General features: G+C 35.1%; 1 protein-coding gene across 1 annotated transcript; it reads right to left on the bottom strand.

The window, feature by feature from the left end:
• Positions 1-57,199: 57,199 nt before the first annotated feature.
• Positions 57,200-142,212, bottom strand: LOC131033157 (lipid phosphate phosphatase epsilon 1, chloroplastic). Its single transcript, XM_057964292.2, has 4 exons — positions 141,882-142,212; positions 136,196-136,427; positions 97,808-97,881; positions 57,200-57,554 (listed from the first exon to the last, which is right to left on the bottom strand). Exons 1-4 carry the CDS (start codon positions 142,173-142,175, stop codon positions 57,339-57,341), a joined length of 816 nt encoding a protein of 271 aa, XP_057820275.2. The 5' UTR covers positions 142,176-142,212; the 3' UTR covers positions 57,200-57,338.
• Positions 142,213-144,179: the final 1,967 nt, after the last annotated feature.

The following is a 144,179-nucleotide window of genomic DNA, read 5'->3' as shown; positions in this document are numbered from 1 at the left end:
CCACATGTAGATGACATAAATGAATACTACTATTTGTGCATTTAAGGATATATAATAAAGAATTATCTTTGTAAGAAGTAAGGTTCAATTGTCTAACTTTACTTGAATAAATGTAATTTTCTTCCACAAATATAGAATTATGATAATGTATTTTATAAAAATGTATTTTTTTTGGAGGTCCCCTAAGAGATGAACTCAAAGATTTTAGATAGGCTTGATACACTTTATGTAATATGTAATTGATAGACTTTTGGCAAATTTTATGTACAAGTTGATAGAGTTCAGTCATGAGGACCACTATATCTATAATTTTTTGTTCATTATGTTCTAGAATAAGTTCAATTAAGTTAACTATGTTCATTATGATTCAATTAAGTTCAATCAAGTTCAATTCAGTATATTGTTTTTGAATTAAGTTTAATTAAGTTCAATTATTTTGGTTTTTTTTAATCAAGTTCAATTCACTATATTTTTTGTACATTATCTTCTAGAAAAAGTTCAGTTTAGTATATTACATGGTTTATAAAATGTAATTGATAGACTTTTGGTCATTTTTATGTATGAGTTGATAGACTTTTGGTCACGAGGACCACTATATCTCTCATTTTTTGTTCATTATGTTATAGAATAAGTTCAGTTAAGTTAATTACGTCCATTATGATTCAATTAAGTTCAATCAAGTTCAATTCAATATATTATGTTTGAGTTAAGCTCAATTAAGTTAAACTAGTTCAATTCAGTATATTATGTTTTATAAAATGGATCAATCAACTTCTTAGATCAAAAGTTATGACATCCTATATGAGAAAAGTAAGAACATCTATGACATAAGAGAGATATAAGAGAGAATAGTAAGAACATCTCAAGACAAAATCAAACTTTGGTAAAATACATAAGTATGACATAAGGACATTAGTTCTTAAAACATGCTACAATTGACATGCCAAAGTTTTGCAACAAAATTTGTAATCAAGAATAAAAACAAATATATTATCATCCCAAACAAGGGAACAATAATATATTAATAAACATGAATGTCATTAATTTTAAATTACAAGTAGCCCAATTCAAATAGCATAGTTTCAATGTTAAAAGTTTAAAGTCGTTACACTTCATACATGGTAGATAGTTAGATTTATTTAAGGTAAATTAGATGGTAATTACATGATTAAATCAACATAATATATATATATATATATATATATATATATATATATATATATATATATATATATAATCCAAAAAAACAAATGATCTACTCCACATAATGAAACTGTCCATATATATAATGTATGAGTCCAAGAAAGTATATATAATGTACGTGTCCATATATATAATGTTCTAACACATATCTATAGTCCATAAATAAGTACAAAGAAAGTTCAGTAAATGTAAAATGAGAGCTAGATCACCAGTCTAATCTAAGTCCTATCATCAATAAGATCCCGTGTTCTCTTCACTCCACGTGGACTAGATTGACTTGTCTCATGCTGTACAAGATTTTTTTTAATATTCAAATAAGATTAACTATTAAAAGATAATTATTTGTCAAATAAAGTTGGAATGCATAAATTAAGTAAACTTATCATATGCAAGTGCTCATCACCTCCAACAACTTGTTGTCCATGTACTATCTGCTCAGGAGTTGTGTCATCCTGTACAAGATAAGAAACATGAGAACACACACACACACACACACACACACACACACACATGTTTATTTTTTTATTAAATTAAAATTCATTTCTAATTTGATTAAATAATCAACATTTAAAATATTGTACATGAGGCTGCTCATCTCCTCTACTAATATCTTTTGCACCTTGAGGTCTAGGCACATCAAAATCAATGTAAAAAGTCATAGTAGCTAAGTCCTGTACAAGGTCAAATTAAGTGTTTTATGAAAAAATTAGGTTAGAAGATTGCATTGAAGTATGAACGTTGTTAATCCCTATATATATTGTATTTAGACCACAAAGGATGTCGATGACCCTTCATTTTGGCTCTAATAAATGTGATGAGGATAGCCTATCGTAATAGTAGTTGTTTCCATGCCTGGAAATCATAAATGTTGAAATAGGAAATAAGGACAATCACAAAATCCTTAACTATTAAAGAAAATTCAAACATAAATCAATAAAATAAAATGCATGAATGAAAGAATGAAACAATTAGCATAATTGAAAACCCCCTCAATTGCATTGTAGCTTCCATTGCTCTTCTCCTTAGTTGTTCTTGAATGGCTCTCAGGTATTGCATTGGGATTTCCTGTATAGATTAACAACTATTTTGAAGACTATGATCTAGCTTGAAAATGAGAAATGAGGTTGAATTTATAGATTTTCAACACATAAGGGGTGAGGATTTGAACTCAAGTGTTGATTGATAGATAACCGATTTTGATTGATCAATGAACTCAATAGATTGGTTTGTTAACTCATTTGATTAGGGAGTTAACTACATTGATTGGATAGTGAATTGAATAGATTAGTCAGTTAACTAAATTGATTGAGACATGATTGATTAGATGGATTAGAAGACTGCATTGATTTATTAGTCAAAAAAAGCTGATTGAGAGTTAAAAAGGGAGATTGATTAGTTAACTAAGTTAACTGATTTGATCAATCAATTTGATTTTCAACATGTGTTGTAGGATATTAAGTTGAAATTTAATTTCATTTTGATTTCATTTGAATTTGGGTTTTCGACTACTAAAATGCACATGAAATTGACTAAAATTCAGATTTGGAGAAATGTGAATTTGATGATTTGGAATTAATTGGAATTGGGTGAAATTCAAATTTAGGAAAAGATGAAATGAAATTAGATGAAATTAATTGGAATCAGAATTTGGGAAATTGGAGGAATAATTAATAATTTAAATGAAATTATTTAAACATTAGAAATGAGCTTAATTAAATAATAAAGATTATTTAACTAAGGAATAAATTGCAATTAATTAAATAATTAATATTTAATTAATATTTGAGATAGGTTTGAATGACAAAATGATTAAAGAATGGAAATTGGATAATTCATAATGTAGAATGTGGTGATTTGAATTAGTAAATTAGCTTAATTAAATAATTAAATAATTAGTTAATTAAATAGATGAATAATTAGTATGCGATCAATGAGACATTTTAAAGTGTCTACAATAGTGTCCACCTGCAAACATGCATATAATAAAATCATATTTATTGAACAAATGTGTATTGAATTGAGCTAACTTACAAAGTTGTAAGTACATCTTTAATCTTTATTTTCTAGGATACATATAGTAGATGGATAATGCTCAATTCTCGATGATGTGGGTGTCACACTTGTGACAACCTTTGCTCTATATGACATAGAGGCCTCATGACCTGCACCCTAGAGAAACAAACATTCAATGTATCAACATGAAAACTTAAATAGTATAGGACGATAACATGATAACTTAAATAGTACAATGTTTAGATAAAGATTGTTATTATACCCCAAAAGTTGTGCCAGGTTGTGTAGGTGTAGATGAAATATTGACTCGCACATTAGGTGTACTCCTCATCTACATACACCAAACAATTTTAATTAAGCATTAGATTTTATAAAAAAAGTGTGCACTTAATTTATATCACACACACACACATATATGTATACCTGATCGATATGATCATCCGAGCAAAGAAAATCCGTATATGATGTGACATGATCATCTGATGTAGCGACAGGTACATCTGAAGTGGATCCAAGATCCAGAGTAGGACGTACATGTTGGAATCCAAGAATACTGAGAGGGGGGGTGAATAAGTGTTCTACCGGTAAAAGAATTTATGAACTTATTACTGATCAACAAGATGACATAATATAAAATTAAAGTGCATAAACAAATCAACACACAAAGCAATACCATAACACCAGTATTTTATGTGGAAAACCTTGTAAAGGAAAAAACCACGATGGGGCTGATACCCACAATATCTATATACTTGATCAAGGTATACAAATATTACATAGAGGGGTATGCACATGCATACAGGCTCACCACCTAGAGCTCAATGCTCAAACAAAAGTCTCACTGACTTACACAATATTACACAATTATTTCAAATAAAAATGAACTTAAGTAGTGCATCTGACCATGTTGGATAAGTTTGGGTTTAAGCTTTGACAACCTTCACTAAACCGGTATTCTGATACTCCGTTCTGCTAACGGTTAGGATTGCGCACATGTAACTATGCACAAATGATAACACTCGCACACCAGTTCACACACTATCAATCTCTGACCTTTTCACATCTCAAATCGCATCACCATTCTAATGAAATCCATTGCTAAGTGATCTCCCTTAAATACCCTTGTAGCTTGTTCATCATGTTGGCCTCAAGATGAAAATAAACCTGTCGGCTTCCTCTCGGATCATGAAGTATTTAATGCATTATTCCGATGATTATAATTGATGTCGGCCCACACGCTACCTCCAATTCGACAAATGATTTTATTAGGTCCCATAATATCTTAACCAGGTCCCAAATATAAGTTATCGGTACCACAGACTAATTGGTTAACAAGAATAAATAATAAGGTGTGTACCAGTTGGCCCAATCAAGAGAAAATGATAAAGCAATGATTCCAGATGAGAAATACCAACACCTGAAGATGAGTTGCCATCAATGACAACCCAAAATGCATTATACCTCAGAAGGTGACTACTGGATGAGTGTCAATTGCTAACAATATCCCCCTTTGGCATTGATGGAAACACTCATGTGAAAAATGATATAACCTCTGAGTGCTAAATACCCTTACCTAGTACATCCATGTAGCTATATACATCTGGTACTCTCCCCCTTTGATATACATTCATTTTTCATTGTACTCCTTCCCCTTTGACATCAACAAAAAAGAGGGGTGCCCACCAAAATTGTTGTATAGATATATACATACCAGTTCCTATACATGTTTCAAAATATCTGCATACAAAGTCCTCAAAAATGAAAAATAAGTATCCCATCCCTGCTTAAGAGAATCTAGAATGGAGTTGAATCCATTCAAGAGACTAGCATACTACTCAATTGCCTAGGATTCAGTCAGATCCTCCTGCTGCATATTATCTATACACTCTATTTTATGACATAGTATGTTATCTAACCGAGGACCAATAAAGTTCTGGAGCTTTGTTGCTTGCCTTATTGTATTGTTCGTTTCCTTCTCTAACCTCAAAATTTGATCCATAACTACCCAAAATGAACCTTCTAAAGAACTTGTTAAATTTGTTGTCAGATTATAAGAATTAGAAATCTGGAGCAAATGGTCTTTACAATCCAAAATCTGCTTGTCTATGGGTGTAGTAAGCTTGAAGAAATCTAGACAAGTCTTATACACTTTACCTCCTTCCACTAATGCATCATCAATAGATTGTAAACAAATTTTAAGTTTATCCTTTTCTAATGCTATCATCTAAAAAAATGTCTACTTCCTATCCTCAATTAATTTATCTTTTGCCTCAAGTATTGAAAGTTTACCCAAAGAATCATATTGTTTAGGAATATACTCAATTATTTCATGCCGTTTACCGAAATAGCTTGAGCTCTCCTTTGCCTGAAATTACGAAACAAGCCGGTTCAAAAAATCAAAAGTATTATGTATCAACTCTCTATCTTTAGATTCTTCCTATGCCAATTCCTGAGTTGTCTATGCCTAAAGTGCTGTGGTAGCCAAAAATTTCTCTGTCGGTGACATTAAATGATAGGGCTTGTCAAAAATGATTGAAAATTGCAGAAATTTCCCTTTAGATTTTGATAATGAAGTATTTACCTCATTATCACCGGTGGCTTCAACACTTGCCAAAATAGAAGGGAAATCTTTCTCTGTCTTCTTGTCTTTGTTTGTCGGTTCCCTATCCTCTAAAGTATTTACCTCATGTGCACCAGTGGCTTCACCACTTGGTGCTTCACTCTATTTTGGTGCCTCTTTAGAAACCTTATCCTCTATACCTTTATCTTTCTCAACCTTTGCCTCAACATTATGTACATTATATTCTAGAGGATTTTGTGTATCCTCAGCTTCAAAATTGGACTCATTAGCTAATGGACTAACCGGTGGATTAGTATCCACATTCTGCTCATCTTTCTTTACCAGTTCCTTATTCTATGGTATCTGAATGTTCAGAGATTGTACAAAACTCGGACTTAACTCATAACCATGATCAAAAGAATTCTTACCCATATATCAATAGTTTCCTTCCAAATCTCTTCATATTTTCTAACATTAAGTTATTATTTCAGTGTTTTGGTTTGAATTCAGTTAAGCATGTCTTATTTATCAGATCAACAACCTCTATTAGAGTTATTGATGGACAAATATTAACTAATTATGCTTCTTTCATCTGTCGGTCTAAATTTCATGCATATAATTTTCTTACTTCTAATCTATCATACAACTCCTTAGTCAAAATCTTCTCCAATTCAATCAATGTCCTACTAAAAGAATCAAGATATAAAACAATTGCTTCTTCTAATTGCTTCTTATACTTATCATCAAAATCTTCATAAAATGTAGAAATGTTATCCACATTTCCATCATTAATAATTTGATAAATGATTTCCTGAGCATCTAACTTTCTCTACTTACCGGTTCTCCTTTTGGCTTTCGGTTTAGACTGCTCATTTGCCTTAGGCTTTCTCTTATGTACAATTGTGATTTTAGGAGTCTTCTTAGGGGGCTCCTTCATAGGTTGATTCTTATGATATTCCTTCTTTTCTCTAACAACCCTTGCAAAAACACCTTTCTTCTTTGGAGCTTGTCGGATTTCCTCTTCTGATTTTGTCTCCTTTGAAGAAACAATCATATACTGCCTTGCCAGATTCTATTTTCTCTTCACTATTTCCTTTGGCTTAGGGCTAGTAGGCTTGCTGGATGGTCCTTCCTATTGTTTCTATGGCTCCATAGTAACTAGGAGCACATTAGGTGTGGCCTGAGTTGCCTTCTTAGCCTCTCTCTCCTCCTTCCTCTTTTTCTTATGTTCTTCCTTCCTCCGAGCTTCAAGGATTTTGACCTTCTATTATACTTCAGCCCTGTCATGGGCTTCACTGATTAACTATTCTTCTTCAACCCTTGTCATTTTCCTTTTGATGGCGGGTTCAACTTGTTCCTGATGAACTTTCAGACCCTTTTCCTAAGATGTGCCAAATTTCTCTTCCTTTTCATCAACTAGAGCTTTCAGTAAAATGTTGTGCATATGCATCCAGTGTGGCCTCATCTACTTCATATCCCATTGACATCTTCCAGACAGTTCTAGGCTAGATTGCCTCCATCATGCATTCATATTTATTGACCATAAAACAAATTGTATCCTTGTATTTTTCAACAATTTCTTCTGGAATTCTTACTCTATTTTTCATTTATTCTTGAAAGGTTTTGAAAAAGGCCCACAGATTAGCCTTCTACTGCTTATCACCTTGCCAGTCTAATATTTGAGCAATTTGTGTTGCAACCAGTCTATCAAAAGCCCATTGAATCTTCCCATAACCCAGTACCAAACTCAGAAAGTAAAATATCAAGTATATAATGAAAGAGCCATACCGGAAATTATTCTTCTTGCCTTGCTTAATCTTTCGGAGATTGGTCTCCAACTCCTTCAACATAATACTGCATAAATCATAATGCGCATCTTATTTCACCATCTGATATACAATGTGAATGACAGTTCTAGAAACTGAGTTCCACCAGTTTGACTGATAAACCTTATATCAAATCACCATTGCTGCAAATTTCACATCAATATCCCCAATATCATCAACTCTCATAGATCTATCATCATATGTGGCACTGGTGAGTTTGTCGAGATATGTGTTTGATATTGACTGAAGCCCTAACAAACCTCCGACCTTGTGTAGCCATGTAATATTCTTGATCACTTCCTCTATAATTTTGTACTGTTGGTCCAACCACAAGAATTCCCCATGAATATGGCTAAGAATGTACTGTACCCATTCATCTTCATCAAAAGTTGGAAAATCCATGAACTGGGTAAAACCCGTCCTCCTTAGATGTTCATATTCCGGTTTCAGTTGATTATTGGTGATTAGATGATCAGTGAACACGTAGGACATCTCATAATTCCCGATCTCCTTGATATCATAATGAATGTATGCCCTAATGTCTTCAGTATAAAGAACATCATGACAAAACACTCGAAAATGCTCCCAAAGGATCATCCAAAAGTGATTTGAAAGGATGTTTCTTAAATTCCGGACATGGGCGGTTCTTGATTTCCACTACCAGAGGAGTATCAAATGATGCCATGATAAATTTATAGGGTTTCAGCAAATGGTAAATACCTTGATAACTTGTCAGATGATGAAATGCTCTCCAGATGATCGCACAAATCACCTTTGGACTTTTGAATGCCTTTAGAACCGCTCTTCAGAATAATCGATTGCTGTGTGAAGAAATGATTTAACTTTTTCCTTTTTTATCATCATTAACCCTAATTATCCACTGTCATAAATGCTACTGGAGAATCTGACCGGATCACATAATTTACATATAGGTTCTAGTAAACACTTGAATTCTCTAGAGTATCCATCCGCAATCATAATTCCCTAACTACAGACCTAATTCATGGAATTTGCATGATCTTCAATGATTTGCCTACCCATAAGGCAAAGTGCCTTAGTTACCAGTTGAAGTTCTTGCTTCCAGTGCAGGACCTGTTGATTCTACCGGTTGATCTGTTGGTTGTGTATCTGATTTCTAGACCCATCTTCTTTCATGTTGTTTTCTGATATCTTCAACCTTTACCTTTCCTTTCTCATCTGAATTTCCATCAGCTACCGATGGATTCTTACTCCTGCAATACTTAGCAATATGTCCAATCTTGTTGCATGCATAACAGACAACATTGTTCTTTTGAATTGCTTTGTTGTACCCTTGGTTTCCTTGATTTCCTTTTGATCTGTGTTGGTTAGCCATATGTCCAAATCTACTACAGGCATGACATATGACATTTCCAAGAATGGTGAATGATGCATTGTTTTGATTATTCCTATTTCCGCACTGACTTGCTATATGACCATATTTATTACAAACAAAGCATGCACCATTAAGTTTGTGAGCATTAGGTTGTCTTACCAGTGATTTCTTGTTTTGGTTGTTATGATTCTGCTTCTGACCGGATGATTGATCTTGTTGGGCAATATTGGAGCTTTCTCCTACTTCATATCGAAGACCTTTCTTGTCATTAAAATCTCTTTGGCTTTTCTCTAATTCATCGAGTCTTGCAGAGATGGATTTGAACTTGTCTTTGTACTCATTTGCAATGGTCAAATCATCTCTCATGATTATGATCTGTCTTTCAAGTTCTCGTTCATTATTCTGGAACTGAATCAATTCAAGTCTCAGCATATTATTCTCATTTGTCAGTCTGTTACATTCATCTGATTTGTCCTTTAATGCTTGGGCTAGGTTTTCTTCAGTCTTCTTCCTCTCTTCAATCTCCTCGCACATTCTCATAGTTAGGGCTTGCATTTTAGTCTTCAAGGTAGTACTCTCCAGAGTTAGTTTCTGACATTGATCTTTCAAAGCATCTTCTTCATCACTACTCTAGTTTTGCAGTTGAACACAATGTTCTTTCCTCTTAGCTTGGGAAGCTGATAACTTGTAATGAAATGATGTATTCTCTGGCTTGCCTCAGTTCATTCTTTAGTTTGTTTCTTTTATCCTTCTCATCATCAAGATCCTCAAGAGCAAGTTGAAGTTATTTCTGCAAACTGGTTTCCATTGATTCCAAGTTCCAGATCTTCCTCAAGTTGTTAAAATTCTTCTGAGGAACTAGGCTCTGATAACAATTGTTGGAATCCAAGAATACTGAGGGGGGGGGGGGGTGGGAATCAGTGTTCTACTGGTAAAATAATTTTTGAACTTATTACTGATCAATCAGATGACATAATATTAAATTAAAGTGCATAAACAAATCAACAGACAAAGCAATACCATAACACCAACATTTTTACATGGAAAACCTTGTAAAGGGATAAACCGTGGTGGGGTTGTTACCCACAATATCTATATAGTTGATCAAGGTATACAAATATTACATAGAGGGGTATTCACATGCATATAGGCTCACCACCTAGAGCTCATTGCTCAAACATAAGTCTCACTGACTTACACAACATTACACAATGATTTCAAACAGTAAGGAACTTAAGAAGTGCATTTGACCATGCTGGATAAGTTCTGATTTAAGCTCTAACAACCTTCACTGAATCGGTGTTCTGATACTATGTTCTGCTATGTTCTACTACTGGTTAGGATTGCACACATGTAACTATGCACAAATGCTAACACTTGCACACCAATTCACACACTATCAATATATGAACTTTTCACATCTCAAATCACATCACCATTCTAATGAAATCCATCGCTAAGTGATCTCCCTTAAATACCCTTGTAGCTTGTTTATCATGTCATCCTCAAGATAAAAATAAACCTATCGGCTTCCTCCCGAATCATGAAGTATGTTATGTTGGAATCCAATAAAACTGAGAGGGGGGGGGGGGGGGGGGGGTGAATAAGTGTTATACTGGAACTATGAATTTTAGCCTTATTAAAACATGCATACACCAACCGGTATACAAGTACATATATAATTGAAAGAAGTAAAGCAACCAATAAGCCAATCATATAAATGAGAACCATAACACACAAAATTATACATGGAAAACCTCAAAGAGGAAAAACCACGGTGGGATTTGTGACCCACAATATCAATCCACTAGCCATATGAAGAGATATTACAAAATATAAGGGGTCTGCACTTGCAGGAAGGCTTACAGCCTAGAGCACACTGCTCAATCACAAAAGGAACCTCACTGACTACATATTGTTGGCAAATGCACACTCCAATGAGAAATTGTAGGTGATTGACAGTATTGTCATTGATGGAAACCTTACAATCCTATGGCACCGACAGACACCGATACAGGCACAGGCATAGACACCGATAGTGGCAGCAGCGAAGATGTTTACTGGCACCCTGGCTGACATGATTTTGTTTATTGTATTTTGTATTTAATTGTAAAATCTTTTGTAAGATGACAAGGAGAATTGTATTAGGACTCATATAAATATGATATTTTATAAATCATTTGTAAGAAGTGAAAAATGCATGGAAGGAATGTAATAGGCAGATGCGAATATTAAGGCAGATTTTGGAATAAGGTTTATGGAAGTTGTATGAACTTAAACCGGTACTGAACCTGGCATAGCAGATGTTGAACCGAAGAAGTACATAACATTGGATTTACATAATCCACTTTTGTAAGTCAGCGAGACTTCCCTTTTTGTATTTAAGCAGTGAGTTTTAGGCAGTTAGCCTTCCTACATGTGCAAGCCCCTATTGTATCAGTAATATTCACTTATTGGCCAGTAAGCAAATATTGTGGGTCACAAATCCCACTGAGGTTTTTCCCACACCAGGTTTCCTCGTTAAAATATTATGTTATGGTGTGCTTTCTATGTTGTGTTTACTGATTTCATTTACGACATTATTTCTGGTTTACCGGTACACTATTTTGGAATGCAATTCATTTAATAAGTTTAGAAAATCCATAAACTGGTTAGATACTGATTGACCCCCCCTCTCAGTATTTTTGGGAATCCTAATACATATAAATCCAGACTACAATCTAGAGAAGTGGTGAACTGCAAAAGATGGCATCTTCTATGCCAGAATATAATTCCGGTTAAGCTCTGTTTGTTCCAGTCTGAAACCCTAAACCCTTTACCGAAATAACCCTTACATAAATATCCTCACATACATGATCTCTCTGATATATTTCGCATCATATCACATCCACATATCCATAATCTCCTATCATTCATTCATCTTTATTTTCTATATCAAAATGATCTAATCCAACTGACCTATATACCCTATACAATTTATCATGCCTTATGTCGGCTTACAAAGATAATTACAAATACAATATACATATCCGCTAGATAACATAAATACATGAGTATAAAAAACAATTGCCGATGTTGGATCCAAGAGATGTCGTCCTCCAATACCGATAACCTTATTCTTAACCATGTCAGCCTGTATTGTCAGTTACCAAAGAAATCCTTCTATCCTGCCAATGTCGGTGCCGGTGTAGTGTCTGTGAAGTGCCTGTTAGTACACAACTAAACCAAAACATGAAGTCAGAACAAGATACCATGTTTCCATTGATGACAACATAGTGAAACCAACAAATTGAGTGTCAATTGTGAATAATATCCCCCTTTGGCATTGATGGCAACACTCATGTAAAAAATTGTCAAGGTTTCATCTGTCGGTTTCATCCTGCATGCTCTCCCTGAGTTGAATATTCATCAATGCAAAATAATCCATAATCCTCCTAATATATACAACTCCTTTTCCTTTTTCACATCTATATCATCCCCCTTTTGACGTCAATGCCATCAAAAATTTAAAAAAATGTCAAAGATCCAAAACTGTACAATGAGTATCCCAAAAATATCTTACTGGAGCTTAATAAATTTTAAAATTTCTGGATAATCCTTCTCCAATAGCTTAAGATAAGTATCCCAACCAGTTTTGAAAGTGTCATAAATAGATACAAGTCCATTTAATATATGTGCAAATGACTCTTTCTCACTTATCTTTGCCGGTGTGGGCTTCCCAACCATATCCATACATTCCTTCTTATGTGCACTAAGTGAATCCAATCGGGGACTCACCAAGCCTCTCAGACTTCTGGCTCTTCTTATGATTTTTTCTTTAACCTTCTCAAGAGAAGAAATTTGGGCTTCCAAAATCAAGATTTGACCATCAATGGATGTAGTCAATGAAGTCAATCCATCAAAAGAATTAGCTATATTTGCAATTTTCTCCTGAAATTCCTTTATCTTCTTATCCACATTAACTGTAAGTACATCTATGTTACAACATACCCTATAAATATTTGTACACTATTTCAAATATTTGTCTATCAATTTCAACTTTTCATCAATCTTCTTCTTCTTAGATTCAATCACCTGATCAAATGTAGCTCTTTTAGCTTGTGTGAACCTCTCCAATGCTTGTCAGTTTGAAATCTGCTGCAAGGATTGAAAATCCTTTGAAATGTGCTCAGTAATTGTCTTAAGCTTTCCGGATGGGATCGCTTCATTGTCAACCTTGCAATCCAAGACTAGTCTGTGTAAAACAGTGTTTGACTGATCAATATGTGTGTGTGAAAAGTGGACCTGTATCTGTATCTGGAATACACAACACTTCAATTAAGTCATTAGATGCATGGTTAGTAAATCAATAATCAATGAATAATAAACCATTACAAAGTGACCCATTGCCTTCCAGTAGATGCGAGTTTAGATTGCTCTCAGATTTCTAAGATATCTAGTGACTAGACAACACCTAAACAGAGGATTTGTAAATCTATATGAGCATGAATTCAAGCTAGATGGATGCAAGATTTAAGCTAGATGAATAAAAGTTATGCAAGATTAATCTATCATGATTTAAGCAATATTAAGCTAAATGATTTAAGCAATATGAAATAATTAATATGCAATATCTCAATGCAAATTCTCAATGAACCTAGAGCAAAAACAACATACTAACAATACATTCTCCAGGATTTTTTGAATGAGAGATGAGAGCCTGAATTTATAGAAAATTCAGAAAGAAACCAACGGCTGAGATCAAATGATGATGAGCGGTCAAGATTTTCCAAGAGGAAGCACAATCCAGGTGAATTGATGTGATTGGATGTTTTTCTCAGTTTTAAAGGAAATTGAACTAAAATCAGGAAAAAACTGATTTATTCTCTATTTCATTCAATTTTGAGATTTAGTTGTTTTAATTGCTTTTCTTTGAGATTATTTATCAATTTTTTAATTTGTTTTTTTCAAGATTATCTCCAATTGATTTCTTTTCTCAATTTTTAATTCTTATTTGGTCAATTAATTCCTTTTTTATTTGTTTCCTTTTTTGAAGATTTGTGCTCATAATTTCCAATTCCTCTTTCTTGATTTGTTTCCTTTTTTGAAGATTTATGGCAATTTTTATTTATTTTTCAAATTAATTCCTCTTTTTGATGATTTAATGGCAAATTGATTTATTTAATTAAATATTCAAAAGATATTTAATTAAAATAAACAAGATAATTGTTTAAAATGATTTACTTGGAATGATCAATTAATTAAATAAATATTTAATTAATATTGAGTGATTGATTTTGCCATGTGACTTTGATGATTTTAGAAATTAATTGTGTGCTCAAGATTGATTTAATTGCCTTTGGTTAGGACCTTGGCGATGTTGTCGAGATTAGGGGCTCATGGTTTAGATGACTATTTTTAGGGTATTACATTTGCCCCTCTTTGAATTAATGTGCGAGCAGTATGTTGGTTCAAAGAAAATTTGATGTCTAGGAGATACTAGTTCTGAACTTGATTGATCATGAACTAGATTAAAAGCAAGGTGTTTAGCTTGATTCGAAGCGACGAAGCTGAATAAAGTCTGATTAAAGTGATACCGATCTCAAACTTGATTGAACTTAGGAACGATAGAAAACAAAAGATACCGAACTTGAACTTGATTGATCAAGAAGCGGATCTTACTGATCTAGAACTTGATTGATCTAGACACAGTGAGTGATGATAAAAAAATCGATCTTGAACTTGATTGATCAAGACACGATGAGTGAAGATAAACTATCCAGCTTGATCCAAAGCAACAAATATTGAACACCTTCTTAGATTGAATGTGATCGAAGATACTCTTTAAACCCTTGATTGAGTTTGAACGAATAATCAGCTTGATGAAAAGCGATGAAACTGATTACCGTTAAGAGATTGATTCAGACGAAGACAAATATCAGCTTGATATGAAGCGATGAAATTGATATGCCCCTAGAGATTGATTTGATTTAGATGGTCGAGAAATCTCAACTTGATATAAAGCGATGAAATTGAGATGCCCCTAGCGATGAGGTCTTATTTGATTTTCTTTAGTTGAAAAGATTTTTGGCTTGACTTTTGATGAAGATTTTTGAAAGAAATTCTCGACTTTGAGGTCATGAGTATGCCCCCTCGAGAGAGAAATCGAAAGATAGAGAGGGTACATGATTATAGGCAATTGCTTTAGCGATGATGATGATTTGAGCACAAATTGAATCAAAGGAATTTTTGAAATTTTTGCGTTGATTGATAAGAAATTGATCGCAAAGTTGATCGTAAAGTTTATGTGTAGAATGAAATTGAATTAAGATTCAACGTTGAAATTGAGCGCAATTTGAAGAAAGAATAAGCTTTTGATGAAAAGAGTGTTAAGTGGTCCAAATTCTGAAATTGATGAGCAAAATGATCTTGAATTTCGATCTCGATCCCAAAAATGGATTTAGGGCAGCCGATTTATGAGCTCTTGATTTGATTTCATCGTACTTGTGTTGATTGATTATGAGATGATATTCTATATGTATGCATATCTTTTCAATATAGATGTATGTAATACAAATGATCATGGATGTCTATTTTTCTTCCTTTTTATATGCAAATAAATGAGTGAGTATGAGTAATATGAATAATGTAATGTTTTCATTTTTCTATGCAATAAGATGAATGTAGATGAGTAATAATGAATTATGAATCTATATAATATGTTTATGTATGCAGCTAAAACACAAGTACTCGATCAAAGAAATGATGAAAAGAGACCACTTAGCTTAGAAATGATGATGCTCCAACTCTCATTCAGAAAATAAAGAAAGCATTGTTACCATATCAAAATCACTCTAAATGTATGAGATGTAGAATGAAATACAAAATAAGATGCAAAATGAGATGCAACCTAAACCTAGTCACTAGATTTTGAAAAGCTTAATTTTCATCATTGAGCGCTTTACAACCACAACAGGTAGATTAGAGTTCCTTCATTTTCATGTGCAATATTAATTATCTTGTTCGCAATGACCCTTTTTTCTCATTCATATCATTGGATAGATTACACATGGACATGGATTGCACAATGAAGAAATTCCCTCAAAATAGACAAAGAAATGATATGGAATCTCCCTGTAGCATTCAAATAAGCGGAGTCGAGGTATGTGAGGCGATTTCACCTTGATGTGAAGGCTCTTATCACAGACACCCAGCTAATTTAGATGTTTCCAGATCATTGGAATCATTCCTACAAGCAGATAACAAAGAAAATATTATGCCCCCAATCCTTTCTCCTCTTAGTCAAGATAGACTTCCTCGAGTTACTCAGAGGGATAATAATCGAAAACCAATATAAAAGACAACACACAAAGAAAATTTTTATGCATAGCTCACACTGTTTAGTGATTGTTTTCTGCTTTGTTGTTTTGCTTGTTTACTCAGTGATAAAACTCTTTAGTAGTCAGGAGATAGGTGACTGACTCAGAGTGGACAACCAGGTTTCATTGACGTAAAGATGACTTGTTTGACACTACTTAGGATATGTAATGTGCTCTTGTCAATTACCTAAGACTAGGACATTGATCAGTTTCAAGCCATGAGGGTTCCAATGAACCAGGATGTCACAAAAGTGACTGAAATATGTACAAGTGAAAGCAAATATGCAGGAAAGCGGGAATGCCAATGGTGTGTTGATACATGGAGCGCTTGAGTACAAGAGGTGCCTATTTACCTAGTTTTCACCTGCTTGACAGAGATTCATTTTTATTTTTTTACCGAGGTGCCTGTTTACCAGGTTTTCACCAAGGCATTTTCTCTCTTTTTCCCTTTTTTTTTTTAAAAAAATTTCTTCAGGACATTTTATGATTTTTTATGGATTTCGATGTTTGCTCCTAGTGTCTAGCAAGGCAAAATAGATTTTGAGTACATGAATGGATAAGCGAATGATGGTGGACGCTTTCAAGGACTATCTCACAACATTAATCCAAGCATAGGGTCTAGATATAGCAATGTAAAGCAAGGATTTTAGCGATGTAAAGCAAGGATTTTAATGTAACGAAGCCATATGGTCCAAAGAAGTGGCCATGTCAAGAGGTTTGTGGAAAGCATGTTTTTGCATTTTGTCCATAGTGTTGATCAAGATTAAGGGATAGATTTGGATAGGAGGCAAATATGATAAGCAAGATCAAAAGGGAGTAATGAAGGATGTAAGTGAGCAATGGAGAGGAGCTAAAGGGTCTAGATCAAGTGTAATAGATAGGACACATGAAGCCCGCAAAGATCCTTAACCTTGTCAAGATCAAAGGTGAAAAAGGGATATGAATGTAGATAGAGAAAATGAGGGATAATGGGGGATGAAGGATAATAGATGGATGTACATGGATTAAACTTGCCCCCAGTGTAAAGTGCAGAAGGATAATGGATTATGCATGACGCCTGTTTACTAGGTTTTCATCATGGTACTTGCCCAAGGCACCACAAGAAGTGGTTTTCACTCGTGGATGAAATTATTTCTCTTTACTTTTTTTTCTGATTTTTTTTTTTACTTTTTCATCATTTTTTTTTCTTTTTTGGAGGATAATGGAGGCATTCTAGGGGATGGAAGAAGGACCCCAATGTATTGCTTCTTTGGATGGTACCCTTGGAATATGAGTTGCAATAGACCATGGCTATGAAGGTATGCTCAAAGATGTTGGCAGGATAATGAAATGAAACTAGGGAAAGGATTTATGCAAAGGATTGGATAAGAGGGATAGAAGGGTGAAAAAGAGGTGTTGGATAATGGATGGGATGTTGGAAGAATTGTGTATGGATATATGGAAATGCTGGAAAGATCGACATTGGCACATGCCTTGAGGAATGGTGGACATATGGAGGAGAAGTGAATCTTAGATTTTGAGATTTGGATGGAGGAAAGGTTACATATTTTGGGGCATAATAACCCAAAATGGATGAAGGAGGTAATGGAGGAATAGAATCAAAAGGTTTGGATGGAGGAACAACAATTTTGGATGCCAATTTTTATTTTTCTTGAGACTTTTGTGCTTCAAGTAGCCACTTAGGGATCCACATGGTTTTTGATTTTTCATGTTTTTGTAGTTCCTTAGAGCGCATTTCTTGTACAAGTGCCTTAGGAACCCATATAACTTTTGACTTTTCTTCTTTCTTTGTGGGCCTTTGTGGCGTTTTATATTTTTCTTTTTCTTTTTGGATCATATTTTTCTTTGTTTTGACATGTCGATTAGATGGGACATGTTGATCCTTGAATACATGTGGATTGCTTGACTTATGACTTTTATGCTTGGCATCCAAATTGCTTGGAGGGAGATGCATGGATAGATAGGAATGATATGAAGGTATTTTAGATGGATGGAAGGTACTCGAAGACATGTGCCTTTGTTGATCCCACATAAGGGATGGAGGGATATAGGGACCTAGAATGGATGGAAGCGATGATGGAGAAAACATATATTTGGATTTAACTGGAGAAATGTAGGATTTATGAGAGATACCAACATCTTGAGAAATGTCCCCAAGGTCATGACCTTTAACATTTTCTTTAATATGGAGGGGTTCTTGCTTGTGGAGTTCTACCCATTTGTCTTTATAAATATTTTGACTTGTAGGATACACTTTGCTTTGGAAAGAAGGTGCGAGTCCATTATGAGATGAAGGTGGAATGTAAGGAATGATAGGATCATGAGAGGGATTTGTAGGCATGATGGATCCTTGAGCTGAACATGGAGGATTATGACAAGGAGATGAAGGGATACTTTGATCTTGACATGGAAGAGGACCATTGGATAGAGTAGGAAGGGTATTTGACTCTTCATTTTGAATAGGATCGTTTGAAAAGGAGGAAGAGGTATCATGATCTTGCTTAGGAAGGATACTTTGCTCTTGAGATGGAAGGGGACCATATTGGAATAAATGGAAAGGTATAAGGGGGTCATAATGGGATTCTAGTGAAATAAGATCTTTTTCAATCATTCGATGGGATCGAGGAGTTTTGGTGTCTTGATCTTGATTTATGATAGGACTTGTTTCTTCATTCTTCAAATTATCCTCCTGGCATGGAACCACTTCTAAGGAAGGGATAGGATTTTGCATAGGCATAGGGGATTCTTGGAAGGTCTCCATATTTTGGCATGATGGGGAATCATTTTGAGTGGGAATCTCTAGAGTGGGTACATTTGGAATTAAAGTGTATGATGGCATAGGATCTAGGGTTTTTAAATCTTTAGAGGAACTTGTATTAGTATTGGGATTAACTTGGATTTCCATAGGAGATAGCACTTGAAGGTAAACATGAAAAGTTTCATCATTAGGATCATTATTTGAGGAATATTGTATGGATTGTTGCTGAGAAGTTTTAGGAGATGAAGGCATCATGGAAGGGATGGAGGCTACATATGGAGACTTGCTAGACATAGGTTCATGATTTTGATCATGCTTAGAAGTAATTCCTTCTTTTTCTTAAGGCGAGTCATTAGGATCTTCAATTTCAATGACACCATCATCAAGGAGATCTTGAATCTTATGTTTTAATTCCATACACATTTAAGTCTTATGTTTGTTATGCCTATGATATGCACAATAACTACTCAAAACTGCACATCCCCATGTGGTCTTTTTAGGCAATATGATAAGATTGTTCTTAAGAAGCTCTTCCAAAGCTGACTCAATAGATTGCCCCAAAGGTGTAAACTGTCTATCTAGGGAATAGATGTCTTTTTGTCTTGGTGAAGGTGTTTTGTGATCTTATTTGAGATTTGGCTTTTGATCGTCAATTATTTGTTGGTATCTAATTGTCAAATCATATAATTGTTTTAGCATTCCTTGAAGTTTCTCACTCTTGATATCATGCATTTGTTTTTCAAATGGAGTGATTGATTTATTTTGTTGGATTTCCATGTCATATATTTCTTTCTTGATATCTTGAAGTATTTGAGCAAAGGTAGCCATGGGAATTGGAGCTAAGGTATCCATGAGATTCTTACTTTTGTCAAAAATAAATAAATTTAGAAGAGCTTCTGGTTTGAACAGGCATTTACAACCGATGGGACCGAGAGCTAGATGTGTTGCAGAAGTCAAGATCAAATTGTAGCTAGTTGTTTGTTTAACATAGTGATTGAGTGAAGTAACTAAGATCTGGTCTGGTTTCAGGAATGATCTATCCTATGTAATACATCATCTAAGTTAACTTAGGTATGATAAGATGTTGTTTGAACTAGCTAAGAGATGATCGACAAAATCATGCAACGCAATGACAAGGGTACACTATCAAGGTTTTTTATGCTCAAGAGGATGATGACCAGTTTTATGCTCGTTGTAGATTGATCTCGAAAACTTTGACTATTTTGATTGACAAGATCAGGAATTCATATGACAGGGGATTGGATAGAGACGAGATTCTGGCAGATAGAGTTTCAATGACTAATGTTTCAATGACTGACGAGACCAGTTTGGACACGGATAGAGTTTATCACTGAATTGTTTGATATTGTTTCATTTGTTTTCTCCAGTTTTAGTATTTCATTTTCAGTTTCAGGGATGAAAACACATAAAACATGCAAGATATATAATAATTCAATCACAACACGCTAACCCTATGAAGTTGGCTTAGAGAAGAAAACCTTTGCTTGCTGACTTAGGTACACACCCAATAGCTAATCAGAATAGGACTGTTGAGTCTCATGCAATGGATTCTCAACACCGTATCAGCCGACTCCAAATGCTAATGGGGGTATGATATGGCAAGTGTCTTGGGAGAGTTACTATCTCTCTTGCACAAAGATTATCAACCTTTTGGAGGTGAATCGGGTAGCCTCTATCTTATAGTTCTTAGTCAGGAATTCTGTTTGAAATTACCCCTTGAAGTCACGCAAGCATGAATATAACATTTTCTTCCAAATAATTTGAAATATTTAAGAGTAGGAATATGACCGAATCATAGTTCATAAGGGGTCTTACTAGTTTCACCTTTGATGTGAACTTTGTTGAAAGAGTAAACTGTTGTATTTACTGCTTCTCTCCAGTACATATAAGGTAGATTTGCTTCCATCATCATGGTTCTTGTTGCATCCAATATAGTTCTATTCTTCCTTTCCACAACTCCATTCTGTTGGGGTGTCGGGGGCATTGATAGTTGTCTTTTGATTCTATTCTCTTCACAGTATGCATTGAATTCTCTAGATGTGAATTATCCTCCTTGATCAGATCTCAAACATTTGATTTTCTTGTCGGTTTCATTCTCTACCATTGCCTTGTATATCTTGAATCTCGCAAAAGCTTCTAATTTCTCCCTGAGAAAAGTAACCCAACACTTTCTAGAATAATCATCAATTATTAGCATAAAGTATCTATCACCCTGAGGACTTCTTGTTCTTGCTGGACCACATAAATCAATATGAATTAAATCAAGAATATTATTGGATTTCTCATAAATGGTCTTAAATGTTTTTCTAACTTGCTTTTCCATTTGACATTCCTTACATACCGGATTATGAGGTTTCACAATCTTAGGTAAATCCCTTACTGCCTTGGTTGAACTGATCTTTACAATGCAACCAAAATTCACATGACAGAGTCTTTTATGCCATAACCAACTTTCATCAATCTGAGCAATCAAACATGTCTTATCACTAGTATTCAAATGAAAGATATTACCTTTAGTCTGATTACCGGTTGCAATCTCCAATCCAGTTCGGTTTATGATTTTTCATTTTCCATTCTTGAATTGTAATTGAAATCCTTTTCCCACTAAATGACCAACACTCAAAATATTATGCTTTAAACCTTCAACATAATAAACATTGTCAGTATTGTTCTTATCATCCAAAGATATAGTGCCTCTTCCTTTGATTAAACAAGCTTTGTCATCTCCAAATCTTACTTGACCTCCATGATATTCCTATAATGATAAGAATTTGTTTTTATCACTAGTCATATGATGCGAGCATCCACTATCAATGATCCATTCATCCTTTTCTTCAATTTTTGTTGCTAATGCCCGCTCTACTGGTTTGACAATAGGTATCGGTTGATCTTCTTTTATTGCAACAAATTCCCATCCATTGTCTACTAGATCTTCATCAGAATCATTTGTAACACCTTCATCTGCATAGTAACATGACTTATCTCTGTTTTTATTAAATTTGTATCTTTAATATTCAGGGTTAGATTTATATGTTCTCTTTGCCTCATCTCTTAATTGTGAATGCCTATCAAGACACCTAGACGTCATATGACCAACTTTATTGCAATCAAAACATTTGAAAGGTGCTTTACCTTCATACTTACTTCATGCTGGACCTTTAGGAATCTTCCTTGCAAATAGTGCTTCAAGTTCTTCAAGTTGTTTTGCATAAAGTGCTTTCCAATCAAATTTGTCTGATGATGATGATGTTGATGCTAATGATGATGATGCTTTGAAGGCTACATCAGTCTTGACTGTAGCAACAAGACCAAATTCTTCAAGTGCAAAATACTAAAATTTTTCCAACCAAAGTATCTCTAGATAGCGATGTATTAGGTATTGTTCTCAACTCATTAATAGCTGTCACTTTAATTTTGTAAGCTAGTGGCAAAGCTCTTAAAACTTTAGAAACAATTTCATATTCACGTAAAGATCCTCCACAATATTGTATTCCAAAAACAATTTCATTAACTCTTTCCATAAATGCAGAAATTCTTTCATCCTCTTCCATTTTTAAATTTTCATACCTGACTCGGTAACATTCCAGTTTTGCAATTTTGACAGTGGAATCTCCTTCATTCAATGTTTCCAGTTTATCCTGGATATATTTTTCTATAGATCTGTCTGATAATCCCATGATTTGTTGATCTGATAATGCACTTAAAAGTGCTTCTCTTGCTTTGCAATCATTCTCCAAGTCTTTAGCCAAGGTCAGTGGATTAGGGTTATTCTGATTAGGAGCAACATAGCCATTCTTTGTAACATCCCATATATCTCTTCCAATGCAATTTAGATGTGTCTCCATTCTGATCTTCCATATACCATAGTTAGTTCCATCAAGTTTGGGACTGTACTTCCTAAAGATATTTGCTGCCATAGGATCTCCTCAAGTTGTTAGGCTTCCACAAAAAGAGGACTAGGCTCTGATACCAATTGTTAGGAACTAGGAAGGACAATAGAGAGGGGGGCGGTGAATCAGTTGTCAATAAATTATAACCCAAAACAATTATTCCAACTTAAAACTCAGTGCTGGTAAAACAGATTAACAATTATAGAAATACCGGTACAACTTAATGCATGAAATCAAAAGTAAAACAACATCCACAACACATGACACAAATATTTTGATGTGGAAACCCTATAAGGGGAAAAACCACGGTTGGAAACCTTACCCACAATCAAATGATACTACTGCAGATAGTAAGTGAATACAATAATGGGGTTTGCACATGCAGAAAGGCCAACCTCCTAGAGCTTACTGCCAAATCAAAAAATTAGGAGTCACACTGACTACACAATTGGATGGTTAAATCCAATAATCAATGTACTTCTTCAGTTTAGCATCTACAATGCCGGATCCAGTACCGGTTTAAGCTCTTTGCATGAGGACCAAACACCTTCATAACCTTTCCTTCAACCTCTAGATAATATCTAGGTGATTTGCACAAGGATTTTCTTATTTTCGCTCTTCACAATAATCTTCAATATATGCACACTTATTCCAAATAAGATCTTACAATTATGTATACGAAACCTAAGACCTAATCATTAGGTCAGCTCCTAAAAGATATTACATTTAAATCAATTACAAAATAAGTCCTGGTGCAATATAATATGTCGGCCTCAATACATTTACACATTATCCAATCAATAAACCATTTCCAAAACGTGTCATGCTGATATAGAACATGATTTCTTATGCCGGTTCATAACCTAGACCTATCTGTCAGTTAAGGAAAATATGTGAACCTGATTAGTCCAATATGCAAAATGCCAAATGCAAACATCCAATCCATGTCTTTGACATAACCAAATGATCACCAAATGATAACAAGTCATCATCAAATTCCTGAGCTGTCAGCGTAACATATACCAGTAACTCTACATAAGCCAATATCCATACCAGGACCACAATGTGTCGATGCATCAACAAACCAATATAACCAGAGTGCCAAATCAATAATGTAGACCTCCAAAAAGATAAGTGTTGACATTAATGACAAAACCAATGCAACACATGACAAAGTCATCCATAATACCAACACGAATTTGGAACAAAGATAGGAATAGATGATGATCCTGCTTCCATGTTTAAAGATAAATACTTGTTGATCGCTTCTGGTAAAAACCTTAATAAATTCTTCCTGTCGCTGGTGAAATCACTCAAGAAGATATTTGATCACACTGAATAGCCTTTAATCACTCTGAATTTCTCTTAATCACACTGAAATCTCTTTGAGTGCAAGGTGATAAAAAATAAAGTGAATTCGACCTTTTATCCTCCAAGAAAAACCCTAACCTTCCATTGACATCAAGAACTTTCAGTGAAAGATACCGGATTTTGAACATAACATCTCAATGCCGGATAAGAATTCCCAATGTCTAGAACATCTTCCAGAACCTCTTCCCGGGGCATATGCATCATCTTCATGAATTTTGCCTACCCCTAAGGCATTTTCCTTAGTTACCGGATGAGATACCTGTCAGTGCAGGAGCAACCTCCTCTATCGGATAAGTAATTGGTGAAACCCCATCTGCTGATTGTTCTTCAGTCATCTTGACCCATCTCTGAGTATGATCTTTTCAGATTTCACTAACCTTCTCTTTCCCTTTCTCATTTGATCCTCTAATATCAACCGGTGGATTTTTGTTTCTACATAATTTAGCAACATGTCCAACCTCATTACATGCATAACATGTAACATTATTCATTTGAATTGATCTACTAAAATCGGTATGATTGACCTGCACTGATTAGCCATATGTCCAAATTTTCCACATGCATAACATTTAACATTAATTCCACAATCTTCTGTATTATGACCATACTTATTACATTTAGAAAATTTACCGAGAGTAGAATCAGAGTTCTGATTTGCTCTGTTTCTACATTGCCTAGCCATGTGACCAAATTTATTGCAAACAAAACATCTACCATTAAATTTATAAGCATTAAATTGCCTTACCGGTGCCTTATGGTTTTGATCTTCATTAACAGTATTAGAACTCTATCCTTTCTCAAATCCAAGTCCACTAGAATCTCTAATCTTCCTTTGTCTCTTCAATAACTCATCTAGCTACGCTGAACTAATCTTGAATTTCTCCTTATACTTGTACTATTTATATCTTCTCTCAAAATTATCATTTGTCTCTCAAGCTCTTGTTCATTACTCTAGGATTGTACTAAATCAGTTCTCAACATATCATTCTCATGAACCAACCTACCACATTCTTCAAATTTGTTCTTCAAAGATACAACAAGATTTTCTTCCTTTTTCTTCCAGTCCTCAATCTCTTTAGACATTCTCATAGTTATAGCTTGCATTTCATTTCTCATAACCGTGTTCTCCTCACTCAATTTTTGACATTGTTCCTTGAGTGCATTTTTCTATTCATCATCTTGATTTTGCAAAAGTTCTTTCCACCTATCCTGAGCAGATGATAGCCTCTCTTGTAGGACAAGAATGAATTCCTTAGCAAAATTCAATTCATCTTGTAGCTTTAAGCTCTTCAACCTTTCAACATCATAATCTTCAAGTGCCATCTCAAGTTGCTTCTCCAAACCCATGTCCATGGATTCTGGATTCAAGATCTTCCTCAAGTTGTTAAACTTCCTTTGAGGCAAAAAAATCTGATACCAGTTGTTGGAATCCAATAACACTGAGAGGGGGGGTGAATCAGTGTTATACTGGAACTATGAATTTTAGCCTTATTAAAACATGCATACACCAACCAGTATACTGGTACATACAAAATTGAAAGAAGTAAAGCAACCAATAAGACAATCACATAAATGAGAACCATAACACACAAAATTATACGTGGAAAACCTCAAAGAGGAAAAACCATGGTGGGATTTGTGACCCACAATATCAATCCACTGGTCATATAAATAAATATTAAAAAATATAAGGGGCCTGCACATGTAGGAAGGCTTACAGCCTAGAGCACACTGCTCAATCACAAAACGAGCCTCACTGACTACATATAAATCTGGAGAAGTAGTGAACTGCAAAAGATAGCATCTTCTATGCCAGAATACAATTCCGGTTAACCTCTGTCTATTCCGATCTGAAACCCTAAACCCTTACATAAATATCCTCATATACATGATCTCTTTGATATATTTCGCATCATATCACATCCACATATCCATAATCTCCTATCATTCATTCATCATTATTTTTTATATCAAAATTATTTAATCCAACTGACCTATATACCCTATACAATTTATCATGCCTTATGTCGACTTATAAAGATAACTACAAATACAATATACATGTCGACTAGATAACATAAATACATGAATATCAAAAATAATTGCCGATGCCGGGTCCAAGAGATGTCGGCCTGGATTGCTAGTTACCAAAGAAATCCTTCTATCCTATCGGTGTCGGTTCCGGTGTAGTGTCTATGAAGTGCCTGCCGGTACACAACTGAACCAAAACATGATGTCGGAACAAGATACCATGTTGCCATCAATGACAACATAGTGAAACCAACCAATTGAGTGTCAATTGCCAACATGTTATGCATTATCCCAATGATCATAATTGATGTCAGTCCACACCCTACCTCCAATTCCACAAATTATTTTACTGGGTCCCATAATATCTTAAGTGGGTCCCAGATATGTTATTGATACCAAGACTAACCGGTTAACAAGAATAAATAATAGGGTGTATATTGGTTGGCCGAATCAAGAGAAAATGATAAAGCAATGATTCCGGATGAGAAATACTAACACCTAAGGATGAGTTGCCATCAATGACAACCCAAAATGCAATATACCTTAGAAGGTGACTATTAGATGAGTGTCAATTGCCAAAACTACACACATCTGATGACAACTCGTACACAAATGTGGCATCAGTCGTAGAGCATATGCCATTTGGGAGGATTTCTCACTAAGGTTAACTAAGAGGGCACTCAAAGCACCTAATATGAAAATCAATGATGTATGTTGCACATCTGTAGGAATAGATGGAGCAACAAGAGGAACCATGGGTGGATCTGGTAAGGGTGTAACAGTACTTTCCCCTAATCTATGGTGGCATGCCACCACCAACACCCTAGAATGACCTAATGTCAAAATAATGGGTTTTATACCCAATATAAACTCACAATATAATTTCTTCAAAAAATAGAAAGGGACCTCATAACCACAATGTGGTGGATGATCAAAAACCATCCACCACCTATCCTAGAATTGTGTACTCATCCGTGGATGTGCACACCACCTAATTGAAATTATTTTTTGGGTAGGAGGCATTTGTTCTCATGTTCTAAGGTTAATAAAATATGGGCATAAATGTACTTTGGTGATTTTGAGATCATTTATTTTCTTATAAGTGTGTCCATCAGCATAAAACTGGCACAACTTGTCTATTCATCTATGGAATTGATCTAACTATTTATCAAGAGATCAAACAGAGTCTACAATAGCTTGCATTGAAGTTGCAAACTGTAGAAGATGAGGGGGAGGGGGGTGACAGGATCATTTTAGATTGCATTAATATTTTGTTATATCATCTCAAGGTTTTCATTTATTCTTTCTCTAAATCGAGCCTCATCTGATCTAGGGGGTGGAGGTGGACGTGGACGTGGGGGAGATTTTCACCTAACAAATCATCTATGTCAAAGACATCCATGACAAAGATAGCACCTGCATATACATGAATTATATACAACTCTATGAACAAGAATCTATTTACATTAAAAAATATGCATTTATAAGTAAAAACATACATATACTTATTGAACTCAACATGAAATATAATATACTTATTCAGTTAAAACATACATGTACTTATTGAATCTTTAAATCTAAAATTTGAGCATGAAACTTAATCAAAAAATCAAAAAAATTCATTGAATCTTCATTTCTATTTTAAATTCAATAATAGATTCATTTCTTGTAAAATGCATCAACTAATTTTATCATTTATTTTGGTTTTTTATTTTTGTAAAAGTTTATAAATATCTTGTAGGAATTTATGAGAATGAGTCATCATCACCTTACATGAGATTCAAGCAAGAGTTTTATGTTGTTTTCTTCTTCAACTCTTGAAGGAGTGTGCAATTCTTATCACTCATAATTGATTTTGTATATGGTGAAAATGGATAGCAAAAATATTGAAAGAGTAAATGAATTCAACCACAAAACCCTAGCCTAACAATCAACAAAGATCCACCATAACATATGAAGATTACCTAAGACAATGCAAATCAAATGAAATCACAAAGATTATACCATCACATGTCCAATAGGGTTTGAATCTCCATTCTTCCTATCTCCATTGTTTTTGCTTGATATATTTGCTCTTAGATTTTATGTGTGCACAAGAGCTCAACAAAGAATGGAAATGTGGTTGCAAGTAGGCTTGATTGCATATGAATGTTCGAAAGCGTAGTTGGGGAGTCAACTGATTAGGGTTGATAATGAAAGAAGCATCTCCTTATATAGAAGACACTATAAGAAATGGAGGGATAAGATTAAGAGGTGTAAAAGATAAATGGTCGGCTATGATTAGAGGGTAGGTAGAAGAAATAATAAAATAATGATAGGGTAGGTAGTGTAGGAATTAAGAGATGAATGACATGTGTCATAGGTAGAAAAAGCTAATGAATTAATTAAATAAATAAAGATTTATTTAATTAATAGAGGAAGTGGGATCAATTAAATAAATAAGATATTTATTTAATTTAGGAAAGGATAATTTTAATAAATAAATGTATTTATTTAAATAAGAAATAAGGCTAGAAGAGGATAAATGAATTAATTAAATAAATAAAGATTTATTTAATTAATAGAAGAATTAGGCTAAATAATTAAATAAATAAAAATATTTATTTAATTAGACAGGACAATTTTAGGTGTCTACATTTTGCCCCTCTTTGAGACAATGCAACTTGTTGCGTTGTTTCAAAGAAGATAAGATGAACTGATACAAAGTTGCCCCAAGATGGGAATGATATGCCCCCTCGAGAGATTGGATGAAAATGTCTGAAAAGATTGCATACAATCTCTCCATAAGAAAGAAAGGCGAGAAAGGACTGACTGGATAGGATAGAGTGACAGAGTCACGGGATAAAGAAGACTGGCTCGGGAAATGAGGGCTAGGTTAGGGCTAGGCTAGTCTATAAGATAGACTACGAGGGAAAACATCCTCATTGTCATCCACACCTGCAAGAGATCAGAGTACAAAGAGAGAATAGAGTAGCAACAGTCAACAGCGATGGCAATGGTGCATAGATTCGATCGCGTTCGCCAATTTCAGAGGCCAGTAGATGCAGGAGAGCCGGTAAGTACCACAAAACCTCCTTGTACTTTGTCATAATAAATGTTGTCATTAATGCATGCTAGGTAGTGCAATAAATGCACATTTAGGAATGTCAAAATAGGTCAAAAAAATGTCGAGGCGTGTCTGTGCTATTGCCAGGCACATCTATGTTGGCCAAGTGCATCTGTGTTTGTGCCAGGCGCATTTGTGTAGGAAAAGGCGTCTATGTCAAGTGCGAGCGCGTTTGTGTTGTGCAGGCACGTTTGTGCTATGTGGACACGTCTGTGCGGTACAGAGGCACGTCTATGTATTTCAGGCGCGTCTGTGTAGAGTAGGCACATTTATGCAGTATGTAAGTGCGTTTATGTCATGAAAGTGCGTTATATGTCTTCTAGGCCAAATCAGCAGTTCTGTGATGAACATACGCTGTCGATTGGATAAGCTGCTGAGAGGATTCACTCAAGCAGGTCCTCTAGGGAAGACTAGAATAGATCAAGGCACTGTGTGATGAATAGGGAGTACCAAGACATAGTACTTTGTGATGAATAGGGAGTACTAAATATGAGCAACACTTTGTGATGAACAAGGAGTGAAAAATATGAGCAGCACTTTGTGATGAACAGGGAGTGCAAAAACATAGTACTTTGTGATGAACAATGAGTAACACTAGAATAGAAAGCAACACTTTGTGATGAACAGTGAGTGTCACTAGGATAGAAAGCAACACTTTGTGATGGACAGTGAGTGTCACTAAGAACACCATATGATAAATGTAAGCACTAGGATAAAAAGCAACATTTTGTGATGAACAGTGAATACCACTTTAACTGACACAGTTGATTTGTTTGACTACAAGAGTATCTACCTATGCTGGAGTCACGGGAGAGATTCCCATCGACTCAGAGTTTGCAAGCAGAGCTGACAGTTGATGAGAGAGCTTCTATTGATGTTATGGGCTTACGCCACATTTTGTATGTGCCTGAGTTTCGGGCGAACATGGGTTTGTTGACTGCACTTGTTGAGAGATGGCACTCGAAGACTTGCACATTTCATTTGCCGATGGGTGAGATGATAGTCACCTTGGAGGATGTGTATAGGATACTACAGATACCGATCGATGGGGAGTTAGTCCCTTGCGATTGAGACGGAGACAAGGATGCATTGAGACAAGTGTTTCAGGATCCAGGACTGGAGATGAGGGTTGGACACATGGCATGGGACATGATGACATGGACTAGATTAGAATTACCAGTAGTACTGGTAGGAGTGATCAGTGGGTTCCTCTGTCCGGATAGGGCGACACGAGGATTGGTAGTGGGATAGGGGAGGACTTTGGAGAGGGATACAGTTGAGGGATACTGAGCGCGACATGGATCGGGCTATTGAGTGCTATATAGAGGTTGAGACAACACTGAGGGCAGGGCGACAGGCAACAAAGGACACAGGGGTTGGATACACCTATGTTCTACGGGCAGGGGAGGAGATAGCCTACTGGAGAGACCTATACTTTGGAGTGGTGCCACAAGATCAGTGGGCGAGGAGCTTTCGGAAACCATCGCAGATTGCGATGACCACTGGAGGGAGAGACAGGAGACATGAATCTAGCAGTGGGGTCATGGGTCCTCCACCACCACCAGATAGAGGGGGCAAGAGAGATGATCCTACGGTGAGTCCTTCGACGGCTCAGACTCTGTTGAGGCTAGCCGACTTTGAGGGAGGGAGTTCATCATAGCCGTTGAGGGATCCCTATGTAGCAGTTTTTGTACCATTTTGTATGATGACACCTTCGAGTGATTGTAGCCATATGATTTTGACATCATTGTATCATGACACTTATGATTATATATATGAGATTTTCATCCTTGCGGTAGCTATGTACATGTGTACCTATGTGATGCTTCTATATGTTTTATGATGTATGTTTCCATGTAATGCTTATTATATGGATGCAAATATGTACATGATGAAATGCAATATTTTTGTTCTTTTATGTTTTAAATGTTATGCAAATGCAAATGTGAATTTATGAAATGCATATGAATATGATAATGCAAATAACTATTTACATGATGAAAATGTAAAATGTGCTAACAAGTGTTGTGTGTAGGATGTGATGTAAATGATACCTATATGTATGTATGAAATTATTATATGTGGTAATGCAGGTGCAAACTACATGAAATACAAATATTTTTGGCATGTCATTATACTCAGTCGTGTGATAGCAAGCTACATGGACTCGGGAAGGATGATGGAGGTTAGTCAAGAAAGGGGGATGACAGACAGAAGATATTAAAGTGAAAGAGCTTCTTGTGCGTTATCATCATTGAGCTTTATTATGGAAAAATAGGTTATGACAATCTAGGTATATGTTCGACCCAGAAAGTCATTGTACCTATTTGCATGGAGATAAGATAGTCACAAACAAGGAATGCCCCAGTTCACACTAGACTCACAGTGTCCTCATATCCTTGGACAAGTCATAGCATTACTAAGAGACAATCCACAGACAACAAAGAAAAATAGGTGACGATACCCCATCCTCACCTTTCTAGTCAAAGACATCCTGGAAATAAAATCTCTAGTTAGAGACATCCCGAAAAAGCTAAAAGACATGTCACCAAAAAGATAAAATCAAAAGAAAACCAAGACTCGACACCAACATTCACTATAGTCCTCAAGTTTAGTGTCTCTTGTCACTTGTATAAGTCTTATTTGATTGTGGTCACAATGTTTACTTTCACAAAAGGATAGATAGCAATGAACCATAATGTTGTATGTTTGTTGAAAGATTTGATTTGTTGAAGCCCATTGTTGTTGTTGTGTCTCATCTAAAATTGATTGAATCCATGAAACCGATACTTTATTGTGGAGAAGATGGAACTTTATTGCGGATTGGCGATGCAAATGTTGCTTTATTGCGGATTGTGCGCGGATAGACTGAAGAAAGCTGGAAGGAACTGTACTCCTCGAAACATGCGATGCTCTTAGTTCCACACCCATCACTAGACGTAGGATTTGCCTTAGCCAAAGATAGGAGCTGATTTATTATGGATGGAAAGAGGTGATTATAATGAATGGCTAACCAACCTTCAGTAGATCAATAACAAGCCATGATGGGAATAGGTAAGTTTATTATGAACAAACAGGTTGTGAGTGTGAGCAAAATTATGGATGAAGGTGAATCCTGAAGGAGGGAGGAGCAATGTCTCTACGCATGGCGCTGGTGACCCAGTTTTCACCATGGTACTTGCCCAGGGCGCCACCGAAGTGGTTCTCACCGTTGGATGAAATGTTTTTCTTTACTTTTTTTTTATTTTTCATTTTTTTTGTGTCACAAGGCACCTGTGTGCCAGGTTTTCAGCAAGTAACGATTTTTTATGTTTTATGATTTTTTTGTATTTTTGAATTGGGATACTCTAAAGAGCTATGTGTAAAACCTGCGAAGGTGCATACTGTTGATAGGATCCTCTAAAGGGTCACCCTTTGTGGTTGAGAGTTGATATGCACCAAATCCATATGTTGCTGTGATGATGTAAGGACCAAGCCAATTTGGTTCAAACTTGCCCTTCTTCTCTCTATCTTGCTAATTCTTAGGGTTTTCTTTGAGAACTAAGTCACCCATCTCAAATGTACAAGGCTTCACTTTATGATTGTAGTTGTGTTGTTCCTTGACTGAATGATGTGTAGCTTGAGTGACTCTCTTCCTTGATAAAGGAACTGCGATATAATTACTAATGTGTAGACTACACAGGCCCATATGTGTGTCACCTAAAGAAGTTTGGGCATCCCTGACAACAAAGTCCCTCAAGGAAGTTACATTAAAGGTCCATGATGTATCGCCAAAAGGGGATGGATGTGTAGAGCAAGTGGATGAGTGATAAAGGCTTATGATTGCGAAAATAAGTGAAAGTAGGATGGCATGATGGAGACTTAGGATCAACAAGTATTCTTTTTCACTTGAAATTTTAGAACTTTTGCCCCTAGTTATTTTGGTATTAGGGGAGATCATCTCTTGTTATTTTTCTTTCATAGGATTTTTATCCTTGACCTTGAATCTTTCAGAGTCCAATAGCTTTTGATTTTGATTTGGACTAAAGGACTTTTCTTTATTTTTTACTTTTAGATTTTTCTTTTCAAAGCTTGATTTTTTATCCCTAATGAGTAAGGGCTTTTGTAATTCTTGTTGATCCAAGTCTAGGAGCGGAGTGGAAATGGAATGAATGGATGAAATAGTAAGGCTATGTGAGTTCTCAAGAGGGCTAACGATACGCTCAATAGATTCTTCGCTGGAACCACTCTTAGGATTATTGATATCAAGAGATGCTTGCACCACTAGAGGAGATTTGCATTCAGACTTCATAGCCACAACACTAGGTAGTACACACCCAATTCCTTGGCATTGCAAATTGTTTGTAGATTGTTCCTGTCGACTGAATACCTTAGGAGATAGCGGGAGTTGATCAACATGAAAGATATACTCACCACTTCCCATGTCTTTAATCTTGAACTTTTCTTTTAGCTCTTCTTGTTTTGATGTAGAAGGCTTTAATGATTCAGGATTGACATATGCTGATGAAGGAACAGCTTCACAATTGGTTGGAATTGTTATTTCTGATCTAGATCGCAGATTGTTGCAATATATGAATGGATTTGGGTCAGCTTTGACAGTCACTTCAACTCCATTGTGTGGAAACTTGATACATCGATGATATGTAGAAGGGACTGCGCTCATCTCATGAATCCATGGACGTCCTAGCAATATGTTGTATGTGATGTCAAGGTCTAGGACTTGACAAATCACATCCTTTGTAACCAGTCCAACTCTGAGAGGCAAGGTGACTGTGCCTTTGGATGAACGTTCTTCATCATTATATGCCTTGATGGTAATTTTGTTTGTAGAATTCACAGCTTTATCAGAATATCCCAATTATTTAATAGTGTTCAATGTACAAATGTTTAGACCTGCTCCTCCATCTATCAGGACTCGTTTTATTCAATGTTTGTGTAGGAAGGCTTCAATGTGTAAAGGTGCATTATGTGGCTGGCTCACAGAAGCATCGTGAGCTTCTGTAAATGTAAGGGAGTGTGGAATGGAAAGGTATCCTACCATGGCTTGAAATTGGTCCACGTTCAGATCACTGGGGATGGAAGTGTCTCTCAAAGTTTTGTCAAGAATAGCTTTATGTGTAGGGGATATGCGTAAGAGCTCGAGGATGGAGATAAGCACGGGTGTCTTCCCCAACTGTTCTAAAAGGTTATATTCAGGCTTAGTTGATGAGGAAGTGGTGTTTTTAGCTGGAGTACCTTGCAAAGTGAATTTACCTCGACGATTTGTAACATTATATTCAGAGGTAGGTTCGGAAGATGATCCAATGCCTTTTAAGACAACCTTGGGTCTTTGGGTAGAATTATCAGGCGTTTTGTCCTTGATGATAATGGTAGAGACATAATTGTCCATTGAAAAGTGATTAACAGTTGAATAATAGTTATAGGATGCTCTGGTATAGTTGGTTTGCTCATTTGTGGCTTTAGCTTTTCCCTTGTCATGTTTTGGCAATGGTTCTTTAAATATTTCATGTTCTTGATTGGATGAGTGTCCTTCGATGTCAATGTCACCTCTATCAATAAGATCTTGTATGATGTTCTTCAGCAGATGACAATTTCTATTTTATGACCTTTGCTCTTATGAAATTCACAATACTCATCATCATTCCACCAATTTGGTTTAACATTTGGCTCATATGGAGGCAGATCTGGAATTGTTATTATTTTGTTTGCCACTAGCTTTTTGAAAACTGACTCTAGTGGTTCTCCCAATGGGGTGTACTTCCTTTGTGACTTTGAAGTTGTTTGAGTATTCACTTGATTGTTTGTAGAGCTTGATCCAGAAAAAATGATTTTGGGTCGTACTGTATTGGCATCCACAACACCATCATTGACTGTGTTCTTGTTTTTATTCCAAAATCTTGGCTTGTCTTTTCCTTTAAAGTCATCTTTGTTTTCCTTGAATATCTTAATGACTCCTTGTTCAATTAGGACCCTCTCTGTCGCTAAGCCTTTTTCAATGAAATCTTTGAAGGTGGACAAATAAGCTTTTCTTAGGTCATAACCAATGTCTTTGTTAACATTTTGGGTGAACATTTATACCATTTGTTTTTGTGGAATTTCACAAGAGCATCTGCTGGCTAAATTCCTCCATTTATGTAAAAATGATGAAAAAGACTCTCCATCCTTTTGCTTGGTGTTGCACAAAGTAGTGACTGATATGTCTATCTCTATGTTGTATGAGAAATGTTGGATAAATGCCTCTGCTAAATCACCCCATGACTTGATTCCAGGTGGGAGTTGGGAGAACCATTCCATAGCTTGATCACCTAAGCTTTGTGGGAATAATCTTATCAAATATGTCTCTTCTGCTGCTACCTCAATGCAAGCTGTGAAAAATTGTCTTATATGTGCCTTAGGATCTCCTTTGCCTTTGTACTTATCAAACTTAGGTGTCACAAAGTATGTAGGAAAGGGAGCCATTGGAATGCTTTTGTCAAATGGATAGGGACATATGTCTCTCATTGTGTAAGTTGGCTTCGATGTATTTATGTCCTCCATTTTCTTTTGTAAGTCCTTTATTTGTTGTTCCAAATTGTTCTTAGGTGGAGATCGACTTCTTCGACCATACCCCATGCCTGAACCACCAGGTGGAGGAGGAACATGTTGCATATATGGATGGTATTGATCATACACATGTTCATATGGAGGAGGTCTATAATGATGCTGCGTATAAGGACCACTTGGTATAGAGTCATGATGAGGAATGGAATATTTGTTTTGTCCATGTATACCATATTCTACAGGCATGTCATGAGTTTGTTCTAGTGTGTTGCCCCCAAATTTGACGCGGGATTTCCTTGTGTCCAAATTTTGATCATGCCTTTGGATATCCAATTGCTTTGGAGGTTGGTCCTTAGCATTGGTATGTGATTGAGTATATTTTTCTGCATAAGACTTCCATAATGGTCTGCGAAGGTGAGTATAATATGCTTGACCATGTGTATGTGGGACCTCAGGTTTTTGAAACAAAGATGATGGTGATTCAGGCACCATATGTGGTCCTCTATTGCCTCCACTATTAGGCCTCCTTTGATCCATGTTGAGGTGAGGTTGTTGCAAAGGTCGATTTTCCATTATTTGAGACATGTCAAAATCATGAGGAATCTTGGCTCCACTTTGTGCCATCACTTGTAAGAAGTATTGTCTATCTCTCCTCATTATTTCCTCAACCAATCGATTGAAACGGGGATCCATAATGGAGTCTTCCACTTCTGCTGAATGTACTGAAATGTTGTCCATATTGTCATTGTGTGTATCATTGTTGTTTGTAGTGTCCGTGTTCTCAACATTCAGAATGTTTCTATAGGCATCCATGTCAGGTAATGTTGTATGATCAGAATTGAAGAAGATATCATTGTCATACTCATAGGAACTCATGTTTACGGACTCTTGAGCCTCTTTAGCTTCTCTCCTAGATTTTTGGGAATGAGTTTCAACCATGAACTAGGTATTGATCAAGATTTGTGAAACTAGATGAAAATGGAAAGAGTATGGAAGACCAAGAGTTGGATGGAATGTAAATGAATTTGAAGTTTACTTGCAATGTCCAAAGTGTAAGACCAAGTATGTATGTAGTAGAGTAGGTGTGGCTTCCAAACAGATGATAGTTTCTCTTGATGAGGTAAGTTGACCTTGACTCTAAGTAAGACCAAATGAGACCCAAAGGTGATAGACCTTGATGAGGGACCACTTAGCAAAATGTTGTTGTATGTAGTGTGTTGACAAAGTAAGATGAGGACAAGCAAGTGACCTTTTGACTCAAGTTTAGACAAATGTGAATGTAATGCAAGGTGTAAAGAAATGATGAACTTTGTGAGACCCAAAGGTAGGTTGAATGCTAGATGAAAATCTGGAGAAATAACTTAGGAAGCTCAAGAATTCTAAAACTGATTGCTTTTGTTTGTTGGATTGTGTGTTTTTCCCAATACTGAACACATACATGTTTGTATACTTCACAGACACGATTCTAAAATCTGAGTGCAATTTTTCTAATTTGTGAAGTTTGTTGTGACCAAATTTGAATTTTTGACTATCTTTTGTGACAAGAGGACACAATGTTGATGAGGACTCAATGTTTGCAAGTGTTTAGACTCAAAATGACTCAAAGAAAAGTGTGTTGTTTGATGTAAAATTTGTTTTGCATACACTTGAAGACACAAAAGACACAATGTTTTGATGTTTGGTCTTGATTGTTTGATTGTTCAAAATAAGACAAGCACAATTCTTATGGTTGGCCAGGACAATAGTTGTTGATTCCGACATGAGGCTACGCTATTTAGAGCGGATACTTAGATGCTTGACCCCACTAGCTCCACCCTCAACACTCACTTCTCAGGGCAGCCAAGCATCAGTCCCCACGAAAACTCCCCGTGGCGAACTTTGTATCTCTACTAAGAACTGTATGTGTGTGGGCCGCTCCAGAGGTCCGACCTCCTGCCCCAACAACTAGAAGGATTTTGGCTTCTAAAACAAAAAGGTGCTAGTAAGGGCATCCGCTCATGTGGCCATACATGCAACACTTTCAGCTCTGTAAATACAGAAGGCTCCCAACCGGTAAGGGTTACACCCTACAAATGATCAAATAAATTTGATCAAACGGGTTTATGGGGAGACATAGTGTCGGTATGAACTAATCAGCACACGTTACCCATGGATTTCACCATGGATACAGTTGTTTATAGTGGTTCAAAAGAGCTGGGTTTTCCTCGCTACCACTTGGGTCGTTCTCTCCTCACTAGTAGTCCTAATGACCACACGAGGAGACAGGCCCTCTAGAGATTGAACAAAAAGAGCCTATTGCTCGAGACACAAAAGACACTGGCTCAATTTTAGTGCACCGATTGAAGTGTTTGATAATCTATGAAAACAAGGCACACAATAAAGATCAAAAACCCTTGCCAAAATTCTGCAACAAAGATTTGTTAGTAGTTTTTCAATAATACCCATCCTGCAAGCACACAAGTTAGGTAAATTTTAGATCCAAAAGACTTTGTGAAATAGGGGCCTTCAACAATGTGTTTTTTTGACCAATTCAAAGATCCGATTCATCATAAAAAAAGACCACCTGTAAAATTTCAAGAAATTTCCAAAAATGTAATAAAATCCAAAAATTATGCTAATTTGCTCTAGAAATTATTTTTTTATGAAAAATCATTAAAAATTCATATAAAATGCAAAACTGATCCAACAAATCAGAAATTTTTACTGGATAGTGCTGATGGTCTTCCAAATCTGCATAAAACAATTCTTGCAAAATTTCCAAGCAGTTTGTGAGATATGAGCAAAATAATGCAAAACCCTAATTTTAAAAGATCTAATTTTTTAGGAATGATTTTGCATAAAATGTAAAATCACAAATAACAGATCCTGTGTATAATTCTGAGAGATTTCCAAAAATGTAAGAAAATCCAAAAACTTCACTAATTTTCGCTCAAAATTAATTTTTTATGAAATACATAAAAAATTCATAGAAACTTCAAATATGCTCAAAAAACTCTGAAATTTTTACTAAGCACCTCTGATGATTTTCTCGACCTGCAAAAAAAAAATTTATGACACAATTCAAAGCCATTTGTGAGATCTGATCAAAATAATGAAAAACCCTAATTTTTAAAGATCTGATATTTTAGGAAATATTTTGCATCAAAATTAAAATCACAAAGAACAGATCCTGTGTATAATTATGAGAGATTTCCAAAAATGTAAGAAAATCTGAAAAATTCGCTCATTTAATCTCAAAATTAATTTTTTATGAAAAATCATAAAAAATTCATAGAAAATGAAAATATGCTCCAAAAAATCTGAATTTTGGATTGAGAGCTCCTGATACTGTCTTCAACCTACGAACAAAATTTTGTATATAAATTCCAAGCCGGATAATTTTGTGAGATCGGATAAAATCTCTCCAAGATCTTGATTTTGTGTCCAAAACCGTGGCTGCACAAGGTTATTCTCCAAATTGTTTTACAAAACAACAATATAGGGTTAGAAAAACCTGCAAAAAACACAGATCTAACAAAAATCCATGTCCCGCCAAGCGTGCCAAAATGTATATGGTAAAAATGGATAGCAACAATATTGAAAGACTAAATGAATTCAACCACAAAACGCTAGCCTAACAATCAACAAAGATCCACCATAACATATGAAGATTACCTAAGACAATAGAAATCAAATGAAATCACAAAGATTATACCATCACATGTCCAATAGGGTTTGAATCTCCATTCTTCCTATCTCCATTGATCTTGCTTGATATATTTGCTCTCAGATTTTATGTGTGCACAAGAGCTCAACAAAGAACGGAAATGTGGTTGCAAGTAGGCTTGATCACATATGAATGTTCGAAAGTGTAGTCGGGGAGTCAACTGATTAGGCTTGATAATGAAAGAAGCATCTCCTTATATAGAAGACACTATAAGAAATGGAGGGATAAGATTAAGAGGTGTAAAAGATAAATGGTCGGCTATGATTAGAGGGTAGGAAGAAGAAAATAATAAAATAATGATAGGGTAGGTAGTGTAGGAATTAAGAGATGAATGACATGTGTCATAGGTAGAAAAAGATAATGAATTAATTAAATAAATAAAGATTTGTTTAATTAATAGAGGAAGTGGGATCAATTAAATAAATAATATATTTATTTAATTTAGAAAAGGATAATTTAAATAAATAAATGTATTTATTTAAATGAGAAATAAGGCTAGAAGAGGATAAATGAATTAATTAAATAAATAAAGATTTATTTAATTAATAGAAGAATTAGGCTAAAATAATTAAATAAATAAAAATATTTATTTAATTAGATAGGACAATTTTAGGTGTCTACAGATTTTGTGGAGGAGGTAACACTAACAAGGGTATTGAGAAAGACAATGATAGTTTTGATACTTAATATAAGTACAGATCCAATACCCAACAAGATGAGAGGGGGGGGGGGGCGGGTGAATCATACAAACTTAATCATCCATAAAAGCATCAGATTCAACCTCGATAACATATATATCAGTAATATAACCAAAACTGTCAAACATGCAAACTTAAAAGCATAGAATCACCATAAACCTCATAACACCAGATTTAACGTGGAAACCCAAATAGGGGAAAACCACTGTGGGATTTCAGACCCACTAAGAAATATATTCTTCTAGAGTATGCTCGGTTAAAAGCAAATCCTGTTTAAAGATTACAAACACATTGCTAGATGTGACCTGGTTAAGGGATTTCCCTCATATCTGTTAGGATCTTCACTTTGTTAGAAGTGACCTTGTTAAAGGATTTCAAACACTCAATTTGAATGTCACCTTGCTAGAGCGTTTTACAAATAAGACTGTTAAGTCCACTCGGTTAAGAGATTTTCTGTCACTTTCACAAAATAACATTAATAAAAATCTATCTGCAACTTCACATCTAAAAATGTTAAAGCAGATTCCTATTTGTTCAATACAATCTAGACATAGAACTAATCTTGTCTATCTGCTAGGCTCTATACTCTGTTATTCAAAATAGGTCTTCAAGCTTCTATGCTCGGTAATCACTATGTAGCATCCCTGTGCATACACTTGCCCGCATACATTGTTTATCAATAGTTTCCTATTTATAAACAATCAGGTAACCGCTTAATCTCCTTGATCACATTTCCCATTATCAATCATAGCCATCAGATCTTCAATCTTGACTAGGTTCAATGTATCCTTCGATCTGAAAACATTTTACCCCGCCTTGGAACTTGTGCTAGGGTATTACGGTTCAATCTGAGCTGTAGACCTTCCTACCGATCTTTCTTTACCATAGATTCTGTAACAAACTTCATACACGGCTTACCAATCATTTAATCAACTCCAGCTCATCAGCTTCCTTCATTAAATAATGCTTTTATTCATTCAATGCATTCTGTTATTACTCGGTTGCAACTCGGTAGACATTCTGCCTTCATTAACCGATAGCGATAACCTTAGGGTTAACCGACTAGGTTCCTTAGGGTTTACCGACTAGGTTCTTTGCTCGATAACATAGTATAGTATTAACCTTGCAAATAATAGCATATGTAGGATATCAAAACAATCTAAACATCATGATCTCATTATTGTCTAACTCGGTAATAGTTGCCCATTGAATAACTGTATTTCTCCCCTTTTTCATCATATTCTTTCTATGTCTTTTACCGACATCTTTATACTCATCAAATCATACTGCTTAAGATATGGCAACATCATACTAAGTCAGAAAATCAATTTCTTGACATCAATGACAAAATAATAATATTAAGACAGTAAACATCCTTAATCAGTTATATCCATAGACATCAACAACCTTCTCAATATCCTTATTGAAATACCAACAATCTCTCACTGTAATTGGAATGCCAATGATCTCATTTGTCTGTTATAATGCCAATAGACAAATCCCTATTAAGCCCAATATTTCCACTCTTTGGTGTGTTCAAGTGCAAATCATAGGGTTTTAGAGTGTAGTAGTGGTGCAAATAGATAGAGGAGATAGTGAAAAGAGTTACAGTATTTCAAGAGCCTAAAACCATAGGCCTATATCACCCAGCACTAGTATTCCACTTAATTAGCCCTAGTGATTTTAGGATATATCCAAAATCACCTCTTTCTCTAGCCCATAATACTAGAATCTACAAAAAAATTCTTTTAGACTCTACACAATTCCCAACACCTCCATCTTGTGCATTTAGCTCCACATTTATGTCACAAAGTTTTTCTATACATTCTATTTGTGTATCTTCTACTCTTTTTTTGTACTTCTATTGCATGTTTTTTGCATTCAATTAAACTTGTTTAATTTAGTTTATTTCATTCCATGTATTCAATCAATCCCCAATCACACCTAACACAACACAAAATAGAAAAAAGATGTGGATCTAGGACAACATGTCTCTCTCTCTCTCTCTCTCTCTCTCTCTCTCTCTCTCTCTCTCTCTCTCTCTCTCTCTTGTGTACTAAATTCAAGCCCATTCACACCTTCTTGTAAATGATGTGTATGTGAAAAGGAGATTGATTTTAGGTTAATGTACATATTAGTTAGGATCACTTTTGTTGGACACCATTTTGGTGAACCGAACTAATTTTGCAATTGAAATCATTTTAATTTTTTCTTATAGGACAACATCTCTCTCTCTCTCTCTCTCTCTCTCTCTCTCTCTCTCTCTCTCTCTCTCTCTCTCTCTCTCTCTCTCTCTGTCTCTCTCTCTCTCTCTCTCTCTCTCTCTCTCTCTCTCTCTCTCTCTCTCGTGTACTAAATTCAAGCCCATTCACACCTTCTTGTAAATGATGTGTATGTGAAAAGGAGATTGATTTTAGGTTAATGTACATATTAGTTAGGATCACTTTTGTTGGACACCATTTTGGTGAACCGAACTAATTTTGCAATTGAATTCATTTTAATTTTTTCTTATATATATATATATATATAGTGGTGTTTTGTTAGATAGTTAAAAAAATGTGTGCTTTGGTTAAGTATCTTAATTTGTATTTGTAAAAGAATATGTTTAATTTAGATTAAAAAAAATTAAACTTAGTTGAAATTTCATTTGCATATTTGTCTTGTCATCACTTTCTTCCACTTGATTTCTTTTTAGGAGAACATGTGCATTCTAAAACTATCACTTTCTTATAAGTATCATGACCTAATTCTCATAATATAAAATTATTGCTAGAACAAGTTATCAACTAATGGCCTCCCATGCTCTAAGTAGCTCCAGTGTTTAGCCTAAATTTATTAATACCGAAATGGTTTAGGAATTTCAAGAATTCAAGCTTCCTTTTAAATTAATCCCACCTTTCTAACTTCATTGTTCCCTAGACATGGACCACTCTGTGCTAAATGATCTTGAAGCTTGAATTCAAAAGCTAGATAAGTACTTCACAAGATTCTATTTTTATTTTATTTTATCTTAGAACAATAGATTGAGGGCTCCTCTTATACAAAATCTAATGATATTTTTATCCAATGACTCACACAATGTAGAAACTACACCTAGCCTAGTTCATATAGTGGATACAATTGTTATGTCATCAACTAGTTCCACAACACTTGTCAACAATGTGTCTCTTCAAAACCAAACAAGGACATACATGTATTCTTCTACTAAAAATCACAGTAATAATTAAGCTTCATTCTACAATTACAATCTAATCTTTACATGTCTATGTTTTTCCTTTCTATCAAGAATATGTATAGAGACAATAAGGAACCATTATGATTATCCTCATAACTTTGTACTTCTTTAGGTTGTTGAGAAACAATGTTAGTAGGAGAAATGGCCAAGGTAATCCATGTGAATTTGTCACTATGTATCCAGCTTAGAACTATTTTAGAGTGATGTTGAGAAGAATGTGAATATTGGTAAGAGGACTGGGACCCACCATGAGCACTATGACCATTACCTTTTCCCTAACAATTGTGGGAATCATCACAATTATGGGTAATCTAACATCTATCATGTCAATTCCTTGAATTAGGTGATTAGACCTTATTTGAAGGAGAAGGGGAAGTCAAATGAATTTTAAGTATCATATAAGGGCTATTGATTCAATGGTCAATAAGAACTTGCAAGAGGGTCACCTTAAATGCAATTTTATTAGCTTTCAATTGTATCCACATCAACACATTAGAACATATCATATAACTAGCGCTTGCACCAAATGAAGGTGAAATGGTTTAGTCGATAGTAATATATATTGAATTTTTAAAATAATATAAGTATATTTGTAAAAGTTTAATAATATTTTTTTTTATCAAATCTATTTTTATTAAATAGTATATTTATATATGCATTATATTAAATTGATATAAATTATAATTTAATAAACAGATTTAATTTTTAATACATTATGAGTAAATCAGGTATAAATTATAATTTAGTAAACAGATTTATTTTTTAATACATCATGAATAAACCAGGTAGATGTTAAAATAAAATAAAAAATGATTTAAATTATAACAACAAAAGAATGACAACAATATCACAATTACCTTCACTATTAAAATCTTCCGAGTTTAAACTAAAATACCCTAGGTTCTATGAAAAAACACCCCATTTAAAAAAAATCAAAAAAATCTACACCTTTTATTGGAAAGCAACACAACTTATAGAGGTAAGGAGCTTAATGGCTAACTATTTTGTCGAAGGTGCATATGTATTTATTAGAGGAACAAATAGGTTTTTCCATGTGACATAGTAATAATGATAAATGATTTCGGTGCAAGGGGCAAAAATGTATTTAGCATTTTCTCCAAGAAAACAATCTTGGAGAACAATAGTACACAAAATACTATGTACATCCTTCTAAAAAACCAGTAAAACATTTTAGACTTTCGGTCAAATTATAAGTATAATGTAAATGTGCAATACCTTTTTCAAAAAGAGGCGGTTATTAGCTGCAAGTAGCTGGGAACATATCATCTTGAGGCGCCCAGATTGGCTTCATAGAGACACACAAGTAAGCAACATACGATAATAAATATTGCACATTAAAATAATATCATTTCAAAAATATCATAGATTAGAACAATATCATTTCATGGTATATCACTGGTTAAAAACATTAGAAAAGAGGGCACAAATGCTTTAAAATTCACACAAAGAAATAGTAGTTGAATTTAATCAAATAGTTAAATAAATTAATAGCAAAAGAATAATGAATGAACTCACAACAAAATTTGGGATGAAAGGAAATTTGTAGTATGAATTTAGATAAATCTGCCTCCTTTCCCTCCCTATACCTGTTAAATAGGCCTCGGGATTGGAAAGAAAGAATTTCTCCCAAAAGATCCACCCTCCAGGTGCACTTTCTCTCCTTTGTTTTATATCCCCAATTCTGTTCTCATGTCTGGTTTTGTATATTCTGTCACTGCTTCAATGGTGCTGATGAGATCAAAATAGGGGGGTTCCCATTCTTTTCTTCATATATCCCTTTGCCTATCACTTGGCTCTCTTCATTGTCATTTTTCATTCATGCTCCCACTGTTTTTAGTTCCCCAAAGCTAATGGCTACAGTGAGAAGTGGCGGTGAAGCAATGGGAGGTATGACAGTAGAGATCCTAGCAAAGACACATAAAATTCAAATCTGATATTCTTAACAATAATATATCATGAATCTAATATATCAGGTTGTTGAGTCATAGGGAAAGGCCTAAAAGGTTTCTTATGAGTTTCTGCATGCACTAGCTAATTAATTTTAACTTTTTTCACTATTTCCATCCTCTTATGTTATCATACAAGTTAAAAACTCCTAGGGTTACTCATACTGAACTCAAGGGTTTGTATCCCTCTTTTTCCCATGTCTTTTGGTATCAATAAAGTGAAGATGACTCCAATGGTGAGTGAAGAGTTTTAAGTAACACAAGGTTATTATCTAACATCAACATGAAGATCATTCGTGATGAGATAGTGTAGTTTAGAACAACAAAATTTGAATATATATTTTTCATAAGTTTTGTTATCTAAAAAGTTTTTATCATATTTTCACTTATACTATTATGACAATCGTTTCATAGTATAGTAATATTTCTCACACTGGTTTTATGGTTAAATGTGTGAATCCTATAAATCATTATAACAACTTTATCCCACCCTTGTCTAACCTTTTATATAGTTTTCAAAGTATCCATCCAAATTGAACCTATGATGAGTAAATACAAGAATGCATTCATTCTTTCTATGGTCAAATGGTGTTTAGTGCAAAAAAATTAGAGGTTATTTCAGAGGAACCTGGCATTTATTTGTAGGTTTACATGGGATATTTCTAGGCTTCACATTTCTAGGTTATTTCAGAGGTTATTTGTATGTTTACATGGATTGTGTTTGAGATATATGTTTATGAATCCCATTTTATTGTTTATTCAAATCCTTGAATGATCAAGTATCCTAGAATATGTAGCAGTCACAAATATTTATACAAAGTAAATTTTTAAAATGAAAGGATATCATGAAGGTTTATATGAATGTAAAATTATTATGTTATACATATGTGAATGTAAAATCTAATTTATAAACCCTAATTCATGTAAACCCTAATTGATAAAAAAATTAAATACAAAAACAAAATACAAAATACAAGAAAATGAAAAAAATGTCAAGCAAGTGATTAATTGCATACTTGGGATAGCGGTGGGAGGTCGAAAATCAGTGCAAAAAATGGGGCCCCATTCTGGTTCTTCCTTCTTCACTACAACTATGAAGGAGGAAAAAGAAAATGGGGAGAAATAAAATGGGGAAAATGCTTTTAAGAATCAGGCCCTCATTTTTAGAAACGGGGACCCATTAGTTTACATATCGAGGCCCCATTATGGAATGGGTCATGGTAATAACAGGGCCTCATTTTGTTTCACCTCAAGGACCTGTTTCTTTTTGCCTCTGGGCCCCGAAGTAAAATGGGAACCCGTTTTGAAAAAATGGGGTCCCGTTCCTGCCAGCACATTTCCCAATGCATGCACTTCCCCCTAAGTGGGACTCATCTTCTTGCACTTACCCACCCATTCCTCATAAACTTCCTATGTTTATTTCTTTCTACACTTAGACTCATTGGGGGAGTCACCATCCTCTTTGTCGGGTGTGTTCCTTATGCCTTGAACCTGATTGGATTATTTTTATCTCTACATTCCATTAGCTCACTTGCACTCTTAGCCATGTATGAGTTATCTACTTGTCCTTCTTCAATGTTCCTTTCACTTTGTCTATCTTTAAGATAATTTTCGTACTCCCTTCATTCAAGGGGTCTTTGACTCAATTCCTCCAATTCCTGGTTCTTCTAAAATGAATAGCTCTTTCATATGGCATATGTTATTTTCAAATTTTTCAAATAAATTTGTTTCTAAGATCTCCTTCTTCCTCCTATTTGTCTAAAATTGACTATACATATGCATTTCTTGGTTGGTTGATGAGTGGTAGGTGCTATCTCCTCATACTATCTCTTCATATGTTCTTTGGTCATGAATTTTTTACTCTTGTCTCAACTACAACTTTGATTGACGCTTCAACTTCTACTTCTTGGTGAGCTTGGATTTTATGTTAGAAATCCTCTAGTTTCTCAAGCAATTCTCTTCATTCTTCTTCATTGTTTTCCCTACTCTCTTATCCCTAGGGATCTTATAACCCTATCCTTTGTCAATTTGTGACTTCTTGAAATATGTTTCTTATCTTTATTAGGTTGTATGAGCATTACTTCTCGAGGGTAGATCTTTTTCTAGTGTCATGATCCTCTTCCTCCCTTCAATTTGTCTCTTCAAACTGCACTAGTATTTGTTTCCTATATTATTCATGGTCCCTCTCTACCCGAAGGTCTTACAAAATGATAAAATGTCATGCAATGAGCCTTGGAAATCTATGTATAAGATGATCAAAGTCCTTATTACTAGTTATGTTTTCCCAGATAGCTTCCAAAGGGACCTCTCTCCAAAGAGTTTCCCTTTGAATGTGCAAATATCCCACAACTACACTAGGTGTTGTGTAATCTAGTCATCACCATGATTCATGTTTGTACATTATATTTTTCTAGGATTTGGAGAAGCAACGATGCCAAATGTTTACTTCCTAACCCTCCTAGAATGAGTATCCGGAAATTAAATAGAACAATAGATACAAATGTTACTAATAATTCATAACAATGATTGCATAAGGATTATCATTTCACTCATTCATTCATTTATAATATTTGCAATAGATATAGGAATTCACACGTGTGGTCTTGACTATGTGTACAATGATAAATATATATAATAGATGATGGTTGTTGAGAACTCCAACTATCGGCAACTACCAACTATCAACAGTTGTCGGTAATTGACTTTCCAACTATAGTGCAACTAATATTATTCTATGTATTATAGTGACTTCATCATGCCTTATGCAAAATATCTTCTCTAGCTTGGCAAGTTACATAATCTAGACCTATCTATAATAAACTACCAAGTTTTCTCAAATTCTAGCAAATTCACTTGCTTCCTTTATAATGGGTTTGCATGTGTGGTAGATAATATTATAGACACATTTATATTTTCTTATCTCCAATGAAAGCTCAAGATGTTGGCATGAAATACAACACAATAATCCGGATTGTTGTCTGGATTTATATGTAGTCATTGAGGCTCCTTTTGTGATGAGCAGTGCACTCTAGGTTGTTGGCCATCCTGCAAGTGCAGGCCCCTTCATTGTAATTCACATAATTACTGCATAAGTATTATTTGACTGTGGGTAGGCTTCCCACCATGGTTTTTCCCTTTACCGGGTTTTCCACGTACAAATCTTGGTGTTATGTGGATGACTTTTTTTCTGTGATTATTAATTATGCCTGATTGGTTTAACTTATATTTTGGTATTATTGTTTTGGGTTTCAGTATTAAAGTTTAAATTGCTAATGTTCCTGTAATCTGTGACAACTAATTCACCCCCTCCCTCTTAGTTGTCTTCCGATTATCTGAATTGTCTAACACTATCTATAATAGACTACCAAGTTCTCAAATTCTAGAAAATTCACTTGCTTCCTTTATAGTGGGTTTGCATGTGTGGTAGATAATATTATAGACACATTTATATTTTCTTATCTCCAATGAAATCTAAAGATGTTGGCATGAAATACAACACAATAACCTAGCAAGGATGTCAATGTGTTAAAATAAGTGTGCAATAGAATACAATGTGTAAACCATGACATATTTATGAGGACAATGATATAGTAGAAAAATGCTTTCTAATTCAATATGTATAGGGATAATTCATATAGGTGCACCTGTGATTTAGAAGAGTAGAAATGGTAATTCATGTGAACATAAAGTTATGACAAAACACATCCTAGTTGAATGGTCTAACTAAAATGATGTGTGTGCAATGGTGCTAGTCTATGAGGCCAGTTACGTTGTGTGAGTATAGTCACATGAAAGGGCTCAATTTTTTATAGTTGTAGGGATTGTGATTTAAAGCATTTAGAGCAAGTCTAGAAATGATCCTATTATTAGGGCTTTGTTTAGGAGATATGAAGTTGATTGATGGAAAAACTAATTACATACAAAGATTATTGGTTGAAGGCTAAGCTTGTGAGGAAAATTCTAATTTATCAATTTGGGTATGGGTGGTATCATGATTTGGTTTCTTGAGTTTGATACCATTGGTCTATGCAATACAATATATATTAAATATTAAAAAATATAAAGATATCATGTTTTTGATTAAAGAAGTAGGAAAACAAGAGTGTTGACCATATACAAAGAAATACCAAAAGGCCACAAACAATTGGTCAAGAACATGTCATTGACAACAAAGGACCAAACAAACCACTTAGAACACACTAGCAAAGTAGCTAGTACCCACATCAAGAGTTGGGAGAAACATCCACAACTTAATGAAGAGTTGGGGAGGAGGTAGGATGATCTCTTCTTCGTCAACAAACCACCATCCAAGTATACTATCATTTGGAACTCCATCACAAGGGATATTAGGATGGGGAATGCCCATAGTGAGACTATCATCACAAGGAGCATAATTTTGACAAGGCAAAATGTTAGTCATCAAAGGCTATAGTAGAATAGGAGCAACAAGTAGAGAAGGGTCCATGAGGTTAGAGGGGGTTCACACTAGTGGCAAGAGGTAGAGATCGATCCACGAGGTCTGAGAAGGTCAAATTAGTAGGAGGCAAAACAATCTCCTAAGAGGAATCACCAATAGTTTGTGAAGAGTTGTCAAAGGAAGAATCGGAAGCCAAGACAACCAGGAGATCATCATGAGCATCCTTCCACAAAGTAGAAATTCCCTTATGACATGAGAGAGAACAATATGTGGCCAAGTGACCAGTAGAGAAGAAGTGATGACATCGAAAGGAGAGGTCCTCATAATCCAATGATTGATTCCATAACCTATCCCCAACCATGAGAACCAAATCTCCAAGAAGGGGTATATCAATATTGATTAGGATGCATGCAAAAGTAGATAGACCCATGGAGGAGGTCGTCCCTTCAAGAAGCAACCAATAGAGCTACCAATGGCCTCAAAACTAAAGCTCTCCTAAAAATGAAGGGGAATATTGGGGAGACAAACCCACATCAAATGCACATTGAGTGGTTCAGTAAGAGGGTTAAAGGAGGTTGTCTAAGTTTTAACTAAGAGGTAGTGAACACCCCAAACCTAGAGCTTTCTCAACACCAAATCCTGGTCATCAAAAGAAACAAAAGTAGCAACAACAAAAAAAACCATGACATAAGGAAACAACTCAATGTTACCTGCAACCAAGGGCTTCCAAGAATCCACCACCATTGATGAAGATTTGAGAGAGAAGGCCAAAGACCAGCAAATCTACACACCAATGCATAATGTTATCAAGACTACAAACAACATCTCTCTAATTTGACAGGAATTCAGAAAGAGAACATGTACGTTCAATAAATGACAGGATCTAAACAGAGCAACTAACTACCCACACATCATAATTTTCGAGACCAACAATGAAACAGGGAAACAAACAATAGAACAATCAATATATTATTGCAACATTTAAAAGAGTAATTACAATAGTCTTGATTCAAACAAGACAATCAAAACAAAACTAGTTCTCCTACATCAATGATTGTGTTATCAAGTATTGTTTTTGCCTGCATTGTATCTGAAGCTTTAGGTTCTAATGATATTGCCTTCTTCTAGGAATGAATATTGAAAAGGTTGTGCAACTAAATAAGGAGACTTATAATCATTTGGGGAGAAAGTTAATAGAATTGACACTTAAAGAACTCTTTGTTTTTTATTTCATGTAGGTTATCTCAGCCCCTTCTTTGTTCATGCAACTTACAAAGTACAATAATGTGACCATTGATTCTTGTAAAAAGAGGTTGTATTAGCATTTCACGCATTTTACCAATGACTACTTATTTTGAAAATGCAAGTTTTAGTATTTGATCACATACACTTTGTTGAAGGATTCTTAACAAGCCAGTCTTGGTTTACATATGTATGTGCTGAGATAGAATATGATATTGGAATACTTTGTCTAGAATTCATTTAGTTATCATTGTTTTCTTTATCATAGTTGCATCATCAATCAACAACATTGTCATAGTGGGGCGAGTAATGGCTAGCTGTTATCCGGAGTCGGTGATACGACAGAACGACCCGATCTTTCTTCTGCAGTCTTGGAAAGCCTTCAAACCTTGGAATAAACCGAAATGGCCTCAAAATGGAAACTAAGCACCGACTGTCTCTACCATTTCAATTCCTTTCTCTTCATCTTCCCTTTCCCGTGCCTCGTATATTCGGGACAGATCATCTTGCTCTTCCTAACAAGCCGCTTTCCCCAGTCGAACATTTCGGATCTTCCTATTCCCGATCAGTAATTGCTCCGATCGCAGCGCCACTGGTTCACAATTCAGACCTCGGCCTCAATAATATGAAAGAAGGGGCGCGTGACCCAAGGAGTAACAAGCTCCTTTTTAGAATTAGCTCAAGTTTTTCCGTAAATTGATTTAGGTGTAGTTCCCTAATTATAGCATATATCGGGGCGTAGCCAACTCTGAAATCCCTTTTTAGGAAATATCATAGTGTCATAGTGCCTTTGGAGAATGAATGCTTCGTCTCGTTATCCGCAACTCCTTCTTTATCAATCAAGTGGATTGGACTAGGGCTCTATTGTCTCGTTGTTGCGTCGTACTTATATCATCAATCAACAACATTTCATTCTTTTATATTATCTTGTGCTAGTTCTTATTGTTGAGAGCAAATACTATCATGCATAAGGTCTTAAAGGATTGGAGAACAATAAAGTCAAGCTTATCATATGTGTGAGGGTATATTTTGTTTGTTTTATTTGCATACATTTGATTTAGAGCTTTATTGGTGTTAATGATTTTCTTGTAGATTCTAGGTTTGTGGTTCAGTTGTTTATAGATTTACAATAGGGTTACATTTCAATATACACAAGAACAATTCAAACCAACACACACTGATAATATTAAGAGAGCTATTCAATATAGCTTGTCCATCTAGAACTGAAATGTTCGGATATGTCATTTTAGAAGCAATTACATTTAATTCTCACTAATTTTATTGATACATTTGACACATCTTTGAAATCAATGACAACCAAATGTTCAAAATGGTGTCCCATATAACTTCACTTTTTAGCATTTTATCAACAATTAAATTATGTGATCAATTCTATAAAAAAACGATATAAATTTTTTATTTTTTTAATAAATACAAAAATAAAATACACTGAAAAAATACTTATTTTATTTGTGTACATCATTTGTTCATTTCCTTTATAAAAGTGTGACAAAACTTTGTACTTTTACCCTACTGTTCATTGTTCATGTTGATTTCTATGAGATGAATCATTCATATCTCAATTGGGATTTTAGCTTGGAAGTGTTTAGGTGAATTTCTTAGTAGTTCATGATGGATTTGTAGCAGTTTTTTTAGATTTATAATTTTCTATTGATGTTGATGTTTTGATTGTTATAACAATCAATTTTTATTTTAAAATTATACTCATGTCAAATATTTACGGTGCAAGAGCTTCTTATTCTTTTGATGTATTTTTAGTGGTGATAGGCTTGACGATTTGTGTTGATTTTGTGTAGAATTTGTAGTTCAAGTTCCAAATATTATTTGGTTGTTGTTGGGGTTGGGGTTGGGTTTGAGTAGTTATATTAGACCCTTTTTGATACATAAATCTAATAATTACCAAAAAAAAAAATCAAATTTTGAAGGTTTATGGTGTACTTTGTTGTCACATTGAAGATTAGCTATCAATGTGTGTAGATTTGTTGAAAATTATGAAAAAGTTTCTTTCATTTTCATATATATTTTTAATACATGAATACTTTTTTATGAATTATATAGCATGAATACAATGAAGGTTGTGTGTGTATGAGACAACACCTAATATATTACACTTTGTAATAGCCATTCCTTTTTCCATATGAGTCATATTTCTGGTCACTGATTAATAAGTATGTTGCATAAAATAGTAAATTTGTGATTATGTTTGAATGTAATTTTGTTTCATTGATACTTTGTAGATTTTATTACCTTTATCTTTGTTTTTATGACTCTATTTCCTAATGAACCAAGAATTGATATTTGTTGGTTCAAAATCATTTTAATTGCAGTTCTATTCTAGTTAGTTCTAAGATTAGATTAGATTTAATTTAGGTTTATTGCATGTTGTTTATGATTTTAGAATACAAAATAGATAACTATATCAAGTAAGCATAATAATCATAAAATTAGAGAATTTGAGCATGCATGCATGAACCTTGTCACTATGTATGCAACATCAAAAAAATCATTGTAAGTGATATAAAATTATTGTTATGTATAGGTGTATGTGCAAGGTCTACTATCATCTATGTAGAGATTTTTTTCAAATATTTGATCTTGACCTAGTGATAGTTATATGAGGCTTACTTGTGTACATTTGGGTGTACATGTAGATTTATTACAATCATGTTACATTTTATTCAATGAATAAATAAAACTATTTAGGTTGCTTCAGGGAACACCTATTAGGTTTAACCCAAGTCCAAAGAGTAGGAGAGACTCTCCACTCTCGTTCAAGGTATTTAATCATCTACAATCTGTTGATAAACCACCTTCTTTGTCTTTTTGACATGTCTTTGACCTTGAAGACAAGAATAATTTCTCAAAATATGGACCTACTATTTTGGAACGTCAAATCACTATACCACAACAAGGGATGTTTGGGAGGATGAATTGCCAAAGGTGATTGAAGGTTGATCTAATTTTTTTGGGAAACTTGTACTAGGTGGTAAGAAAGAAAATATTTCTCTACATTGTGTTGTTTCACAAATATTAAATGATCCTAGCATATTTTCACAAGTCAAAGGGAAGTCTAAATGGGAAGGTGTCACAAATTTGGAATATAATGCCTTGATAAAGAAAATAAGACTTAGATGTCGTTAATATTGACCCTGGTAAATGCTACAGATTCTGTATTTATTGGCTCCTCCCATGAGAATGATGTCGTGCCCCCCACGACTCCTGTTTCCCCTACTGATGTTTTTGTGGCCTCGTCTTTGGAGGCCCCCACTTCTGCTTCTCCTGTCCTATAGACCTAATGCTGCTGGATCTACTTCTGCTACTGATGTTTTGTCACAACCTATTGATGTTGTTTTTCTGCACCCCCTTACGGCCCTCTTCCAGCGTTTTGTTGTCACAAGTGTTGTTGACCCTACGAGGGCCCTTTCGACGGATCTTAGCATTGTCTGGTCTGTGGTTGTTCGTAGGCGTAAGGGGAAATCTTCTCCCCTGCCCCATACCCCCCCTTGTGGGGGTTTGGATTGTCCGTCACCCCGTTGAGTGGGTTTTGTTCCTGGGTTGGTTAGGTTCCCATGTTTGTTCCTTCCCACCTTTGGGTTGTGGTTCTCTTCCAACATCATCTCTCTTGATGTTTCTTTTTGTTAAGATTCAATGCCCTAGTTAACGTTGCTTTTTAAATAAAAACATTGCCCCTAGAAAAGAATATTTTGGTTACAAATAGATTTATAAAGAAAAGTGCAAATCATATGGTTCTTTAGGCAAGCGCAATGTCCATCTTCTTACTAAAGGATATGCACAAGAAGGGGTGGACCATGAAGATCTATATTTTTTCCTACAATAAAAATGGTAACCTTGTGCTTGGTTATCTTTAGGGCTACTCAATTTGGATGGTAGGTATATTATATGGATGTCAAAAGTGCCTTTTAAATGGAGAATTGGTGAAAGCGTTCCACATGACTCAACCACAAGGGTTCTAGGTTCTGAGCAAATGAAACTTGGTTTGTAGGTTCATTACACCCTTGTAGGGCCTTAAGTAGGCTCCTTGAGATTGATATTTTAAAATTGATCAATATCTTAGATATTTTGGTTTCAAAAAATATATATTCTAAACCCATTCTTTATCTCAAAATAAATTGTGGTGACATGGTAATCTTAATTGTCTATGTTGATGATATTTCCAATCATTTGAAGCAATTCTATTTTAATTAAGTAAAAAGTGACACATGATTTATTTTTTGAATGACAAATTTAGGCACGTGTCAATATTATTAAGTTGTAGAATTTTGGTAAATTGGTCATAATTTTTTTGTATCACAAACTAAGTATGTCAAATGTCTTTTAGAAAAAACTTGAATGAGTGACTATAATTCTATGTCAACACATATGGGAGTTAGGATAAATCTCTCAATCAACATTTTCATCATTTATCTATGAAACAATGTATCAACAATTGATCAATAGTTTGATTTATCTTACTACTACTAAACTAGATCAATGTTATTGTACTAGTCTTTCTTGTTTAATGTCTAAACCTCAAGAGGAACACAAGAAAGCTATAAAATGAGTATTTTCATATGTCAAAGGGTCCATTCAATTTGGTATTCCATACATGCAACATGTTGACTTCATGCTAACCAATTGTATTGATTATGATAAGGCTAGATCGATTGAGACAATAATATCTACAACATGTCATATTTTCACTCTTGGGTCATGAGTTATTTATTGGTAAAGAAAGCCCCAAAACATTATCACCTTATTTTCCATTGAAGTAGAATAGAAGACAACAATCAATATATTTTTTGAGACAATGCGATTAAGGAGGATATTCATTGATATTCAATTAGATCAAACTACATTAACATCAATTTTTGTGACAACCAAAGTGTTCTCAAGATGGTGAAGAACACAATCTATCATGCTATAATTGAACATATTGAAGTTCATCATCGTTATATTTATCAATTGGTTGATAATGAAGACATTTATCTTTATTATTGTCCTCTAGAAGACTAGATTTTAGGCATAATGACTAAAACAACTAGTAAAGATAACTTTTTTAAGCTCATAGATAAATTTATAATTGTATCTAGTTTAGTCATTAAGGGAGGTATTAGAATAATTATAGGTTGTTGGGAGTTTATTCCTAAAATATAGGATTGGTCACATCATTCCTTGGATTACATAATAAGTCATTCTACAATGTAATATATCCATTGGCACAAGAAGATAATGATGCTAGTGTGGAAGCCCCTAGCCATAATCCACCTCCTAATAATATAGCTTTGACAACTCTCTTGATTTTCTTTTTGGCTCAAGCTTAGACTTTTTGAGTTGTGATTCCATTCTACCTACTTTTTATGTGAATTTATGTAGTATTTTATGATATATTAATATTGAAAACTACCATTATTCATCATAAAATTTTAATATTTAATACATTTTAATATAATAGAATTAAATATGATAATTTACCAAATTAATATTTTTATACATATGCATTTAAACATATAATAGATTTCTTACTAAATTTAACATATATTTATGATAAAAAAATAAAAAGATAGATCTTTTATTTTTAGATAATTATGATTGAAATAATATTGAAGCTAATTATAAATTATATAATATATTATAAGATTAAATTTTAATTTAGTGAATACAATATATATATTTTTAAATTAACAATAAGACATATAAACATGTCATTTTTATAATCTATGAAAATAAAACACATGACATGTTTATTATTTATATAAAATAAAATAAAATATTCCTAGTTAAATATTTTTATGATAGATCATTGATTGTGATCTAAAACATTAATACAAAAGCTCACAAATCAACATATGTTTTCAAGAAATATTGAATTAAACTAGCCACTATTTCATAAAAATAGTAATCCATCTTAAATTGTCAAAATTATTGCCATGTTACAATGACCATATGTGTAAAGATAACAATTTCAATAAACATAAATGATGCATAACTTACATTGATACAAAAATTATTATGAAATCATTCTCATATTTTAGTTTCTTTATTGTCTATTGATATTTTTAAAAGGATAATAAGCACACCCACATGGAGGAGTATGCGAACTCTAATAAAAGCAGGTAGATACTTCAACTCGACAATTTTCCACAAATAATGCCAACTAATTGCAAAGAGAGAACCTAAAATTCCACCCACCATAGCTTGAGCATATGTATGTACTCCTTCTAGTATTCGTGTCCATGCCTAAATTCACACCCACAAAATATATTAGTAAATCTTTTACGTTTAAAAATGATATAATATTTTAAAATCTATTTTATAGATATATTATGTAGTCTATTTGTAAATATTTTATAATATTTAAAATTATTTTATAAGATTAAATTAATTTTTTCAAATAATTAGGTCTACAATTTAGCTTGTATCAACAAGATATTTTTATAATTTGATTAATTAAAGTATTATCATTTGTTTTATTATAATATTATATCTAAATTTTATTTAGCTATTAGACTATTTTACAATTTATACTTATTAAATAATTTTAATACAATTTAAACATTAATAAATTTTTTTTGAATAAATATGTAGTATGATAATTAACTTGATGACCAATTTACATAAACAACACAATTATAAATTAAAAAAAGCTACTGAAAATTCCATGTAAAATATAATGCTAAAGACACAGTAAAAGCCAATAAATTATATTATCATTTTAAGGGAGATTCCTTAAAGACATGTTTTTTAAGTAGTTGGAGAGGAATGATTATTAGAAATTCCACATAGTTGTTAATAGATGCATATTATTTAGTGTCTAGTATGTAAAAAATTGTTCTCTATCAATGAGAACTATGTTTGACTATATCTATATCAATGTTCATGAGAAGAGTAACTTTTATGAGAGGGTGAAGTCATTAGAATATTAATAATCATGGATGGTGCATTATCTCAATGATCTAAAAGAATTAAAAAATGGGCAATTTTAAGTATAATTTTATTTGTTTACACTTAAATTTGCAAGAGAACATTTGAAGAAATCATAGCTAGAATAGAAAAAAATGTATATCATCAAAACAACTACAAAATAAAGTAAGCTTTTTTCTTTTCAAATACTAAAACAATTTTCCACCCTAAAGGTATGTCAAATCTAGGTGAACATAGTAGAAATTTCACTTCAATCTCCCAAAGGAATCATATGGCATGAAAAAGGTTCAACTTGAAAGTCCTAAAGAAGTCACGAGCCCATTTCCAGGCAGTCTAAGTTGTGGATAAAAAACTAGAAAAGGTACATGAGGTTCTCATGTTTTCCAATGAAATGAACAAAGAGGATTGAGAACACCCAACTAAATTAATCTAAGTATGAATAAGGATACCTTCAGTAAAAAAACACCAAATGAAGTGGGAAAGTTTTGACTCAAGGATAGCCAAACCAAAAAGTCTAAAATTTGTGTTGTTGAGTGCCTAAAGAAGACTAACAATATCATATGTGATTAAGCTTTAAAAACATGTATAGATATGGAGAAAGCATAACATACCACTTCATGGTTTGTAATTATGAAATGATGTGTCTAAATATGATTTCCAAATTTTCCACCAAGGCTTGAGTCATTCCACCACAATTTTATGAATCTTATTAGAAGTAATATTAATTTTATTTCAAAATCCATATTAGAAAGGTTGCACTTCAATTTGGCCTCTGAGTGTAAAATAAAACGCTTAGTAGTCCTAAAAAGAGTTTGGAAGATCTTGATACTTCTATTGTACAGTTTCAAGTCATGAACCCAAAGAGTATTAGCAAGGGTTCAATCTTAGCAAGGGTTCAATCTTGGTAAGAAATAATAGGATATGATCAAATAGAGTGTTGATTAATAGATGCACCTTCACAAAAATCATTGACATCCCACAAAAGCCTTGGCTTGGTCTCTTCTCAAATATATGCTTTGATAATAAAATTGTTCTATATCTAAATAGGTTCTTTCATAATAATAAGATTATAAAAAGAAGGCCATTTCAAAAATCAATCTACTCAATGTTGGTCAACCTTCTCAATTGTCTTTATCCTCTTCTAAGCCTCATGATCAAATTGCCTTTGAATAGTCAATTAGTGAAAAAATTCTTGCCCTTTTTTAACCATTTCTCATGCTCATGACACTCAATGTCATACTAAAGAAAATAATGAAGGGGGTGTGATTATTGGGCATCCTTTTCGAAAATATGGCCATTGCTAGGTCAACCAAACACATTATCCTTTTTCCATATTAAAGAAAATCAACCGATCAAGGATCGGGAGTTGCAGACACTTCATGCCAAAAAGCAAGACAAACCTTCAATCATTGATTGTTGAACATGAGAATCTTTAAACACTTAGACAAATTTTCATGTGGGCCCATCGGGGGTTGGAGTTCGACCTTACCACCTTTCAAATGATGATGAAAAATGCAAGATATAAGATTGATTACTAATAACTAATAGCCTTAGCAAAAAAATAGAGGGAATAAACTGCATCTAGGGTTAAGAGTCGGCAATTCATCATATCAATTACCAAAAAAAGAATACTTCACAAACATTAACCTCAAATTTTGATTAGCGATGATGACCATTTCGAGTTGAGGATCAAATCTTCACCCTACCATATTTCAATAATGAAATTTGCAAGTGTTAAACAAGTAGTCTAAATGCCTAATAGGAGTAGATACATTTCAAAGGTCAAAGGTTGGCCCTACCTTATACCTTCTACCAACAAAACACTAAATACTAAACTCTTGAGCATCAAATCCCGATTCATTTTTTCAATGTGACATTATTACTATAATTTCAACAATCTCATTCTTTCTTAATCAAGAAAACCTTTGACATCAACTTATCAATACATCAACGAAATGGGTTCAAAATGTGAATGCAGAAGATTTCGAAATGGGTTCTCCGACTCCCTCTCACAAAATGACCGTTACTCCTGCCTATAATTTGTCTGCTGCCACTGCTCACACCTGCAATTCTACGAGTTGTGGGGTTGTTTCTGGGGTGGTCGTGAAGGCTTTTGGCGCTGGTGGTGAGTCCTTTCCATTTGGCGCGTCTTTCGCTGACTTCCCCCATTCCTCCTCCTGTGGGGCCCACGTTCGCTACTACCTTCTTTGGGTGTGGCACCTCTGCTTCTCGTGCCTAACCTTGTGTGCCCATCGGCGATACCATCTCTTGCAATGGTGTTCGCCCGCTCCCTGCTACTATTGGCGTTGGGGTTTTTGCTCTGTCTAGGGCCGTTCTGGTTGGGGCTTCTGTCATGCCCTCTTCTCCTGCTGTCGTGAATGTTGATTTGGGGGGTCTTTCCACTGTCGAGGATGTGGTTCCTACAAAACCTTCTTCTTTTACTGCTACGCGGCGCTTTGCTCGTGTGGTCCAACTTGCTGTTGTTCCTCAGGGTATTCGTTCTCTTCCTTGTGCCAAGACCTCTCCCATTGTAGTATGTGGCCAAGATGTTGTGGAGAATGCTGATTTTTAACAACAAAATACTCTGGTCTACAGATTTGTTAGGTTTCAGCCTTCTCTTTCAGACCTTCATCGTTGGGTGAGTGTTTCTTGGAAGCCTTTGGTTTCTCATGGCATTAAGATTTTTCCTCGTGCTATTACTTCCTTTACCTCTACTCATGATTGGGATTTGGTTTTGGGTGAGTTGTGGGCTTGGGGAGATCACTCTCTCTCTATGAAGCCTTGGACGACTTCCTTCAACCCCCTCACCAAATCCCTAATTGTTCATTCGGTTTGGGTTCGCTTCCCCAATCTACCCCTCCATTTATGGGAGCCTTCTTGTTTCAAGGCCATCGATAACTCTATTGGTAGCTTCTTGAAGGTTGATTACACCATGTTTTCCATGGGCCATACTACCTTTTCCCACCTTTTATTTGATGTCGACATATCTCTTCCCCTCCTCAGGGATGTGGTTCTCATGGTTGGGGATAGGCCATGGACTCGATCGTTAGATTATGAGGACCTCCCCTTTTGCTGCTTAAGGTGCTTCTCAATGGGTCATTTAGCTTCGGACGCCTCTCTCTCTTGCCACAGAGGTGATGCTGCTTGGTGAAAGGATGCTACTAAAGATCACTTGACAATCAATGCTTCTGACTCTGTTTCAAATGGCTCATCTTAGGAGGATGATGTTGTTGTTGTTTGTGAGGTTTCAACTCCTATTGCTCCTGATTTGGATTCAACTCCTATTGCCTCTGACCTTCAGCTCCACTCTACACATACTGCTCCTACTCTTGAAGCCACTCCTTTGTAGCGTGTCATTGTACTACAACCACCCCCTGCTATTCTACAACAGTTGGTTGCTGCCTTGCAACTGCACTCCCTTAAATCTACTAATGGTTCCCAAGTGGAGACCTCACCACTTGATCACTCTCTTGACGGACCCAGTAATAGTATCATCTAGACTATTTTTTGTTGCAGGCAAAAGGGAAAGTTTTTCCCACCCCCCCGAAACCCGTCCTTGTCAAGGCTCAAGTGTCCCTACCCCTCCTTGAGTTGGGTTTGGGTTGTTGTTTTATATGGTTTTTGTTTTTGTATTTGTGTTATCAATAGTCTCTAACTATGTAAAAGGTCAATGCCCTAGTTAACGTTTCTTTTTAATCAAAAACATATTAATACATCAACAACCTCTGACATCAATAAAACAAAGAAAACATCGAGCTTTGACATCAATAACAATATTTTCAACAATTACATTGTGTTTTTCATACCATTAATAAACATAAGCAATAGTGTATATATATACACACACACAGACACAAACTAAATAGACGTTTCATGGCCATTAGCTCATTGTAAAAATACAAGGGCAAATTTCTTTACTCTCTTGGCTACAATTCTCTCTTTGGTTTACAACAAGTGTTTAAAAAGATTGTGCAAGAAGGATATTTAAAATATTCATCTTTCCTAAGGCAACATTTATAGAAATAATAATGCAAGAAAATGAATAATTTCCTACTAAGGTGGTATGACAAGATTAGAAAAATGACCTAAAAACCTTTAATCATTGAAATTTCACACCATCAAAGTTCATACAAGGAAAATCAATGCTATTGTATTACAATAACTGTTAGCAACAATCAAGAAGGAAGACTGAAAGGGGGGATGAATCAGTCTTCATCAGAAACTTCCAAAACATAAACTGATAAACCACAACAATAACAGATAAGAAAATTAACAACACAACACACAACACCAAGATTTTGACGTGGAAAACCCGGTTAAGGGAAAAACCACGGTGGAAACCTACCCATAATAAGATGATATTCTGCAATAGTATGTGAAAATATTACAATGGGGAATGCACATGCATTCAGGCACATTGCCTAGACCTCATTGCTCAAAAGATATATGTCCGGAAGGCTACAACCTTGAGGGAAGTGTCACTGAATTACAATATGATTCAGACTACAATGCGGAAGGAATGAAGTACAATATAGCATCTACAAAAGTCTAATGACAGTTCCGATTAAGCACATATGTCTGCTCTGCAACACCAAACTCACCACAACAATTCACTGAATGATATATCCTTGTTCGCACATTTTCCTCTCTTTGATAATCCAGACACAATATCGACACCAAAATTACATTTAAGTATATCACCTATATATACAATTCATCAACCTTAATAACAAGGTCGGCTAAACCCTCAACCCTCAACCCTCAACTCATATTTCCAAAAATTACATTACACGATACAAATATTGACCACCGGACCAATATTATGATTTAGTTTACATAGAATGGACCTAATTCAAATTCCCAAACGATTACATCCACTGGAAATCCCACAACACGCTACACCACTAAAAATACTACATAAAAACAAATTATCACCGGTTCAAAGAAATCACCAAAAAATCGCACAACAATCAATGCGGATCACCAAAACAAATAGAACACGACTAGGAAACACCATCAAGCATGTTAGAATCATCTAGAACAGTTGCACTAACACGTCTTTTCAAATCTTCATCGGTCAACGTCTCAAGGCTCAAGAACACAACCAATCAGCAACTATCACGAGGAAAGATAACTTGCGGAGCAACAAATCATGAACCATCTGAAGTGAGGATACACAAGTTCATCCCAAACAATAATCCAAAGTCTCAACACAAGATCTGATCACACCAGAATATACTGGAGGGAATACCAGATTCTAGAAAATAGTGATCAGCAAAACCAAACTACAAAACCGGACCAAATTTTTTTTTCCAAACACACTAGAATAACTCACAGGAATATGTTGACATCAATGACAACAACATATCCTAGTAGCAGCAATGAACAACCAAATCCAACAATCTCCCCCTTTCGCATTGATGACAACATATGAATGTGAAAAACAATCAATGCAAAGAAACAAGATATCACCAACAAACTCACCCTAAGATCAAGGTAGATAAAGCAATTTTCCACATGATCTCTCTCCCCCTTTGACAACAGTGCCAAAGATCACCAAAATAGAAAAATCAAACTCACACCCAAAACAGAATCATAAATCCCTCCAACCTAGGGATACACAACCAAAACAATGGACTACTCCAGCAGAGGAGCAACACCAATTCATCAATTCGGATAAAAGAATAAAGCTCTGAATTCCACAGGATCGATGCAACTCAATGTATCTAGTTCTCATCGGGAGGGGTGGAGACCCCTAGCTTGTCTCTCAGATAGACAAATGTATTTGCAGGCAAGGGCTTAGTAAAAATATCAACAATTTGTTCCTTTGTAGATACATATTCTAGCTTCACCTTTTGTTCACCGACTTGCTCTCTCAAGTAATTATATTTGATTGATATATGCTTAGTCTTTTGAATGTTTTGCCAGATTCTTAGACATGTTTATAGCATTGCAATTATCACAGTATATAATAGTAGGCTCATCATAAATAACTCTGATATATTTCAACATTTGATTCATCCAAACTATCTGAGTGCAATTACTAGCAGCATCAATGTACTCAGCTTCAGCAGTGGATAAAGATACTGAATCATGTTTCTTGCTAGCCCATGAAACCAACTTCTTACCTAAAAAGAATGCTCCACGGGTAGTACTCTTCCTATCATCAACATCACCTGCCCAATCTGCATCAGTGTAAGCGCACAACATAAAATTATCATTCTTTAGATACCATAAACCATAATCTTCAGTTCCTTTTAGATATCTAAATATTCTTTTAACAGTAGTGAAATGACTCTCCTTCAGATCATCTTGATATCTAGCTACCATACACACAACATGCATAATGTCAGGCCTAGTTTGAGTGAGATATAATAGTCCACCAACAATAGATTTGTACAAACTCTGATTAGCTTTAGGAGATTCATCATTTTTAGACAGTTTACAACCAGTCACCATAGGAGTTCCAACAGGTTTGGAATCATCTAATCCAAACTTCTTCATCAATTCCTTCACATACTTAGTTTGAGATATAAAAATACCTTTTCTTGTCTGTGCAATCTGCAAACCTAAGAAATATTTCATTCCACCAATCATAGACATCTCAAATTCTTTTTGCATATCAATGGCAAATTTCATGCTCATATCATCATCACCACCAAAAATAATGTCATCAACAAAGACATCAACAATTAAAATATTGTTATTTTCAATCTTAAAGTACATATTACTATCAACAACACCTTTGACAAATCCCAATTTTAGCAAGTATTTGTCTAATCTAGCATACCAGGCTCTAGGAGCTTGTTTCAAACCATAAAGTTTTTTTTTTAATTTGCATACCATGTCTCCATCATTTGATAGTGAAAATCCATCAGGTTGTTCAATATAAACTTCTTCATCTAGATCACCATTCAGAAATGCAGATTTGACATCCATTTGATATACCTTGAAATCCTTATAAGCAACATAAGCTAGCCACAATCTAACAACTTCAATTCTGGAAATGAGAGCAAACATTTCTTCATAATCAATCCCTTCTTGTTATGAATATCCTTTGCAGACCAGTCTAGCTTTATTTTTGACTACTTCACCGACTTCATTCAATTTGTTCCTAAAAACCCATTTAGTACAAATAACATTTTTATCCTTAGGTCTAGGCAACAATTCCCAAGTGTTGTTCTTTTCAATATGATCTAACTCTTCTTCCATGGCTCTAATCCAATTGTCATCTTTATAGGCTTCAACAACATCTTTAGGTTCAACTTTAGAAATCAAAAATATTTCTTTTGCAGCTAACCTTCTTCTAGTCATCACGCCTTTATTCTTATCACCAATAATCTGATTCTCAAAATGATTCAATCTTACATACCTCATAGTCTTTTGATTGTTCTGATTCTCACACTCAAGATCCTGAACATCCTCATCGACGACAGCAACAGTCTCTTTTTGTACCGTATCGTTCTGCTTAGGCTCTTCAGGTTGAATAAGAGCTAAGACAACATGTTGACCTTCATCATAAGCTTTGATCTCCTTCCTAAGGTTTTCATCCACCTTCACACTTGCACTCTCAACTATCTTTCTCTGTCTCTTGTTATAGCATTGGTAGGCTTTGCTATTTGTAAAATATCCCAAAAAGATACCTTCATCACTTCCAGCATCAAACTTTCCAATATCCTCATCTCTCTTGATATAACATTTGCTACCAAAAATTTGAAATATTTCACAGTAGGAACATGACCAAACCAAATCTCATAAGGAGTCTTACCAGTATCACCTTTGATATGAACTCTATTGAATGTATAGATTGCAGTGCTAATAGCTTCTCTCCAATAGACCTTCAGAACATTTCCTTCAATTAACACGGTTCTTGCAGCATCGAAAACAATACGGTTCTTCCTTTCAACAATCCCATTCTGTTTTGGGGTCCTAGGAGCAAATAGTTGTCTTCTGATTCCATGCAACTCACAAAAAGAAGAACTCACTGGAACATATTTCTCCACCTCTATCAGATCTCAGACACTTCAACTTTAATCCGAATTCAATTTCAACTTTAACTTTGAATATCTTGAATTTCTCAAACGCTTTTGATTTTTCCTTGAAAAAGACAACCCACATCATTCTGGAAAAATCATCAATTAGCAAAATAAAGTATCTATCACCCTGCACACTTCTAACATTTGTAAGTCCACACAGGTCAGTATGCACAAGATCTAACAATCCATCTGATGTGTGTTGTTTGCTCTTGAAAGAAATCCTTGTTTGCTTACCCAACTGACATTCCTTGCATACCAGATTAACAGATTTAACAATCTTAGGAAGATCCCTAACAGCTTGTGTAGAACTGATCTTGATCAATGAATCAAATTTTATCAAATTTTACATGACACATTCTTCTATGCCACAACCAACTCTCATCTATCTTAGCAATCAAACAACTTTTCTCACTAGCATTCAAATGAAAAATGTTACCTTTAGTCTTAGTTCTAGATGCAATCTCTATACTGGAGGCATTCAAGATCTTGCATTTACCATCTTTAAATTGTAGATCATAACCCTTATCAACCATCTATCCAACACTCAAAAGATTATGTTTCAAACCTTCAACATACAAGACATCATCGGTGTTATGCTTACCATCAAAAGAAATAGAACCTCTCCCATGGATTACATAGGCTTTGTCATCTCCAAATCTAACTATTCCACCATCATAACTTTCCATGCTTACAAATTTGCTTTTGTCAGCGGTCATATGATGTGAACAGCCGTTGTCAATCACCCATTCACCTTTTTATTCTACCTTTGTAGCCAAAGCTTTCTCCTCAACAGAGTAGCTAGTGGAATCAATAGGCACAGGTCTATTTTCTTTAATGGAAATAAACACAACTTCATCTTCTTTTGATTCTTCATCCATAACACCTTCATCTGTAGCATAATAACAGTTCTTTTGGTTCCTAAACTTCTGATTAGACTTATAAGGCTTATCATACTTCTCATATTTATCAAACTTATCATGTCTGTCATACTTAGCCGTTCTCTTCGGACATCTAGAAGAAAAATGTCCTACCTTATTACAAGAAAAACATTTCAAGGGTAACTTTCCATCATACTTACCAGCACCTTTAGGCAATCTCCGAGCAATCAATGTTTCAAGTTCATCAAGCTCTCTATCTTGCTCTGATATCTCTCTCCTTTCTCTTTCATATATGGATATCCTACACTCATTAGGATCATATCTCTCCTTACCGCACACAGATGTTGATGCTTTGAATGTTGTCTCAGACTTCCCATATGATTCTCCAAATTATCTCAGCTCAAATGCAACAAGTTTTCCAACTAATACATCTCTTGTCATGGTAGTTACACTCCAGATTTCATCAATAGCGGAAAACTTATGTTTATAAGGAGGCAAAGATCTTAGAACCTTAGAAATAATCTCATCTTCTTCAATCTTTCCATAGCCAGATCTGATGCCAAGGATAAGATCATTCACCTTAGCCATGTATGAATGTATGTTCCCATCATCTCCTATCTTTAATGTCTCATACTTTCCTTTTAAACTCTGCAACTTAGCAACTTTCACTTGACTATCACCTTCATACAGGATCTCAAGCTTCACCCAGATCTCATGTGCGGTCTAAAGTTTCATAACATTTGTCATTTCTAAATCAATCAGAGCACTGTGAAATGCTTCCTTCACTTTGATGTTATATTAAGCTTCCTTAACATCATCAGGAGTGGATGGTCCATTCTGAGGAACAACATAGGCATCCTTAGTAATCTTCCAATAATTTTCTCCAAGACATTTCAAATGCACCTCCATCTGTTTCTTCCATACAATGTAGTTGCTTCTATCAAACTTCAGACTATCCTTCTTGAAAATAATACCCTAAGCTTCCATCCGGGATCTCCTCAAGCGATTAAGCTTCTACGGAGGATCTAGCTCTGATACCAATTGTTAGTAGCAATCAAGAAGGAAGACTAAGAGGGGGGATGAATCAGTCTTCATCAGAAACTTCCAAAACATAAACTGATAAACCACAAAAATAACAGATAAGAAAATTAATAGCACAACACACAAAACCAAGATTTTGACGTGGAAAACCTGGTTAAGGGAAAATCCACGGTGGGAACCTACCCACAATAAGATGATACTCTACAGTAGTATGTGAAAATATTACAATGGGGAATGCACATGCATTCAGGCACACTGCCTAGACCTCACTGCTCAAAAGATATATGTCCGGAAGGCTACAACCCTCAGGGAAGTCTCACTAACTTACAATATGATTTGGACTACAATCTGGAAAGAATGAACTGCAAGAGTAGCATCTACAAATGTCTGATGATAGTTCCGATTAAGCACATATGTCTACTCTGCAACACCAAACTCACCATAACACTTCATTGAATGATATATCCTTGCTCGCACATTTTCCTCTCTTTGATAATGGAGACACAATACAGACACCAAAATTACATAAGTATATCACCTATATATACAAATCATCAACCTTGATAACAAGGTCGACTAAACCCTCAACCCTCAACTCATATTTACAAAAATTACATTACACGATACAAAGATCGACCACTAGACCAATATTATGATTTACTTTACATAGCATTGACCTATTTCAAATTCCCAAACGATTACATCCACCGGAAATCCCGCAACATGCTACACCACCAGAAATATTGCATAACACACAAATTATCACTGGTTGAAAAAATTCACCAAAAACTCGCACAACGATCAATGTGGATTGCCAAAACAAACATGACAAAACTAGGATTTACGCCATCAAACATGTTAGAATCATCTGGAACAGTTGCACCAACACTTCTTTTCAAATCTTCATCGGTCAACGTCTGAAAGCTCAAGTACACAACCAATCAACAACTATCGCGAGGAAAGATAACTTGCAGAGCACCAAATCATGAACCATCTGAAGTGAGGATATGCAAGATCATCCCAAAAAATAATCCAAAGTCTTAGCATAAGATCTTATCACACCGGAATACCAGAGGGAATCCTAAATTCTGCAAAATAGTGATGAGCAAAACCAAACTACAAAACCGGACGAAAAACCTTTTTTCAAACACATCGGAATAACTCACATGAATATGTTGACATCAATGACAACATATCCTAGCAGCAACAATGAACAACCAAATCCAAAATCTCTTCAATAATCCAACAATAACATTGTTTTTTCTATTATAATATGTTTTAATAAAGATATGTAATGGATATTCTACCTATTTAACTTACTCTAATTTTCAAGTTGTATGAGTTTTTACAAGACCTAAATTTGGAAAAATCTTATTATAAAATTAAATTAAGAGTCAATTTTATTTACAAGTGTAAATATACTACAATTAATTTATTAATTGTTACAATGAAGATAAAATTGTTTATAACTTATGATACTAATTTGTTATAGAAGTATAATGCAACATTATTTAACATTTCAAGAGATCTAACATGTGCAATGAATTCAAATAAGGGGTAAAATGATATTTAATAATGTTTTTATAAATAAGTGAATTCTTTTGGTCCTTACATTATAAAGATAAAGAAAACATAAAACTTTTGATAAAAATGACCAATTACAAGTTATAAAGAAATAAGTTGTCATTTTAGAAGTAAAAAATATGCCTAACCATATATCAAATGTAAAATTAATTTAGACAATGAGTTACACACAAGCATAACATAAAAATAGTATTACAAACAAGGGAGTCTTACCATGCCAGTTAGATCTTGATCACCTTAAAACATTAACTTTGTAATATCTATTTTCAAAAGCAACAACCCCATTTGTCAATCCACTCACTTTGCCACATATAACCAATTGGGGCTAAGGTTTATAGTCATCAAATTACCTAAATTGAACCCCTAAGGCCATTTTCATATATTTAGCAATATACATTATTTGATAAAATAGATATCTATGGAATACATGCCAAGAATTTCAAGCTTCCCTTACTTGTCCATGACTAATACATGCTTAATGACCATTGCAAAATACGTGCAAAATTTAAACAACTCATTTATCCTAATATTCTAATAGGAGAAACAATTATCCTAAGATTAGAAAGGATCTTTCTTTTAAAGAAAGTTGGTGACAAAGGAATAGAGTTGCACCATCACAGAAACACTAGGAAAAAAGAAAGCAACTTTATAGCTCTCAAAGAATGAGGAAGTAAATAAAAACTATTTATTAATGATTTCTCCTCCTTTAACCATTGAGGAAGGAGGGACAAATATCCTACCTTCTTCACTAGTCAAGCATGGTGTGATCATTGATGAAAAAAACCATTCAAACTCCTTTGGAGGCTTGGGAGACAATTATAGAGAATGTGTTGTTGTGCCTTTCACCCACACCTAATTTTGGCTTGTCAAATGTGCTCTCACTTCTTTCTTTTGTTTTATTGTTTTTCCTTCATTTTTCTTTGGTCAATCTAATTCTATCAAACTTTTGGGGTTTGTCATCTTTGCATGATAGTAGAATTTCCCCTAATACTTTGGCAGTTACTTTCCTTTCTTTCCTTGCATGCCTATCGACTTATCGAGACTTTGATGTTGCTCATCCTAGCACAATTGTAAAGAATTCTCTAGCACCTCAACCAATGACAATAAAATTCACTTGATAGGTTACCCTATTTGACCTCCAATTTCCACACTTTGATCTCCAAAGCTGATTAGTAAGGACTGTTATGATCTTTTCTTGACAGTCTTTTGACTGTCTTCTCTTTTGTGCTTCTTTTGCATTCCTTCAATTAAAAAAATATATATATGACCTAACCTCAACTTACCACCAATATTGCATTTATGTCTCTGACAAGCATTAATGACCATCTCGGCATGTAGATTGGTTAGGATTTTTATTATTGCTTTCTTGGTTTTTGTGTCATTTTCTTCTACATGTTTGTGCTACCATGCCTCTCTATAATGTTCTTCAAGATGTGAAGTCATTGCATGTAATTTGAAGATTAGAGTGGTACTCAAATCTTTTTTCATTTGTATGCCACATGTTGTGGTTGTGGTTAGCTCCTATGCATCATTGCAACAAATTATAATTACCTCCCTTTCGTTTATGTTCCCTTTGTGACCATTCCAAGTAGGGATTCAAGCTTTCCTTGTACTTTAATTTCCTTTTGTTTGGTTTGTTACTTCCCTTGGGTTTGTTTTGTGCTTGCCATTATGTTTGGTTGATTTTTGTTTTCATTTCTTGCATTTGTTTTATCTTTGGACTCAATTGGGTTTTGTTTTTTTATTAATTACGTAGGGGAGGGCCCTAAACCCAAAATAAAAGAACATCAAAATAAGCAAATCAATAAAACAAGGGTGTTGATCCCAAACAACCAAAAGCCTTAGGGGTAAAGGCTAATAAAAGAACACCTATAGTGCATCAAAAATAGACCATCAACAATAAAAAAAATAGGCCATAACAAACCACTGCAACACACTAGCTATACAAGCAACAACCCACATCAAGATTGGGTAAAGAAATCATCAACAACTCAAGGAAGAGTTTGGGAAGACGAGGAAGAGTTTGGGAAGACAAGGAAGAGTTTGGTAAGATTAACCTTTCCTCTGGTGATGAACAATAGTTTGGGCAATACAATCATCTAGAACACCATTACAATGGGAATCAAGAGGGGAAGTCCCCTTAGAGGGTCTATCAACACAAGGAGTAGAGTGCTGACAAGGTGTAACATCATCCACTAAAGGCTGGAGCTAAATAGGAGATATGAGCAAAGAAGGATCCATAGAGCTAATGGAGGCCACACCAGCAACAAGAGGCTCAATATCATCTTGGGAGTTATTAGAAGAAGATCCAAGAGATTGAATAGTCAAGTGATTACCATTAGCATCCTTCCACCATGTAGTAGCACCTTTATGATGTGAGAGAGCATAATCTTTTCCTAAATGGTTAGTTGAGAAGTAGCAATGACATCAAAGAGGGAGGCCGTCATAATCTAGCAATTGAGTCCAAGGCCTATCCTCCACCACCAAAACCACATCACTATGAAGGGATTTCGAGGTGCCAATATCAACCAAAATGCATGCAAAAGTAGATTGCCTCATGAAGGAAGTGCAATCATCAACCTTCAAATAACAGTCAATGGAGTTGTCAATGGCCTCGTAAAATGAAACCTCCCAAAATTGGAGGGGAAGGTTAGGGAGAAGGACCCACACTAGATGCACATTGAGTGGTTTAGTATGGGGATTAAAAGAAGTTGTCCAAGGTTTAATCTTCTTTTTCATCCTATGGCCTTGGTCAAATCTATTTTTTTATTTTGGTGTGCTCTTTTAGGTTATTTTTGTTGGTATTTCAATTACAATGAGAGATTGTTGACATTTCAATAAGGATATTGAGAAGGTTGTTGATGATTATGGATATAACTGATTAAGGATGTTTACTGTGTTAATAATATTATTTTGTCATTGATGTCAAGAAATTGATTTTCTGACTCAGTATGATGTTGCCATATCTTAAGAAGTATGATTTGATGAGTATAAAGATGTCGGTAAGTGACACAGAAAGAATGTGAAGAATAAGGGGAGAAATAGAGTTATTCAATGGGCAACTATTACCGAGTTAGACAATGATGAGATCATGTTGTTTAGATTGTTTTGATATCCTACATATGTTGTTGATTGTAAGGTTTATACTATACTATGTTACCGACCAAAGAACCTAGTCGGTAAACCCTAAGGAACCTAGTCGGTAAACCCTAAGGTTATCGCTATCGGTTAATGAAGGCGGAATGTCTACTGAGTTGCAACTGAGCTATAACATAACGCATTGGATGAATACAAGCAATATTTAATGAAGGATGTTGATGAGCTGGAGTTGATTAAATGATTGGTATGCCATGCATGAAGTTTGTTAAGGATCTATGGCAATGGAAGATCGGCAAGAAGATCTACAACTTAGATTGAACCGCAATAACTTAGCACAAGTTCCAAGGAAGGAATGCAAGTTCCAAGGCGAGGTAAAACATTTTTCAGATCGAAGGATACATTGAACCTAGTCAAGTTTGAAGATCTGATGGCTATGATTGATCATGGGAAATGTGATCAAGGAGATTAAGCGGTTGAAAAATTGTTTATAAATAGGGAACTGTTGATAAACAATGTATGCGGGCAAGTGTAAGCATAGGGATGCTACATAGTGATTACCGAGCACAGAAGCTTGAAGATCTGTTTGAATAACAAAGTAAGGAGCCCAATAGAGGGACAAGATAAGTCCTATGATTTGATTGTATTGAACAAATAAGAATCTGCTTTAACATTTTAGATGTGAAGTTGCAGATATATTTTATTACTATGATTTTGTAAAGTGACAGAAAATCTCTTAACCGAGTGGACTTAACAGTCTTATTTGTAAATCCTCTAGCAAGGTGACATTCTGATTGAGTGTTTGAAATCCTTTGACAAGGTCACTTCTAACAAAGTGAAGATCCTAACAGATCTGAGGGAAATCCCTTAACCGGGTCACATCTAGCAATGTGTTTGTAATCTTTAACAGGATTTTCTTTTAATCGAGCATACTCTAGAAGAGTATATTTCTTAGTGGGTCCGAAATCCCATAGTGGTTTTTCCCTATTTGGGTTTCCACGTTAAATCTAGAGTTATGAGTGTTATGATGATTATGTGTGTATGAGTTTGCATGTTTTACAGTTTTTGGTTACATATTTCTGATAAGGCTACCAAGGTTGAATCTGTTGATTTTATGAAAGATTAAGTTTGTATGATTCACCCCCCCCCTCTCATCTTATTTACAATCAGTATCAGAGATTAACAATTGGTATCTGAGCATTGGACTCCGGAAGAAAAATTTGAAGGCACTTGAGTTAAAAATCCAAAGATGTATAAGAGGGATGCACCAAAGCTGAACAAGTCAAGTTTCTCTACATGGTAGAAAAGGATGAAGCTGCACCTATCAGGAATTGGAGAATATGTTGTATATTATCTGGAGAATGATTTCGTTACACCTAGCACCTATCCATTGACAATGGAAGAGATAAAGGCAAAGCAAGAACATATTCAAGCAATGATTGAAATAACATCTGCATTGATCGACTCAGAGTTCAATGATCTAGAAGGCTGTATTGATGCTAAAGCAATGTAGGACAAGCTCATATTTGTGTATGGTGGTGACGAACATGTTCAAAGAGCAAAAGTGGATAGTCTAAGAGGACAACTTGAATCTATGAGAATGAAAGAAGATGAAAACATAACCCAGTACAGTACAAGATTAAAGGAGATTGTCAATCAAATCAAAGGAGCAAGAGGAACTATTGAAGAAAAAGATGTAACAAGTAAGTTGTTGAGAACCCTTCTACTTGCTTATGCCATTTGAGTCTCTACAATCAATGAATTAAGGTTTGTACCTAACATGCCAGTTTCTTTGAATGCTACTATCGGTAAGCTACATGAATTTGAGTTAAGTAATTTTGATAACAGTGGGTCTTCGGTAAATAAAGTTGAATCTGCATTCAGTTCTTTTCATATTGATGAATCTGATGATTACAATGATAGAAGGTATAAGTACTCTGAAGGAAATCATAGTGGAGCAAGTGAAAGATTTCGCAAAAATATGGAAGAAGTACACAAACTGTATGAGGAAATAAGAAAGCAAGAAGAGTTTGAAGCACTATTGGCCAGAAGGTTACCGAGAGGCAAAGGTAAGTATAAGGGAAAACTACCTTTGAAATATTTCAATTGTGATAAGATAGGACATATGGCTTCTAACTATCCTGACAAAGATTCTACTGAAAAGAGAGATTACCGAAATGACAGACAGAAAGATAATAATTACAGAGGACACCGAGACTTCAAGAGAAGAGATAGAAAGACATGCTTAATAGTTGATGAGGAATCCAATGATGATAAATCTGATGAAACTGAAATAGAGGAAGTTGTTTATGTGGCTATCAAAGATGGATCAGATGAAGAAAGGTATGAAGAAAAAGCTTTAATATCTCACATAAATACTAATGATTCTTGGATCATAGATAGTGGATGCTCACATCACATGATAGGTGATAAAGACAAGTTTGTTAAATTAGATGATTATGATGGAGGCTATGTAAGATTTGGTAATGATGCACCATGTCCAGTAAGAGGTAAAGGATCCATAACACTTCTTGACAATGCTAAATGTAATGATGTTTATTGGGTTGAAGGTTTGAAATACAATTTGTTGAGTGTAGCACAACTAAACAATACAGGATACCGAATAGAATTTCAGAAGGGAATTGTCAAAGTTCATGACAAGCATGGAAAGTTAGCTGCTACTGAGACACAAACAAGAGGTAATACATTTCATCTTGACTCAACTCAGAACAATTGTCTGTATGCTAAGATAGAAGATACCTGGTTATGGCATAAAATATTTTGTCATGTAAATTTTGATAATCTGATCAAAATAAGTAGAAAGAAAAATCAGAAGCTTTTTAAATGTTCAAATGGTACAAGGCAAGAGTTGAAAATGAAACAGGAAGACAACTGAAATGTCTTAGATCTGATAGAGGAGAGTTTACTTCCGATGAGTTTAACTTATTCTGCAATGATCATGGTATAAAGAGACAAGTATCTACACCAAGAACTCCATAGCAGAATGGGATAGCTGAAAGGAGGAATCGATCTATTGTAGATTGTGCAAGAACCCTGATGATAGAAAAGAGGGTACCACAAACATTTTGGAGAGAAGTAATAAGCACAACAGTTTACACCTTGAATTGAGTACAACTGAAGAAAGGAACTTTGAAGACACCATATGAAATTTGGTATGATAAGAAACCCAATATAAGTTACTTTAAAATCCTTGGAAGTAGATGCTATGCTCACAAAGATGATAGAAATGGAAAGTTTGATCAGAAAAGTGAAGAAGGAACATTTCTTGGTTATTCTTCTAGAAGCAAAGCATTTAAATGTTTGATCAAATCATCTAACAAAATAGAAAGTGCAAATGTGAAAATTGATGAATTTGTAGAAAGAAATGATGAAGGAAATTCCAAGGAACCAGAAGATTATGAAGGATTTGTCTATGTTCAACCGAGAAGTCCTACCGAGAAAACTGCAGAAGGAAATGAAGAAAATATCCAGTTATCGAGTGATGAAGAAGATCATACAGAGCCTACCGAGCTTGTATTAGCCAAGTATGTCAGAAGGAATCACGCATCAAGTCAGATTATAGGAAATAAGAATGATCCAGTGATGACAAGGAACAAACTGAGACGGAACACATGTCTGATATCTAAATTTGAACCGAGAATAGTGAAAGAGGCATTTAACAGTGAAGATTGGATAAATGCTATGATAGAAGAGATTGATCAAATCAAGAAGAATGACACATGGACATTGGTCCCAAGACCTAAGGACAAAAATATAATTGGTACAAAGTGGATTTTTAGAAACAAGCTAAATGAAAAAGGAGAGGTCATTCGGAATAAAACAAGACTAGTTTGCAAAGGTTACGCTCAAGAAGAAGGAATAGATTATGGTGAGACTTTTGCACTTGTGGCAAGACTTGAAGGAGTAAGAACATTGTTGGCATATGCTATCTACAAGAATTTCAAAATATATCAAATGGATGTCAAATCCGCATTTCTGAATGGTATATTAGAAGAAGTTTTTATTGAACAACCTGAAGGATTTGTTGAAGAAGAGAATAAAGATTAGGTATGTAAGATGAACAAAGCATTATATGGTCTAAAACAAGCACCTAGAGCATGGTATGAGAGATTGCATTCTTATTTAATCAAAATTGGTTTTATAAGAACAAGTGAAAATAGTGACATATATATGAAGCATGATGAAGTCAATAGGATACTGATCTCAGCCATATTTGTTGATGATATTATCTTTTGTGGAAATGACTTTGTATGCAAAAAATTTGGAAATGAAATGTGCAAAGAATTCGAGATGTCATTAATCGGTGAGATAAAGTATTTTATAGGCTTACAGATATTGCAAATGAAAGATGGAATTTTCATTACTCAATCCAAGTACATAAAGGAAATCTTGAAGAAATTTGGAATGGAGGATTCTAAACCTACAAGTACTCCTATGACTACCAACTATAAATTATCAAAGAATGATGAATCTGCATCTATTGATGAGACACTTTACCGATCTATGATTGGAAAGTTGCAATATGTTGTTCACAACAGACCGGATATAGCCCATGCAATAGGTATTGTTGCAAGATTTTCTATAGATCCCAAGGAAACACATATGACATCAATCAAAAGAATTTTCAGATACCTAAAAGGCACTGAAGATTATGGCTTAGTATATCGGAAAGGAAATGATTTTGATTTAAAAGTTTATACTAATGTTGATTGGGCAGGCAACATTGATGACAGGAAAAGCACAAGTGGAGGAGCTTTCTTTTTAGGAGAAAGACTAGTGAGTTGGCTTAGCAAGAAACAAGGATGCATTTCATAGTCAACAGCTGAAGCTGAGTATGTTGTTGCAGCATTGAATTGTACCAATATAGCATGGGTAAAACAATTGTTGGAAGACATAAATGAGAAAGTTACCGAGCCAGTAACTATATTTTGTGATAATACTAGTGCCATTAACATTTCAAAGAATCCTGTTATGCACTCTAAGACAAAGCACATCTCTATCAAATATCATTATTTTAGAGAAGAAGTTCAAGAGAAGAAAGTAGTGTTGGAGTATGTTAGCACAAAGGAACAAATAGCAGATATCTTCACCAAGCCACTACCAAGGGACACTTTTGAGTATCTCAAAAGTCAGTTAGGGGTCCTACCCCTATCTTCTACTCACTGACAGAGTTCGGTGAAAGCATTAATTCGATGACTCTACAGAATACCTTTTATGAGTTGATACTGATTTACACACTTTAGGAGGTTTATTACTATTGTTTATTTTATTACTGTTGTTTATTTTGTAAGTGACAGGAAATCTCTTAACCGAGTAGACTTAACAATCTTATTTGTAAATCCTCTAGCAAAGTAACATTTTGAATGAGTGTTTGAAATCCTTTGACAAGGTCACTTCTAACAAAGTGAAGATCCTAATAGATCTGAGGTAAATCCCTTAACCGGGTCACATCTAGCAATGTGTTTGTAATCTTTAATAGGATTTGCTTTTAACCGAGCATATTCTAGAAGAGTATATTTCTTAGTGGGTCCAAAATCCCACAGTGGTTTTTCCCTATTTGGGTTTCCACATTAAATCTGGTGTTATGAGTGTTATGATGATTATGTGTATGAGTTTGCATGTTTTACAATTTTTGGTTACATATTTCTAATAAGGCTACCGAGGTTGAATCTGTTGATTTTATGAAAGATTAAGTTTGTATGATTCACCCCCCCCTCTCATCTTATTTACAATCAGTATTAGAGATTAACAATTTTGACATCATCACTACATCTTATAGGTTCATCATAATATTTAATGCTTTCATGCCCAATTCGGTATGTGGTCAAGATTCTCTTTGATCCTGAATCTATTATCTATCATATGTTCTAATTATTTTGAAGATTGGTGATCATGGTTCCCACATATGGCCTCCTATTTTTGTCATGCAGTTGAGGTCCTTTGTAATCCTCATTAGTCTATAAGTCCCATTGAATCTCCTTCAAACTTTTAGGATTTCCTTGATAATAAAACCTTTAATTCTTCCATGAAAATTTGGGTATGCGGTCAAGGTTCTCTACAATCCTTGATCTTTGATCTATGATATGTTCTAAGTCTTTCAAATATTGCTAATAAGGTTTCACCCATATGGCCTCCCCTTTTTGGCATGTTGTTGTGGTTCATTTTAATCCCCAATAATCTACAAGTCCCATTGCATCTCCTTCAATCATAATGATTTCCTTGATAATCAAAGCGTTTTCCATTGAAGACATCTGTTATGTCCAACATCTAATCCTTGATCTCAAACACATTCTATGTTATAAGTCTATTTAAGATTATTGATCAGATTTTCCTCTTGCATCCTCCCTTACCAACATGTTATCAAGTGTATTTAGGATCCTCAATCCTAGATATCTCCTCATCTTACTTCATATCCTTTTGAGTTTTAGAAATTTTCTTTGATAGTTTATCATTATTGATTAAGGATACACAAAATGATTGATGTCTATTTCTTAATACTTTACACTACAACTCTTAAGTGAGATGAGGTTGATGAGGTTCCTTATTATGACTTTCCATTTTAGGCATGGCTTATGTGGAATGCCCAATGTTTGATCCTTGATGTTTCACACCTTGACATATTGGTAGACTGGGTCATCGAAGAATCTTATATTGACTAGCTTCTTTTGGTATTGGTTATGTAGATGACCAAACTCTTGACTCTTGATAGTCTCTAGGTCTTATTCTTTATCTTTTCAAGTAGTTGGTGTTTTTCTTGTTGGTTTCCATTCTTTGGTAATAAGGCTACACAATATGCTCAACTTCTAATTCACTAAGCTTGACACTTTGTGGTGCAGGAGCACCTAACACAAAGGCATAAAAGGAGTCTATAAGAGGATAAAAATCAATTCATAAGTATATTCAATTACATTTTCGTTTGTAATGTCATTTTGAGTCAATATGAATCAATATGTAAGGCTAAAAGAGCCCATTGTAATGAGTTATCCAAATTGTCCCAATAAGGTCTTGAATTAGTCATTTGGTAATATTTGTATTAAATAACCTTGGAGGGGTAAAATGGTGACAAAAATAAATCATTATTCCATCCTAATATGTTTTGAAGGTTCTTTTGAAGGTTTAAAGTCATTTGAGTCAAAAGTTGTAAAAGTTGTAAAATGCAACTTTTCAAAAGTTGTAAAAAGACCAAAATGGGAAGTTGTATGGTTATAAGAGGAAGTTGGGTAGTTGTAACTTCCATGTGAAGATAAAAAGGATACAAAACCTCTATAATGGTTGTTCATAAGGGTATGTAAAAATTGGAGAAGGAATTGGAAAGCATTGGAAACATTTTGGTATCATACTTTCATTGTTTTCAATCTCTTGTTTTGTGATCTTGGAAGTTTTTCCTCTTGTTTCTAGGTCTGGTACGGCCATGTACAGCCTGAAAACAATTGTATTTACATAATGATAGTGTATTATATTGAATAATGTTTCCATTTATTTTGGTTTGAGTTTATTTCATTCAGTTTTGAGAAAGTTATGAATGTTTTGGTGAAAACCATTTGGAACTACCCAAAACCCTGATTCACGGCGACCAGTTTTGGAAAAATCATCATAACTTTGGATTTAACCGTTGGATCTTTCTATAATTTGGAGGAAAGTTTTATAACTAGAATTTATATGATCGGACCGGAGCGATTGTCTTGGGGAGTAATATGTTAGGAGTTATTAATGACTGTTCATGACTGTAATTTCATGACCAGAATAGAGTCAATTTCATAGTTTGGGAAAATTCTTGATTTTTCATTTGCAAGAAATGAATAGATGAAGGGTTTAAATGATTCATATTTAATGCATAATATATGGATCTACAATCATGATGGATTTATATCTATGGAGAAGATTTGATAATGGTTATTTGTTTGATGATTTTGTTGGGAAATATATGACAATGCCTCTAACATGTTGGAAGATTTGTGTTGATGGTTGAACTTCATGAATGATTTGAGGTTCTTGGTTGGATTTTCATGATGCTCTGCATCACTTTGATCTACATGTAAAATCATGTCATTAGAGTTTCTTGTGTTAGTTTACTCTATGACAAACATTATTTACCTCATAAGAGATTTTCGTGGTCTTTCTTGCTTGTTTTCTCTTAGGTGGATGTTATGGATTACTATTCATTATCGATGCCCAACAAAATATATGTAGGCTCTATTATAAGTATCAAACCTTGTTGCTTTTTGAAACCTAGAGTAAGATATAATTGATAAGCTTGATAGAGAACTAATGGTCAAATTTTGGTTTAGTGTTGATTTTGGATGACTAACCATAAGCACACTTTTTCTTTCAATTCTAGTTTGATGTTCTCAAATATCTAGTTCATGTTTGTTTTGCAGTCCAATGAAAGGAGAGCCACACTAACATTGTTGAGTTCTCGTAGAGGATTGGGATAAGTGATATAATTTTGGGCCAGATCAACATTGTTGAATTCTTGCAGAGGATTGATAAGGAAGGTGACAAGACTTTCATGGCTAGGTGTCTAGCAAAATTAGGATTGGTGGAAGTGACTACCTTCCTAGTCTCAATGTATTCTCCTAAAATTTTACTAATTTGTGGCTAACACTATGCTTAAAGTAAGATGAAGATATTTGGCCCATTTGGTGAAGTTGTATGGAGCATCAATCAAAAAATGATTCAGAAGGCCTTTGGTGTCTAGATATATGTAAAGTATGAAAGCATAAAATGAAAAAGGCCTTGAATTTATAGGGGAAGTAGCATAATATGATCACACATTTTATCAATCTAACTTCACCTAGTACCAAGAAAGTATGCACAAAAGATGGAAAAGGCACAACACATTGGTGAATTTAAAGAAGATGTACATGATATCATCACAGTCCTAAAGAATACCACCCTTGAATGTGCTATTACATCCCAAAGATTAGATAAGAAAAAATGATTTATTGGGGATGATCATCACTAGAAATCTACATGACAAATTGATTGATATGATGTTTTTGTTGGCCAACTAGGTTAGTTTTCTAAGACTAAGGAGAGTTGGTTCACTTCAATTGTGAGAAACATAAGTGTACCATCATATCCCTAGTTGGAATTGGAGGAGAGCTAAAGAACTATTATATATTTGTTAATGATGCCTTCACTTTTACAATTATAAGAGGACTTGTAAATTATTTTTCTCAAGGGATGTCTCTAGAAGCAACCACTAAATTAATGAATTGGGGGAATCAATTATCCAATTTAAAACATTCACATACATCAGAGTTGTTGGTTTCCACAAGGAAGCCTACATGCTTCCTAGGTATCCAAATGATAAATTGGTTTTTTGGAATTGTAGCAAAGTTGTTGAGATACAAAAGTAGATGGCTAGAAAACATAAATTTAGACGTCCATTCCCTACCAAAAAGGGAGTATTCTCTTGTACTAACATGTAGACTACCAAGAAAACAAAGATGGAGATGGCCCCATTGTCCATGGACCACCTAAGTGGCACAAAGGCCAAATGTGATCCCATTTGGAATATCATACCATTGATAGGGGCATTCTTCAAGCATGAACCTTCTTTGGAAGACCACTACACTAATTTTCTAGATGAACATGATTAGAGATTGTGGGTTATCAAAGCCACCCAAGAATTTTGTAGATGATGAAAGACATTCCATCCATCATACAATATTCATATAATATCTCACCAACCAATAGATTATATGAATTGGTCAATCCTTGAAGACTCCTCAAGGGATAAATTGACTATACATGCTATAAATGGATCATTACAGTTGTTGGAGGAGCCACATCCAATGTTGGACCCACACCCCAAGGCTAAGAAGAAAAAAGATCAAGTTGGTGAATCTTCTAGTGTAGCAGCAGAAGAAGTGATGAGAATGAGGAAGATTAAATCTCACTCATCATAATAAGGATAGTCCCTAATTCTCCTCTTTTTATCAGACCACCCTCCCAACCCCTACTAGAGGAAATCACTCCCTCACCACCTCATGATTCACCATCTGAATCACCACCTAGGCCACCTCCTCACGTCCAAACTCCTCCACCAACCCAACCTACATTCAAAACTCCGACTCCACCACATATTCCTAGTCCATCCCATGGGATTCCCATTCCTTCACCTCCACATTCTCCCACACACACAATAATATATTCACCTCCTGATATTGGTAGGGTAATTCAACTTGTGGGTGATGGTGGATAGCAAGACAAATTTATGGAAGAGTTAAAAAGTTGAAAATATTAGCAACCTAGTGCAAAACATGACTGCTCCTCTTGAAGAACAAGTTGAGAGATCCCATGATACCACTAAGACTGTAATCTTGACTCGCCCTCCTCATCCTCCACAAACAAATATTTCAAACCATCCTATATAGATTAATCACATCATTTAGATTAAGGAAACAACATATTTGTAGTATGAAGAAGATTTATCTTCATTGGCAGAGTTATTCAAGACCCACCATAGTAGAAAGAGGGCAAGGACACTCTCCACCATATCCAAAAAAGTGACCAATGTTTTAAAGGGTCTTAAATAGAGATTCACATGTGGTTGATAAGCCTTAAGTAGAAATGGTACTTTGGGAACTATATTGTACAACAGGTCAATCTAGGCTCCCTGACTCGTGCACAGCTTAAAAACATGATAATGCTCAAGAGAGTGTTCTTTAGCTTTAAATACTTATCAATAATGATGACAAAATGCATGGAATTTCTCAATAAACTTAGTAAGGAGTTGTTGAGTGTCTCTAATGAACTTGATACTATAGGAAGTTTGATAAGAACATAAGGATTACAAAATAAATGAAAACTATGTCCAAAATTGATGCAAGAGCATCCACTGGTGTAGAGCAATCTTGCATTATCCAGAAATATTCAATTATATTTTTTTGTTTTCTAGTCTCCAGGTGCTAATGCTTAGATAAATAATTTATAATAAGGGCCTAAAAAATTATTAAATATTTGCCCATGTCCTATAGTATGTGTAATTTTGTGGGTTGGACACAAAACAAAAGTTGTCATAAAGCATTTTGGAAGCATTCACTAACCTAGGCACCCACGTGGAAGAGTGGAAGCAACTTGTGGACACTTGTCAATGGTGGTTGAATAGTCTTTTGAAAGGAATTTGCAGCTTTGGTGTGAGATTTGGGAGTTATTAAATTTTGTCTCTTATATCATAAGCATGTTGACACATTTCATTTGCATGCTTCATAAATTTGGGTGCCTAAGCTTCATTATCTTTGCATGTTCTACTTTTAGGGCTTGGAGGAGTTACAAAGTATCTTTATGACATCCACTTGATTGGACAAGAAAGTGGTATCCATGTGGTTCTATGAAGCAGTTTACTATGTTTAGCAGATGCCAACCAAGAAATGTGTGGGATTTTCAAGGTTGTTTTTGTTGATAGTTTTTGAATTACCAAGTGGTATTCATCCTCTCAAAATCCTCTTTAAAACTAGTTCTTCCATGAGAAGTTTAAATCTTTTCATGTTGATGAAGAGAAGACACTGAAATTTAGAGTTCAAGTATGCATGCAAAAGCTCTATCTTGCGAGTGTTGTAAGGCCTATTTGGCTAATGCATGTAATATCTTTGGATTGTAACTTTTAATTTGTGATTTAGTAGAATAATTCATTCTCTTTCTTGCAAATTTTCATGTTTTTGTGTTATTGTGTTGTTGGGTGGTGCGACACTTCATCACCAATCTTAAGCTAGTGAAGATAGGATTTGACTTGAACTTCCTAGGTTGTTTAATTATCAATAACACACTTTTATTATCAAGGCTTGGTCACTCTTAGTTATAGATTATAGGAAAATCTAGACACTCTTTTAGATTGTTTGAGGCATAGTGGAGTGTAGACACTTAAAAATGTCCTCTTACTAACAACATTAATTGCTCTTCTGTATTAATTAAATAATTCTTTAATTATTTAATTTATCTAATTTTATTCTTCTAACTTAATAATTATCATTTCAACACAAACTAATTATTCAATTTCTTCCTAATCATCTAATCATTTAACCCTCCTCTCTTAAAATTAATTAGATAATTTTATTATTTAATTAATTACGATTTAATAGGAGTGAACCATGTAGTACAATGGTTAAAGCACTTGCTTGGTGAAATCGCCATCAAGATTCAAATCCGCACTAGGCCACTTGACTTGCAAGCTTGGTACTTTCCTTGGGTTGGTGTGCTGACGGATTTGAACAACAATAGTGTTCAACACCTTAAAAAGTGCCCATTACCGATTTAATCAACTTAATTAATTAATCCTTATTATTTAATTAAGTTCAATTTCTAATTTCCCATAATAAATTATTTCTTTAAATTATTTAATTATCTAATTTATTTCCTCCAAATTAAATTAATTTCATTTCCACTTTCCAATTAATTCGAATTCTCCCAAATTCGACTTTCTTCTAAATTAAAATTAATTTCATTTCTAATGAATTTGCATGTCATTTTTGAAAATCAAATGCAAATTAAAATTAATTTCATGCAAATTTCTTATGTCACATGCTAAAATTCTAATTGCCACTGACTTTGTACAACTTCCAATCAACTTTTTTTTGACTAATCAATCAGTTTAGTCAATTAGTCAGTTAATTCAGTTAACTCTTCAATCACCTTTTCTAACTCCTAATCAACTTTTTTGAATAGATCCATCAATTTAGCCATCTTCTCAATTGAATTAGTTAACTGGTTAATCAAATGAGTTCAACTCTCAATCAATTCAGTCATGTAGCCAATTCTCATTGAAATCATCTCCAATTAGTATTTTCTCAAGCAATCTCAACCGTTGATCAAATCAATCTTTAAATTGGTCTCAATCGTTAAAAATCTATTTCCGAACTATAAATTTCGCATCATTCTCCCTTTTTCGACAACCACAATCATCAAATTCTTATCCTAACATTCTGCAAGTTTTTCATAGCACGACTCTAAGAGCCAACATACCACAAGGAGGAGGAGAGAAATAGGAGACACGATGCTCATGATCAACAATGGATTGTGTTTAAATTAATTAGTTTTTATTGATTATTTCATCATCTTTCTTATTGTTTGTATTCGAAATCTATTAATTAGATAAGTTTGATGGTTGCCTATTGAATTTTTGATTAACGATGATGATTTCAGGCATACAACATGGAGCATTGAGGTATTGACCCCATATGAGTGGCATAAGAAAAGAACTAGTTGGTGTCCATAGATGTGGAAAAAGTGAGAAGTGTGTTTGATGGCATTATTTACCATTCTATCCAATCAAATTCATTGTGGGAATGTGGCTCCAAGTTGTAAATACATTGGATCTATGTGAGACTAGATCTATAATTTAGTAGTGGTGTTAAAAAATCATTTTTTCCACAGTGGGTGTGATTGTTAGTGTGAAAAGTTCTTTTATACATATAGTTATCATTTATTGAGGTCCTAGACCTAGTAGACCTATTCACACTATCTTAAATTCACTTAATGGCTTAGTTGTGTCACCTTATAGACACATAACATATGCTTTCACACTTATTCCAAATGTTCTATATGTGTTACACCTCTTGAAGAGCTAGTCAATCTTTCTATTTCACCTTCCCACTTCCTCCTTATCTTACATATACAAGGAGAGATAATTGTACATTCTTTGTTGTTCTTGATTGTTTTTTGGAAGTTTTTGATTTTTACATACATAGTTTACTAAGAGATAATTGTACATTCCTTGTTGTTCTTGAAGAGTTAGTCAATCTTTCTATTTCACCTTCCCACTTCCTCCTTATCTTACATATACAAGGAGAGATAATTGTACATTCTTTGTTGTTCTTGATTGTTTTTTGGAAGTTTTTTATTTTTACATACATAGTTTACTGTTGGCATTGTGTTGTCATTTATGTCAACCGGTATAGGATGACTACCAATATGAGAGATGTTTGTGCAACACTGCCATGAAGGAGTACAGGATGGGATATATTTGATATCACCTTGTGTTGTAGAATACCGGTAAGGTAAGGGACAGTATGTCATTTAGATGAATGACCACTGGAGTCACCGGTACACAAGTTAGTGCTTGACTTGTGTGGATGAAATGGACAGGTTATCGGTTTAGTGTATCATCAGTAAGGAGAGTATGTCAAGTGGTAAGTGAAGTGTTGACAATGAGTAGGATGCTTGGATGTTGTTTGTGATGAAGAGGCAGAATGTTACCTAGATCACATCAACCTCGAAGGAGAAGAATGAACAGGTCATCAATATGTTGTGTGGATGTAGAATAGCCGGACTCCCACCGGATAGAGATGCAGTCACCATGTGAAGAGATGACTAACAGTGAATGTGCCTACACCAGATCACATGTGCCTGTTTGAAGATATGTTGCACAAACAGGGAAACCACATGAGTGCATTGCAAGATGTAAATGACAAGGAATCACTACCATTGGTAAGTGGTACTTATCTCCTATTATGCATAGTGCGCATCATAGTTATGTGAGATAAGGAAGAAGAGGTAAAGGAAGGTGTTTGGAGGCTCACACCGGATCTACTGGTAAATCACAGTTAGTTACACATCATAGTTAGTTACACCTTTCTCATCCACATAGTAACATGATTTGTCTTTGTTTCTCTTGTACTTATGCTTGTTCTAATAATCATGGTTAGGCCTAAAAGATCTTCTAGATCTCTCTTCAAATCTTGAATTCCTCTCAAGACATCTAGATGCAAAATGACCGATCTTATTACATGCAAAACATTTAAAAGGTTATTTTTCTGTTAGACAGCTCAAATAACTAGAGGACAACTAAGAGGAGGGGGGGGGTTGAATCAGTTGTCAACATATTACAAAAATTTAAGCATTCAAATCCTTATTATCGAAATACAGAAACTCAATACTGGAATGTATAAACCAAATACCAGAATAATTGATATAGCAATTAAGAATAAACATAAATCACAGAATAGTTACCATTCATCCAAAACACATGACACCAAGATTTGTATGTGGAAAACCCGATAAAGGGGAAAACCACGGTGGGAAGCCTACCCACAGTTAGATAATACTTCTGTAGTAAGTATGTGATTACAAAATTAGGGGCTTGTACATGCAGGATGGCCAACAACCTAGAGCGCACTGCTCATCACAAAAGGAGTCTCACTGACTACAAAATAAATCCAGACTATAATTTGGAAAGAAGAATGAACTACAAAGATAGCATCTCCTATGCCTGAGTACAATTCTGGTTAAACTTAGTACTAGAGGTCTTAAACATCTCTTGCCAATCCAATTCAATCACCTATGATCGACCAAAACACCTGCATATGATTACAACATTATTCACACAGGTAACCGCATAACCATCCCATAACCATAATCTCATGATCTACAAAGAGATCTTACATCATATTTATACCAGCCTGGGACCTAAACAATTAGGTCGGCCACCTAAAAGATAATACAATAAATTCATAACATAAAACCACAATCCAACGATCAACCAAGTTGGCCTAAGACCCAAAAACATAATCCAATCAATGAATCCATATGGTAACACATCAAGATCACCCATCAACACGTTACATAAACCGGTCCATAACCTAGATAACACCGGACCCAAAATAGGTTGCCATAAACCAAATCCAACACCACTAATCAATAGAAACATGAACAAGATAACCAATAACATCTTGAAAGCCATCTAGAATCTGCACCAACACCACTTATCATGAGCATCAAAATATCTTCAACAAAGCTCTGCTGGTAAAACCCTTACCGGTGACCAAAAGGATTACTAGAAAAAATGATAGAATTTGATTCATCAAATCTTGAACCAACTAATTGTGATACGCATTTGAATAGAATGAGTGATAAATCCAAATCAATTCCACAAACCAAAGCATACCGAAGCATACCAGATCAATATCATAATCCAATCACTCTACCGAAACCAACCATAAACTGGTAAACAACCAAAATAGTCGGTGTTGCCATCAATGACAAAACATCAATGCAACACATAATCAATTCCTCCAAATTGCCAACAATCTCCCCCTTTGGCATTGATGGCAACACTAGATGTGAAAAACATCCAAGTGCCAAGAAATGCCAAACAAATCTCCCCCTATGGAAGACAACCAACAATCTCCCACAAAATGATATAGCAATGAAGCTCTGAACCAAACTCCCCTGATGAATATATTTCTCCCTTATGTTTTTCACAATAATAACTCTCCCCCTTTGACATCAATGCCAAAGATCTAACATAAATATCAAACAAAAGTCATAAATCCTCTGATTCTTATAGTTGACTACTCCCCTAAGTAGTAGCACCACCACATTAATCCGGAATGAGTAATAGCTCTGATAATGCATACCAGACTTATGTGAATCTGCATCACTCAGGTCTCTATCGGAGGAGCAGAAACCCCCAATTTGTCTCTGAAGTACTCACATGATTCTTTAGGAAAAGATTTAGTGAAGATGTCTGCAATCTGCTCTTTAATGTTCACGTAAACCAGTCTGACTTCATTTGCTTCCACCTTCTCCTTAAAAAAGTTATACTTGATAGATATATGTTTTTTCTTAGAATGAAATACCAGATTCTTTGATATATCAATACCAGCAGTGTTATCACGGTAAATAACTCCGGTTCATTATAATCCACCTTTATATCCTTCAACATTTACTTCATCCATAGAACTTGTGTACAGTTAGTAGTAGCAACAACATACTCAACTTCAACAGTAGATAAAGAGGTACATGACTATTTTTTATTGATCCATGAAACAAGTTTCTTTCCAAGAAAGAAAGCTCCATCGGATGTGCTCTTCCAGTCATCAACATCTCTAGCTCAATCTACATCTTTATATGCATATAATGTAAAGTCATCATTTTTAGGAAACCACACACCATATTCAGTTGTTCCCTGCAAATACTTGAAAATCCTTTTCACCACACTCTCATGATTTTCTCTAGGATCACTCTGATATCTTGATACAATACAAACTGCATTCATTATATCCAATCTAGTCTGAGTTAGATATAACAAACCTCCAATCGTAGACTTGTACCTTGCAGGATTTACCGGTGCAGATGCATCTTTCTTTGTCAATTCCTCACTTGTAACCATCAGAGTACCAACCGATTTAGAATTTTCCATACCAAATTTCTTCAAAAACTCCCTATCATACTTAGTTTGACAGATGAAAATACCTTTATCAGTCTGAGTAATTTACAAACCTAAGAAAAATTTCATCTTCCCAATCATAGACATCTCAAATTCATTCTTCATATTGTTAAAGAATTTCATACACAACTTATTTTCACCTTCAAAAATGATATCATCAACAAAGACTTCAATAATCAACATGTCATCATCAATGATCTTATAATATAAATTACTGTCAGCATTACCTTTGGTGAAATCAAGCTTCAAAAGATATTTATCCAGTCTTGCATACCAAGCTCTAGGGGCTTGTTTCAATCCATATAACCTACAAACCATGTTTTTGTTATCTGGAAGTGAAAATACATCAGGTTGCTCAATATAAACTTCCTCTTTAAGATCTCCATTTAGAAATTCACACTTCACATCCATCTGATAAACCTTGTAGTTTTTATGTGTAGCATAAGCAAGAAATAATCTTACAGCTTCAATCATAGCTACCGGTGCAAAGGTTTCATCATAATTAATTCCTTCCTTCTTAGAATATCCTATACAAACCAATCTAGCTTTATTCCTCACAACTTGTCCATCTTCATTCAATTTATTCCTAAAAACCCATTTAGTTCCAATAACATTCTTATTTTTCGGTCGGGGAACTAAAGTCCATGTGTTATTCTTTTCTATATGATCTAATTCTTCTTCCATAGCTTTCATCCAACATTCATCTTTACAAGCTTCAATTGATGATGTCAGTTCAACTTGAGAAATTAAACATACCTCCTCAGTTGCCAACCTTCTTCTTGTCATCACTCCTTTGTTTTTGTCTCCAATGATCTGATCTTCTGAATGATTCAACCTTACATACCTATGAGTTTTCTGATTTTTTGTTCCTCTGCCCTGATCTTCAGTTACTGTTGAATATTTTGATACTGCCAGAGTAAATAGTTCAACATTTTTTTCTGGTGTAGGTGCTACCGGTTCAGTTATGATCATTTCCATTGTCGGTTCTCTCTCTAAGTTATGGTTTGATTTATGTTTTTCTCATCCACCTTGACATTTGTGCTCTCCACAATTCTCTGCAATCTTTTGTTATAACATCTATATTCTTTTCTTTCATTAGAATAACCAAGAAATATTCCTTCATCATGTCTAGGATCAAACTTTCCAATGGAATCATCTCTTTTGATATAGCATTTACTACCAAAGATTCTGAAATACTTAACTGAATGTGTATGACCAAACCATAACTCATAACGTGTCTTACCAGTATCTCCTTTGATATGAACTTTGTTGAATGTGTATACCGTCATGCTTACAACTTCTCTCCAGTAGACATGAGGTAGATTAGCTTCCACCATCATAGTTCTAGCTACATCCAAGATAGTTTTGTTTCTTCCTTTCAACAACCCCATTCTGCTGAGGTGTTCGGGGTGCAGACAATTGTCTCCTTATCCCATTCTTTTCACAATAGCTGTTAAATTCATCGGATGCGAATTCTCCACCTTGATCTGACCTTAAGCATTTAATCTTTAATCCTGTCTATGTCTCAACTTTAGCTTTAAAGATTTTAAACTTTTCAAATGCTTCAAACTTCTCCCTCAGAAAAGTAACCCACATCATTCTTGAATAGTCATCAATGATTAGCATGAAATATCTATCACCCTGAAAACTTTTGATTCTAGCGGGACCACACAAATCAATATGAATAAGATCAAGAACATCATTAGATTTTTCTTGTATACTCTTAAAAGAATTTTTGACTTTCTTTCCCATTTGACATTCCTTACATACCAGATTATAGGGCTTTACAATCTTAGGTATATCTCTAACTGCCTTAGTAGAACTAATCTTCACAATGCAATCAAATTTCACATGACTCAACCTCTTATGCCATAGCCAACTCTCATAAATTTGTGCAATCAAACATGTCTTCTCACTGGAGTTCAAATGAAATATGTTACCTTTTTTCTATGAACCGGTTGCAATCTCCAATCCAGATCTGTTGATATTCTTGCATTTTTCATCCTTGAATTGTAACTGAAATCCCTTATCCACCAACTATCCTACACTCAAAAGATTATGCCTTAAACCTTCAACATAATAAACATTATTAGTGTTATGCTTACCATCCAATGATATTGTTCCTCTTCCCTTGATTATGCATGTTTTGTCATCCCCAAATCTAACCAAACCATCATCAAATTCTTGCAAAGATAAGAACTTCCTTTTATCTCCAGTCATATGATGCAAACATCCACTGTCAATTACTCATTCATTCTTGTCCTTAATTTTAGTAGCAAGGGCCTTCTCTTCAGCTATCGGATCATCTTCCTTGATAGCCAAAAATACCCATTCCTTTCCATTGCCGGATCCACTATTTGAATCTTGCGTCAGTTCATCATCAAAATTAGTCACACTTTCCTCGTCAGCAAAGTAGCATGATTTGTCTTTGTTCCTCATGTACTTATGCTTGCTCTGATAATCATGGTTAGGCCTAAAAGATCTTCTAGCTCTTTCTTCAAATCATGAATTCCTTGTAGGACATCTAGATGCAAAATGACCTAGCTTATTACATGCAAAGCATTTAAAAGGTGATTTTCCTTCATACTTACTTCCTGTCGGTCCCTTATGTACTCTTCTAGCAAATAAGGCTTCAAGTTTCTCAAACTCTTCATCTTCTTTCTTCATATACTCTAGTTCCTTGACATATAAAACTGTCCAATCACTCTTGTCAGTAGATGATGTAGATGCATGAAAAGCAGTTTCAGATTTTACAGCTCTAGAAGGTCCGAATTCCTCAAGCTCAAAAGGAGATAACTTCCCAACCAAGGTATCCCTATTAACAGAGGTGTTTTCCATAATTATCAGCTCATTAATTGTAGTAGCCTTCATCTTATAAGCCGGTGGAAAATCTCTCAGTACTTTACAAACTATTTCAGCTTGGCTCAAAGATCCACCACAACATTGAATTCCCATAACAATCTCATTAACTCTCTCCATAAAAGCAGTAATCCTTTCATCTTCTTCCATCTTAAGGTTCTCATACCTCACCCGGTAACCATCAAGTTTAGCAATTTTAACTATAGGGTCACCTTCATTCAGAGTCTCTAGTTTATCCCATATAGCCTTTGCTGTTGATTTGTCGGTTAGTCCCATAATTTGCTGATAAGAAAGTGCACACAAAAAGGCTTCTCTAGCTCTACAATCATTTTCAATGTCCTTATCCAAGCCTGTCGGAGGAGGATTGCTAGATGTCGGATTAGAAGGGGTAACACTTTTCTCAGTGATATCCTATATTTCCTTTCCAAGATATCTCAAATGAGTCTCCATCTGAATCTTTCATACCCTATAATTTGTTCCATCAAGCCTAGGAATTTCTCTCCGGAAAATAGCTGCAAATGTATTTGAACTTGAACTGTTAGATTCCAGAGGATCCTCCTCAAGTGGGTAAGCTTTTTTAGAGAGGACCAAGCTTTGATACCAATTGTTAGACAACTCAAATAACTAGAGGACAACTGAGAGGGGGGGGGGGTGAATCAGTTGTCAACAGATTACAAAACTTTAAGCATCCAAATCCTTATTACTGGAATACATAAACTCAATACCGAAATGCATAAACCAAATACCAGAATAACTGATATAGCAATTAAGAATAAACATAAATCACAGAACAGTTACCATCCATCCAGAACACATGACACCAAGATTTGTACGTGGAAAACTCGGTAAAGGGAAAAACCACGATGGGAAGCCTACCCACAGTCAGATAATACTTCTGCAGTAAGTATGTGATTACAAAATGAGGGGCCTACACATGAAAGAAGGCCAACAGCCTATAGCGCACTTCTCATCACAAAAGGAGCCTCACTGATTACAAAATAAATCCAGACTACAATCCAGAAAGAAGAATGAACTACAAAGATAACATCTCCTATGCCTAAGTATAGTTCTGGGTAAGCTCAGTACCGAAGGTCTTAAACCTCTCTTACCAACCCAATTCGATCACCTATGATCGACCAAAACTCCTACATATGATTACAACATTATTCACACATGTAATCGCATAACCATCCCATAACCATAATCCCATGATCTACAAAGAGATCTTACATCATATTTATACCAACCCGTGACCTAAACAATTAGGTCAGCCACCTAAAGGATAATACAACAAATTCATAACATAAACCCGCAATCCAATGATCAACCAATTCGGCCTAAGACCAAAACAACATAATCCAATCAATGAATCCATTTGGTAATGCATCAAGATCACCCATCAACACGTTACATAAGCTGGTCCATAACCTAGATAGCACCGAACCCAAAATAGGTTGCCATAAACCAAATCCAACACCACCGATCAACAAGAACATGAACAAGATAACCAACAACATCCCGAAAGCCATCTAGAAGCTGCACCAACACCACTTATCACGTGCATCAAAAGATCTTCAACAAAGCTCTGTCGATAAAACCCTTACCGGTGACCAAAAGGCTTACTAGAACAAATGATAGAATCTGAGTCATCAAATCCCGAACCAACTGATCATGATACGCATCTGAATAGCATGAGTGACAAATCCACATCAATTCCACAAACTAAAGAATACTGGAGCATAATAGATCAATATCATAATCCAACCACTCTACTAGAACCAACCAGAAACCGGTAAGCAACCAAAATAGCCGGTGTTGCCATCAATGACAAAAAATCAAGGCAACACATAATCAATTCCTCCAAATTGCCAACATTTCCTTCATACTTACTTCCAATGTGACCTTTAGGTACTCTTCTAGAAAATAGGGCTTCAAGTTGCTCAAACTCTTTATTTGATCCAATTTCTTCGCATATAAAGCTTTCCAATCACTCTTGCCGGTTGATGATGTAGGTGCATGAAAAGCAAATTCAATCTTTGTAGCTCCTTAAGGACCAAATTCTTCAAGCTCAAAAGCAGACAATTTCCCAACCAAAGTATCTCAGTTAACATAGGTGTTAGCCATTGTTCTCAACTCATTAATCACAGTAGCCTTCATCTTGTAAGCCGGTGGCAAAGCTCTCAAAACTTTTCAAACAATCTCATATTTGCTCAAAAATCCACCACAGCACTAAATTCTCATAACAATTTCATTAACTCTTTCCATGAAAGCAGTAATCCTTTCATCTTCTTACATCTTCAGGTTCTCATACCTTACTTGGTAACCATCAATTTTAGCAATTTTAATAGTAGGGTCACCTTCATTCAAAGCTTCCAACTTATCCCATATAGCCTTCGCATTAGATTGGTCAGTTAATCCCATAATCTGCTAATCAGAAAGTGCGCTCAAGAGTGCTTCTCTAGCTCTATAATCATTTTCAATATCCTTATCCAAGCTTGTCGGAGGAGGATTGCTAGATGTTGGATTATGAGGAGTATAGCCTTTCTCCGTGATCTCCCAAATTTATTTCCCAATACATCTCAAATGAGTTTCCATTTGAATCTTCCATACTTTGTAATTTGTTGAATCAAGCTTAGGGGTTTCTCTCCAGAAAACAGATGCAATTGAATGATTAGTTGTCATGGGATCTTCCTCAAGTGGTTAAGCTTCTGCAAAAGAGGACCAAGCTCTAATACTAGTTGTTAGGATAACTGGTGGACAATTGAGAGGGGGGGTGAATAAGTTGTCAATAGATTATAAAACTTTAAGCTCACAAAACCTTCTACCGGATTGCATAAACCAAATACCAAAATACTAGATGTAACAGTTAAGCATAAACATAAATCACAGAACAATTAACCAACCATCCATAACACATAACACTAAGATTTGTACATGGAAAACTTGGTTAAAGGGAAAAACCATGGTGGGAAGCCTACCCACAATCAGATAATACTTTTGCAGCAAGCATGTGATTACAATAAGAGGTTCCTGCACATGCATGAAGGCACACTGCCTAGAGTGCACTGTTCATCACAAAAGGAGCCTCACTGACTACAAAGAAATCTAGACTACAATCCAGAAAGATGAGTGAACTGCAAGAATAACATCTCCTATGCCTGAGTACAGTTCCAGCTAAGCTCAATACCGGAGGTCTTAAACCTCTTTCAAAAACCCAATCCGATCACCTATGATCGACCAAAACCTCTGCATATGATTACAACATTATTCACACACAGATAATTTCATATCCCATAAACCCACATACCATGATCTACAAAGAGATCTTACATCATATTTATACCAACCCAGGACCTAAACAATTAGGTCGACCACCTAAAAGATAATACAATAGATCCATTACATAATCTAGCAAACCAATGATAAACAAAGTCAACCTAAGATCGAAACAACGTAAACCAAGCAATAAATCCAACCGGTGATGCATCAGGAGCATCAATCAACACGTTACACAAACCGGTCCATAACCTAGCAGAATAAGTCTAGACCTATAATAGATCGCCATAATCCAAATGAAACATCACGAACAACTAGAACACGAACATGATAACCATCAGCATCCTGATAACCTTCTAGAAGCCATACCAACACCACTTATCAGATTCATCAAAATATCTTCATCAAAGCACTACTGGTAAAACCCTTACCGGTGACCAAAAGGCTTACTAGAACAAATGATAGCATCCAGATCATCAAATCCCAGAATGTGGTATGCATCAGGAACACGTGAATAACCAATCCAAGCCAATACCACAAGCCGAACCAAATCAGAGAATACCAGAGATGGTCTCCAAATCAATATCATAATCCAACCACTCTACCGGAAGCCGGTAGACAACAAAACAACTAGTGTTGACATCAATGACAAAACATCAATGCAACACAATCAATTCCTCCAAATTGCCAACAAAAGCCTCCTTATATACTTGCCCATCAAGAAAACATGTTAATTTTTTTACATAGGCTGACATGGAGAAAGGTTTCCCACTCAAATTTGAGATGGGTCAATGGGTTTAAAATGGGGCCTTATTAGGGAGGAACATGGCATGGCACCATGGTCCTAGTGAGGACCAAGACACCACACCCTAGTCGTACCCTAATATGGGGCTAGGATAAAGGGGCAATGCAAGGTAAAATGTGATATAAAGCCCATATTTACATGATACAAGCATAAATAGGTCCTAGTCAAGCATATAGATGCAAACACTAAGGTGAGGGCCCCAAATGTGGTCTAAATTGTAAGGGAGTACAATTTAGGATGCTACAAGTTTTATGTTTGATTTAAGAATGTTCATTTTAGAATTTTTCTTCTAATGACATTATTTTTATAGGCTTAATTATCTACTTTTAGGGTTATGTTTAACTTAGATGTTAGAACCAAGGGGTATCTCCTTCATCAAATCTATCAAGGAATTACTTCTAGTTTCATCTATTAAGGTATGTTGGACTTAAAATTCTATTTTGTATTTTATTTGATTTGACATTAAACATTAATGTATTTTAAAGTGTGTGATATGTCAAAAAAAAATCAAACAAGTTTAGGTTTAACATTTTGAATGATTTGAATATATAATGATGTTTTTCACACAATACAAACTATTTTGATTAATAGAAAATGACATAAGTAGAAAGCATCCTAGGTTAGGTCAATTAATTCCATAACAATGCTAGATCCTCTTGGGAAATCAACTTAATCCTACAATATATGCCACTATAACTAATTATGGAATACTTAGTGTAATAATCATATTTTTCCTTATTAAATCAACATATAACTAATTATTGAATAGAATGTTTAACTATCATTATCAAAGATTTGCGTACCACAAATGCTCCAAATGAAATGATTAAAACTCCAAGCCCAAAGGTAGATAGATGTAGACCTTGTGAATCAATCACTGCCATTAAAAAATCATACAATTTTAAGCATTTAAGATTATATGCCCAAAAACATAATTGGGTATTTGTGATCTTTAAATGTTAAATCAATCATGTAGAAATTTTTTGATCTTATATAAATAACATTTGCAAACAAAGTATGTCAACTTTTAAAAGTGTAAATTGTATATCATACTCTTTTACCCTTCATCTTATTCTAAGTTTTTTGTGGGTATCCTGAATTCTTTTCATAGAACAACTTTCACTAATTTAACACTCCCATTGATCTCATTTTCAATTAATCATCACAAAAAGAAGGTTCATTTTTTTACCTATAGATTTGAACCAATCCATTTCTATACATATAGATTTGACCCCTAAAATTTTAAATTTATAATTTAATCATATGCCCAAACCAACCCCTTTCCAACTAGTTCTTATGTGTCAAATATTGTGCCAAAACTTGCAAAATATGTGTTTAAGTCAAATATAAAAGGGCATTACCCCTTAGGTCATTTATGATTAATCTAGAATCCATCAAATTGATGCCTAGATTTGTCTTTCAAAACAATTCACAACACAAAGCATCAAGCATGGATATTCTTGAAGATATGGAACTAATATGCATACTAATCTCCAAAATTACTAGGATGACACTTCATTCCTTCTAGCTAGACCTACTTCTAATGATGGGTCAAAAGAGTATGAAAAAATTAAATAAAAAATCACAAAATGGTAGTGAGCTAGAGGGAAGACCTCAACAATTGCTCAAGGGTTTAAAATGCAAAATATAATAGTTGACTAAATGTTAAAATATATATAATTGAAATAAAAAGGAAGATAGTAATACATATAACAACATTAATGGAGGGATAAAAGAGGCCACATTTGTTGCATTCATTTAGACACAATCACCTATTGTAAGAGATTAAGTAATCCTAGACGCATGCATTAAGAATGTCTTCAAAGTTATGATTACTTAAGTAGCAAAAGAGAAATAGCAAGAAAGGCCAAAGCTTATATTTGCATAGATCCATCCTTTAATGCTATTTTGAAAAATAATTCATATTTATAGAAGAGGAGAGACGATAGGGAAAAGAGAAAAACATGTGATATTTCCACTTAGATATGATCTATTGGATTTGAATTTCAAGGCATTCTTTCTTGCATCAATCCTTCCTTCTCATTTTTAATATTTCTATTAACTTTCATTTTACCTTTCACCAAAGGAAACATTCAAATAATAATATTCTCACTTAGTCCCTAAATATTAAAACTCTCATATGAATACTCTTTCTTTCACTTTCACTCCTAGTGAATCTTAATTAACATTTTTCCACTATGTTTTACCTTTTCAAACAATTGCTCTCACTTTAGCTTTACCCTTGATGTGATATTGCCTCCTCCCACTTAGTTTACCTCTCACACAAATGCTTTTGCAAAAATTTGATTTCCCATTTAAATATCTTAGTATTTCCTACTTTCTTACCTTTGTTATTATCATATAAAATATTATAAATATTCCTAATCAAACATAGCATGCTCATAGGTTTACCTTAGATTTTACCATGTTTTCCTATTTCCCACTCTTCACAAATTCAATATTAAATCCATCTTTGATTTTTTTTTCACATTTTCCACATGCTTAAATTTAACAAAAAAAAACCCGAGCTTTAATAAAACATTTGTAGACTTCGTAATTTAATCACTTTGATTAAAATATACCTTGTGTGCTACATTATAAAGTTTTAGTTCATCTTTTTAGTGATGGGTCCTAGCACTTCCCTATGTAATCTTTATTAACCAATTATTGGGTTAAGTTCTTTTCTATAATCCCTTTTAAAAACTTGTGAACTATTCAATTAAATAAAACAATGAATTATTTTCTTTTCAACCATAACATATTTTAAATGTTGTAACAACTCACTTAATAAGAAGGCATGATTTGCACTATATTGGGGGCCAACAACATATTATAGAGCTAGGTAGTTATATAATGAATGGTTCATAAGACACAACACTTGCTTGAAGTTTTGCAAATGATATAGAAGTCTACATGGGCTTGATCTTAGTAGAAAACCATGGTTAAGTGCACTTGAGTTGGATTAGTATTGAAATGGGTGTCCTACCTACAAATCCTAATGCTCATTTAGGTTAGCATCATCTAAATATAATGAGTGCTAAGTGGAACATCTATACTCATGAGAGATGAATTCTTATGAACCACTACTCATTAAATATGGATTGCTAAAGATTGACTGAATTATACAATTGAATCCCTAGTAAAAACATCATATAATTTGATACAATATAGAAACACCACTTGTGTAAATGAATGGGCTAGGGAAATATATTATTAATGATTCATAGGGTAGCAAGATAAGAGAGCTTGATCTCCATGGAAACTCAATGGTTAAAGCATTCTTGAGTTAGAGTAGTAATGTGATAGATGGCCTTCTAGGAAGTCCTAATGCTTAGCCCTTGTGAACATCACTTAGATGCAACTAAGTTCTAAGTGGACCATTCATGCTCATGAGAGACAGATTCATGGGAACTACTAGTCATGAAATATGGCTCAATAAAGACTAAATCAAAAATCTATGTTGAATCTCAATTGTCTACATTCAAAGAAAGTAAGAACAAAACAAATAAGGTATTAAAATAGACAAATTTAAAATTACAAACCTATCTTAGTTTTGTAAACCTTTGTTTTAGTGTATAAAGCAACATGCTCAATATTTTAATGGTATGTGGGTACTTGCTTTGTCACTAGAACAATGGTATTCAATTTATGATTAAATTGGTAGTGTTTCTTTGTATTGAAAGTTGACCATGAAATAATTGTTGGCAATTGACACTCAATTGGTTGGTTTCACTATGATGTCATTGATGGCAACATGGTATTGTGTTTCGGCTTCATGTTTTGGTTCAGTTGTGTACCGACAAGCACTTCATAGATACTACACTGACACCGGCACCGACAGGACAAGGATTTTTTGGTTACCGACAATTAAAGCCGACATGGTTTAGTAAAGGTTATCGGTATTGGAGGCTGACATCTCTTGGATCCGGCATTGGCAATTGGTTTTAATATTTATGCATTTATGTTATTTGGCTGACATGTAATTTGATATTGTATATATCTTTGTAAGCCGACATAAGGCATGTAAATTTTGTATCGGGTATATGGGTCAATTTGATAGATCATTTTGATAGAAATCATGATGCGAATATGTAATTGGAAGGAGATGCAAAATATGTCAGGGAGATTATGTATGTGAGGATATTTATGTAAGGGTTATTTCGGTGAAAGGTTTAGGGTTTCAGATCAGAATAGACAGAGCTTAAACCAGAACTTTATTCTGGCATAGAAGATGCTATCTTAGCAGTTCTACACTTCTTCGGATTGTAGTCTGGATTTTTATGTGTGAGGCTCCTTTTATGATTGAGCAGTGTGCTCTAGGCTGTAAGCCTTCCTGCAAGTGCAAGCCCCTCATATTTTGTAATATCTCTTCATATGGACAGTGGATTAATATTGTGGGTCACAAATCCCACCATGGTTTTTCCTCTTTGAGGTTTTCCATGTATAATTATGTGTGTTATGGTTTTCATTTATGTGATTGGCTTATTGGTTGCTTTACTTCTTTCAATTTTGTATGTACCAGTATACTGGTTGGTGTATGCATGTTTTTATAAGGTTAAAATTAATCATTCCAGTATAACATAATTCACCCCCCCCTGTCAATGTTATTGGATTCCAACAATTGGTATCAGAGCCTTGTGTCTCAGAGGAAGTTTAACAGCTTGAGGAAGGATCCTGAATCCAGAATCCATGGGTATGGCTTTGGAGAAGTAACTTGAGATGGAACTTGAAGATTATGATGTTGGTAGGTTGAAGAACTTAAAGCTCCAAGATGAATTTAATTCTGCTAAAGAATTCATTCTTGTCCTACAAGAGAGGCTATCATATGTTCAAGCTAGGAGGAAGGAACTTTTGCAAAGTCGGGATGATGAAGAGAAAGATGCACTTAAAGAACAATGTTAGAAATTAAGTCAGGAGAACATGGTTATGAAAAATGAAATGCAAGTTATAACTATGAGGATGTCTAAGGAGATTGAGGATAGAAAGAAAAATGAAGAAAATCTTGTTGTATCCTTGAAGAACAAATTTGAAGAATGTGGTAGGTTGGTTCATGAGAATGATATGTTGGGAATTGATTTAATACAATCCTAGACTAATGAACAAGAGCTTGAGAGACAAATGATAATTCTGAGAGAAGATTTAACTATTGCAAGTGAGTATAAAGAAAAATTCAAGATTAGCTCAACACAGCTAGATGAGTTATTGAAGAGACAAAGGCAGATTGGAGATTCCAGTGGACTTGGATTTGAGCAAGGACAGATTTTCAGTACTGCTAATGAAGATCAAAACCATAAGGCAATTTAATGCTTATAAATTCAATGGTAGATGTTTTGTTTGCAATAGATTTGGTCACATGGCTAGACAATGTAGAAACAGAGCAAATCAGAACCCTGATTCTGCTCCCGATAAATATTCCAAATGTAATAAGTATGGTCATAAGATAGAAGATTGTAGAATGAATGTTAAATGCTATATATGTGGAAAGTTTGGACATATGGCTAATCAGTGCAGTTCAAGCAATTTCATCGGTTTTAGCAAAGCAATTCAGAGGAACAATGTTGCATGTTATGCATGTAATGAGGTTGGACATATTGCTAAGTTCTGTAGAAACAGAAATCCACTAGTTGGTAATGAAGGATCAAATGAGAAAGGGAAAGAGAAGGTTAGTGAAATCCAACAAGATCATACTCAGAGATGGGTTAGGAAGACTGAAGAGATCATCAGATGGAAATGCCCCGGTTACTTATCTGGTAGAAGAGGTTGCTCCTACACCGGCAGGTAACTCATCCGGTAATTGAGGCAGATGTCTTAGGGGTAGGCAAAATTCATGAAGATGTTGCATATGCCCCAGGAAGAGGTTCTGGAAGATGTTCCAGACATTGGAGATGATTATCCGGCATGGATATGTTCTATGTGAGATCCGGTATCTTGCACCGACAGTCATTTATGTCAATGGAAGATTAGGGTTTTTCTCGGAGGTTAAAAGTTCGAATTGACTTCATTATTGATCACCTTGCATTCAGAGCGATTCCAGAGCAATTAAGAGCGATCAAAGGCAATTCAGAGAAATCCGATTTCTTCTTGAGTGATTTCACTAGCATCTGGAAGAATTTGTTGGAGGTTTTCACCAAGAGCGATCAAAAGGTATTTATCTTTAAACATGGAAGTGAGATCATCATCTATTCCTATTTTTGTTGCAAACTCAACTGTGGTAGAGGTCAAGGACCGCCCTGAGCCAATTTTCAAGCAGTATCCACATGTGGCTACCCTGGAAGATTCAGTTAGAGCATTTTCCCGTGTTCCGGAGGGCGTTGTCTATGTAGAAGATGTTAGGGCATATATTCACTGTCACATTGAGGACTTGGGAACATCATAAATTAAGGGTATGTATATGAGTGAGTTGATGGGAGAATCTGGAAAGATCAAACCGGCATACAAGCATATTGAAGACTTAGGGTTTACCGACATTCTGGACATTCCGAAATTTGAAGATGAGATAATCATATATGTTTTGAGTAGAGTACATGGGGAATGTATATGGTTAGACAGACCTTACAAAATCACCAAGGAGGTCATCCGGATAATCATTGGTTTACCATCAGTTGGGCAACATCTAGACAAGAAGGTTTCAAATGATTTCGTGAACAAGATCACCGACGCTACATCTGATAGGAGATCTATGAGAGTGAGCACTATTACCGACATAGACATCAGTTTCGGTAGTATGATTTGGTGCAGGGGAACCTCATCAACAAGCAAATCATGGATCTAAGGATGAAGACTAGGATCGTAGTGGTTGTCTTAGTGTCTTGTGTTTATGCAAGTTTCATGTATTCAATAAAGACGCCACCATGTAAACCCATGCCACTAATTAGGCAATTTGATAAGCCAATTGGGACAATGTGGTCAAAAGGGGTAGTAGAATGTTTGGTTTTGTGTTTGATATGTTTTTAGGATGTTTTAGGGGTGTTTGATTGATCCAAGTTGTGTGGATCCCAAACTTATAGTGTTGACAACTTTTTGTGCAAGAATGCAACTTTTGAGTGCAAAAGTGCAACTTTTCAAAGTTTGATTGATGTAAGCCTCTCAACAACTCCAACCTCTTCCAAATTCGGTTGGAAACCATTGGGGAATTCTATAAACCTTGTGGACATGATTCCCAAGGAGAGAGATATTGTGGTTTAGAAGTTTGGATGAAATAAACATTGAATAAACTGAGTTTTCCTAGAAATTCTAAGTCTACAGAGATTGCGTGTCCTGGTATGGATTGAGTCAAACAAAATAATTCATGGATTAGTTGGAGGGATGAATCACTTGTGATTTGGTGGTGGTTTGAGGTCCCGGACGTTTGTGAGTAGTGAGAAAACCTTGTTATATTGACTGTAACCCGGAAAACCAGGGTTTGGCTAGGGTTTCGCCAAATAATGGCGATATCTTGCATCTCCTTCCTCTAGAAGTTCTTTCCTTTGGTGAAATGCAAGATTGGCCAGTGTACATTAATTTTTCCATGGGTTGGTGCAGGGAAGGCCCGGTTGTGGAGAGTACATGATGCAAAACTAGGTAGGCATCTCTATGTGACTACCTTAGACAAAATTAGGACAATCATCATAAAATCTGATAGCGGTGGATTCCAAGCATGAAACCCTAGAATTAGAGGTTATTCACCATCCCCCACATGCTCATGAAGTTGACTCTTCATTTGGGAAACCGGTAAAGGGAGTTGCTTTGTAAATTAGGCCTAATCGCCCTAATTAGGTCTCTAGGCCTCTAAGTGGTTCAGACCTTTAGGTTGAAGATCTTGCCAATCCCTTTTGGGGATGAGTGTAACTCCATAAAGGGTAACTAGAATGGTAAATAGTTTTCTAGGTTGTGTTCAGTATTTTGGAGTCAAAGGCAAAATACCGGTCTAGGAGGGCTACTAGCCTAAGGGGTAAGTTTCCAAAGGAAGTATAGGGAATTGATGCCTAGGTCTAAAATCAATGCTTGGAACAGTTCTTAGTAGTCATGAATGGACCCATTCTAAATCCCCAAAGAGCAAGAGTCATCGGTGAGGCATGTTTGAGAAGTTGAAGCCATTTACTCATCTTGAGTAGGTGTTAGGCTTGAGAAGTGGAGAGCAGTTCAAAACCTTAAGATGTGGATTCCTTCCTTGTAGGGTCATTTTTTTCCATTTGAAGGGTCAAACCCTAACCTTTTGGACTTGTCCTTAGGTGTGTGAGAAGGCCTCTGCATCAAGTGGTATCAGATCTTAGGAGTGTTCTTTGGATAGAAGGAGAAGACAAGATGTCAGAAGAAGAGGCATCCCAAGATGTCCCATCAAGGATGACCAATGCTGAGTTGAATGTCTTGGTGAAGAAGTAGACGGCAGAGAGCAAAGCAGTCAGTGCTGAGAATTAGGCCTTGAGAGATGAGATGGGCCGGTTGAAGGACACAGTGGAGAGGGGAGAAAGAGACTCTGGAAGTGTTGAAGAAGGGGATGAAGAGGAGATCCCTAGGTAGGAAGAGCTAGACGTTCCTGTAGACCAGAGACCCCTGATGAGTGTTCTCTAGTCCATGGAAAGAAGAAAAATGGATGTGAAATTGGATCTGCTAGTGTTTGCTGGTAAGATGGAACTGGATACAATGATGGAGTGGATGGAGTGGATGGACTCCTTAGGTAATTTCTTTAAGTGAAGACATACTAGAACACCAAAGGGTGAAGATGGCCCAATCCAAAATGAAAGGGGCTACACTAACTTGGTGGACTTTCATCCAAGATGAGAGGGTGAAAGAGGTAAAGAGAAAAGTGACTACTTGGAAGAAGATGATGGCTTTGGTGAAGGAAGCCTATGTTCCAATGGACTATAATGTCCAATTGCATAAGAGAAGACAAAATTTGAAGCAAAATGAGATGGACGTGAGTTCCTATACAGAGGAGTTCATGAAGTTGTGTGTGAGGACCAAGGTGAAAGAGAGTGAAGATGAGAAGGTGGCGAGATATCTCAATGGGTTGAGATTTTCCATCCAAGAAGATTTGAATCTCCACACCCCGGAGACAGTCCAAAAGTGCTTTCAATTGGCACTCAAGGTGGAGGAGAAACTAAAGAGAAGAGAAGAACAAAATAGCAGAGGCAAAGGGAGACAACAAAGAGGGGGAAGAGGCCCTTTCAGAGGTAGAGGAAATGGTTTTGGATACCAAGGTGAGTCTAGCCAAGAAGGCAATAGAGGAGGGAGAAATTACAACCAAGGAGAAGGCTACAATCCCAGAGGAACTTTAGGGGCAGGAGACCATCTTCTAGAGGAAGATCCCAAGGCAGGGGACCTCCTAGATGCTACAACTACAACCAACAAGGGCACATGGCCAATAGCTGTCTAGAGAAGGCTACAAGCTCCATGGGAGAAAGGAGAAGCAATTTGGTACAAGAATCTGATTGCTAAAGTGTGGCAAGTGCAAACACTTATCAAAGTATTAATGCTCCTGATAGCTATGGCTACCTTGAAAGAGGAGAGGCTCTAATGATGAGAGAAGTAACTACCATGAAGGTACTTGACAAGGAACCCCCACAAAGAAAATCTCTTTTCAAAACTACCTGTAAGGCAGGAGGAAAGGTATGCAAGGTCTTGATAGACTCCGGGTCTACTGAAAATTTTGTGTCACTTGAAATGGTAGAGAAGCTTAAGTTGAGAAGTTTGCCACATCCTTACCCCTACAAGGTCTCATGGCTCACCCAAGGCCAGCAAGCAGTGGTAGAAGAGCAGGCTTGGGTAGAGTTTTAGATTGGATCATACAAGGATAGGTTGCTATTTGATATAGCCAAGATGGTTGCATGTCATCTCCTATTTGGGAGACTTGGCAGTTTGACTTGAAGGCTTATCATGATGGGGTTAAAAACCTATTCAATCACCAAAGATGGTAAGGTGATAGAGATTTTACCCCTGATGGAGAGTGAGATAGAACGGAAGAGAAAGGATGCGAAAGTGTTGTTGGTAGAAGGCAAGCAATTCATGAAGGAGATTTTAGGGAAGGATGCAGTTTGCTATGCCCTCATTCCTAAGTCCAAGATGACAAAGAAGGAGCAATTTGCAGAGAGGAAAGAAGAAGGACAAAAGCACATAGACCCTGCAGTTAGACAGTTACTTGACAAGTACAAAGGCATCATCTCAGATGGAATGCCAACATCCCTGCCATTGGTGAGAGACATCAATCATTGCATAGATTTGATCCTTGGATCTACCTTACCAAATAAGGCAGCATATAAGCTTACCCCAGTTCAGAATGCAGAGATGGCAAGACAAATTGAGGAGTTGCTTGAATCAAGGCTAATTGGCAAAAGCTTAAGCCCATGTGATGTACCGACAGTCCTTGCACCCAATAAAGAAGGCACTTGGAGGCTATGCACAGACTTAAGGGCCATCAACAAGATAACTATAAGGTATAGGTTCCCAAACCCTAGGATAGAGGATTTTCTTGATTGCTTGGGGAATGCTAAATATTTCACCAAAATGGATCTAAAAAGTGTAAGGAAAGAACAGTGTGGAAACTTTGTTGGAAATGTGCCTCTAATTCACTTGACCTTTGTTCATACTGATCGGGTTAACTCTGGCCGATGAAACAGTGGGAAGAAAATCTGCGTGCTCTATCGGCACAACCTTTGTCGATGAATTCGACATAATGGAGCTTAGAGTAGCAGGATTGAAGTCATCCCGATGAACCGATGAAGTCATCTTCGGTCATCGGGGTAGCATTGGTTATCGGATGGACGAAAGGATAAAAGGCATGCAGGTTAGATCCAAATCCAATGGTTGTCGCTATACCACGATGGGAAGATGATCGTCAATTAATCCTTGCGCATTGGTGACCAAGTGGTGGGTCCCGGTAAGAGAGCACCCAAGCGAAGTTAACTGGTGAGAAAGTCTGGGATGATCGGACAACTATCGCTATACCGCATGATGGAGTTGCACAAAGTTTATCCTCCGCGACTTAGCGACCAAGGTGGGGCCCGACAAAGAAGAGCTCCATTTCGGGCGGTTTGTGAGGCTGTGGTAAGGTGGGAGGATAGGGACCCTAGAGCCAATCAAGGGGTGCCATGTGGCAGAGCGTAGAAAGAGAGATCAAGCAGATCAAGGAAGATCAGACGATCGAAATAGCTGTTTGGTTGTCTTTCCGATGACCCAATGGAATTGCCTTTGATGATCGGGGTATCATTGGAGATCGGGAGAACTAGTTGTTTACTACACTGATACCCGATGAGGTTGCCTTCGGCGATCGGGTTGATATCGGTGATCAAGGTGACATTATTGGGTTATGTCGATGGCCCGATTGATTCATTGTGGTGTCATCGGGAGATCGTTTCTACTTGTTGAAGGCTATTCTGATAAGCTGATGGAGCCGATCTGTTTGAAGCCGCATTAGGGGATTCACCCACTGGTTCATCGCGAGATTGGAGAAATGCTTTTGTGGTCTTTCCGATGGTCGATGGAGTAGAGACCGACTATGGGTGTGCGCTCAAACCGGAGTCCAAAAGATAAACACTTGGACACTGAAGATGGTCTTGTCGGTGTATATGAATATGAACCGACCCGACTTCCTTGTGCATGTGGGATATTGTGTTTCTCATGAATGCAGACTGACGCAGATGGTTAGACTTCAAACCGTTGGTACAGTTACTCAGATGAACTATCGAAAATCTAAATATGTAGCCATTGGATAACTATGGTGTAACTGATATCTGAGAGCCGATTGTAGGGTTCAGTTTGTGAGAATCTGAGAACAAATGCTTGTAGTTGCAGACTAAAACTTTATTGTAAATTCATTTATTGGAATAAAGTGTTTCAACTGTTGGTGGTGGGTTTTTTCCCGAAAGGGTTTTCGCACATAATTCTTGGTGTTATGTCTCTGTGTTGATTCTATATGTTATGTCTATGCTATTCTTAACATTCTGTAAAAGTTTTAAATTGCACTCTTGTATGATTTCCCTTGCTAACTGACATTAGGAAGGTGTTTCCGCACTGTGCTTTCCTTACAAGTGGTATCAGAGCTTGGCCCGTTTTGTTATCCTTGTTGGGTAGGGTTGGTTTTTTGTGTCAGTTCTATTTTAGTGGGAGTCTTGCAGAGTGTCTACTTGTTTGTTTTATAGGTTAAGATGGCGAGCACCTCAGGGCACATAGACATGGAGAAGTTTAATGGTTCCAGTTTTAAACTATGGAAACTCAAGTTGGAAGAATTGTTGGTCGACCGAGACCTTTGGATTGCTATGTCTGGGCAGAAACCTACAGGCATGAAGCAAGAGGATTGGGAATTAGCCGATTGGAAGGCAAGGGGTCTAATCAAGCTAAGTCTTGCTGATTCTATTATGTTAAATGCCCATGAGAAGAAGATTGCACATCTTCTTTGGAATAAGTTGGGAGATATTTATCAAGGCAAGTCCTTGGTGAATAAACTTTTCTTGAGGAAGAAGTTGTATTCTCTAAAGATGGATGCAGGAACACCATTGGTAGACCACTTGAATGCATTCAACATGGTTCTTCTAGAGTTAACTTTTGTTGGTGTGTCAATTCAGGAAGAAGAACGTTGCATGTTGTTGTTGTGTTCATTGCCTGACTCTTGGGATCACTTAGTGATGGCTATCGGTAGTACTACAACCTAGTTCAAGATGGATACTGTGGTTAATACTCTTTTGTCAAAAGAAATGAGAAAGAAGTCTTCTGAGGGGACAAAAGATGCACTCTTTGTTCAAGGCAGATCGAAGGACAAAGACAAGAAGAAAGGAAAGAAGTCCAAGTCCAAGTCACAAGAGAGATCAAAATCTCCAGGCAAGAAGTCAAAGGTGAAGTGCTGGAACTGTGGGCAAAAAGGGCATATCCGAAAGGATTGCAAGGAGGAGGAGAAGAAGAAGTATTCTGACACTGAATCTTCTTAGAGTGATGTAGATACATTTGTAGCAGCCCTAGCAGTGCCTACCTCAGATGACACCTGGTTAGTAGATTCCAGTGCATCTTTTCACATGACCTCCCACAAGGAGTGGTTCTTGAAGTATGAACTATATGGTGGTGGAAAGGTATACTTGGCTAGTGATTCCACGTTGGAGATTGTAGGGAGCGACATAATTAAAATTCAATTCCCAAATGCTAGAGTGAAGGGATCAATGGAGTTCTTCATATACCAGGTCTAGCAAGAAACCTCCTCTCTGTAAGTAAACTTAATGATGCTAGAGTACAAGTTACATTTGTATCTGGTGGTTGCAAGATGACTAGGGGTTCTATTGTTTTGGCAAAGGGTGGTCGCATTGGTACACTGTATAAGTTAAATGTTGAACCTATATGTTGTAATGTAACCTCTGAAAAGTCTGCTAAGACAACTGTAATGATGCATAATGCTAATTCATTGGAAGCTAAACTTCCTGCTGAGAAGACGATGCTTTGGCATAATAGGTTAGGCCACATAGGTGAAAAAGGTTTAAAAGCCTTGAAGAATAAGAATCTGGTTGAAGGTCTGGATGATTGTAGTTTTGAGTTCGATTTTTGCAAACACTGCATATATGGAAAACATAACCGTGTTTAGTTTTATTCTAGTTCTCATAAATCTTCTAGCATTCTGGATTATGTTTACTTTGATGTGTTTGGTCCAGTGGATGTTCCTTCTCTGTCTAAGTCTAAGTACTATGTATCTTTTGTAGATGATTATTCAAGAAGGACATTTGTGTACTTTCTTATAAGTAAATCAGAAGTGTTCAGTCGGTTTAAGGAGTTTAAGAACCTTGTTGAAAATCAAATTGGGAGAAGGATTAAATGTTTAAGAACAGACAATGGTGGTGAATACTGTAGTGCAGATTTCGACAAGTACTGTGTTGATCTCTGTAATGTCTAGAATGGTAATCAGCCAAGTGAATTCCTCGTCAAGTGGGAGTTTGTTGGAAATGTGCCTCTAATTCACTTGACCTTTGTTCATATTGATCGGGTTAACTCTGGCCGATGAAACAATGTGAAGAAAATCTGCGAGCTCTATTGGCACAACCTTTGCCGATGAAGTTGACATAACGAAGCTTGGAGTAGCAGGTTTGAAGTCATCCCGATGACCCGACGAAGTCGTCTTCGGTCATCGGGGTAGCATTGGTTATCGGATGGACGAAAGTATAAAAGGTGTGCAGGTTAGATCCAAATCCAACTATTGTCGCTATACCGTGATGGGAAGATGATCGTCAGTTAATCCTTGTGCCTTGGCGACCAAGTGGTAGGTCTCGGCAAGAGAGCACTCAAGCGAAGTTAACTGGTGAGCGAGTCTGGGATGATCAGACGACTGTCACTATACCACATGATGGAGTTGCACGAAGTTTATCCTTTGCGATTTGGCGACCAAGGTGGGGCCCGATAAAGAAAAGTTTCATTCCGGGCAGTTAGTGAGGTCGTCCTAAGGTGGCAGGGCAGGGACCCCGGAGCCAATCAGGGCACATGTGGCGGAGCGCAGAAAGAGAGATCGAGTAGATCAAGGAAGATCGGACGATCAACATAGCTGTTTGGTTGTCTTTCTGATGACTCGATGGAATTGCCTTCCGTGATTAGGGTATCATCGGAGATTGGGAGAATTGGTTGTTTACTACACCGATACCTGATGAGGTCACCTTCGGCAATCGGGTTGATATCGGTGATCGAGGTGACATTGTTGGGTTATGTCGATGGCCCGATTGATTCGCTGTGGTGTCATCGGGAGATCAAGTCTACCTGTTGAAGGCTATTTTGATAAGCTGATGGAGCCGCTCTGTTTGAAGCTGCATTAGTGGAGCTGCCTATTGGTTCATCGGGAGATCGGAGCAATGCTTTTGTGGTTTTTTCGATGGCCAATGGAGTAGAGACCGACTACGGGTGTGCATTCGAACTGGAGTCCAAAAGATAAACACTTGGACACTGAAGATGGTCTTGTCGATGTATATGAATATGAACCAACCCGACTTTGTGGTGCATTTGGGATATTGTGTTTCTCATGAATGCACACAGACGCAGATGGTTAGACTTCAAACCGTTGGTATAGTTACTCAGATGAACCGTCGACAATCTGATATATGTAGCCATTAGATAACTATGGTGTAACTGATATCCGAGAGCTGATTGTAGGGTTGAGTTCGTGAGAATTTGAGAACGAATGCCTGTAGTTGCAGACTGAAACTTTATTGTAAATTCATTTACTGGAATAAAGTGTTTCAACTTTTGGTGGTGGGTTTTTTCCTGAAAGGGTTTTCCTATGCAATTCTTGGTGTTTTGTCTCTGTGTTGATTCTCTATGTTATGTCTATGCTATTCTTAAGGTTCTGTAAAAGTTTTAAATTGTATTTTTGTATGATATCCCCTGTTAACTGACATTAGGAAGGCATTTCCGCACTGTGCTTTCCTTACAAAAAGTGGATACCATCAGATTAGGATAAGGCCAGGAGATGAATGGAAAACAACTTTTAAAACTAATGAGGGGTTGTATGAATGGAAAGTCATGCCATTTGGGTTGTCCAATGCGCCTAGTACCTTTATGAGGTTGATGAATGAGGTCTTGGTGGAGTTCATAGGCAAGTTTGTGATAGTATACCTTGATGATATCTTGATCTTCAGTCAGACAAGGGAAGAGAACCTCAAACACATAGATATGGTTCTCAAAAGATTACATGAAGAGCAGCTAATGATAAATTTGGATAAGTGTTTGTTCATGCAGGAGGAGATCATCTACTTGGGCTTTGTAATCTCACAGGGCAAGTTGAAAATGGACCAGGAGAAGGTAAGTGATATATTTTCTTGGCCTACACCTAAAACTATGAATGATGTCCAGAGTTTCCATGGCTTAGCAACTTTTTATAGGAAGTTTATAAGAGGATTTAGTCATGTTTGTGCACCCATGCTTGACACCATAAAGGGAGGACAAAAGTGTAGGTTTAGTTGGACCAAGGAGACAGATGACTCATTTGAAATCTTGAAGAAGAAAGTTGCAGAACAACCAGTCCTTGCCCTACCAGACTTCAACAAGATATTTCAGGTGGAATGTGATGCAAGCCACATGGTTATTGGGGCAGTGCTCAGTCAGGAAGGAAGGCAAATTGCTTTTTTTAGTGAAAAGCTAAATGATGCCAAGAGTTTCAGTCTTTGAAGAAGTGGAGGCACTATTTATTGCCTAAGGAGTTCATAGTTTTTCTGATAATCAGACACTCATTTTCATAAACAGTTAAGAGAAGTTAAACCACCGGCACATGAAGTGCGTAGAGACCCTACAAGCCTTCACCTTCACCCTCAAGCACAAGAAGGGGGTCAAGAACAAAGTTGAAGATGCCTTGAGTAGGAGGGTCTTAACTATCAATCAAATCCAGATGGAGAGTGTTGGTATTGACTCCTTGAAGAATATGTATGATGCTGATGAAGACTTTGGAGAGATCTACAAGGTATGTGAAACTTTTCGTGACTGGTATCATGTTGAGTTTTCTGAATTTCTGATACAAGATGGATTGCTATTTAAAGGTGGACAGTTATGTATTCCTAAGTGTTCTATGAGGTTAAATATCTTTAGGGAAAAGCATTGTGGGGCTATGGCAGGTCATTTTGGTCTTGACAAGACCCTAGACCTTGTGAAAAGACACTACTACTAGCCTAAGTTGCAGGCAGATGTAAGGAAGTTTGTGGAAACATGTGTAATCTGTCAAAAAGCCAAGGGAAAATCCACCAATGTAGGCTTGTACCAACCCTTACCCATTCCTTCTAGGCCATGGGAGAGCATAAGCATGGATTTTGTATTGGGTCTGCCTAGGACAAGGAGGGGATTTGATAGTGTTTTTGTAGTGGTGGACAGATTTAGCAAAATGGCTCATTTCTTGCCATGTAAAACCTCTTGTGATGCCTCATATGTTGCAGACTTGTTCTTCAAAGAAATAGTCTGGATACATGGGTTGACTCTGAACATAGCTTTAGACAGAGATGTGAAGTTCATAGGTCACTTTTGGAGGACTCTTTGGAAGAAGTTGGGGACTAACCTATCTTTCTCATCAACCTACCATCCTCAAACAGATGGGAAAACTAAGGTTGTCAATAGGTCATTGGGAAAGCTATTAAGATGTTTGGAAAGGAAAAATGGAGAAAAGTGGGACAATATATTGTCACAAGTAGAGTTCTCATACAATGAGACCATAAATAGAAGCACCGGGAAGTCTCCTTTCCAAATTGTGTATGGCATCCACCCAAGGGGAGTACTCGAGTTAAGGGATTTGCCTAAAGAAGAGCCTATTAGTGTAGATGGTGAATATTTTGCATCAACCATCAAGGAGGTACATGACCAAGTGAAGTCTCGTCTCCAACAATCTACACATAAGTACAAGGCCTATGCTGATAAGAAAAAGAGGGATGTGCAGTTTAGTGTTGGGGACTTGGTATGGGTACATTTGAAGAAGGACAAACTCCCAAAGGGTAAGCACACCAAGCTCATGTAGAGGAAGATTGGACCATGTCAGATTTTGAAGAAATGTGGACACAATGCCTATGAAATCCAACTTCCTCTTGATCTTGGATTGTCACCCATTTTCAATTTGTGTGATCTTACACTTTTCAAAGGTAGTGGCAATGAAGTGGAATAACCAATACCAATTGCAAGAGACAATGATATTCCAAGGCATGAATCACCAAAATTGAGCAAGATTCTAGACACTAGAATCACAAAGAGGACAAGGAACAAGGATTACATTGAGTATTTAGTGGCTTGGCAGGACAAACTAGACTCTAAGGCAGTTTGGATGATAGATAAACAAATTTCCAACCATGGTGTAGACCTACAAACTCTGATCTCAAGTGGGGTTGAGATCTCTTCTCCCGGGGAGTATGGTGTAGGGGCACCTCATCAACAAGAAAATCATGGATCTAATGATGAAGACTAGGATCGTAGTGGTTGTCTTAGTGTCTTGTGTTTACACAAGTTTCATGTATTCAATAAAGACCCCACCATGTAAACCCATGTCACTAATTAGGCAATTTGATAAGCCCATTGGGACAATGTGGTCAAAAGGGGTAGTAGAATGTTTGGTTTTGTGTTTGATAGGTTTTTAGGATGTTTCAGGGGTGTTTGGTTGATCCAAGTTGTGTGGATCCCAAACTTATAGTGTTGACAACTATTTGTGCAAGAATGCAACTTTTGAGTGCAAAAGTGCAACTTTTCAAAGTTCAGATGATGTAAGCCTCTCAACAGCTCCAACCTCTTCCAAATTTGGTTGGCAACCATTGGAGAAGTTTATAAACCTTGTGGACATGATTCCCAAGGAGAGAGATGTTGTGGTTTAGAAGTTTGGATGAAATAAACACTGAATAAATTGAGTTTTCCCAGAAATTCTAAGTTTGCAGAGATTGTGCATCCTGGTACGGATTAAGTTAGACAAAATCATTCATGGAGTAGTTGGAGGGATGAATCACCTATGATTTGGTAGTGCTCTGAGGTCTCGGACATTTGTGAGTAGTGAGAAAACCTTGTTATACTGACTGTAACCTGAAAAACTAGGGTTTGGCTAGGGTTTCGCCAAATAATGGCGATATCTTGCATCTCCTTCCTCTAGAAGTTATTTCCTTTGGTGAAATGCAAGATTGGCCAGTGTACATTAAGGTTTCCATGGGTTGTTGCAGGGAAGGCTCAGTTGTGGAGAGTATGATGCAAAACTAGGTAGGCATCTCTATGTGACTACCTTAGACAAAATTAGGAAAATCATCATAAAATATGATAGCGGTGGATTCCAGGTGTGCAACCCTGAAATTAGAGGTTATTCACCATCCCCCACATGCTCATGAAGTTGATTATTTAGTTGGGAAACTAGTAAAGGGAGTTGCTTTGTAAATTAGGCCTAATCGCCCTAATTAGGTCTCTAAGCTTCTAAGGGGTTCAGACCTTTAGGTTCCAGATCTTTCCAATCCCTTTTGGGGATGAGTGTAACTCCATAAAGGGTATCTAGAATGGTAAATATTTTTCTAGGTTGTGTTCAGTATTTTGGAGTCAAAGGCAAAATACCGGTCTAGGAGGGCTACTAGCCTAAGGGTAAGTTTCCAAAGGAGGTATAGGGAATTGATGCCTAGGTCCAAAATTAATGCTTGGAATAGTCCTTGGTAGTCATGAATGGACCCATTCTAAAGCCCCAAAGAACGGGAGTCACTAGTGAGGCATGTTTGAGAAGTTGAAGCCATTTACTCATCTTCAGTAGGTGTTAGGCTTGAGAAGTGGAGAGTAGTTCAAAACCTTAAGATGTGGATTCCTTCCTTGTAGGGTCATTTTTTCCATTTGAAGGGTCATACCCTAACCTTTTGGACTTGTCCTTAGGTGTGTGAAAAGGCCTCTACATCATGATCATCGGGTATAAGGTAACTCAGTCAAACCGACCGAATTATGTTTCCAGTTCCTGCATTTTAGCTACATACAAAATGATGAGAGAGAATGTGAAATTGGATATATGCGGTTGGATGCTAGATGAGTTTTTAATAAACCTAGGAAAAATTAAGGGTGAAAAGAAGGGTACCTTCCGGTATGGTAACTTGATAGTTTGCTTGATGTTATTTTTCATGAATGATTCACCCGATTTTGGTAAAAGGCAATGGGCATTTGACATCCTGGTAGGGAGACAATTGAAACAATCAATTGCTGGTTTAGGAAGTCAGAGAGATGATAAAGTTTGGGGATATTTCAAGGCATTTCATAAATCTATGAGGTCTAGGGTAAGGGTACCTAAGCATATTGTAGAAAAATATTCAACTGACATATGCTTCATGGTGAAGAAGGATGAAACACTTATGGAAGCAATTAAGCCCCAAAAGATTTGGATTGAGGAAATGGGCTATGAGGTGGATGCATAGATTATTGATGCGTATGCAAAAATGCTGATTGATACACCAATTGATGAGGCAGAGAAGCCTTGTGGTACTCCACAACAGAAAACACATGAGGTTGAAATAGAGTTCAACCAGAAGAAAAGAGAGAATTAGGAAGGAAAGGATAGAAAATTTGTGGAGAAAGTCTCAAAAGACATTCAAGCATTAATTGATGTTGTCCCGGAGAAAGACAAGAAGAGGAAGAATCCTGAAGTACACATTGAGCCTGTTAGTTCTGAATCTGAATCTGAGGATGACACACCGTTGGCATTCAAGAGGGTTGTTAGGAAGAAAATAGAGGAAACAAAGATAGAAGCTAAAAAGCAATCGGTTAGAAAGGTTACACTCAAAACACTGGCACAGAAGCAAGCGCCAAAAGCAACACCTACAACTACATCAGGTACTGCAAAGAGGAAGAAGAAGAGTGACATCGATTTATCAATTCAATCTGGTAATGTGACTATCATTCCACCTAAAACTTGTGCAGAGTTAGTAGATGAAATCACTAAGGATGGCATGTTGAAGAATGTTCAATTTTATTATGAACGCTTAGAGGATGATGAACAAAGAGAGGTAGACGAAGCAATCTTATTATATTTGGATATTTATAAGAAATCCTTAATAGAAATTGAAAATCAAATACCAGTTGAATTGTATAATATGTTAGATGCTAGAAGACTATCATCTATGCAAGAAGATAAGCATATTAAAATTCAAGAGCTATTATCTGTTTGTGTTACTATTGCTCCAGATGAAATGGAAAAGACACTTGAGGTGGCAGATAGAAAAGTCTTTAATAGCAAACATAGAATAACTAGTCTAATGCTAGGAAGGGTAAATGAAATAATAAAGGAGATTCAAAAAGCATGGGTTAAATTCTTTGGAGAGAATATAGGATTCTTTACTTCACCGGAAAACAAGACAAACATTGTAGATACCCTGGTTGAAGGAAAAGGAAAGGGGATTATGGGTACTTCACCCTCAGTTTTGAAAAATATTAAGATAGTGGAAATCCAACCCCTGGTAAACACAGATGTACAGACAAATATTGAGATACCGGTTAACACAAAGGGTGAACAAGTTAATGTTGTACATGATACTAATATTGAGGATAATAGTCCTCCAGATACAAATGTACAGGTTGAGGTTACAGTTCTTGTAGTCACATAAATCTGTTCAGTTTAATGAAATGAATATTTGCTATTTATTTGATTAAAAATCCACTAGCCATCAGTTAATTAAATTAATATTTAATTAATTCATCCTCCAAACATTCTTCTATTAATTAAATAAATTATTCAATTTATTTTAATTAATTCATTAAACCAACTCACAATCAATTAAATGAATAAATCCTATTTATTTCATTTAACCCCTTTTCCTCTTTTAAATAAATTAAATAAAACATTTATTTAAATCATTTATCCCCCCCACTTGCATTTTCCTACAAATGCAACTTGCACACACAAATTGAAATAAATTAATTTTATTTTAATTAAAATCCTATTTTCCCTCACCCACCAAATCCACTTGCAATCCTAACCCCTTCTAGATTCTTCTAAACCCTTCCTAATTAACCTAATCCATCCCTTAATTATTGTCACATTCTTAAGCAACTTGGAGTCACTTCTCAAAGACTCCAAAGTCTTTGAAAAACAATTAATGCTTTGTGTGTTCAACAATTTAACCTCCAAAAGTCTTCCAAACCACTAATGGCTCTTACATGACCATTTATGGTTAATTCAACTTGCATCCATGTGTCTCCTCAAGAATTTATTGCTTTGACCATGGTTATCCCTTTTACCCTTGCACAAGAGTTTATCCATTGGATAAAAGCTTTATTCTTTGAATAAAGAATTTATTCACTCAACCAAGCCTTGACCCTAACCCCCAAGTTGACTCCCAGGTCATGTCAAGCATTTAATGCTTCTTCCCTCTCCTTTCAACCCCTCTCATGTTGACACTTGTCATCCTGGGATTGGGTTGAAAGCCTTCACATGGATTTAGTATCATTCAATCCTGACCCTTGTTGAGATTACTCAATCTCAACCCTCCATTGCTCCATTTTACATATAAATAGAGCTCACATTCCTCATTTTCAAATCCTCAAGCATTTAGCATTCTTAGCCATAATCTGAAAACTTGTATGCATCTAAGTTATAGAGAATTTTAGAGAGAATTTAGCATAAATCACTAATATATATTGTTATTTTGGCCTAAAATAAATCATTTTAGCATCATAGCATCTAATATTAGCTTTTATTCATACTTGCATAGCATAAGCTTGAGATCATCTACAATCTTGAATCTCCATAAGCATCCATAGTGCAAAATGTTGCTGAGAGCTACACTAATTTGGAACTTGGAGAGGAGAGGAACAAAGGAGAAGGAGCTAAAAGCATGTTAGAAGGCATTTGGAGATGCCTTGTTGTGTTTACTTTGATAGTTAAATATTCTAGCATGTTTCTAGTGTCTCTTTTGATATGCCTGCTTAGATTAATTTTTGGTTGAATAACACTAACTTGATCCTTGTTTCTTGTTGTTTTTGTGTGTTATACGACCACAAGTACCAGTCTAACCTTTGGGTATTTTGCAGAGCATGTAGTCACATAAATCTGTCCACTTAATTAAATGAAAATTTAGTATTTATTTGTTTATTTAACTATCAATCAATAAATATTTAATTAATTCATCTTAACCCTCTTCTTCTATTAATTAAATAAATTATTCAATTTATTTGATTTAATTCACTTAACCAAATTCAGACCATTAATTAAATAAATAAATCATATTTGTTTAATTAAATTTTCTCACATTTAAATAAATTAATATTTATTTAAATCCCCAAAAATCTCATCTCTCACATTTAAATAAATTAACATTTATTTAAATCACCTTTATCCTCCACCCACTTGTATTTTCCTACAAATGCAAGTTGCACAACTATTTTAAATAAATAAATAATTTATTTAAAATCCTATTTATCCTCACCCACTTGAAATGTTTAATAGCTTCCCTTAAAGTCTTCAAACTTAATGGCTTCCTTCTAGAGTCTTCTCAAGCCTTTAATGGTTTCCCTTAAAGTCTTCAAACTCAATGACTTCCTTCTAGAGTCTTCTTAAGCCTTTAATGGTTTCCCTTAAACTCAATGACTTCCTTCTAGAGTCTTCTTAAGCCTTTAATGGTTTCCCTTAAAGTCTTCAAACTTAATGGCTTCCTTTTAGAGTCTTCTTAAGCCTTTAAAGGTTTCCCTTAAAGTCTCCAAGCATTTAATGCTTTATCTTCCTTTTTTTCATGTAAATAAATTAAGATTTATTTCAATCCAAAATTCACATTCACATTTAAATAAATTAATATTTATTTAAATATCTATCCAAATGCAAATTACACCATTTAATTGAAATAAATGATATTATTTTAAATAAAAATCTCGAAATTCTTATCATTTGCATTCTCCTACAAAATCCACTTGCATGCCTAAACCCATTCTAGATTCTTCTAACCTCTTCCTAATTAGCCTAATCCATCCCCTAAATATTGTCACATTCCTAAGCAACTTGGAGTCACTTCTCAAAGCCCTCAAAGTCTTTGAAAGACATTTAAGGCTTTAAAGTCTTCAAATGGTTAACCTCTAAAGTCTTCCAAACCATTAAAGGCTCTTACATAACCATTTATGGTTAACTCACCTTTTACCTTTGGTTAGAAACTTTCCTCTAACTTAACCATTCTTTTGACTCATGGGTCTTTTCAAAGCATTTATTTCTTTGACTAAGGTAACCATTTAACCCTTGCACATTCATTTATCCCTTGGATAAAAGGAATATCCATTAACCTAACTCTAACCCAACCCCCTAGGGTAACCATCATGTCCCCTCAAGCATTTAATGCTCCTTATCTCTCCTCTCAAGCCTCCTCATGGTGACACTTGTCAACATGGGATTGGGTTGAAAGTCTCACATGGATTGAATATCTTTCAATTCTAACCCTTGTTAAAATTGCTCAGTATTAACCCTTCATTTCCCCATTTCTTCTATAAATAGAACCCTTCTCCTCAAACAAAGAAGGAAGCATTAGAGTATTGTTGTTATACTGGTATTAGCATAGAGCTTTTTCATAGCATCATTATCTACACTTGCATAGCATTTGCTTATCATATTCAACCATCTTGAATCTCCATATGGCATCCATGGCTAGCGCTAAAAGCTGAGAGCTACACTCATGTGGAACTTGGAGAGGAGAGGAACAAGGGAGGATCAACTATGAGCATCTTGATTAGCATTTGGAGGAGTATAGTTTATCTATTCTATGTTTGTATGCTTTCTATTTCATGCTTAATATCTCTCTTGATATCTCTGTTTAGGATAATCTTTTGTTGCTAACACTAACGTTTGTTTCTTGTGCTCTTGTGTATGTTGCCATCAAGAAGATTTTCTAATCCTTTTTGCAGAGCATCAGTTCCTACAAAGGAACCAACAGTTACACAGAATGCACCAAGTAGCGAAGCCACTGGTGCAAGTGAGGAAGCTATAAAGGATAAATCTTCAAAGGAGAAGAAAGAAGAATCAGACAGGGAACTGGTAGTTGGTCCATCATTGTTGTCAATTGACACCTCATGGGTCAAAAAGAAAAACATAACAGAGATGAGTCCTATTGAACTCATGATGATGGCAACACAAAAACTAATGGAGGGATTTACAAATAAAGAGATTATTGATCAGTCAATCACTATTTTACATAGACTTGTCCCAGAGTGCAAGATTGAAAATGAAGAGAGCCCATTCGACAAGCTTAAGATAATTACTAAGCATATTTCAAAGGATTTTCAATCCTTACAACAAATTTCAAACCGACAAGCACTAGATAGATTCACTCAAGCTAAGAGAGTTGCATTTGATCAAGTGATTGAATCTGAGAAAAAGAAGATTGATGATAAGCTAAAACTAATAGAAAATTCTTTGAAGCAATGTACAAATATTTATAGGGTATGTTGTAATACTGATATACTTACAACTAATGTGGATAAGAAGATAAAAGAACTTCAGGAGAAAATTGCAAATATAGCTAATTCTTTTGATGGATTGATTTCATTGACTACATCAATTGATGGTCAAATTTTGATTTTGGAAAAGCAAATTTATGTTCTTGAGAAAGAAAGAGACAAAATAATAAGAAGAGTCAAAAGTCTAAGAGGCTTGGTGAGTCCCTGATTGGATTCACTTAGTGTACATAAGAAAGAATGTATGGATACGGTGGGAAAGCCCACACCAGCAAAGGTAAATGAGAAAGAGTCATTTGCACATATACTGAATGGACTTGTATCTATTTCTGGCACATTCAAAATAGGTTGGGATACCTATCTTGAGCTACTAGAGAAGGCTTATCAGGAAATTTTGAAATTTGTCAAGCTCTGGTAAGACATTTTGGGATATTCATTGTACAGTTTTTGGATCTTTGACATTCTTTTTAGAATTTTTGATGGCACTGATGTCAAAGGGGGAGTGGTATAGATGTGAAAAAGATAAAAAGGGGAGTTGTATACATTAGGGAGAGTTACAGAGATATGAGAGTTATAGATATGGAGATGTGAGATGGATATTCAACACAGGGGGAGTAGGGCAGGATGAAACCGACATATGAAACCTTGACACCATTTTTCATATGAGTATTGCCATCAATGCCAAAGGGGGAGATTGTTGGAAATTGACACTCAATTGGTTGGTTTCACTATGTTGTCATTGATGGCAACATGGTATTGTCATTGATGGCAACATGGAGATTGTCCACACTTCCTCAGTGTTTGAAGCTCATGGTCTGATTTGCAAGTTTCGGGGTTTTTGGCCAAGCCTTCCTCAGCTGCATACTTGGATCTCCCAAAGTTGGGAACCGATCATAAAAGGTTCAGTTAACATTTTTCCCTCAGCCAAGGGTTTTTTCATTGCTAAATTTGAATTTGCAGAGGACAGATCGAAAATCTTAGGGATTAATCCTTTCAGCTGGGAGGACAAATATGTTTTGATGGTTAAACCCTGATTCTCAAGCTTTAATCCATCTATTGATTCCTTTAATGAGATTCCTATCTGGGTTAGGCTCCCCAACCTTCCCCTTCATCTTTGGACGGATTCTTTGCTAGAGGAAGTAGGGGAGGCTTTAGGTGAATTCCTAATGATTCCTACCAAATTTATCATTCTACCTATGCTCGTATTTTGGTTAACATTGATGTCTCTAAAGGGCTTCTAGCTGAGTTAGAGATTGAATCTTCCTTGGGATCTTGGGTCCAACCACTCGACTTTGAAGGTATTCCCTTTAGATGTCGAAAGTGCTTCCAGACTGGACATGTTGCTACAGGGTGTGAAACAAATAAAAAGAAAAAAAGATCTGCTTCTTGGTGGAAAGGTGCATCCTCTGAACATTATTTTGTTAAAAAGAAAAGCTTCTCCCAGGTGGTGGCACAGGTTCCTCAGACTGAAGGTACGCCTCCTATTTCTGGTGTTGTTGTGCCTCAGGAACATGTGAATGCCTACGGTGGCACCCTGAGTGAGAAAAATGATTTGATGGATGACCCTCCTGCATCTCAGATTGCTGTTGGATCTTCTGCTATCTCTACATCTGTGGATGTTGGCTCTGCTCCTCCTGGTGATGGGAGGTCCTCTATTTTGGACCCTTCCTCTTGGCAAAAGGCTGCTGCTAGGGTTGAGGAGGGATGGATTACTGTTAAAAGTAAAAAATCTAAATTGTCCCAATCCTCTTTTGATATGACCCTTCGATCCCATAAGGGTAGGTCAAATTCTTGATCTTTCCTGGCTGGGGTAGGGCTACTGGTTTTTGGTAGCTTGTTGGTTTTTGGGTGGGGGTTAATGTTGTTCCCCTTCTTTTGATTGGCTGGGCCAATTCTCTCTTGTGTTTTGTTTCTTTGAGTGGTCTTTCAAGTTTATCTTTTGGTTCAGGTTGCAGGTCCTTCTAAAACCTGTCTTGTATAGGGTTTCTGGTCCCTTTAAAACTTCATTTTACTTAATCAAAAACATGGTATTGTGTTCCAGCTTCATGTTTTGGTTCAGTTGTGTACCGGCAAGCACTTCACAGATACTACACTGGCACCAACACCGGCAGAACAAAAGGATTTCTTTGGTTATCGACAATGCAGGCCAACATGGTTTAGTAAAGGTTATCAGCATTGGAGGTCGACATCTCTTGGATCCAGCATCAACAATTGGTTTTAATATTTATGCATTTATGTTATCTGACCGACATGTAATTTGATATTCTATATATCTTTGTAAGCCGACATAAGGCATGCAAATTTTGTATAGGGTATATAGGTCGATTTGATAGATCATTTTGATAGAAATCATGATGCGAATATGTAATTGGAAGGAGATGCGAAATATGTCAGAGATATTATGTATGTGAGGATATTTATGTAAGGGTTATTATGGTAAAAGGTTTAGGGTTTTAGATTGGAACAGACAAATCTTAAACCAGAATTGTATTCTGGCATAGAAGATGCTATCTTAGCAGTTCAACACTTCTCCGGATTGAAGTCTGGATTTTTATGTAGTCAGTGAGGCTCCTTTTGTGATTGAGCAGTATGCTCTAGGCTGTAAGCCTTCTTGCAAGTGTAGGCCCCTCAAGGTTAAGATTAAGCATTCCCCCCCCCCTCGTCTCAGTGTTATTGGATACCAAAAATAATCATTGAGAGGATAGATTTATAGATTTTTGAAAGATTGAATAGACAAAACTTTGAGATTTGATCATAGAACAAGAGTTAACGATAATGATTGTGGATTTAATGAATAGAGGTGGATTAGTTAATTGAAATTGATGAGGAGTTTTTCTATTTTGAGTACTTAACTCTTAAGAGAAGAGTTATTATTTTGATTAGTTAACTTATGAGAGAAGAGTTATTATTTTGATTAGTTAACTCATGAGAGAATACTTATGAGCTTTACTAATTTATTTATTTATTTATTTGATGAGCAAATTACTAATTCAACGAGGAAGTTAACTTGTGAGAGGATAATTATATGAGTTTTGTTAATTACTTTAATTAATTATTGGCCCATATTGATTAAATAATAAAGAATTATTTAACTAAATGATAATTAATAATAATTGACGAGATAATTATGATCCTTGAATAATAATAGTATAATAATTGATAATTAGAGGAATCGTTTGTGTCTACAACAATAAAACATCATATAATCTAATGCATTATAGAAACAATGCCTAAGTGTAAAAGTTAAACTCCTTTTAGCTAATATCAGGATCTCATGCCTAACAACTCATTTTCTTGACACATCAAAACTTAGGAACCACACAATCTTCAAGGTATATGTTGCTACTTTCTTCTTTATAAAACTATTCAAGCATACCTTAGATTAATATTGATGGGCTCTTTAATTTAAAAGGTGTGCATTTTATGCGTAGTGAGCCCCAACTACTATCTCAACCCTCCCTTTACGAATGATAAGGTTTTATCAATTACAATCCCATCCTTTCTTCTCAAAATCCTAGGAGTTATTAGATTGATAGATCCAAAAAAATATGTTCCTTCTATAAAAGCAAAAAACAAAGAATAAAATTTCTTATGCATTCTCTTCTATTTCTATAATCTCTAATTATTAACATTTAATTTCAACCTTTATGCTTCTTACCAAGCATGGCTATTATGCTATCAATTTGGATTCCTCATCCATGTTAGTGTGCAGGCTTATATACTCTAAGTCAAATTCATCTATATGCATGCCCTTCATATATGGTGCAACCTCATCTAATTCTATCATATCAAAACTTCCATGCTAGCTTAAAAATTATGCATTGGCTCTAACATACTCATTTCTACTTATTGACATGCTAATTATTGGATACTATGATTGCATGCATAATCTTTGTTATTGGCAACACCCATATTCTAACTTATATATGTGTTGGGCATTAGACATCCACATTGACATCTATTAATTTCATATGGTTGTGCTAAGCCATTCTATATTTTTATTAGTTTACACCATGCTTCTTAACCTTTTTCATGTGTTTACTTGGTTTGCACCCCTTTTCTTACATTAGCATGTGAAGATTCAATTTTCCATGGGTTATTCATCATACATGTTGGCTTTTGTATAAACATAACCTTTTACATTTTGTCCATATCCAATCATGGTTGTGTTGGCACTTCCAAATCCTCCAAATTGATTTTCTTTATAAATGATCTTTCATATATGTGCATTGGTTATTTTCCTATTGGTAAGACCACTATTGATCTAAAATCAAGTTAACAACTTAACATAAGCCATGTTGGATCCAACTTCTACATGTAGATCATCTCTCCCCATCTATTATTTTTTTATTGGTAAGACCATTAGTGCTCTAAACTCAAGCTAACAACTTAGCATAAGCCATGTTGGATCCAACTTCTACATTTAGATCATCTCTCCCCATCCATGCAATAGTGTATTTACTTGTACCTATACCATTTAACATTATCTTGCACAATTATTAAATTCCACATTTGAGCTTCTCACATGCTTGTAGAATGTTGAATAAAATTTCATGCTATTATAAGCTTCCATGTTGGCATTTTTAATTACCATGCAATATCTTTCTACAAGATTCTTTGCATGGCTATACCATGTCCTAAAGTACATATGCACTAGCTCTTTTTATACTTGCACCTAGCTATTGATATTATTTTGTAGGCCTATTAACTAAGTACTAGGTAAGCCTTCAATATTGTTATGTCCACTTTCTAAACACAATTATAGGCCACCCATAACAACATTTCCATGCAAGTTGTGGGATCCACGATAGGAAACAAGCCTTTTAAGCACAAATACAAGCTTCTTATACACAAAAGCAATATTGGAAAATGATAAGGTTAGCTTATATAATTGATATGCCAAGATGGCCCTTCACTATTAGGAAAATAGCCTCTTAACCTTGCAATTATAATAGGATAATATATTGAGTGTAAGGCAATACATTGTAAATATGGACCGCTCATAATTAGGTCTCAAATCTAATGATAGAGATTATGTTGGCTTTGTTTTCTCCAAAAGGAAACCCTATTTTATGAGGGTATTGTATTACGGTTGTGCATTATTGTGTTGTGAGAGTATGATAGCTATTGAGTTGCCTCAAGATCTCTAGCTGATGATATTCATGCAAAAAGCTTTATCTACATGTATATTCCAGTCTTGTTTAGTTCAACATTATATATTTGACAACTTTTCTAGAGTGGGTTTTTTTTCTCCCAAAAGGGTTTTCTCCACGTAAATCATTATGTTGTGGTATGAATAGTAGTTATGTTTAGTTTTGTTTAATTTATATAAACGTTGTAAAGATATGAAAAGATTTTCCATAACCCTCCTCTCAAGATCAATGTAGGAAGTTAGTTGGCTCCCTTAACTTATTTACATTCACTTTATAGAATGACAAGGTCTTCTAATTGCATTCCTTCCAAATCTAAAAACTAACTACACCCAACATTATTCTTTGTCAACTAATGCAAATGCTATAGAAAAGGCCAAATGTATTATGGTGCAAGAGCATGTAAAAGGGAGTTACAAAGTGAACTTTAGATATGTGCAAGACATTTGACTATTTTATGACATGAAAGAATGACTTGTAAGAAGGTAGAAAAGTCCAAAGTGAAGTACGACATTTGGTAGATGGAATTATAACATCAATAATTACATTCTATTTATTATAACATGGCATTGGAAACCATTTATGGTTTCCAAATTTGGATTTGTCTTTTGGTATGATGTTTAGGATGGATATTTAGTATGCAATTGTATTTGGAGGGATTATGATATAATTTTTCTCTAAAAGTTACATATTCGACTTGATGAAAGGGGCTAGGACAATGGAAATTGTAATATAATCCAAGATTAAAGATGTTATATTAAATGCTCCTTTTATGTTGTTTTTTTTCTTGAAAGGGTTTTAGCTAGGGTATACATTATGTTATGCTTTATCTTTTGTGTTGCATGTCATATATTTTTGTTGAATTTTGAAACCTAAACCTATTTAGTATTTCTCCTCTCTCTGGCTTAAGTAGGAAGTTTCATAGTTTTACCCGGCCTTCTTTCATTTAGTATCAGAGATTGGTTGGATCTTGTTGTGTAACAAAAAGAGTTTGGAAATAACCCTAGTTTGAGTGTAAGCTCTATGTAGGGGATAATATTTCACATTAAATATTGTGAGCATATGAAGGGCATTGATTGATATATCTCACAGAACTTACTTTGAGTTGTAATAACTCAAGATAGAGAACCTACTAATAAAAAAGGGTCTATGGATTGCAATATTTGGTCAAAATCCATCAAGCATAATGGATCAAAAAATAAGGAGCATAGTAGGTTCTATTTTTTTAGATTCGGTGCTCCTAAATCTTTCAAGAGAGATCATTGTGAAGAACCTCTAGATGAAGTTGGAAACTTGTACTAGACTAAATCTATGATAAATAAGCTTTTTCTAATTAAAGAAGTTATATTCTTTGAAGATGAATGATGGAGATTATGTTGTAGATAGTTTGAATATTTTTTGATATTATTTTGAGCTAGTTATAATCTATAGGTGTGAAAATTGACGAGAAAGATCAATGTATTACATAACTATAAACATTGCTAGATTCATTGGACGACATAATTATGGCAATCAATAATACCACCGCAAAGCTTAAACTCGAAGATATGGTGGGTCCATTATTCTCAAAAGAGTTGAGGTGGACAACTTTAAACTTTATGAAGGAAGCAATAGTCCTTGAGGCTAGAATCAAAGGCGAGGGCAAGAACAATAAAAAAGGAAATAGATCTCGTCAAAGGGGACATATGTCTCCTAGAAAACATAAGGTAGAGTGTTGGAATTATGCCAAAGATAACCACACAAAGAAGGAAGACAAGGAAAAAAATAAGGCTAAAGAGGTGTTTGATGATGATTCAAATCAAGGAGAGACTTAGGATGACACTAGTGATGGTCTTGTTGCAACGCTTGTTAAGCGTACATGCAAAAAAGCGAGGACAATTTGCCATGGAACCTCTTTCCACATAACTCCTAAGATGAAGTTTTTTAAGTATATGAGCATTAATGGTGAAAATTTCTTCTTGGGTGACAATAGATTCCTCAATATTCTTAGATGCGACAAAGTTAAGATTATGTTTAGTGATGCGAAGTTTAATTCCCTTTCCAAAGTTTTAGACATCCATGGGTTGACACGAAACTTGTAAAAAAATGAATAGCATAATTGTGTGAATAGTCCTTTGTAAGGATAGATGTGAAATTTCTCATGGAGCTATTATGCTTGTGTTGGGAAAAGGTATCTCAACCTTGCATCCCTAATGTTCAAATTTAATATTTTTGTATACATTCATTATTTTGTCTTTTGTGTATTGTATCTTCACATGGGAGAGTTTGCATCTAATTTAGAGGTGACAAGGACTATATCTTTAGTGATATTTATCCTCACATGAGAAGGTAGGTGTCTCACATTGAGGTGGCATAGTTTGGCCATGTGTGGGCATTTTGTGGTGTGTCTAAGGTCATTATGGCAAAAGTTACTTATGACATATTCACATGACATATAAAAGAATGTAAGGAGTTCTATTAAAACCTTAACCAACATTATGACAAGCTTGGACACTTGTCATGCAACATCTTTAAAAGGGTTGAATGAGGAAAATTTGAGGTGTCCAAGTTTGTTTGGTCAAATATGATAGTTTATGACAATGTAAAAATGTAAGAGAATATGCTAAAATAGCTAGGTGGACAAAAACAAAGGAGGAGAATTGGAATTGGAGCCATGCATTTGGGTGCCATACCTTTTATGGTTAAATTACAAATGGTTTTCCTAAACCACTCATTGTTCCATCTTGAACTCTTGTCTATATACTATTTCAATCAATTAATTTACAAGTACCATTATGATGTTAAAATTATTCCAACTTTATATGTGGGTGGTATTCATGTGAAGGTTTCTCTACATGTGTATTATAACCTTGTTAATATTACTAAATACTACATTTGGATGTTTTGAAGAGAGAAATTTTACTAACAAAAGGTTTTTCCACCCATGTACACATTTTCTTATTGTGTGTGTGTGTGTGTGTGTTGTAATTGTTAAGAGATAAAATATTTAAACAACACTCTCCTCAAAAGTTTAATTTATGATTTTTTTCCAAATACCTCACTTCCTTTCATTTGGTATCAAATCTTAATCAACTCAAATTTTAGGTATAGGATAAAAGATTTTTCATAATAATATTCCATCAAAGTGGAAGCTTGCATAGAGGGGTTGTGATCTTAGTAAACGAAGAGATGAAAAATATGCCTAGAATGGAAATGGATTTCTCTAACAGATATTTAATTTGTGACAATCCAAAATGGAAGATATGCTCATAGAACATTTTAGATAGAAAAATAAAGGGTATTATCAAACTCTATTTGACCAATTTAGTGTTGCCAAATGTTAATTAAGAAACCTACTCACAACTTTGTTAGAAGAAACCAAGAGATTTGTACCAAGAAATATCTATAGTCAACAATATGTTCTTGAGAAAGAAGTTGTATACCCTTAACATAGAGGCTGTTTTGTGGTTGAACTCCTAAATGTGTTTAGTAGGGTAGTTACACAATTGCACTTTGTAGAGGAGGAAGATTGTTGCATGACTTTGTTTTGTGATTTGCTAGATTTATGAGATTTCCTTGTATGGCCATTAGGAGCACAACTAGTGGTTGCATCTTTAAATTACAAATAAATAAGAGAACCTTCTAAATTAGATAAAATGGCCTATTTGTTCATTGATGATCTAATGAAAAAGAAAAGAAGAAAGGCATGAGATAAAATGAATGATGATCTAAGTCTCATGGGAGATCTAAGTCTCCTAGTTGACTTAACATAAAATGTTTGAACTATAGAAAACCTCACGTAAAGGTTGGTTTATAAAATATGAAGAATATGATGTTGCAAAGATGTATCTTGGAAATTATTATTATCTTAAGATAGTTGTGGAAGAGTCTTGATACAATTCCTTACTGGATGAGTGAAGGTATCAATAGTATTATGCACATTTTTGGTTTGGCAAGAACCTATTATATATTAGAAAGTTAAATAATATAGATGTGCAAGTTGTTTTCTCAACTAGAGGATGCAAGATGTTTAGAGGAGCCATGATGCTTGCTAAGGGTGTTTGGATTGAGGTTGAATTTTATTTGAATGCATGTGCCGTTCAATATAAAAGTTATGTTCATGTAGTGAAAATATTTGTAGAATCTTCATCTTCACCATTAGAATCAACAACAAAAAGGTGTGTTACATCTAATTTGAATGGTCATCCTTTCTAGGTACCTAAGGGTGCTCATTAGTTGGAGACTAAGCTTCCTACATAAAAAGTAATGGTACATAACATTTTTAGATGGGTCATATAAGTGAGAGGGATCTACAAAATAAAAAGTTTGCCAAGAGACTTAATGATTGTAACCTTGAGTTTAATTTTTCCAAGCATTGCATTTATGGAAAACAAAATCTTTTTCAATTTTATTCTAGTTCTCATTAATTTTCTAAGATATCAAATTTGATATATCATTATTTTTTTGGTTCTATTCCTATTCCTTCAATTTAATTTTTTGTATATTATGTATCTTTTATTTAGTTAGTTTAAGAAGTTCCAATCCCTTGTAAAAAATCAAATTGGTAAAAACATTAATATTTTGAGGACTGATAATGGTGATGAGTTTTGTTTGAAAGATTTCAACATGTGTTTAAAGATCAAAGAATTGAAAGGCATTAGACAATTCGATGCACCACTTAACATAATAGGGATAAAAAATAATGAAGATGGCATTATTGAAGAAGGTCAAGAGTATGCATAATACAATTAGCTTGGAACAAATTTTTTGGGTAAAAGTGTTCGATATGACTTGTGCTTTGGTTAATAAAATTCTCCTACATTAGCTCTTGTTGAAAAGACACATGAAAGGCAAAAAAAGATAATTTTAAGTGGTGTGGTAAGTTTTCCAACATTTCAACCCTTAACAATTAAACTTCATAGTTGGTGGGTTTCCCTTTTGCTCTTGCAAGGTGTTTAACAAGTGGGAGAATATTAGGAAAAGGTATTTACCTTGCATTCCTATTGTTTGAATTTAACACTTTTGTAAGCATTCACTATGTCATCTTTTGTGTATTTTGTCTTTGCATGAGAAAGTTTGTGTCCCATTTGGAGGTGGCATGGAATTCATCTTTAGTGTATTTTTTCCTCATACGAGGAAGTATGTGTTACACATTGAGGTGGCGTGTCTTGGCCATGTGTTTGGCATCTTGTGGCATGTGTTGTGTAAGGCCATCATGACAAGAGTTATGGCATATTCTTATGATATGTAAAAAATTTAAGAGGGAATTACATTAGAATCTTGACTGATATTATGACAAGCTTGGACACCTGTCATGGAGTATCTTTGAATAGGTTGAAAGAGAATAAATCAAGGCAACCAACTTTAGGTGGTCAAATATGAATGCTCAAGGAGTGGCATTAGAATTTGGATCCATACATTTGGGTGAATGCCCCTTGTGGTTTTACAAATGATATTTTCCTAAATTGTCCATAGTTTCCAATTCAAATTCTTTCCTATATAATGCTTAGAGTTGTAGTTTGTATGGTTAATTTGTAGGTATTATCCTGTTGCCCAAAACATTCTAATTTTATATGTTGATGATACGCCTATGAATTTTTGGTTTGTGGATGTATTGTAACCTTGTTAAAATAGTAGTGAATAACATATAGGGTTGCTTTGGAGTGTGATGTTTTTCTCTTAAAAGGGTTTTTCCCACATATACATCATATTCTTATATATTATTTTTATATGTTCATGTGTTTCTATTTTCTATAATTGTTAAAAGATTGAAAATTTGCAACACTTCATAGAATTTTAGATTAGGAAGTGTTTTTTTCATATCTTGCATCCTTTCAACTTACTAGGGGAGTTTGTGTTGGTACTCTATTTCACCTTGATACTAGAAGTTGCATCCAATATCTGGTTCAAAAGTATGGTAGCATCTTTGGCAACAAACTCCCACTTCAGTAGAAGTTGAGCATCTTTCATAGCAAATTACCACTTTAGTAGTAGTTAGGTAATTTTTAGCAACAAATATCACTTTCATAGTAGTTGGGCATATTCAAAAGTAAATTGTGACTTCAACAAAAATGTGCATCTTCAATATTAAGTTTCCATTTCACCAATAAATTAACTTCAATAACATGCTCTTACATTAGAGAACTATAAGCTTCCAACAAAGAAGTCTATGTTTTAGAATACGCAAATGGGCCACATTTGTGAAAAGGCCATAGCATCTTGAAATGTAAAAACGTGGTTAAGGGTCTAGTTGATTATTCCTTGGATTTTAGCATTTTGTGAAGATTAGATATATGAAAAGTAAAACAATGCTCAATTTTATTCAAGCTTTGCTACATTTATATGAATTTTGAAATTAATTAATAGGGGTGTGTTTAGTTTTATTCATGCAACTTCACTTGGAAAATCCCTACATTATGTTTCAATTAATGATGATTTCTCTAGTCAACATTGGCATCGTGTGATGGTTAAGTTGTGGTGCTTATTTGTGCCATAAAGGTTCCCCTTTTGTGACCTCACCAATTCATAGCTCCAAGTCAAAAGTGTTCACCCATTCAAAACATTTGATGATTTCTCTAAGAAGCAATGGGTCTATTTAATCATGCATAAATTCAAGGTCCTATGCATGTTAATAGAGTTCAAATCTCTTTTGGAGAACCAAATATAAAATAATTTTAAGGTATTGAGAAAAGATGGTGGGGAATACTATTAAAGATAGAGGCGAAGAATATTATTCAATGGAGTTTGATAATTTGGGACACACAATGGCATTGTGTAGCAAAAGACAACCACTTAGCACCCATTTATACGAATTTCAACATGTCATATGTTGTCGTCTTGCCTGTGGCTTCTGCTCGTTCCCCTGGTGCTTCTCTCCTTGACATCACCTCATCCTAGACTGCAGATGTGGCTCGTCCTTCCTGGGCGATAGTTGCTGCGAAGATCCCCCGCAATGGCTCTGTTCAAACATAGTCTACTTTCTTTCGCAGTGGGGGGGAAGGGGGTTTATCCCCATCTAATGTGCGACCTCTATTAATGTGAAAAAGGACTCCGATCGAGAAATAGAGAATAATGTGAAGGTTTTACAGAGCATGGGCTTATCTGTAGATTCAAGGGTATTTGGCCCAGCCTCCTGGAGCTGCACAAATGGATCTCTCGTCACTGGGATCCACTCATTTCTGGTACTGTCCACATATACCCTATGGCTAAAGGTTTTTTTGTAGCTAAATTTGAGAATGCAAAGGATAGGAAAAAAAATTTGTATGAAAGTTTTTTCTATGAGAAAGATAAAATGCCCCTTTTGACCAAACCTTGGCACTCTGATTTTAACCCCCTTTCTAAAAAGTTCAACAAGTTCTTGGTTTGGGTTTGGCTCCCTTATCTTCCTATCCATTTGTGAACTGAGTCTCTCTTTGAGGAAATTGGTGATTCTCTCAGGAGTTTCATTATGGTGGATAATGAATCCTATGAGCTTTATCACACTACTTTTGCTTGCATTTTGGTGGAGCTAGATGTGTTTAAGGGACTACGAGCTGAGATTGTCATTAACTCCTCTTTTGGCAACTGGGTCCAAACTTTGGATTATGAAGGTATTTTGTTCAGGTGTTGAAAATGCTTTAAAACCGGCCATACGGCTGGGAATTGTGGGCTTGAGAAGAAAATCTTGCAGCTTCATGGTGGTTGAGGGCCTCTTACCTACATTATACTATTAAGAAATATTTGGACTCTTCTAATGATTCGTTGGATGTTGGGGTTTCGATGGCTAGTGCGGACTTCTTATTGGTGAAGAATGTTTCTTCGGATGCCACTGAGGATGGCTCAGTGATTAAAAATGTTGGATTACAGGATGATGTTGTCTCTTTTGCTGAAAATGGTTTGTTGTCTCTTACCCCGCAGGCAACTTCACAGGGTGTTGTTACTTCTCTTGCCCCATCTGCTGATGGTGGCCATGTTCCTGCGATGGTCGTAGCTCCCTCTCCTTTTGCTCCTTCTTCCAATCTGGATAGATCTATGTTGGGCTCTTTGGATTGGTCTGCGGTGGCTGCTAGAGTTGAAGAGGGTTGGATTACTATAAAGGGGAAACATTCAAAGACGTCCAAGCCTTCTTTCGATATGACTCTTCATTCCCACAAGGCTAGTTGTAAATCTTGAGGGCCCTCGTAGTGGGTTGCTTGGGTTGGTTTTTATGGCCCTGTCTTAGGATGGGTTACTCGCTGTCTTTCGAGGCGGTCTCTGTTTTTTAGTTGTGGCTCTCTCTTCTTTGTTGAGAAGTCAAGTTCTATCCTTAGTATGGTTTGTATGGGTTACCTCCTATCTTTTGGAGTAGTCCCTATTTTTTTGGTTGTTCTATCTTGTTGGGCTTTCAATGCTATATCTATTTTATATTTTGATGTAAAGGGTTTCAAGGACCCTTCAAAACCTGTTTTCCCTTAATCAAAAACACTAATTAAGAGGGCTAGAAGTATGCACACCATTAAGAATTATGGTCAAAAGCTATGAGTATAATTTGTTATTTGGTTAACAGGTCACCATCATTTGCTAATAAAATCCAAATGAGGTTTAAAAAGAAAAAATCCCTCCTTTCAACATATCAATTTTTTTAGTTTTGAGGCATATGTTCACGTGCTTAAGGATAAGAGATCAAAATTAGAATTTAAAGCTAGAAAATGTGTCTTTGCCATTTTGTAATGATGGGTGATGGGATACAAATTTTGGAATTCTATGATAGGAAATACAATATACAATTAAAAAATAATCTTTAGAGAGATCAACTACATTTCTATAGTTTGGCAACCAAATGATATTGTGAAGATAGCTACAATTACAGACTAAAAAAGTTGCACCTTAGGGTGAACTAGATATTTAGGTTGGACTTGATAAGGAGGATTCAAGAAGTTTTGAGAGTTTACTAATGAAGGACAATAAGTTCTCGAAGATTGCCTTTGATGGGGAAATATTTTGGTCACTTGTAATCATATGTTTATTTACCTTTGTATCAAGCAAAAAAATATAATCTTGTAGGCTCTAAACAAATGAAGTATATTGACCAATTAAACCATGACATGTTAATAATAACTTGTTTTTATTTCCATGACCATCAACTAAGCACAATTTTAGTTTGAACTTGTTTTATGCTTCAACTTTTTAAATACTAAAAAATATGAGAATTTGAAAGCATTAGAAAAACAAAAAATTCAATTAATTAATCAACATGGTGGTAAACAAACTTACATGTTAGAGCACCATAAGTTGTGATATATAAAAAACATTGTGCATGTGAAGATGGCATTCCAGGGTCAGCTCTTAAACCAAGGGCTGAGGTAGGACGTGGTTGGTTGATTAATATCTTCAAATACCTTGAAATCCATATTGAAACAAGAACACCCATTGTACACCATGTTCCCTTTTCACCATGCCTCCAAGGTAGTGTACCGATGGCAACTATCAGTGGAATCATCCTTAACTACAATTTATAAAATAACAAATAAAAAACTATACACAAAAAAATGAATATGAAAAACATGCAAGATAGTATATACAAATATTTAATCTAACATCTTACATCATCTTGCATCACATCTTACACCTTATATTTAGATGGATTTTATTCATATTATATATTTTTTTCTTAAAAATCTTTTTAGAAGTATTAATTATACATCATAATATTATGTAGTTCAAATTAACCATAGATTTCAGTCCTAATTTTTTTACTCAAAATCTCTACAAAAGAACTAAGGAAAAGTGTAGCCATTCAACCCAAACTACAAGTAAGATAATTAGGATGGTACATAGTAAAGATGGCATATGAAAAGAAACAATGTTATAAGGAACATATTTAGGCCGAAGGCATTCCTTTAAATATGAAATGCATTGGTTGATTTAGAAAATCAATGGTCCTTAATGTTTCTCACCAGATACAAGACGATTGAAAACTCACAACTGTCAGATTTTTGCTCCTTACTATTCGTTTGATTTAATAGTTAATAGCAGTTAAAAATTGTTGTTGTATTACTCTTTCCTGTCATCAAACCTAGCAGATAATGACAGGCTTTTTAATTCAAAGCATCAAAAGTGGTTCGAATTCCCAAGCAATCAAATCAACAGTAAATTCCTCCATTAAACCAAAATATATGGTAATTCCGCTATCATTTTATTGAAACACTTTCCAATTTACTAAGAAAATATCTTAAATCACTCTTACATAAAACAAAGTGCAAAAGTTATAATTTTAATATAATTATTATATTTTCTGTATTTTAAATTACTAAAAACAAAGTGAAAAATTATAAATTATAATATAATCATTATATATTTTTATGTATTTAAAAGTATTAAATATATTATAATTTTAATTATAATTATATATTTTATTATATAATGTAAATATTTAATATATTTTTAATATAAGATAGTACAATTATATATCTAAATATAATCAAATATAATTTACACTTTTTAATTCAAATTATATATTTAGTTTACATAAAAATTATATTATATTTAAATTTATTTGTTATTTAATTTTAGTTATATACACAGTTGGTAAGGATCCTCGCCCATTATATTGATATCAAAGTCTTTCATAACATTCTGCTTCTTTCATGACAAACTAACTCTATTCATCTTATTTACTTCAAAAACAAAAATGTTTTAACTATAAGAAAAAAAGGTTATTTGCCCCCAATCACAACACTTGCAGGTTCCTTGCCCCCTATGCTTGGGCCCTCCTTTTCACTCGTCCTTGGTTGCACCTCTTTGATTGTCACTTTGAATTCATCCTCATCCCCATCACTCTCCAACCCTTTTGCCTTCATATATACTTTAAGCCATTCGCCTCCCTCATTCCTCATAATAACCATCAATTTTTTAAGAAATGTGATGCTTCTCATAATGGTTGGATTCCTTTCTTGTAACGCTTGGTCAAAAGTAGTGATGATAGGAAATCTAGGCACATCTTTCCCATCACACTAGAGATAGAAATAATCTCGTGGCAGCTCGACCTTTAGTTCTTTGTCTACATTTGTAAGCACATAATCCATGTCACCTAGGAAAGAGTCTTGAAAGATCCTTTGACATAGAATCTTAGCACTGCCTTTGGACTCCCTAGCCATTAGAGTCACTGCTAGAAACATCCCAGTGATATCTACATTGACTCTGTGACTATGATCCCTGAGCAAAAAATTCCTCCCCTAATATCGTTTTGACTACATGCGTTACTAGTCCATTAAAATAATTGAGAATGGCTTTGAGCCTTTTCTCAGACCTCGCCCATGAAGGGCATCTGCCTTTTATCCGCGAGCGAGCAAATTACAGTGTCCATATTAGAAGGCAGGTTTATTACTTCACAATGGTAGAGATGAGTACCTGGGATGGGATTATGTATGTTTTATATATTGTAAATTCTTAAATATAAATATTATGTATAATATTATTTAGATTAATACAAGAACATTTAAAAAGTTTATTTGAATAAATATAATATTAAATTATTTTTAGTTTTGTCACCAAACAAAATTTGAGAATTATTTTTTGAAGGTAATGAAATCTTCAAGTAATATAATTTTAAAATAATAAGAATTAATAGTAAAATTTAATTTTTAAACATTAAATGAGATTGAAAAAATAAAAATGAGTTTATTCTTGAAGTATAAAGATATAAACAATTATCTCTCTTTCTCTTCCCATCTCTCTCTATTATCCCTCTCTCTCCTCTCATATTATAGATCTATCTTTCTATCCCTTCATCTCTCCCCTCTTTGTCTCTCCCTCTTCCTCTCCTTTCATCTATCTATATCTCTATCTTTCTCCCCTATCTCTATCTCTCTACCTCTCCTGCATCTCTCTTCCCTTTCTATCTTTCTCACTAAATCTGTCTCTCTAACTCTCTTCCCTTTCTATCTTCCTCACTAAATCCGTCTCTCTAAATATTATTTTATCATTTTTCAAAATTTCTTAATTCATAAATTTTTAAATATACATATAAATTTAAATTTTAACTATTCATATTTTATCCTCTCTAAATTAAAATTGAAAATTCTAAATTGTGAAGTTTTTACCTATCTAAAATATGATGTGGCCAATTTATACAACATATACAATATATTTGGCTGTAAAGGTGAAATATGGTTATTTTATTTGTGAAGTCTGCAAATTGCAAATGTATTCAAGTGCATGTAGATACTCATGTCATTAGAACTCAAAATATGAAGCATTTACAGAATGAAGACCGTAAGTCCATTTTGAGCAGCATTTTAAAGTCTAAAGTCTAAATTGTATAATGTTTAATTTCTAAAGTCCACGCCATTTGATTGAGTTTACTCGCTCAACTTTAAATTATAAAATTAAAAATCTTGTGAAACTAATACCACAAGTAAAATATATACTTGACAGAGCCTATTCAACTCCACGTTTAAAAGTACCTACCTAAATGCAATGCATGCCTTCCAGGTATAATGCTGCCTAGTAAAAACATTTCGTGATATTTCACTGCCTTATATTTCTCCTCGATCCTCACACATCATAGGTTAAACGAGGCATGTGAAATTAATTGTGCAGGGACTTATGAGGGAGATAGTCATGAATTGATTTAAGTGATTCTGATACACTTGACGAGGACTACAGGTCAAGTTTCCCAAAACAGGGAAGCCACCAGTGATGCCACAATATCTGAGACCCGGGCAATATCCAGATTTTATGGACAAAGAGGATTCGGTCTCTAATAGATCAGAGAATACTTTATGTACACCATCGGAAAGTGTTGGATATGTTTCGAGAAGAGTTGGATGAACACAAATATTGCATTGAGTTTACAAATGCATCTGAAATATTGCCTTATGACAATGAGGCAGCTCAGGGAATAGAGTATGAGACCAAATTCCAGAATGATTTTTCTAAGCCAGTTGGTAATCCTTCGTTTCTCTTTCTTTTTTATTTCCATTCTAATGCAATTTATGGGTTAATTCGATGTAGAATAAAATTTACTGATCAGGCATTGGTGTCTAAGTAGAGCATGTGATGTATTGTAATCAAAGCCCTACCCTGGATTAGATTCCCTTCTTAACTTGGTTCTCATTTCACACCAGATGGGATTTATTTTATTGTCACTGCCCATTTTTGTTAATTTTCAGGCCATAGTATGCACAGTACAAGAAAGCTTCAAACAAAACAATGATTTCCGACTATGCTAACCAATTCAAAGGAAAGCTCAGCGAGTTGAGTTATGTGCATAAAGATTCTTGGCTCTCCCCAGGAATACAATAGACTGCGACTATGAAAATTTTTCAGACGAGATCAGGTATGTCTGTCCTCCATATGTACATATTTACTTACAATTTCACATTCTGCAAAGGATTTAATTCATCTTATGTTCTGTAGAGACGGTCACAGAAGATTGAGCAATGGGTATGCATCGGCTAAGGCAGTCTCTACAAGAGTGAACGCCTGAAATGTAGGACGGAGAACCATTAGACGGCGACTGGAATTTTTTTCCCAGCGTGAAACATCACGCACAGTATTATTAGTCACTTTTATCGATGCAACTTTAATAGATTATTTTATTGCAAAACAGCTGGTAAACGTGACGTGCAGATTAATTGTTTATTAAATTTCAAATATGTTTTAAAAATAAATAATTATGAAAAAAAAATTACTAAGTAAAATTAGTTTTATAATTTTAAACATTATAATTTTATAGATTACTTAAAATTTAAGTATTATAATTTTATAGATTACTTAAAATTTAAGTATTATAATTTTATAGATTTACTTAAAATTTAAGTATTATAATTTTAAGTAAATTTTTGTAGTTATATTTTTAGTTTAAGTAAATTTTAAAATTATTTATTTTATAGATTTACTTAAAATTTAAACATTATAATTTAATAAATCTATTAAATAAATAATATTATAACAATAAAAAATATTATATACACATTTAGCTCGTACAACAATCGAGGCAACACGAAGCATCTCCGTTCCCAAGTAAAAATAAATTAAAAATATTTTGATGGGACCGTTCGAGTGGACGGTGATGGCATGGGGATACGGATGGGAAGGCATGGCATGGGCGGACCGTTTTGTCCGCCCATAAAGACTATTCCAATTTTCATTTAAAGACTTGACGCGCTTTTCTAAAATAATTTTTCCCGTACTAAAAAACACAACAGTACCGCCCAGTGCCTTTGTCTCTACTCCCCGTACTGTGCACATAAAGCTGTGAATCCAGAGTCCCCTGTTCTACAATGGCGGAAAGGTACAAATGACTCTGAACACTCAGGGTTTATTATTATGTATTTCAGGCCGATAATAACCACACAATAATGAAAATTAACTGGCTTTAATGGTGGAAAAGTATAAATGCCTCTGAAAATTTAGGGTTTATTCTTTTGTGTGAGAATCTAGTTCTAGAAATTAAAAAAAACTTAAATTGCTACAATAGCTTCTCTGGTTTTCGGATGCTTTCATGTTTTGAGCAGCCTATTAGATACTCAGTGCTATAATCAGAAGGTGATTGCAAACATGTGACCCTAAAAATCTGCTATTCCAAATCAAACCAAGAATCTGCAGGGCTTGTTTCAAGACATCCGACTCATCATTAAAGCTTTTGAAAATTTCTGTGATAAAGTGAAACAAAAAATCTGCAAGTCTTCAGTCAGGACATCCGATCCGTTATTTAAGATTTTGAAAAGATTTGTGTTAAGAATGAACTCAAGAACCTCCGATATTTAGGGTTTGGACATCCGTTCCACCATCAGCCAAAAATGAAAAATCTTTACTAAGTTAATGGATTATTATTCCTTCGGCATTTTTTGGGGGTTTGCCTTCTAAATCTTGTAAGAAAAAAATCTTTAAATTCCAAAAATGCTTTCTTTGAAAACATTAAAAAGATGCAGGGGAGGGAAGAAGGAAACTTAACTGGTAGATTGAGGAGCTGAACAATTCTGGCAGTTACAGTGATTTCTGGAGGATACGCGCTTGATCTGAATGCCATACTTGAATATTCTTCAGCTTCTTCAGTGTTATTTCTGCTAACTTTAATGGTGAAAACTGGATAATTGTGAGAGATCGGTTCCGTAAAAGGCAAACATTTTCTGTCAAATCTAGATGCACTGATAGAATACTTCTTTGTTAGGTTTGGAGAAAAATGGAGAAGAGAAATCGCTTTAGTTGAGCACGTTGAAGAAAAAGCCATCATTTTCAATGCCGCCATGGTAAATGGAAGCGATGTAATTATGTTGACTGCTAAATGTTTCTTCTTTATGATAAAGCTAGGGAAACTACAAGACAAATGAAAGGAATCTCCACCTAATTATTTTTTGGGGTGCGGGAACACTTTTTTAAGAATAATTTACAGGTTAGTGGATAACTATTTTATATTTAAATAATTAAATGATCAAATTTAACCAATCTTTATATGAACACATCATAAATTTGTGAATGTCATATTAAAAAATCTTAAACATATTTATTAAAAAGTATTATTAAATACTTTTTCTCATTTAAAAAATATCATAATTATCTAATTTAAGTGTAGTGTTTATTTGGTGCTTTTTTTTCATATTCTAGATCATTTACAAATTTTTTGCCAACTTTGAATTCCAATTAGATGTCCCTTTGAGATTTGAACTTTGATCTCCACAATGAGAACTCAATGCTTTAACCAATAGAACACAACCCCTTGGACTTATTTGGTGTTTAACCTTTGGCTCATTTGTTAATGGTGACTACTCAACACCCCAGGAACACCTAAAGACTAAAATAACTTCCACAAAAGAGAAAATGGCAAGAATAGCTTGCTTGATTATGGATGAAAATGAACATGAGAGGGACTACCTATAAAGACAAGGTGATGGATAGGATCAAACATGATGTTGACATGTGTCTTGATCCTATATAATGAGACAATTACCTCAACAAATTATTAAATAACCTAGGTAACTAGAATTAAATAAAATCCATAAAGATAAGATATGATAAGACCTTATCTACACAACTAAGACTTCTAAAAGGACGTAGGGGAAGAGCACCAGTTACAATTCATGTTGCAATAATCGTTCACTTTTTGCACACCCAACCCCCCAATTACTAACTTAAAAAAAATCAAAAAATAAATAACTAAAAGCTCATTAATGAATTACACATGTACCAATAGCTACTCATTTTTTAGCTTTTTTGGACCATAATTGGCCTATTTGTACACTTTATTGGCATCCATAACACATAACTACTGGGGTATTTGTGCATAAGCATTGGCGATTTTAAGTGCATGGTCATTGGGGCATCTTTAAACAAGTATCGGGCAACACTTTGAAAAGTGTACTTTTGACCCTTGCATGCATAATGGATCCCATAGTGTGCAACATTACTACCTAGAAGTCAAAACAATAGCTATAAGCAATTAAGTTGCATGTGGAGACAATAACAAAAAAATTGTAAAAATTCAGTGTACCATTTAGAATATATGGGTGCACGAAGTTAGCTATAATGACTACTAGTACGCTTCCCCTATAGGACCTATGAAAATATGCTAAAATTTTTTGTAATGATTTAAAGTTGACTAGGGGAAGAGCACTAGTAGTGGATCGTGTTCCAATAGTGGTGCACTCCTTATGCACCCAACCCCCAATTATTAATTTTAAAGGATCCAAAAAAATGATAATGAAAATCTCATTAATAAGTTTTACATGTACCAATAGCCGATCACTTTTTAGATTTTTTGCCATTGGCTAATTTGTGCATTACTACTTGGACATTTGTGTGCAACTATAGGGACATTTGTCCACAAGTACTAGCAATTTTGAGTGGACTATTATTGGAACATCTTTAAGTAGGTATCAGGTGACACTTTGAAATGTGTATTGTTTGACCCTTGTGCGCATAATTGATCCCACAACGTGCATCATTACTGCCTAAAATTCAGAACAATAACTATAAGTAGTTAAGTCACATACAAAGACAACAAAAAAAAATGTTGAAATTTGACGTACCGTTTAGGATCTATGGGTGCGCGAAGTTAGCTATAGCCACTACTGGTATGCTTCCCCTACATGTTATATTTTTAACAAGATGTTTTATTTTCATATCAATAAATAGTATTTTTTGTTCAACTATTGGGCTATTTGTGTTGGGTATAAATATTAGTGATGACAAGATGAAAAAGTATTGAGATCATTTGGGTCAGATAAAACTTATATTATAATAAGAATATGATACA

The sequence above is a fragment of the Cryptomeria japonica genome, chromosome 4 (genome assembly GCF_030272615.1).
Source record: "Cryptomeria japonica chromosome 4, Sugi_1.0, whole genome shotgun sequence".
Lineage (NCBI taxonomy): Eukaryota > Viridiplantae > Streptophyta > Pinopsida > Cupressales > Cupressaceae > Cryptomeria > Cryptomeria japonica.
This window is presented reverse-complemented; position numbering and strand designations above follow the sequence as displayed.

Bases quoted from the DNA above. Each gene is read 5' to 3' on its own strand.
- LOC131033157 (XM_057964292.2), bottom strand. From the start codon at position 142,175: ATGGCGGCATTGAAAATGATGGCTTTTTCTTCAACGTGCTCAACTAAA. The intron at 136,428-141,881 runs GTTAAGTTTCCT...TATAAATTGTAG, and splicing joins TTCAGCTCCTCAATCTACCA to TTAAGGATGATTCCACTGAT. The intron at 97,882-136,195 runs GTAAGTTTGTTT...TTTTAATGGCAG, and splicing joins AACTTATGGTGCTCTAACAT to TGATTGATTCACAAGGTCTA.